This window comes from Theropithecus gelada, chromosome 9, assembly GCF_003255815.1.
Source record: "Theropithecus gelada isolate Dixy chromosome 9, Tgel_1.0, whole genome shotgun sequence".
NCBI lineage: Eukaryota > Metazoa > Chordata > Mammalia > Primates > Cercopithecidae > Theropithecus > Theropithecus gelada.
In genome coordinates, this window is record NC_037677.1 from 47,805,121 (window position 1) to 47,949,299 (window position 144,179).

The 144,179-nt window shown below is 41.6% G+C and overlaps 1 protein-coding gene and 1 non-coding gene across 5 annotated transcripts; one reads left to right on the plus strand and one right to left on the minus strand.

Annotated features, from left to right (window-relative positions):
- Positions 1–7,842: 7,842 nt before the first annotated feature.
- Positions 7,843–95,134, plus strand: WAPL (WAPL cohesin release factor). Of its 4 annotated transcripts, XM_025397066.1 has the most exons (19): positions 7,843–8,266; positions 11,535–12,053; positions 30,400–31,425; positions 33,811–33,929; positions 57,955–58,050; positions 59,457–59,609; positions 59,878–60,014; positions 61,115–61,226; positions 65,222–65,449; positions 71,598–71,709; positions 72,389–72,486; positions 74,156–74,232; positions 77,299–77,474; positions 77,798–77,913; positions 78,930–79,094; positions 84,632–84,839; positions 87,698–87,786; positions 92,380–92,475; positions 92,777–95,134. In XM_025397066.1, exons 2-19 carry the CDS (start codon positions 11,555–11,557, stop codon positions 92,840–92,842), a joined length of 3,573 nt encoding a protein of 1,190 aa, XP_025252851.1. In that variant the 5' UTR covers positions 7,843–8,266; positions 11,535–11,554; the 3' UTR covers positions 92,843–95,134. The 4 variants fall into 4 exon arrangements, with proteins under 4 accessions (XP_025252851.1, XP_025252850.1, XP_025252849.1 ...); XM_025397065.1 differs by lacking the exon at positions 7,843–8,266 and having other exon boundaries at positions 11,312–12,053; XM_025397064.1 differs by lacking the exon at positions 7,843–8,266 and having other exon boundaries at positions 87,698–87,790.
- On the minus strand, positions 43,450–43,556 carry LOC112632214. The gene has a single exon (XR_003121286.1). It is a non-coding gene; the product is annotated as a U6 spliceosomal RNA (small nuclear RNA).
- Positions 95,135–144,179: the final 49,045 nt, after the last annotated feature.

The window sequence follows — 144,179 nt, forward strand, 5'->3', positions numbered from 1 at the left end:
ATATAATGCAAGTCACAAAGGTAACTTAATTTTTTCTAGTACCCACATTAAATAAAGGTAAAAAGAAACAGGTGATATTAACTTTAATAACATAATCTATTTAACTTGATATAAAAAATCATTTCAACATTTAATCAGTGTAAAAAGTATTGAGATACTTTATTTTCTTTTTTTGTAGGAAGTCTTTGAAATCCAGTGTGTGTTCTACATTGTCAGGATTTCTCAACTTGGACTAACTATATTTCAAGTGCTCAGTGAACGCACAGCTCATGGCTACCACATTGGACTGTACAGCCTGTTCTTGGTGCTGAGCATACAGCAGAGAGCAGAATGGACAAGATCTCTGCCTTTACACAGTTGACATTCTAACGTGGAAGATAGATAATACAGAACTAGACTGGGTGCGGTGGCTCACGCCTGCAATCCCAGCACGTTGGGGGGCCGAGGCGGTGGACCATTTGAAGTCAGGAGTTCAAGAACAGCCTGGCCAACGTGGTGAAACCGTCTCTACTAAAAATAGAAAATTAGCCGGGCAGTAGTGGCACAAGCCTGTAATCCCAGCTACTCAGGAGACTGAGGCAGGAAAATCACTTGAGCCTGGGAAGCAGAGGTTGCGGTAAGCCGAGATTGTGCCACTGCACTCCAGTCTGGGTGACAGAATAAGACCCTGTCTCAAAAACAAACAAACAAAGAAGTACGCAGGCTGGGTGTGGTGGCTCACAACTGCAATCCCAGCACTTTAGGAGGCCCTGGAGGATTGCTTGAGGTCAGAAGTTCAAGACCAGCCTGGGCAATGTAGTGAGACCCCCATCTCTAAAAAAAATCAAACATTCATTTTTTGAATTTTTCCCTAGGTGTCACTCTTGCCTGTAGTTCCAGTTACTCAGGAGGCTGAGCCTGGGAGGGCAAGGCTGCAGTGAGCCATGTGTGTCTGCACCACTGCACTCCAGCCTAGGTGACAGAGGGAGACCTTATTTGGAAAAAAAAAAAAAAAAAAAAGAGAGATAATTTGGGAGAGTGGTACGTGTTAATAATATACCAGTGTTATGATAGAGACTGGGAAGCTGCTTCAGATTGCCTAGTCAGGAAAGTCTTTTGGAGGCTGAGACTCCAAAAAAGGAGGCATTATCAATGGGAAAATCGCTAGTTGTTATCCATTATTTATTGTCACAATGCTGTATAACAAACCACTCTAAAATTCAGAAGCTTAATATAATAAGTAGCTATTATTACTCATGAGCCTCCAGGTCATCAGGACAGTTCTAGTCCCAGGTGAGCTCACATCTACATCTTTGGGTGGCTGCAGGTCAGGTGGGTTGCCATGCTGCTCCTGGCTGGGCTTACATGTTTGGGGTCTGCTGGCTGTTCATAGGTCAGGGAAGACTTCAGCTCTTTTCCATGTGGCTTCTCATCTTCCATCAAACTAGCCCAGGCCTGTTCTCATGGCAGAAGCAGGGATCCCAAAGAGAACGTGGAAGCATTCAAGGTTTCTTTAGGCTCAGACTCAGGACTTTATTACTTCTGTCATTTTCTTTAGGCCAAGGTGAGTTAAAATCTAGCTGAGATTCTGGGAGGAGCTGCCAAGTCACATTGCAAAAGGTGTGGCTATGGGGAGGAGTGAGTGGAAAATTCAGGCAATTTTTGCAATTAATCTCCCATATTACTTTAAAAGCTTTCAATTCTACCAGGAAGCGATAGCAATTCTAACTTGTACAGTATGTGCCCAATAAAATAGCCTCAAAATGCAGAAAGAAAAATAGAACTACAGGGAGAAATGAAAAAGATTACTCTTATAGTGGGAGGTTTTCATGCATGTTTTGCCATTATTTATAGGTCAAGCAGACAAAAAAAATTATTAAAGATATAGAAGAGCTGAACACTATTATTATTTTTGAGAAAAAGTTTTGCTCTTGTTGTTCAGGCTGGAGTGCAATGGTATGATCTTGGCTCACTGCAACCTCCACCTCCTGGGTTCAAGTGATCCTCCTGCCTCAATCTCCCAAGTAGCTGGGATTACAGGTGCCTGCCACCTGCCTGGCTAATTTTTGTATTTTAGTAGAGATGGGGTTTCATCGTGTTGGCCAGGCTGGTCTTGAACTCCTGACTTCAGATGATTCGCCGCCCGCTTTCACCTCCCAAAGTGCTGAGATTACATGTGTAAGCTGTACCCAATTTTTTTTTTGACGGAGTCTCGCTGTCGCCCAGGCTGGATTCCAGTGGCGCGATCTCAGCTCATTGCAAGCTCTGCCTCCCAGGTTCACGCCATTCTCCTGCCTCAGCCTCCCGAGTAGCTGGGACTACAGGCACCCGCCACCACGCCCAGGTAATTTTTTAAAATATTTTTAGTAGAGATGGGGTTTCACCATGTTAGCCAGGATGGTCTCAATCACCTGACCTCGTGATCCACCTGCCTCGGCCTCCCAAGGTGCTGGGATTACAGGCATGAGCCACTGTGCCCGGCTGCTGAACACAATTTAAAGCTTGAATTAATTCAGGTATTCCGTCAACAAATATTTATAGCACACTTTCTGTGTGTGAGGCACTATTTGAGGTGTGCTTGGTATATAAAGTGAACAAGTCAGTCATCCGCATCCTCATGGAGTTTATATTCTTGTGAAAGGAAATAGATAATAACCAAGTTCATACACAAAGCAAACGTAATGACTATGTTATGGAGAAAAGCAGCAGGGAAAAGGAGATACAGGGTGCTGGATGACCTTAAATAGCATGGCCAGGGAAGACACTACTGAGAGAGACACTTGGGCAAAGACCTGAAAGCATGGAGGGAATGAGTCATGTATGTCTCTTGAGGACTAACAGAGGGAACAAGTATGAAGAGGGCCCGCAGGCAGGAGCTGGTTTGGCATGTTCTAGTAGTAGACAGAGGCAGGCCTGGCAAGGTGGGAAGGGATAGGAGTACTCAGGGGCCAGATCATGCAGGGCCTTTTTGCCGTAAGAATTTTGGATTTTAGTCTTAGTGATAGGAGGACCCTTCAGGGTCTTTGACTAGGGAGGTATCATACAGTATTAGGGGTGAGGATCCTGGATAAAAAAGGGCTGTTTCCAGGACAAGGGTCAGGAAGCCAGACTTCTTCAAGGTTGCTCATACCAGTCCTTGTCAGGCAATGTACTTCTAGAGAATTTCCTTTGCTTTGTGTTTCATCTACCTAGACAGCAGTGTATTCCCCAAAGGATGTCACTATCTCCAGAGAACATATTCCAATTATCCTGGGAAATAAGATAACTGAGATTATAAGAGTACTCATTTTCTCAATTTTCAGAATGAAAACCTATCCAAGGCAAGCACAAAAGGTCTCCAGGAAGTACTCCCTTCCCCATTGTGATATCCCAGTTAACACTTTATTAGAGCTACCAGGTTATGTGAAACTGTTGATAGTTTTGCCACTTTCCTTTCAAGATATAGGCAGGGGCAGTGGCTCAAGCCTGTAATCCCAGGACTTCGGGAGGCCAAAGTAGGTGGATGGCTTGAGCCCGTCAGTGCAAGACCAGCCTGGGCAACAAGGTGAAACCCTATCTCTACCAAAAATACAAAAATTAGCGGGGCATGGTAGCGTGGACATGTAGTCCCAGCTACTTGGGAGGCTGAGGTGGGAGGATGGCTTGAACCCTGGAGGTGGAGGTTGCAGTGATTGGAGATCGTGCCACTACACTCCAGCCTGGGCGACTGAGCGAGACTCTGTCACAAAAAAAAAAAAAAAAAAAAAAAAAAAAATGCAGCCAGGCATGGTAGCTCTCACCTGTAACCCCAGCACTTTGGGAGGCTGAGCCGGGCAGATCACAAGGTCAGGAGAAAAAAATGAGCTGGGTGTGGTGGTGCGTGTCTGTAGTCCCAGCTACTGGGGAGGCTAAAGCAGGGGAATCGCTTGAACCTGGGAGGCAGAGATTGCAGTGAGCCGAGATTGTGCCACTGTACTCCAGCCTGGTGACAGAGCGAGACTCAGTCTAAAAAAAAAAAAATGTGTGTGTGTGTGTGTGTGTATATATATATGTATATAATCTTACATGAAAGAAGGAAATAAATGGGTGCTTTTATTCAACAAGTATTTATTGAGTACCTACTCTGTGGCAGGCAGTCTTCTAGGTGCTAGGGTTGTAGCAGAAAACAAGACAGGCAGAGATCCCTGCTCTCAGAGGGAGCACAACATGTAAGATAAACATGCAGAACACCTGGTATGTTAGATGCGAAGATAAATGCCCTTAAGGAAAGTAAAGCAGGGACAGTGACATTTAGGAGTGAGGATGTTGCAACAATTTAAAATAGGTTGGTCAGGGGAGATTCATTGAAAAGTCCCATCTGAGTCAAAACCTAGAAGAGAGGAATTGAAGCAGGCTGGCATCTGGGGGAGTTGTGGACAGAGGAAATAGGAAATACAAAGGCCCTAAGGTGGGGAAATAGCAAGGACTCAGGTGTGGGCAGAGCAGAAAGTAGGGGCTGCATGAGCAAAGGGCAGGGCCTGGCCCACATCTTGTAGAGCTTTGTAACATAACCACAACATGCAAGTGTACAATTTAACATTTTATTCCACATCTTATGGCAAAGAAAAATTGACTGCTACCAATATGGTAGTTTCTGACCTCTAGTTCCCTAAATAGAATTCTGTAAGTTGTAATACACTTTACCACACATTATCAGAAAAAGACTAAAAGTTCTATTTAGTAACTCCAATTCTGACAGTTCTCATGTCTGGGCTAGAACAAGCGCGTGGCAATGGCAGAACAGATGTCTTCTATTTTCTTTGCAGGATTTTCTTTTTTCAGAGGAAAGTACAGGTATGGGCCCACTCAAGTGGGGCTCCAGGTAGTAGGGGGTTCTGTCCTCACCCAGGCAGCAAACAGGAGGGCAGAAGCCCCTCCAAGGGTACTACAAACTTGGCTCCGATCCATGATTTCAGTTTCTGACAATTACAACATTCAGTGGGGGAAAGAAAATCAGGTATCTGAGAGCTCGCACAGAGGCATTCTAGCAAAACCAAAAGCATCTACTGGCTACTTGATGTTAGTGTGAAGATTCTCATGAAATGGAGACAACCATTCTAGGGGTTGAGGGTGGCCAGGGGGATGGGCAGAGGGTGAATCCTGAGCTGAGAGAACTAAGAAAACAAAAAACAATACAACAAAAAGCTGCTCAGCCATGTGTTACCCATACTGGAGTCCTGTTTGCTCATTCTGGTGTGGAACCCAGGTCCCTGGTAAGGGAATGAGGTGACTCCAGGGCATTTGCCTGCCTCAGTGGAAGCAGGGAGGTAAGGGGTTAAGGTGGTAGTACAGCCTGCAGGGCCAGGGGTCTGAACTCCCTCCAGGAGGGACCCAAGAGGTGTCTTTAGCCTGAGCCACACAAGGCAGGGTATAGAGCCCAGAAGAGCTCTGCTTAATATTCATATAGTAAGTTTCCACAGACTAAATACACACACACACACACACACACACACTTGTTTACTTCTCAAATCATGTACCACTTTCTACCAGATTCAAGAACATCCGTAAGTACTAATGGGTATCCAACCATTAAGAAAAAGTTTGACTCCCTCACTAGTTGTAATATACAAGTCTTCCCATTTCCTTACCTGTAAGATAAGGGAACAGCCTAGCAACTTACCTGATGCATAGGAGGTTCTTAATCATCTCCCTTCCTCTCCCTCATCCTAACGAAAAATACTAGATTGCTGTCAAATGCTATGGGTATACTTTAAATCGGTGCTTGTCAAACTTTAATGTGCAGCCCAATCAGCTGGGGGAATCCTGTTAAAATGCAGGTTCTGATTCAGTGGAGCTGGGGTGAGGATAGGAATTATGCGTTCTTCACAGGCTTCCAGGTTATGCTACACTACTGATTGGGGATCCTTCTTTGAATGGCAAGAATTTGACACTACTAAGTTCCATTACTTAACACAACCATCTCACAAAAGCCCTCAAAAGGCACCACATAGTCTAAACAATGAGCCCTTCCACTTCAGCTTCATGCAGGCACTGACCCTGCCAGTGTCCAGCACTAGAGAGGCCAGGCATAATACATATATCCTTTGGTCTTGGGAGGTTCACAACACCCTCCTACGGGAAGATCTTGCAATTGTCTCCTCACCTCTTCTGGTTTTTTGATCTTACCTTTTCCCTCTGATGATAATTACCCTTTAATTACCATCCACTACCTTGTCATCTAAATAATTATAGTAAGTGCAGCCTGCACCTCTGCCAGAGATCTTTAAACAGAATGATAAAAACAAGTTCCTAAATTGCCAATTAAAAAAAAGAGACAAAACTGACCCAAATAAAACAGTCATGTGCATCCCACCCACAGTGGAAGATATGGACTTGTTATTCATATAAACTACAGAAGAAGTTGGTTTATTTTGAAACAAGAAAAAATACTGACTCAGTATTTGGGAAATTGTAAATGTCAGAATATAAATTCTGCAGTCAGGTAGGCAAAACAATCCAACCACACTAAAACCCACCTCAAATTCCTCTTGGGAAAGGCTGCAGGGTCTCTGAACTATTTTTCCTTTATTTGGAGTTTCCCCGATTATACCGGAGGGAGCTGGATAACTTCTGGGTGCATGAAAAGCAAATTATCCATTTGTGGAAGAAGGGCGGGCTTCTCACTGAAAGCAATTAGTAGTTTTCTAATTTCCCAGGTGGGTCTCCATTAACCGCCTAACAAACATCAAGGCTGTCCGAGTCCGACGAATCATGCACTTCTCTTAGGGGGAACTGGTTGTGCTATTCTTTAGAATGCTGTTTTCTCATAGTAGCCTTTAAAAAAAAAAAACTTACCAATTTTCTGAATTAGGTAACACATTAAATGGGGAAAACCTAAGACAGCACAAAAAGGCGCACAGCGAAAAATTAAGACTCCTTCCTCCCGTCATCCGCCATCGCACTGTTCTCCCTTGAGGCAATCACTGGCTTACTTCTCTAAACTTTTTATTATGGAAAATTTCAGATACACAAGTAGAGAGATTGTATGATGAGCGCATGTGCTTGCATCACGCAGCATCAACGATGAAAAACGTCCTGCCAGCTTGTTTTATTCCTCTCCCCCAGTTTTCACAGGCGTATTTTACACTCCTGACACCAGATCACTCTACCTGTCAACATATCAGTAGGTCTTAAAAAAAAACAAAACCATAGCCACATTACCGTTACCACACCCAACAAGGTTAATGATATTTGCTCAATACCATCCAATATTCTCGGGGCCACTTTCAATCGGTGACGGGCAGACGGAGTTAGAGGGAGGACTGCAGGACTGGAGGGACGCGAAAAACCGCGGGGCAACGCTGCTCGCGGCCTCGGGTGTCCGGCGCCTCGCGGTCCCGCCGTCGTCACCTACGCCGGGCCAGGACCTGCCAGGCCAGGTCGAGGGCGGCTCTGGACCACGCGCTCCCTGCCTCCGCGCTCCCGGGCGGCGGCCCCCGCAGGCCCAGCGCAGCTGCACAGCCCGTGGTCCCCAGACACCGGCGGGTCCCTGGAGGGGAAGCGATTGATACAGCTGCCTGCACTGCGCTACCCGCTCGGCCGCCCATCCCCATGGCACCTGCGTCTCCCGGCGGGGCCGGGAGCTAGAAGTGGCTGCCGAGACCAGGAGGGCCAGGCCACCCGCCCGCTCCCGCTCCCGCTCCCGCTCCCGCTCCGGCGCCTGGTCCTGGGCAATGCGACCTCGCGGACCTGGACTACAACTCCCGTCGGGCCCCGCGGTCAGGCCAATGGCGGGCGCCGGAGCATGCGGAGCGCAGCGCCTGCGCGGCGGTTTGAGTAAGCGGCTGCGTGATTGGCTGCGGAGTCGGGCGGCCGCGCGGGGACTGTGGGAAGCGGAGTGACGGAGCGAGCGGCTGTTGGAGGAAGGAGGTGGGGGCCGGGAGCGCAAATGGCGTTGAGATGGTTCAGGGCCCTGTTCAAACTCCAGCGCTGACCATTCACCGGCGGAAGCGGCGGCGCAGGAGGCGGCGGCGGCCCAGCAGGGGCACGTAGCGGGCTCTGGCACCAGCTCCGGCGGCGGCGGCCAGCGAGAGCTAGGCCCGGGCCCGGCCGGCGGCGCTCGAGGCGGGGAGGGAAGTTGCGGGGCCGCCGCTCCTCCTCCCCCCCCCCACCGGGCTTCCTATTTACCGAAAGCGGAGCCCCTCGCCTCTCTCGGCTCTCAGCAGCCGGCCCTGCTCTCCCGCGCGGGGGTTCCGCGCCCGCCCGCGGGCCGTAGGGAGCGGGAGAGGCGGAGGCGGCCCGTGGCCAAAGCACCCGCCAGGCGCCGAGGGTAAGTGAGGTGTCGGGCGGCCGCCTAGGCCGGGAGGGAGCCGGGAGGGTGGGGGAGGCAGAGGCTGGGAGCGGGCGGTGGAAGTCTAACTGCCTCGCCCACCCGGCCGCTGAGGAAGTTGGGCAGGGGAATGACCTGAAGAACTCTCTTTTTCCCCTTTTATTTTCCTTTTTCGGAGTTCTTTTTCGGGCGACTGCTGATTGACTTAGGTCCCCAAACCCAGTCAAGTGTGTTGATTTCAGCCCCGAGTCCTTTCCCGTGGTTTCATCCGCCCCTGGCTGCCACTGGGGCCTTGCACTGCCCTGGGGATTCGGTGGCAGAGGCTTCCGGGGCGTCGAAAGCGACCTCCCTTTTCTGGGCGGCGCGGGTTGGGAGGAGAAAAGTTGCGTGAGTGTCCAGTCCGAGGGGTCCACCGCGCCCACTGCCCGTGGCGCCCCGGCTGTCCCCAGGTGAGGATTTCTCGATAGTCAGGTTTGTCCCGTCCGCTTTCCATCCTTAATGGAAGCCCCTAAAGCCTTTGGGGATCGGGAAGACGCTAGATTAGGGTGGGAGTGAAAAATAAAGGCTTTTTTTTTTGGTTTTCTTTAATCAGCGCACTTCCCTGAAAATTCGACGTGATTTTGGGCTAGGGCAAAAGCCCAACAACCGAAAAGACTTAGTCGTGAATCATTCTTTCGTTTTTAGTTAGGACAGTCTTTGGAGTTTAAAGGTTGAGCAGGATCGTGTACTTGAAACACTTAAAATTTAATTTCAAAGACGTCTGCACACTTATTTTGGAATCTATAGTGCTTTATGCTTACATGCCATTGCAACAGTCTGCAGACTTAAAGACATTTTATTGTGGGAAACGATAAAGGCAATCAGGAAGAGATACTATATAATGAACTCCTCTGTACCCATCGCTTGGATTCAGCAGTTAATATTAAACAAAGTTATTTCATCTGTACACTTCTCATTCTTTAATGTTGGAAAATCGCTGACGTTATTTCATCAGTATTTCACTATGTATTTGTAAAAAACGTGGTCTTTTGGCACGAAATTATTATTATTATTATTATTTTTGAGACGGAGTTTCGCTCTTGTTTCCCAGGCTGGAGTGCAGTGACGTGATCTCAGCTCACCGCAACCTCCGCCTCCCGGGTTCAATTGATTCTCCTGCCGCAGCCTCCCGAGTAGCTGGGATTACAGGCATGCGCCACCACGACCGGCTAATTTTTTATTTTTAGTAGACACGCAGTTTCTCCATGTTGGTCCGGCTGGTCTCGAACTCCCAGCCTCAGGTGATCTGCCTGTCTCGTCTTCCCAGAGTGCTGGGTTTACAGGCGTGAGCTACCGCGCCCAGCCAGCACAAAATTATTTTTTATCACATAAAATAATTAAGTCCTTAGTGTCAGATATTCATCTGCAGACTTTAAACTTTCAACAGTGAATGCCTTGGGGTTCTAGAACCATTTTAACAGTGAGTTTTTCTGATGTTGACATAAAGGAACTCAAGTCTAGATTTTTGGTTTGGCCTTTGGTTAGTATTTTTAGATGATTAGCACATAAGCGTATCGAAAACATTTCAACCTTGTTGGTGTATATATGTAAGCACACTTACAGACCTGCAGGATCTCAGCTTTACATTCTTGAAAGAATCAAGAGAATCGACTTTTAGTTTGTTGTCCGTGATAGTTGCCCAGTATCCTGTTGTGTTTAGGCTGTACTTAACAAGAAAGAGAGTAAGACTTCCTAGTGTTAGAGCTGCAGTAGAAGATGAAATAGATCTCCTTCAGGAACACTGTTTTCTCTTAACACAGATATATATGATGACTAAATTATTATTTTGTTAAATTAAAATTGTCTTCTCACCAAACATCGGGGGATCTACTACAGAATATATATAAAACTCAGACAGTGACTCATTGTAAGTTGTAATAATTTAAGTTAAGGGAAAACACAAGTGTAGCTCAAAACATATTCAAAAGTATAGGTCAAATATAATTTCAGTTCTTGTAGTTTTCAAAGTAAGAAGATTTTTCATCCCTTAGGCCCTTGTTCACTTTTTAAAGTTATATTCGATGTATTGATGTTTGAACTGTAGAAAGGTCAAAGTGTAGACAAACGGATAAGGATTGATCATGTTTAAAAAGTACTGTACCTTTTTTTAATAGGCACAGAACCAATGCAAGTAACTTGTTTTAAAAAATGTTTGACTCTTGATTTTCTGCCCTAAAGATTTTTTTTTTGTCCTGTGAAGTAGATAAATCAGGTAAATCGATTTGCCATTTATAAATCGAAGAGAAAAATAAAGGTTATATGTTTCTATTCCTGTATTAATCCATGAAACAGTGTAATATGCTGGAGCTCACTAGCTCCAGAAAATGTAGCTCAGCAAATGAGCACAGCACTATCAGGACAAGGCAGATAGGATAAGGATAGTTTCTTTCCCTTAGGGAGATGACCATCTAAGGAACATTTTTTAAGTCACAGCCCGAATTACATTACACCAAGAAGCAGAATCTTCAAGATTGGGTTAAAAGCTGCAGGTTGTAAAACATGAGAAAAAGCACCATTTTGGAGACCTTTTTTCTCCTATGAATTAGTGCCATGAAATTTCAAAGAACTGAATTTAATCAAGTATTGGATATTTCTGAGGCCCTGAAAAAAATTAACATTCTGTGCTTAAGATTTTATATAGGTAATTACCCTATATAGATCATTATTACATCACTGCAACCTCCATCTCCTGAGTTCAAGCAGTTCTCCTGCCCCAGCCTCTCAAGTAGCTGGCATTACAAGCGTGTGCCACCACTCGCAGCTAATTTTTTTATTTTTAGTAGAGACAGGGTTTCACCATGGTGGCCAGGCTGGTCTCAAACTCCTGGCCTCAAGTGATCTGCCTGCCTCGACCTCCCAGCCTCTATACAGATTCTTTTTTAAGGTAAAAATGATGTTTATAAGAATAGCAAGTTGATTCATTTGGAGCTTAATACGTTTCAAGTTAGCTTTGTGGATATCGTATTATAAGTTGGTTAATCATTAAGTTTTTTTACTTTGTAAGTAGCATAGGAATATGTACTCATTGTAGAGGAAAATTGACATGGAAGCATGTAGAGTAATAAATCAGCCTTTCTTTATACCCCTTCCTCATATTTGTTTGTTTAAAAGTCTGTGGTCAGTGTCAAAAGTCATGAGGGAAGAATCCCTAGGTTTTTATTTTTATAGCACTGTTTAACACTTGTTGAGTATTTGATGATTATATGTTTTCTTAAATTTTTTTTCACAGAATATGAAACTGGTGTCAAAATGACATCCAGATTTGGGAAAACATACAGTAGGAAAGGTGGAAATGGCAGTTCAAAATTTGATGAAGTCTTTTCCAACAAACGGACCACCCTTAGCACAAAATGGGGAGAGACTACATTTATGGCTAAATTAGGGCAGAAGAGGCCCAATTTCAAACCAGATATCCAAGAAATTCCGAAGAAACCTAAAGTGGAAGAAGAAAGTACTGGAGATCCTTTTGGATTTGATAGTGATGATGAGTCTCTACCAGTTTCTTCAAAGAATTTAGCCCAGGGTAAGGGTTCCTCTTACTCAGAATCTAGTGAAGCTGCTCAGCTGGAAGAGGTCACTTCAGTACTTGAAGCTAATAGCAAAATTAGTCATGTGGTGGTTGAAGACACTGTTATATCTGATAAATGCTTCCCTTTGGAGGACACTTTGCTTGGGAAAGAAAAGAGCACAAACCGAATTGTAGAAGATGATGCAAGCATAAGTAGCTGTAATAAATTAATAACTTCAGGTAAGTTTTGATTTTCTTTATTCTCAGCCAAGAGGGCTTTGTGCAAGCAATTTTTTAAAATGATTTAACTTCTAAAATACATACTGTGTTTTCTTTCTGCACTTAGGATAAATGGGGACTATTGATAGCTTTGTAAAAGACATTTAAGAACTTTTTTTTGTTGTTGTTGTTGTTTTTGTTTTTTGTTTTTTTTGAGACAGAATCTCGCTTAGTCGCCCAGGCTGGAGTGTAGTGGCGCGATCTCGGCTCACTGCAAGCTCCGCCTCCCGGGTTCACGCCATTCTCCTGCCTCAGCCTCCCGAGTAGCTGGGACTACAGGCGCCCGCCGCTTCGCCCGGCTAATTTTTTGCATTTTTAGTAGAGACAGGGTTTCACCATGTTAGCCAGGATGGTCTCGATCTCCTGACCTCGTGATCCGCCCGCCTCGGCCTCCCAAAGTGCTGAGATTACAGGCGTGAGCCACCGCGCCCGGCCTGACATTTAAGAACTTTAAAGAAACCAGTTGGAGGTTGAAATAATAAAACAACTTGGATATTAATGTTTATAGACTGTTGCTCAGGGTACATTTTGGGAACAGTCATACGTTTCTAACCCCGATTCCAATAAGAAATACCTCTTTTTGTTGTGTTAGGGTCACGGAGTATCTCATTTCTATTACTGTGGAGGATTTGGATGGTTATTGTTAATGAAAATGAGATGAGTACTTAAAATGAGGATTAGTTAACAATGGTAGACTCTCTGCCAAAACTAGCTCAGAAAGATTAAGGAGGTATTGAGTGGAGACATTAAAGAATTGAACTTGATTCCAAATTGAGATTAGTTTGGGGCCAGTAGCAGCTTGTATTGATAGATTTATTTATTTTGAGATGGAGTCTTGCTCTGTCGCCCACACTGGAGAGCGGTGGTGCCATGTCGGCTCACTGCGCGCTCGGCCTGCCAGGTTCATGCCTTTCTCCTGCCTCAGCCTCCCAGGTAGCTGGGACTACAGGGGCCCGCCACCACGCCCGGCTAATTTTTGTATTTTTAGTGGAGACAGAGTTTCACTGTGTTAGCCAGGTTGGTCCCGATCTCCGGACCTTGTGATCCGCCTGCCTCAGCCTCCCAAAGTGCTGGGATTACAGGCGTGAGCCACCGTGCCCGGCCATATTGATAGATTTTAAACCACAAAACTGGTTGTATTTTAAAAATGTTAATTTGTAAATAGAGCATCTAGTACTCTCTCCTAAAACGATACATTTTGTTCTGTCTCCTGTAAGGGATTTGAGATTTATAATAAGTGAAAAAGGTACAATTAACTAAAAGACTGAAGAGCTAATATTGAGGGTGGCAGGGAAGAGGTGGGGTAGAGAAGTGGGAGCACTCTATCAGCATTAGGATAAGGGTGGCACTATACTGTAACTGAAAAGAAACCTTAGTTCTTGACATCTTGGCAAAGTTTAGCAATAATGAAAGGTTATAAAAATCTTCCTTTTAAAGGAAGTAAACACAAACACAAAACTTTGCTGTACTGAATTCTTAAGGGGAATTTGTCCTTTGAAGGTTAAGGCACATGAAACAGTACAATGTACTGGGCCTTGCATAGTTTTACTAAAAATGTTGAGCATTTTTTCACTCTTTCTCTCACTCTTGGATGAGACGATGAGCCAGCTGTTACTGTCATTCCTTTGATCCTCCGGGTTAATTCTAATTTGGCTGTCCTTACTGCTTTGCCCACATTTCTCCTCAGGCGTTGTTGGCAAGTTTAGGTTAAATTTCCATTAAAAAGACGGCATAAAGGGCCTGTGCAGTGGCTCATGCCTGTAATCCCAGCACTTTGGGAGGCCAAGGCGGGTGTATCACCTGAGCTCAGGAGTTCAAGACCAGCCTGGCCAACGTGGTGAAACCCCATCTATATTAAAAATACAAAAAATTAGCTGGGCGTGGTGGTGGGTGCCTCTAATTCCACCTAATAGGGAGGTTGAGGTGGGAGAATCACTTGAACCCAGGAGACAGAGGTTGCAGTGAGCCAAGATTGTGCCCTTGCACTCCAGCCTGGGCAACAAAGCAAGATGCCATCTCAAAAAAAAAAAAAATAAATAAATAGCATAAACAGCATAAAAACTGTTTTCAGGTCAGCTTCTAAAAATACATAAATGTATGTTAAAATCATCAAACTTTGACACAGAGTCTCACTGTGTTGCCCAGACTGGAGTACAATGGCGCCATCTTGCCTCACTGCAGCCTCCGCCTCCTGGGTTAAAGTGATTCTCCCACCTCAGTCTCCGCAGTAACTGGGATTATAGGCACCTGCCATCATGTCTCGATAATTTTTATATTTTTGTAGAGACAGATTTTCACCATGTTGGCCAGGCTGGTCTCGAACTGACCTCAAGTGATCCGCCCACCTAGGCCTCCCAAAGTGCTGGGATTGCAAGCGTGGGCCATCGCGCCTGGCCCCTCAAACTCTTTTTTGAACTAAAATGAATTTTAACTGAGCTCTCATTTTATATATGAAGCTCAAAGAGGTTAAGTCACTGTCCAAAGTCAGCTAGTGGCAGAACTGGAATGAGATTCGTTTATTATCAACATATTGAGCACCTACTGTTTGTCAAACCACTGTACTAGGCTCTGTGAATGCTATTCTGCTTGTGTTTGTTGTTCAACTGACATTTCTTTTTTTTTTTTTTTTGAGATGAAGTCTTGCTCTTTTCCCCTAGGCTGGAGTGTGATGGCACTGTCTTGGCTCACTGCAACCTCTGCCTCCTGGGTTCAAGCAATTCTCCTGCCTTGGTACCCCCGAGTAGCTGGGATTATAGGCACCTGCCACCATGCCTGGCTAATTTTTGTATTTTTAGTAGAGACGAGGTTGCACCATGTTGGCCACGCTGGTCTAGAACTCCTGACCGCATGTGATCTACCCATCTCGGCCTTCCAAAGTGCTAGGATTATAGACATGAGCCACTGTGCCCGGCCTGACATTTCTTGATGTTTTCAGATAATATAGAGCGTGGGGTGGATGGGCTGGAGGAAGGAAGATGACGCTGTACAAGTGGTGAAAGTCCACAAGGCTAACTCCAGCTTCCTTAAGTGTGTAGTCTTTTGAGGGATGGCGCATCACTGGCAGGCAGGGACCCTGATGGCAGAGCGTATTAATAAAGATGAACGTTTAGGTAAGGGGGAAAGGAATGTGGAAGTATTCAGAAGTAATTGTTTCTGTAGCTTTGCAGACAATATATCTTTGTGTTAAATCTGTTGTTGGAAGTAGGTTGGAGAGACCAACCAGCTAAGTGGGATAATTGCTTCCCAGTCTATGTAGCTAAATTGTAGTTCTAATGCTGATAACTGTGACTGACTCTGAGTTCAAATTCCATTTTAATTGGTTTGTGAGGGGAAAATACATACTAAAATACAGGCAAATAGATGTTCAGGAACATCTTGTCCATCTTCCTCCTTCACAAAAGGTCTTTTAGTGGTCAGGGAATGGTATAGCACTATGAATATTTCTTTTTTTCTCCTCTCCCTTCGTCATCCAGAGTTGCAACAACCTTGCAGCTCCTTGTAGGATAAGAAGTGAATTTGAGGGAGTGCATTTAATTTTTATGGTAGTCTTCTCCTGTCTCTAATGTGTGCAAGTTAGTTGTTGTTATAAACCATTTATAAGTTTGTATGTTTGTAAGTTTGTTATAGTTGTGGGGATGCTTTTGTACTTCGTGACCTTTCCTTTGTCTCTCCCCTCTAAACTGGTCATTTCTCTTGTGCCTAGACTGTTTTCTTGCATTATGTCTATCAATTTTCATTGCCTTTACTCTCACTCAGACAACCTTGTAATTTTAATTGAAATTTAGAAACCGAAACCTACATTTTTGATAAAAGAGGCCTCTGTAAATCTCAAGGGGTTCCTAACCTTTTTTGCATTAGGGACCCTTCTGAGAATGAGTTTCGAGCTCTTTTCTCCAGATGCAAGTACTCATATACCTACTTGGGTCTCAGAAATCTTAGCAGTCTTTTGCAGATCATGGTTAGGCATTTTATTTAAGAACCTGTTGCAATTTTTTTTTTTTTTTTTGAGACAGAGTGTCACTCTGTAGCCCAGGCTGGAGTGCAGTGGCGCGATCTTGGCTCACTGCAAGCTCTGCCTCCCGGGTTCAAGCAATTCTTCTGCCTCAGCCTGGCAAGTAGCTGGAACCACAGGCATGCACCACAACGCCCAGCTAATTTTTGTATTTTTTTTAGTAGAGACAGAGTTTCACCATGTTGGCCAGGCTGGTCTCGAACTCCTGACCTCAGGTGATCTGCCCGCCTCAGCCTCCCAAAGTGCTGGGATTACAGGCGTGAACCACCGCGCCCGGCCACCTGTTGCAAATTTTAACAACTTGTTCAAAGTGCACAGATGAAGTTCCATCATATCTTTCTAGTGGAGTGTTGAGTGTCCCTGCTCGTTCGTCTTATTTTTTTGCTGTAGAATTATATCACATTAGTGAAAAGGGCTAATCCAGGCTCAGAATTATTATGTCATTTGACCTGGCATTACGTTTTTAAGTGCATCTCTTTATCTATAGGGGAGTATGTGGTTGATTTTTTTTTGACACTGTTAAAATTCTTTGTTTTAAGTACTTTTATAAAAATGGATAGTACTTTTAAAAATTGTGTTGCGGGTGCGGCGGCCCATGCCTGTAATTCCAGCACTTTGGGAGGCCGAGGCAGGCAGATCAGGAGGTCAGGAGTTCGAGACCAGCCTGACCAACATGGTGAAACCCTGTCTTTACTAAAAAAAATACAAAAATTAACCAGGTGTGTTGGTGCATGCCTGTAATCCCAGCTTCTCAGGAAGCTGAGGCAGGAGAACTGCTTGAACCCAGGAGGCAGAGGTTGCAGTGAGCAGAGATTGTGCCACTGCTCTCCAGCCTGGGTGACAGAGTCAAACTCTGACTCAAAAAAAAAAAAAAAAAATTGTGTTTCACTTGAAGAGGAAACATAGGATGAGGTCACTATGAAACATACAATAGCCGGGTGCAGTGGCTCACGCCTGTAATCCAGCACTTTGGGAGGCTGAGAGGGGTGGATCGCTTGAGGTCAGGAGTTCGAGACCAGCCTGGCCAACATGGTGAAACCCCATCTCTACTAAAAATACAAAAAAAGTTAGCCGGAAATTGCTTGAACTGGGGAGGTGGAGGTTGCAGTGAGCCGAGATTGTGCCACTGCACCCCAGCTTGGGCAACAGAGGGAGACTCCATCTCAAAAAACAAAAACAAAAAACAACCCACAAAATCTACAATGGTTCCCATTTTCCAGACAGATGCTTGATGGGTAAGGGAACCAGAAACAAGATTACAAACTGAATAGGTACTTCAGGGAAGAGTCGTGTTGCTAAAATATCCTATTCCTTGAACAAGAAGAAAACGTTTATTATGAAACTTTTCAGGCACACAAAAATAGAATGGTAAAAAAAACCTCATGTACTTGATTGTCCACCTCCAATATTTAGTATCTGGCAGATCTTGTTTCATCTGTTTTGCACACTACTCTCTCCACTTCCCATCCTTTACTCCCTGGATTTTAAAGCTAATTTCAGATTTCTGTTTCTATCTGCAAATATTTCTGTGTCTAATCTTTAATTTTGAAAACAGAAATTTCTGATTACGGTTGCTATTAAAGCCAGTCAGTTCTCAGCCAGGTGTGCCCATTAAAAATGACTGTTAGCAGGGGCTAAAGGTTCACCCTTCTAAGAGATCTCCAGGTAATCCTTAATGGTTTGAATCAGTGCTGTCTGTAGTAGAGGCAAAAAAAAAAGTCTTCTCTTGCCTTTTATGCAAGGCTGCTTCCATTTCTCCTCTTTGTTCTGTCTGCTACAGGTTTTTAATCTGGACTCTAAAGTGTGCAAAGACTTATATTTCAGCTTGGCACACTTTCCTTGCCAGTCAGCTGGGATTCAGTCTACATATCCTGCCAAATACTGAGAAAACTACAGCATAGGCTCTTAATTTGCCTGACTGGTTTTGTAGCCAATAAAAAATTTTAATTTGTTTAAAGCTGTAATGAGTATTTGTGTAAGTTAGAGGGATGGTATTGTCAGGAGATTTTTAACTTAGATTTAGAACTGAAGGTGATTTTTTAGAAAGGGAAATGAATTATTACTGAAAGTTTAGAGTAGTCCACGAACTTGTGACCTGAGATGAGATTGTCATTGGATAAACTATAGATGATTAATGAGGATTATTATTATTTTTTTAAGTCCTGAAAGGATAGTATCAGCAAGAGTTACCTACCTTTATTTATTGCATGTATTTGTTGTGTAGAATATATTTAAATCATATCTAAAATCAGCTTCTTTTTAAGAGAAGTAGATACGATTCATTATTTCTTTTTTTCTTTTTCTTTTTTGGAGACAGGGTCTTACTCTGTCATCCAGGCTGGAGTGCATGGCTCATCACAGCTTCTACCTCCTGGGCTGAAGCCATCTTCCCTCCTTGGCCTCCCCAGCAGTTGGGAGTATGGGGTGCACCACCACACTGGGCCAATTTCTAAATTTTTTTGTGGAGACGGTGTCTCAGTATGTTGCCCAGCCTTGTCCTGAACTCCTGGACTTGAGTGATCCTCCCACCTCCACCTCCCAAAATGTTGGGATTACAGGAGTGAGCCACTGTGTCCAGCCCTGTTATTTCTTAAATTCCTACTTTTACATATTAATTGATCCTTAATCACAACTGTATAAGGGAGGCTTTGTTTCCATTGTATTGAGGGTAAGGCACAGTTCAGAGGTTGAATAACTTGAACTGTTAAGTGGAAGATCTGGGAAACATCCAAAGTGTTCTTTTCATACAGTGCTGTTGTATTCTGATGTGAATGAGATTAATTTTGTCATCTTCAAAGCTGTATGTTTAGAAGAGACTGTCACTGTAAGAACAGTTTTATCTTGATGTTGGAAATAAAGTTGTTTTGAGAGGGCCAAATTGTGGATTTCCTCTTGTCTCTGTTCAAGTAATTTTCTGCTTTTTTTTAATTTTAAAGATCTGATTTTTTTTTTTAAAGAGGTGGGATCTTGCCAGCTTGCCCTGGCTGGCCTCAGATTCCTGGGCTCAAGCGATGCTCCCACCTCAGCCTCCTGCCTCAGCCTTCTGAGAGGCTGGGATTACAGGCATGCCACCTGGCTTAAATAATTTTCTTTTTTATAAGAATGATGGGCCAGGCATGGTGGCTCACATCTGTAACACCAGCACTTGGGGATACCAAAGTGGGAGGATGGTTTGAGCCCAGGAGTTCAAAACCAGCCTGGTCAACATAGTGACATCCCATTTCTTCAAAAGAAGAAAAATTAGCCCGATGTGTCGGGGTGCACCCGTAGTTCCAGCTTCCTGGGAGACTGAGTTGAGGATCACTTGAACCCAGGAGTTCAAGGCTGCAGTGAGCCATGATTGGGTCACAACCTGGGCGACACAGCAAGATACCATCTCAAAAACAAAACGAGAATGATGACCAAACTATTTTTAATACTTACTGAATAAAGTTTTTGACTTGATTTTTATAGATATTTTCTACTTCTTATTTTCATATGTGTGTATACAAATGGAAATTCGACATTATGTAAATTATGAAAGAGACATTATAATTTTAAGTAAATTCATTTTGTTCTAAAGCAGAACTTTTGTTTCTTACTCAGATATTCTGAGTAAAAAGAGTATTATTCTCAAGGTTTGTGTATTAACAAAAGCATGGGAGACCACTTAAATTTCTTCTCAGATCCAGTTTGAATACCAGCTATGGGGTAAAATATGAAATTTATAAACATAGCCTCTGTACTTTAGAGTTATTGACTTCTGCTGGTCATGATAAAGAACTAACATGATGACAACACTTTTATATAATACATTGTGCTTTTCAGAGCATTTTCCCTAAGTATTCTATGCTTTTAGAACTTGAAGCCAGACAGCCAGGCACGGTGGCTACGCCTGTAATCCCAGCACTTTGGGTGGTCAAGGCAGGTGGGTCAGGAGGTCAGGAGTTCGAAACCAGTCTGACCAACATGGTGAAACTCCGTCTCTACTAAAAATACAAAAATTAGCCAGGCGTGGTGGTGTGCGCCTATCCCAGCTGCTCAGGAGGCTGAGGCAGGAGAATCACTTGAACCCAGTAGGCAGAGGTTACTGTGAGCCAAGATCACGCCCCTGCACTCCAGCCTAGGTGACAGAGTGAGACTCTGTCTCCATTAAAAAAAAAAAAGTAATCCCATCCCTTTGGGAGGCCGAGGTAAGCAGATCACGAGGTCAGCAGTTCGAGACCAGCCTGGCCAACATGGTGAAACCCCATCTCTACTAAAAATACAAAAATTAGTCAGACATGGTCCGGGCACCTGTATTCCCAGCTACTCTGGAGGCTGAGGTAGGAGAATCACTTGAACCCAAGAGGCGGGGGTTGCAGTGAGCCGAGACCACGCTATTGCACTCCAGCCTGGGCGTGCAGGGTAACTTGGGGGGTTTAAGGGAGCTGGAAAGAGTTCAGATAGATGTTACTTAAAGTGGGAGAGTGAGCTGTCTAGAGACAAAGTAGAATTCCTGGACATTATTGAGGCCTTAGTTGAAGTTGGTGTTACTGAAAACACATGGTCACTAATCTACCTAGTGTGTGAGTATGTTTTTTCCCCCTCCTTTAGTAGGCCCCATTACCTGGAACCTGGACAGAATACAGAATATTGGATAGGCTTATTAGAATTGTCCTCAATAGACATTCTGTCAGTCAGCGTGTGGAATGAAGAGAGAGAAGCAAGGGAATTTAGGATATTATTGCCCAGAGAGTGATTGAGAAGATTAGACTGTGGAATTTGAAATGCTGAGTGCCTGGACAGGGCTAATGAATAGGTGAAAGGGGAGAGAAAGGGTAGTATACTGAGAATCTGCTTAAGTAAAAATGAAGAATGGGAGTACTGGCACAAGCAAGTTGGATGGTTGGTAGGTTATGATTAAAAAAAAGTGGGCTATCTGATTTTAATGTTTAAGAAGTAAAGCATTTTAGGATGTACAGCAAGCTTCTGGATGAAACTGGTGGCTGAGATGGAATGCGGGAGATTGTTGATGATGAGATAGGTTAAGAAACTGGGAAGTCAGAGGGTTGGAATTTGGTGGAATTCAGTGTGATAGCAAAATTGGGATGGAGTAGATTATAAATATGGTGTAAAATCCTTAAATACATGAACAGTGAATAAGAGGTTGAATAAGAGGTTGTTAGATGACAGGTATTAGGAAGATTGGAAGGTAACTAGCACAAGCCTCAAAAGAAGGGGCTTTACTTTATTTATTTATTTATTTTTTGAGACTGAGTCTCGTTGTTGCCCAGGCGGGAGTGCAGTGGTGCAATCTTGGCTCACTGCAACCTCTGCCTCTCGGGTTCAAATGATTCTCCTGCCTCATCCTTCCGAGTAGCTGGGATTACAGGCGCCTGTCACCACACCTGCCTAATTCGTGTATTTTTAGTAGAGACTGGGTTTCACTATTTTGGTTAGGGTGGTCTTGAACTCCTGACCTCAGGTGATCCACCCGCCTCGGCCTCCCAAAGTGCTGGGATTACAGGTGTGAGCCACCGTACCCGGCCACTACTTTTTTTTTTTTCTTAAATCTTTCCTTGTTTATTTTTGTTGTCTTTTTTTTATTATTATTATTATTTGTTTAGTCTTACACAGGAAAATCAAAGAAGCCAAGAAGGGGCTTTTATATAACAGGGTGGAGGAGTAATCATTCTATAAAGAGGCTCTGGAGAGTCAGCATATCAGTGTCCCGAAACTGTCCTGCCCTGAAATAGCAGGGTGGGCTGCAGGAGAAGAGGCACCCTTAGTCAAGTGTAGGGCAAGGAAGTGGTAGAAAGGATGAACCCCAGGTATCCTTTTAATTTTTTTTTTTAGAAGCAAGGTCTTTCTCTGTTGCCCAGTCTGGAGTGCAGTGGTGTGATCATTGCTCACTGCAACCTTAAACTCCTGGGTTTAAGTGATCCTACTGCCCCCACTTCCTGAGTAGCTAGGACTATAGGAACGTGCCACCACGCCCGGCTGCTTTTCAAAATTTTTTTTTGTAGAGACAGTCTTAGTCTGTTATCTAGGCTGGTCTCTGACTCCTGGATGCAAGTGATCCCCCTGCTTTGCTCCCCCCAAGTGCTGGGATTATAGGCGTGAGCCACCACACGTGGCCAATATTGACATTTTAAAATATAACATGCAGTTTAGGTGTCATAGTGATTTTCTTTAACTTTTTTAAGTTGTAAAATAAAACATACAGAAAACCGCACAAAAGAGGTCTAGCTTAATTAATTATTAGAAGAGGAACACTCCTGTAACCATTACCTAGGTTAAGAAATAGAATTGTGCCAGCCACTCTAGAAGCTCTTCCATGCATCACTTCCTCACCCTCAAAGTATTTATTTATTTATTTTTTGGAGACAGGGTCTCACTCTGTCGCCCAGGCTGGAGTGCAGTAATGCAATCATATTTCTCTGCAGCCTCAATCTTCTGGGCACAGGTAATCCTGCCTCAGCCTCCTGAGAAGCTGGGACCACAGGTGTGCACCATCACAGTCAGCTAATTTTTTTGATTTTAGTAGAGACGAGGTCTCGAACTCCTGAGCTCAAGCAGTCCTCACACCTTGGCCTCCCAAAGTGTTGGGATTCCTGTCATGAACCACTGCTTCTGGCCCATAATTATTTTCTTGCTTGCAAATACCATAATTACCTGCTGTTCGTTCTCTTTTTTTTTTTTTTTGAGACGGAGTCTCGCGCTGTGTCACCCAGGCTGGAGTGCAGTGGCGCGATCTCGGCTCACTGCAAGCTCCGCCTCCCAGGTTCACGCCATTCTCCTGCCTCAGCCTCCGAGTAGCTGGGACTACAGGCGCCCGCCACCACGCCCGGCTAGTTTTTTGTATTTTTAGTAGAGACGGGGTTTCACCATGTTAGCCAGGATGGTCTCGATCTCCTGACCTCGTGATCCACCCGCCTCGGCCTCCCAAAGTGCTGGGATTACAGGCTTGAGCCACCGCGCCCGGCCTATTTTTCTTTTTTTGAGATGGAGTCTTACTCTGTCGTCCAGGCTCGAGTGCAGTGGCGCGATCTCGGCTCACTGCAAGCTCCGCCTCCCGGGTTCATGCCATTCTCCTGCCTCAGCCTCCTGGGTAGCTGGGACTACAGGCGCCCACCACCACACCTGGCTAATTTTTTTGTATTTTTAGTACAGACAGGGTTTCACCGTGTTTGCTAGGACGGTCTTGATCTCCTGACCTCGTGATCCGCCCGCCTCAGCCTCCCAAAGTGGGAGAGTATTACAGGCATGAGCCACCACACCTGGCCTAAATTCAAATTTTTAAGAGCTGCAGTCGGGCCTGGTGGCTCATGCCTGTAATCCTAGCACTTTGGGAGGCTGAGGTAGGCAGATCACTTGAGGTAAGGAGTTTGAGACCAGCCTGGTCAACATGTTGAAACCCTGTCTCTGCTAAAAATAAAAAAATTAGCTGGGAATGGTGACTTGCACCTGTAGTCCCAGCTACTCAGGAGGTTGAGACAGGAGAATCACTTGAACGTGGGAGGTGGAGACTGTGCCCCTGCCTCATTGACAGAGCAAGACTCTGTCTCCAAAAAAAAAAAAAAAAAAGTTGGACGCTGTGGCTGAAGCTTGTAATCACAGTACTTTGGGAGGCGGAGATGGGAGGATCACCCAAGTCTAGGAGTTTGAGACCAGTCTTGGCAACATAGAGAGACCCTGTCTCTACAAAAAAAAAAAAACAAAAAAAAAACTCCACAGCTTTTAGGAATTTTATGTGACTGTAATGCTGTAAACTGTTTTAAAAATGATTCTGTACTACATCATGATCACAGTTACCAGTGCTTACTTTTTTTTTAATCAAATGCTCTCTCTCTGTTAGCAGAATATTTGATCAAACTTAAATGCTGTAATTTATCAAACTTGAATGCTGTATATATTAAAGATAAAATTTACTGGAAATGTATCTTTTTAAGAGATGACTGGGCTTTTTTCAGTTAGTTTATATATATATGAATGAGTATTATTGCTAAAGTATATAAAGGTTTTGGACAAAAAAGTTTTTTGGCATCAATTTTATTCCTATTTTTTGTTGTTTGTTGTTGTTGAGATGGAGCCTCGCTGTGTTGCTCAGGCTGGAGTGTGTGGCTACTCACAGGTGTGATCATAACACAGCAGCCTCAAATGAACTGCTGGCCGCAGTACCCTGGGTAGCTCTAGGTGGGACTACAAGCACGTACTACTATGTCCCTGTTATTCCTATTTCAAATTTTTTTTTTGTTTTTGAGACTGAGTCTCGCTGTGTTGCCCGGGCTCACTGCAACCTCTGCCTCCCAGGTTCAAGCGATTCTCCTGCCTCAGCCTCCCAAGTAGCTTGGACTACAGATATGTGCTACCACACCCGGCTAATTTTTTGTATTTTTTAGTAGAGATGGGGCTTCACCGTGTTAGCCGAGATGGTCTCGATCTCCTCACCTTGTGATCGCCTGCCTCTGCTTCCCAAAATGCTGGGATTACAGGCGTGAGCCCCCGCACCTGGCATCCTATTTCAATTTTTTAATATGCGTAAATGTTGAGAAGCCATAAATTCATAAAATAAAGATAAGAATGGTAAGAATTTTGTTATAGCAGATTCTATTATTTGAATTCTTGCATGCCACAAAGCATGTGGTAATCATAGAAATTCATTGTAATAATGAATCAGTTAGGTCTTTTCAATTCTGTGAAATGCAATTAATTTAGGAAACTACCTGACATGAAAAGGATTTGTTACCCACACATGAAAGTTTTACTTAATTATGAAGTACAGAAACCAACAGTCTATCACGTTATCAACAATCTATCACATTATTTCTTTATAGTTCATGTCAAGAGTTGGAGAAATATACCATATAAGATTAGGGATAGGTGAGCGATATGCTGTTATTAATACTTGTAATGTGGGAGAAGAGTGATTGGTTAATGCCAGGTGGGTTGGCAAATCAGTTTTTGGAACAGTATACACCTGGAGGTTGGGGATTTAGAAGTGAATTTCCTTAAAACGCCATTGTACCTATATTTGGAAAGCCCTTGTATAGGCTTTCCACAGGCTGTGTTAGTGGGAGTTAAGGGAAGGCTGCGATAACCTGGACTGTTCTGTGTGGTGGGCCAAGCTGAGTAGTACTTTTGAAATTGTTTTTAGTTTAGTGTTTTATCTTTAAAATTGCATGTAAACTTTATATTTTATAGGTATGCCTTATAAAATATAAAATGTTTTGGATTACCAATTGTAACGCTTTACAGTTTTTTTGTTTTTTGTTTTTCCCCAAGACGGAGTCTCACTTTGTTGCTCAGGCTGGAATGCAGTGGCGGATCTTGGCTCACTGCAACCTCTGCCTCCTGAGTTGAAGTGATTCAACCAGCCTCAGCCTCCTGAGTAGCTGGGATTGTGCAGCACCACTCATGGCAATTTTTTGTATTTTTAGTAGACACGGGGTTTCACCATGTTGGCCAGGCTGGTCTCAAACTACTGACCTCAAGTGATCCACCCGCCTTGGCCTCCCAAAGTGCTGGGATTACAGGTGTGAGCCACAGCGCCTGGCCTTAACTGTTTTAAAAAATAATTTTTATCTTTCAAATCTTTGAGTAAAGATTTGCTCACTTAGGAAGATGTGCCGTGTTTTTCCTGTGGCCTTTCAGGTGCCTCTGGTGATCAGCCACATGACCATATTAACAGTGAAAAGTGAATTCCCTTCCACTGAACCAGTGCTGTTAACGGTCTGTTACACAGTCTTTAGTAGGCACAGCATGTGTGTCTATATTTGTGTTCTTAAAAACGCACACAAATGGGAGCATATATGCATATATATATTTAGTGTATTATGCCTTTAAAAACACTTAATCTTTTAAGATGTTTATTGTAACATAAGGCAGATCTATAAATATTAATAAGATTATAATTAAAATTATAATCTTATTTTAATTATAATCTGATATAGATTATTATAGATTTATTTATACACTGTTACAATCTTACTGATATTTATAGATCTGCCTTGGTTTTTTTAAAGCAGTTTCATAGTTTTCCATTGTAGTTTCCATAGTACTATAACTGGTTTTAGTTTCCATTGTAGTTTCCATAGTACTATAACTATAGTTTCCATAGTACTGTAACTGGTGTCTTACAGATAGTTTGGCTGTTTCTAGTGTTTTGCTATTACACATAATGCTACACAATATTATTATATACACATAAATGCTACACAGTATTACATACACATGTGTATTAATATATTAATATATTAGTATAATACACATGTATAATTATATTAATATATTAATACATGTGTAGTGTATTAATACATGTGTATTATATACACATAAATGCTACACAGTATTACACATAAATGCCACTTCAGTTTTCTCTGGAACGACCATTCATTGTTATTTGCTTTAACCTTTCTGATATGTTTTGTGCACATACAAGCAATACAGGCAGTTCCACATATCTTTGTGTACATGTGTGCCTGTGTATTTTATTTTATTTTATTTTTTTGAGGCGGAGTCTAGCTCTGTCGCCCAGGCTAGAGTGCAGTGGTGCGATCTCGGCTCACTGCAAGCTCCGCCTCCCGGGTTCCCGCCATTCTCCTGCCTCAGCCTCCCGAGTAGCTGGGACTACAGGCGCCGCCACCACGCCCGGCTAATTTTTTGTATTTTTAGTAGAGACGGGGTTTCACTGTGTTAGCCAGGATGGTCTCGATCTCCTGACCTCATGATCCGCCCGTCTCGGCCTCCCAAAGTGCTGGGATTACAGGCTTGAGCCACCGCGCCTGGCCGGCCTGTGTATTTTAAGCCACAAAATTAAAATCCACAAAATGATAATTTGCTGCTGTTTTGTACCTTACACTTTCTCATGTAATATCTGGGTGATAATACCATATCAGTTTTCTTTTTGGCCCTCTCCCTACCCTTTGAAAAAATACTGTTGCATGTTGTCAATTTCTGTATGTGCTATAAATTACACACGAATATGTCTTTGACCATTATGTCCCATGTCTGAATATAAGGGTAGGAGATGTTTCTTAAGTGGCATTGAAAGGGCTTATATTTACTTATCTTTGAGATGGAGTCTCGCTCTGTTGTCCAGGCTGGAGTGCACTGGCGTGATCTCAGCTCACTGCAACCTCTGCCTCCCAGGTTCAAGCAATTCTCATGCCTTTGGAATTACTGCGTGAGTCACCATGCCCAGCCCCTGCCCTACTTTTATTTTTAAAACAGTTTATGACTGGGCTCGGTTTCTCATGCCTGTAATCCTAGCAGTTTGGGAGGCTGAGGTGGGTGGATTGTCTGAGGTCAGGAGTTTGAGACCAGCCTGGCCCATGTGGTGAAACCCTGTCTCTACTGAAAATACAAAAATTAGCTGGGCATGGTGGAGGGTGCCTGTAATCCCAGCTACTTGGGAGACTGAGGCAGCTTGAACCTGGGAGGCAGAGGTTGCAGTGAGCAGAGATCGTGCCACTGCACTCCAGCCTGGGAGACAGAGTGAGACTCCGCTGCAAAACAAACAAACAAAAAACCCAAAAACACACAAAAATACCTTTTATTTGCACATGGTTCAATATGGTGTTGGTTAACAACTTCCCTCCTAGCACATTTCCTTAGCCACCTCAGTTTTCTCTGGAACAACCATTCATTGTTATTTGTTTTAACCTTTCTGATATGTTTTGTGTATATACCAGCAATACTGGCAGTTCCGCATATCTGTATGTACATGTGTGCCTGCGTATTTTAATCCACAAAATGATGATTTGCTGCTGTTTTGTACCTTACTCTTTCTCATGTAATTATCTTGGGGATAATACCATATCAGTTTTCTTTTTGGCCCTCCCCCTACCCTTTGAGAAAATACTGTTGCATGTTGTCAATTTCTGTATGTGCTATACATTACTTAGCCAATTCCTTATTAATGTCAGACTTTCAAGTTGCTTCCAATTTTTTTTAATAAGTTGCCTTATTTTTCAGACGTAAATACCACTCAATAGCCATGTAATCAACAACTAGTAATGTAAGCCCATTGTCCTTTATCTGTGGAATGAGATAGAGGTTTACATTTCGTTATCTGAAATCGTTGGGGCCAGATGTGTCTTAGAATTTAGAATTATTTTGGATTTTGGAAAGTTTATATTAACTCCCCTATCAGGATCTGAGGTGGTGTTCTCTATTCAAATATAGTGTTTCTTCAGAGGAGAAAATACCTTCCCTAAGTAGGGTAAATACTATAAACAGCCTCCCTTTGGTTGGGGTCGGGTTTTGCTTCCAAGTGTGTTGTGAGAAAACTTTTTACTTTTTAGAGCTTTTTGGATGTTGGAATTGTGGGAAAGGGATTATGAATATGGCAGTAGTACCTACCTGATGGTTGCTTTGAGATAAATTAATAGAAAGTATTTAGAATAGTACCAGGCGTATACTGAGGGCTTATATAAATATAGTTCAGCTTTGTTTTACTTTGAGTTTTGTGAGTGAAATTGAGTATCCTTCATAAGTTATTTAATTCATTATATATATTTTAATGAATTGCTTCTTTGTGTCCCCAGCTTCTGATTTATTTATTTTTGAGGCAGAGTCTTGCCTTGTTGCCCAGGCTGGAGTGCAGTGGTTCTATCTCAGCTCGCTGGAACCTCCTCTGCCTCCTGGGTTCAAATAATTCTTGTGCCTCAGCCTCCCAAGCAGCTAGGACTTGGGAGTGGGTGGCAGGTGCCACCACGCCTAGCTATTTTTTTTTTTGTCTTTTTAGTGGAGACAGGGTTTCGCCATGTTGGCCACGCTGATCTCGAACTTCTGGTCTCAAGTGATCTGCCCACCTCGGCCTCCCAAAGAGCCAGGATTACAGGCCTGAGTCATTGTGCCTGGCCCCTAGCTCCATTTTGTACTGGGACATTGGATTTACTGATATGTAAGGATTCTTAGTATATTAAGGAGTTTACCTTTTGTGTTTCCCTAGCAACTCATGATAAGCATTTTTCATGTGTGTATTCTTGATGTCATTATAATTTCGTTGGTGACAGCTGCTCAAATTTTTTTTTTTGAGACAGTCTTGCTTGTCACCCAGGTTGGAATGCAATCTATAGTGGCCTGATTATGGCACACTGCAGCCTTGACCTCCTACTCGGTAATTCTCCCACCTCAGCCTCCTGAGTAGCTGGGACTAGGCATGCCTCACCATGCCAGGCTAATTTTTGATTTTTTTGAAGAGACAGGGTTTTGCTAAATTTCCCAGGCTGGTCTGGGACTCCTGCACTCAAGTGATCTTCCTGCCTCAGCCTCCAACAGTGCTGAGATTTACTGGCATGAGCCACTGTGCTCGGCTCTGAAGCTGCAGTGAGCCGTGATCACACCACTGTATTCCAGTGTGGGTAACAGAGTGAGATCCTGTCTTGAGGGGAGGAAAACCTATTGGGTAGCATTAAACATTTTATAGGGAATCTGTCCATGTAAAGCATCCCTCTCACCTGTATTTGATGATACTAATTGAGATTTGTAAATAGATTTTCTTAAATGTAGATATATTTTGTAGAAGTAATTTTATTGTTTGTCATAGAGTATACATTTTGCCAGTGTTTTTCTACAAGTAAGTGTTGAGGGAATTAATAATAATACCAGTTGGAATCATATTTGTATCTCATTTGGAAAGGTTATAAAAATGTTCCGATAGTAAAAATTGAAGGCAACAAAAATGAATTCTCCACATATAAGATGAAGAGGCAGGCCAAGGATTTGTTACTGGCTGATATGCATAAATAGCCTCTATTAGCCATTTAACTAACACACCAGAACTACTGCTAAAAATTCCTTGAGGTTATATGGCTTTTAGGATTAGAAGAAATAACAGAAATAGCTAGAGAAACCTGATCCTATGGGCAGGCTTCTAGATAGAACTAGCATACCTTATGGGCAGCCCTATCCCAAATAAATAAAAACATTGGTAGAAGGTTTTTCGGTTGGTTTAGATTTTACTGAATAATTTTTAATTTAAGCATCTTTATTTGAAAAGCCCTTAATACCCCTAAGAAGGTTTGGCTGAGTCATTTGCATGTCATTCTGAATGGATTCCATTGCTTAACCCTGCTGAAATTTCTTGTGAGTTGATAATTTTAAGGGACTTGATTGCCTGAGGAAAGGTCAATAGAAGACATGAGAGCTATATACTGAAAAGACAGGAGAGAAAATGTCTGATATGTAAACGTTAATTTCTTCACAACCTAAAATTGTTTGCAGTTCTTTCGAGATTGATCATATACTATTGATTAACCACATGTCTGTTGTTTATTAACTTTTGTATTGATACCACTCATGTTTTTATCCTTTGACTTATTTTTACAGATAAAGTGGAGAATTTTCATGAAGAACGTGAGAAGAATAGTCACCATATTCACAAAAATGCTGACGACAGTACTAAGAAACCCAATGCAGAAACTACAGTGGCTTCTGAAATCAAGGAAACAAACGATACTTGGAACTCCCAGTTTGTGAAGAGGCCAGAATCACCATCAGAAATATCTCCAATCAAGGGATCTGTAAGAACTGGTTTGTATGAATGGGATAATGATTTTGAAGATATCAGATCAGAAGACTGTATTTTAAGTTTGGATAGTGATCCCCTTTTGGAGATGAAGGATGACGATTTTAAAAATCGATTGGAAAATCTGAATGAAGCCATTGAGGAAGATATTGTACAAAGTGTTCTTAGGCCAACCAACTGTAGGACGTACTGTAGGGCCAATAAAGCGAAATCCTCCCAAGGAGCGTCAAATTTTGATAAGCTGATGGATGGCACCAGTCAGGCCTTAGCCAAAGCAAACAGTGAATCGAGTAAAGATGGCCTGAATCAGGCAAAGAAAGGCGGTGTAAGTTGTGGGACCAGTTTTAGAGGGACAGTTGGACGGACTAGAGATTACACTGTTTTACATCCATCTTGCTTGTCAGTTTGTAATGTTACCATACAGGATACTATGGAACGCAGCATGGATGAGTTCACTGCATCCACTCCTGCAGATTTGGGAGAAGCTGGTCGTCTCAGAAAAAAGGCAGACATTGCAACTTCTAAGACCACTACTAGATTTCGACCTAGTAATACTAAATCCAAAAAGGATGTTAAACTTGAATTTTTTGGTTTTGAAGATCATGAGACAGGAGGTGATGAAGGGGGTTCTGGAAGTTCTAATTACAAAATTAAGTATTTTGGCTTTGATGATCTCAGTGAAAGCGAAGATGATGAAGATGATGACTGTCAAGTGGAAAGAAAGACAAGCAAAAAAAGAACTAAAACAGCTCCATCACCCTCCTTGCAGCCTCCCCCAGAAAGCAATGATAATTCCCAGGACAGTCAGTCTGGTACTAACAATGCAGGTAAGAATTTAAAAAAATATATATAGTAAGTACAGTAGTTCCCCCCTTACCTGCAGTTTTACTTTCTATGGTTTCAATTACCCAAGGTCAACCACATTCTGAAAAGAGGTGAGTACAGTATGATAAGATAAAGACCCCATTCACATAACTTTTATTATAGCATATTATTATTCTGTTTTATTCTTAGTCATTGCTAATCTCTTACTGTGCTTGATTTATAAATTAAACTTTATCATAGGTATGTATATGCAAAAACATAGTATATACAGGTTTTGGTGTACTATCCATGGTTTCAGGCATCCACTAGGAACTGGCATGTATCCCCTATTGATGGCGGGGGGACTACTTTAAATGTGTTTTTCAGGCTTAAATCAGCACCTACGTAGTTTCTTCCTAGATATTCAATTTTAACTTGTTATATTTATTAAAAGTACCTATTTAGAACTATCTAAAGGTACAGCATTTTAAGTGTTAATGATCAAGTCCCAAGTTTTAAGGAACCAATTTGTAGATTGGAGAGTCGTCATACTTTGAGTGTTAATTTAAGCTTTAGCACTTGAGAATTTTAAAGCATGTATGTATATGGGGCAGGGACACCAAATATCATGATGTTTCCACTTGACAAATGCAAATGCAGTGAAGACATAGATTAGATTTTGGACCTTTGGAACTATACTGATAACAAATGGTTATAATGAGGGAAATACCAGAAGATTAGAATTTAAAAACTCTTTGTGGTTGGCTGAAAACTAATAAACATTCAAAACACTCTCAAACCATCTTAAGTTGGTTCAATAAAATTGAAAAGTACCAGGTAACTATGCATTCACTCTTAACTGTGGAAATTTAATTTGTGTGGAGATTGTAGACCCGGTAATGACTAAAGGTCCTCAAGGAGTTCAGTCTCCACTGTGAGAGACAAACAAATGAAGTAGGTTAGCTCTGCTATAATTAAGTCATTACCTGACAAGGGCTTTGTGAGGTGGATTGACTGTCTAGTGAGGAAGAATTTGTGAAAGCTTCTGGGATACATGGTTTCTTAACCAAATATAGTTTTTCTGGATTGCTTTACATATTAAATAAAGCTTTTTTCCTGGTAGGGCCACAGAAGTGTCATTATGGTAAATTAGAATTACAATAGTATTTTAAAATACAGATTCTCTTATAGAATATAAGTCATTCTTGAGATTACCTGCCATTTTGCTTTATTTGGCCTAAAAATAGTTTTGCTTAATTTATTCTTCAAAACTAGACATACACAGGAGTACCCCTAGGGGCTCACCCCTACCTTCCCTGAAAAAAAAGAAAAAAGAAATACATCCAGTGTCGTCTTTGAATCTTTTCTGGAGAATGGAAGTTTGCCGCAGCCTTACTATAGTCACTGAAGATCTGGCTGGGCAGAACAGCTAGGCATTTGCTTCCTCAGTAGAATGATAAATACTGCTATACAGTACCAGTGCCCTTGTCCTGCTGCAGTTTACTTATAAGCTTTTATTCTAATCTGGATAGCAAGTTATCCCCTGCAATTGAAAATCTGTGACTGAAATTTACATCTTGGGTAATAAAACTTTTAAAGATTTAAAATGTGAAATTAGACTCCCTTTGAGAAACTTGAAGTAGATGCTAAATAACATTTGACAATTAGAGGCCATTTGGTTGATCTACCCAAAGTTGAAATTTGAGTCTTCATACCATATGTGAAACAGCAAAAAATTTTAAGCATTGGGATACAGAAAAGTCTTCCTATTTTTCCTATTTTGTTTAGCTTAGAAAAAGATACCTATTTTTAACCAGTTGGGAAATAAACTGATTTTTTGATTAGTTGTGTTTGAAGACCAACAAATCATTAAACTTTGTTGTATTAGGTCATTTTAAATCTCTTGCCAAGGATAACTGTCCTCCTTTTCTGGTGTTTTAAATGTGGCTTTTGTAGTTGCCAGCAGGCATTCTTTGAAGGCCAACGTGATTTAGTGGATTTAAAGTTCTGAAAAATGTTACAGGTAGATACCGCATGGTGTTTTGTATATGTATAAACTATACCATTCCAGTGGCAGTATCCATAGATATCCAGCAGTTATGTGACCTCTCGGAAGTAAGAAAATTATTTGGGAAAAGATTTGGTTTTTCCATTTAACATAAAATAAGACTAGAACACATACACAGCAACCAGGTTTATGATTTCTCTCTCGGGAGGGGCAAGCAGGAAGGGAGAATGGCAGAATGAAACTTCTTATTCTAGGGAGTATTTTGTCAGCTCTGTGGTGCTCTGATTCCTTTATTCTTTTCTTCCCATTTTCATTGATTCATATATATATAATCTTGATAGGTTTTCTGGTAGGTAATTTGAAATATTAGTAAGCTAGATAGTTTTGATTACTATTTCAGAAAACTTGGATTTTACAGAGGACTTGCCTGGTGTGCCTGAAAGTGTGAAGAAACCCATAAATAAACAAGGAGATAAATCAAAGGAAAATACCAGAAAGATTTTTAGTGGCCCCAAACGGGTAAGTAAAGCACTATCAGTGATTTTTATTATTTATTTGTTACTGGAGGGCTCAAATCTTTATTTTTTATTTGAAAGTTACTAATAAACATAGCAACTGTCTTTCAAAGGATATATGGAAGTCCTTTTTTCAGATGTAACCATTTTTTAAAAATTGTAAAATATACATATTTTTTGAACCATTCTCAAGTGTATAAATCAGTGGCATTACTTTCACGGTGTTATGTAACCATCACAATTATCTATACCCAAAACCTTTTTATCATATCCAACAAAAACTCTGTACCCATTAACCAATAACTTCCTCCCCCACCCCATGCCTAGTCAGTAGTATTCCACTCTGCTCTAGGAATGTGCTTTATCTAAGTATCTTATATAAATAGAATCGTACAATATTCATCATAAACCAGATACAAAAGGACAAACATTGTATGAATCTGGTTTATTTCACTAAGCCTGATTTGTCTAAGGTACATCTGTCTTTTACTGTATGTCAAAATTTCATTCCTTTTTATGGCTGAATAAAATTCCATTGTATGTGAGATATATATGTGTGTGTATATATATATATAAGAATAATATTCCATTGTGTGTGAGACAAACATACCACCACCACACCCCCACACCTTCCACGTTTTGTTTATCCATTCATCTGTTGATGGACACTTGGATTGTTTTTACCTTTTGGCTACTGTGAATAATGCTGCTGTGAAGGGTGGCACACAGCTATATTTGTTTGAGTTTCTGCTTTTAGTACTTTTGGATATATACCTAGGAGTGGATTTCCTGGGTCAATATGGTAGGCCTGTAACTTTCTGAGGAACTGCCAAACTGTTCTCTGTGATGTCTGCACCATTTTACATTGCTACCAGCAATGTATGCTACCAGCAGTGTATGAGAGCCCTAGTTTCTTCATATCCTTATCAGCACTTCTATTTTCTGTTTTTTGATAATAGCCTAATGGGTGTGAAGTGGTATCTCATAGTGGTTTGATTTGCACTTCACTAATGACTAGTGATGTTGAGCATTTTTTATATGCTTACTGGCTACTTTTGTATCTTTGAAGAAATGTCTAAGTCCTTTGCCCAGTTTTTGCTTCTTTGTTTTGGATGGAGTTTCGCTCTTGTTGCCCAGGCTGGAGTACAATAGCACAATCTTGGCTCACTGCAACCTCCGCCTCCTGGGTTCAAGCGATTTTCCTGCCTCAGCCTCCCAGGTAGCTGGGATTACAGGCATGTGACACCATGCATGGCTAATTTTGTATTTTTAATAATGGGGTTTCATCATGTTTGTCAGGCTGGTCCCTAACTCCTGACCTGAGGTGATCCACCTGCCTCGGTGTCCCAGAGTGCTGGGATTCCAGGCGTGAGCCACCGTGCCTGGCCCCTTGCCCATTTTATAATTGAGTTTTTTGTTTTTATTGAGTTGTAGTAGTATGTTAATCCTTATCAGTAATAGGATTTACAGATACTTTCTTCTATTTCATTAGTTGTTTTTCACCATATTGATATTGTCCTTTGATGCGAAAAAGTTTTTAATTTTGATGTTCAATTTATCCTTTTGTTGTCTGTGCATCTGGTGTCATATCCAAGAAATTGTTGCCAGATCCAGTGTTACGTACCTTTTCATTTATGTTTTTTTCCTATAGTTTATAGTTTTAGGTCTTTACGTTTAGATCTTTGTTCTGTTTAAGTTAATTTTTGTATATGGTATAAGGTTAGGGCCAATTTTATTCCTCCTCCTCTTTTTTTTTTTTTTGAGATGGTCTCACACTTACCCAGGCTGGAGTGCAGTGGTGTGATCACTGTTCAGTGCAGCCTTGACATCCTCGGGCTTAGGTGATCCTCCCACCTCAGACTCCTGAATAGCTGGGACTACAGGCGTGTATTTTGATACCTGGCTAATTTTTGTATTTTTTGTAGAGATGTGGTTTCACTTTGTTGCCATGCTGGTCTTGAACTCCTAGGCTCAGGCTCTCTGCCTACCTTGGCCTCCCAAAATGTAGTATGGTCCAGCATAGGTATTGAGAATAATTTGATTTCACCTTTTTTGTAAAAAAATTCCTTAAATAGCTTGTTAATAGTATTCTGTTATTTAAAGTTAAAATTAGAGATTGTCAGTACCTTTTATTCTTGTAGATTGAATTGCTTTTAAGTAATAAATGAGTGTGTTCAATTTTTATGGCCTTATTTTTCCTATTTCACCTAAAGAGCCCATTTGGGGATCTTTTCAATGTAATTGTGCTATGGTTTTGCACTCCCAGGTGCTTAGGTGAGACTTTGAATTTCTAGAAAACTGTATGACTTCACAGTGATATATGTAGTTGTATTTTAACAACCTTTTTGAGTAATTTTGGATATTCTTCTACAGTACTACCCCAAAACTCAAAAATGGGAGTCTCTTGATGATTAGTTGCAATTTGGAATCTGAAACCGTGCCAGTAACCTTTCATACCATTGCATTAAAATCTGCTGCTTTATCTTGCATTTTGAATGGGCATTTACCCATACATGCTTTATAACATCATGTACTAGTCACTTGCAAAATACTGGTTACGATGAATTATGCAAATCTTTCAAATGATGACACATTTCATTATACAGTATCAAAATACCACTGTCAAACTCAGAAAAGTTTGTAAGTACTGAGAACCTGTCAAGTTCACAGTGGTAGATACAAGTTCTCTAAACTTTGTTTTTGCTTGAAAGTTCAATTTTTTGTTGTTGTTGTTGTTGGAAGCAAAGGAAAACAACTGATGGTAACAGATTTACTCTTTGTTTTCGAGAAAATGCCTGCCACATTCCCATGTTTGAATCAGCATAGTTTGTCGACCTTTCCAGTAAAGAATGATGTTTGAGAAAAAAGTAGCTAGTTTGGCTTGCAACTTAAACAGTGGTGGTTTTTTCTCCATACAACCACTGTACTTTACATGCAGCAGAAGTGTTTTATGCATACTTGTTTTGTCACAGAGATTATTAGTATATTCAGGGATAGAGATTTAATAAAATTAACCATCTTTATTCCTTCATTAAGGGCTTTAAGTGAAACTGGCATTTTACTTTTTGACTGCTACATAGTATGTAGCAGTTCAGAAGTCCTGCCTTTATTGGTGCTAAGGCACCAGCAGTTTTACCCACCATTGCTTTTGCACCATCCATACAAATGTCAATCCAGTAAAAAAAGCCAGATAACATCTTTATAAAAATTTTTTTGAGGTGGAGTCTTGGCTCTGTTGCCTAGGCTGGAGTGCAGTGGCACGATCTCAGGTTACTATAGCCTCTGCCTCCCAGGCACAAGCAATTCTCCTGCCTCAGCCTCCTGAGTAGCTGGGACTACAGGCAAGTGCCACCATGCCTGGCTAATTTTTTGTATTTTTAGTAGAGATGGGATCTCATCATGTTGGCCAGGCTGGTCTCGAACTCCTGGCCTCAGGTGATCCACCTGCTTCGGCCTCCCAAAGTGCTGCAATTACAGGCGTGAGCCAATGCACCTGGCCCCATCTTTAAAAAAAAAAAAAAAGAAAAAAAAGAAAGGAAAAAATGTAGTCGGGCATAGTGGCTTGGTTGTAGTCCCAGCTACTTGGGAGGCTGAGGCAGGAAGATCACTTGAACCCAGGAGTTCAAGGCTGCAGTGAGCTATGATCACATCACTTCACTCCAGCCTGGACAACAGAGTGAGACCCTGTCTCTTAAAAATAAATAAGTTAAATAAATAAACTAAAATTTGAAATATACAGAAAATGTGAAAGAGCAGTAAGATGAATACCCATATCCCTCTGCCTAGATTGATTTCCAATTAGCATTTAACCATAATTGTACATGGTCCCTTCCCTTTCTCGCTCTCTATAATACGTATTTACTGTATAATATATAATACTTATATTAAATATAGATAGTCTTATTTGCAAGTTTATTATATTAAATATATATAAGGTCTATTTGAAAGTAAGTTGCCTGCATTTCTTAAGAGAAAGGTCTTATACCTGTGGTTATATAACACTTAATTCCTAATAATTCTTTGATATAATCTGATAATCACTGTGTATTCAGTTTTCCCCATCTTCAAAATGTCTTTTCATATTTTTTTTTCCCAAACCATAATCATTTAGTTATGTCTCTTTTAGTTTTGAACAGTACCCTCCTTTGAAAAAAATTCCCGTTGGCCCTGATGTTTTTTCTTTTCTTTTTGTTTTTTTTTTTTTTGAGACGGAGTCCCACTCTGTCACCCAGGCTGGGGTGCAGTGGCGCCGTCTCTGCTCACTGCAAGCTCTGCCTCCTGGATTCACGCTATTCTCCCGCCTCAGCCTTGTGAGTAGCTGGGACTACAGGTGCCTGCCACCACGCCTGGCTAATTTCGTTTTTGTATTTTTAGTAGAGACCTGGTTTCACCGTGTTAGCCAGGATGGTCTCGATCTCCTGACCTCGTGATCCGCCTGCCTCGGCCTCCCAGAGTGCTGGGATTACAGGCATGAGCCACTGCGCTCAGCCGGCGCTGATGGTTTTTTAAGAGCCTAGGCTATTTGTCTTACAGAAAGTTCTACATTCAGAATTTATCTGATTGTTTCCTACTGATGTCATTTAACTTGTTACATCACTGCATTACAGTACCAGAATTTAAGTCTGGAAGTTTGATTAAATTCAGGTTAGACTTTGTGTGTGTGTGGGAGGGGGGAGAGACTATTTCACCGGTTGCATCGTGTATGATGCTTTACATCAGAAGTCTCATGACATCTGGTTACTCCACTCTTAGCGTTGTTTGATCACCAGCTCTCTCCAGAATATAAGTACATTTCTGCTTTTATAATTTAGTTAGGAAACTTCAGAATGCTAGTCTGGTACCACATGCATGCCTATTCTCCACTGTTGTCTTACCTCATCATTTTCGTATCCATTGTTGAGCTTTGCCTACATCATTTATTGCTCGAGTTACAGAATGATGAATTTTCTAATCATTATTTCTTACACATTTAATAGCTGAAATTTTGTAAAGAGGAACCTTCATCTCTCTTCCTTCTTCCCGTCTCCTTCCCACTGTCTCCATCACTATAAATTCAGTAATTTCTGCTTATTGGATAACATTTTTAGTTACGTTATGCTAAGTTAAGTAACTCAGACACAAAGAATATTAAAAATGGCATGATTTTACTTGTGTGTCAAACTAAAAATAGTTGAATATGTAGAAACAGAATAGAATGGTGGTTACCAGGGATGAGGAGGGGGAGGAAATAGGGCAGTGTTGGTCAGACAGTACATACTTGCAGTTACACAGGATGAATAAATGTAGCTATCTGATGTATAGTAGCAGACCTGTAGTTAATAACATAGGATATTTGCTAAGAGAGTAGATTGTAGGTGCTCTTAACACACACATAGGGTAACTGGAAAGTGATGGATGCTTGTAGTAATCACTGTGTATATTAAAGCATTATCTTGCGTGTGAAATATATGCAATAAAAATAAATACTATTTACTAAATGTTTTATAGTTGATTTTGCTTTTTTTTTTTTTTTTTTAAGTTGAAGTTGTTTTAGATTTGGCCAATGTGAACCATTTCAAGCTGTCTCTTGTATCCTTTTGAAATAACCTGTCATCTTTGAGCACTTCCCTTGCCTTCTGTACGATAAGATGGCTCAGGCTCATCTTGTAGATTCCCTGTTAAGTCATGGAATCACGTGTTTTTCTAGGAACTTGGTTCTGTTTGTGGACGTTAGTACTCAGAAACCAAGATCTGAGTGCTGAATGTGTTCATCACATCAAGGGCCTTTGGACAGAGTTAGGAGATACGTTGAAAAATGAACCATGAGTTTATGTTATTGATAGTTTTTTTTTTTTTTCAAATTTATTTATTATTTTATCTTTTTGTGAGACAGAGTCTTGCTCTGTCACCCAGGCTGGAGTGCGGTGGCATGATCTTGGTTCACTGCAACCTCCGCCTCCCGGGTTCAAGTGCTTCTCCTGCCTCAGCCTCCCGAGTAGCTGGGATTACAGGCGTGCACCACCATGCCCGGCTAATTTTATTCGTATTTTTAGTAGAGATGGGGTTATTCCATGTTGGTCAGGTTGGTCTCGAACTCCCGACCTCAGGTGATCCACCCGCCTCAGCCTCCCAAAGTGCTGGGGATTATAGGCGTGAGCCACTGCGCCCAGCCTTCAAATGTAACATCACAGAATTGTATACTTATTTGCTTTATCCTACAGCATACATATATATAAAAATTATAATTCCAGGGACATGAGCAATAAATATACTGAGTGAATTTTAATTTCTTTGCAATTTGTTTTGTCCTTAGATTATAGTTTACTTAGGATGAACAGTTACGGTAGTGTGTTAAAATTTGTTGAAATGATTTTTATATTGTCTGCTTATGGTTAATTCTATATTCAGTTGAGGTCATTTGTACCTATTTGTGTTCTGTTTTTTTAACTTAGTTTTGAACTTAATGTTGGAGTAATTTCTTTGCTACGAACATAGCTTAGAAGGCAGCAGTGTACATGTACTTGACCTGATTACGAAGGAATCTATCTGGCCTAAAGTAAATCAGGTCATGGCAACTGAGTCAGCAGCAGACCTATTTACTGTTAATGGATGCAACGTGATAGTGTCAGAAAATTAAGAAAATTATTGCTAATTTATAAAACAAAAAGAGCTATGGGACTGAGCTTATTTGAAAAATGTAATATGAGTAAAATTGTGTATGTGGTTTTTTTGTTTGTTTGTTTTTGTTTTTTGAGATGGAGTCTCACTGTGTCGCCCAGGCTGGAGTGTGGTGGCACGATCTCACTCACTGCAACCTCTGCCTCCTAGGTACAAGCAATTCTCCTGCCTCTGCCTCCCAAGTAGCTGGGATTACAGACATGCACCACCATGCCTGGCTAATTTTTGTCTTTTTAGTAGAGATGGGGTTTCACCTGTTTGCCAGGCTGATCTTGAACTGCTGACCTCAAGCAATCGGCCCACCTTGGCCTCCCAAAGTCCCAAAGTGGGCCTCCCACCGCGCCCAACCAAAGCTGTGTCTTAACAAGCTGTGTCTTAACATAGTAGCGCCCCCCCCCTTTTTTTTTCAAGGCAAAGCCTTTATTCATTTTAATGTTGCACAAGTGTAAGGAACATATAATCTGGATTTATTAACTTTAGGTAACAGTAATTTAAAAGATAGAGAAAGGTCTCATATTACAGAAATTTAAAAATTGACTACAATAAATGGTGAAGAAAACTAACAATAGAACAGGACAACGTTCAAATAGGTCATACAATTAACAAATGGGGCCAAGAGATCAACGTATATCCCACGACATCTTTCATGCAATGTTTCAGCTTTTTTTCCCCCCAAACATAGAGGCCAATTAATTCAAATTAGCCCTATTAAGAATATTAGTTTGTTTCCTTCTGAAATTAATATTTGAGTGGAAAATGTATTAACTCATGGTTTCCTACTGAAGTTTAAGATTCCACCAGATGATGCTCAGATTTAGACAGTGCTAGAATAAGATACTACTGGGTGATTATTTCGAAGTATGAACTACAGGTAAAATCTGAAAGGACATAAACAATATTTTCTAATTTAAAAGACATAATAAATATAAATGAATTAACTCACATAACCTACTTACAAACAAAACTAGAAGAAACACAGCTTTTAGGAGCCAACTGCAGTTGATTTCATGACTTAACAGGAGCAAGATCTTAGATGTAGCCCTGACGTTTTATTCCCAGAAGAGCCTTACTTAAGTAAATGCCACAGATTTCTTTATGTATGAGAAATTAGGATTTATGGAAAGCTCAGTTCTCCAGGGAAGTTTTACATAAGTTACCTCACGTGTACCGGGAGAAAAAAAAGGACGAGATAGGTGGGTATAGGAAATGTTCTCAGCAGTCATTCCAGTCTCTGTTTTCTTTTTGTTGTTGTTGTTTTTTGAGACATGGTCTTGCTTTGTTGCCTAGGCTGGAGTGCAGTGGCATGATCATGGCTCATTGCAACCTCAGCCTTTGGAGGGTAGCTAGTGCCTGTAGCTGTGACTACAGGCATATGACACCACATTTGCTAATTTCTGTATGTTTTGTACAGATGGGGTCTCATGTTGCCCAGGCTGGTCTTGAACTCCTGGGCTCAAGTGATCCGCTCTCTTTGGCCTCCTAAAGTGCTGGAATTACAGGCATAAGCCAATGTGCCTGGCCCATTCTCTGTTATAATAGAAGCACCCGTGTGTAGTTGGTAGGCCAGTGGGAATATCTGGATTTTCTGGCTCTCTAATCTGATTAGATTTAAGAATACCAGTGGCCCCATTTCCAGGTGGTAAAGAGGTAGTCTGTGACTTGTAGTGGCAAGAGTTTTCCTCCTGCTCTATCACACTTTTTCAGCCTAAGCACTATTGATATTTTGTACTGAATAATTCCTGGTTTGGAGGCTGGCCCTGTACATTGGAGGATATTTAGCAACATCCCTGGCCTCTATCCACTCGTTGTCAGTAGCATCCCCCTCTTGCCTAGTTGTTACAACCCAAAATGTCTTTAGACATTGCTAGATGTTTCCTGGGGAGTGAAATGCATCCTCCTCCCATTGATGTATATGTATGTGTTTGTGACTTGATAGTAATTTCAGATGTGATGCCCCTTACTCCTGAATACCTAGTTTGTACTTTCTAAAAACAAAAGCACTTTACTATACTGCCACAGAATACCCATCAAAACCAGAGTTAACATTGATGTAATCCATTGTCTAATCCACAGATCCCATTCAAATTTCAGCAATTGTCCCAGTAATGTTCTTTACAGCAAAACAACTAAACCACATCCCCATGTCTCCTCAACAAAGAACCCATGATCTAATCCAGAATCACATGTTAAATGTAGTTGTCACAAGTCTCTACTCTCCTTCAGTTGGCCATGGGATCTGTGTTTCCTGGTCTTTTCATGGTTTTTACATCTTTGGGGGAGTTAAGGCCAGTTATTTTGTCGAATGTCCCTCAGTTTGTGTTTGATGCCTTCTCATGATTAGACTCAGGTTAGATAGTTTTGATGGCAATACAGAGGAGATGCCATTTTCTTGCTGCATCGCAGCAGGTAGTATGTAATGTCAGTTTGTACCATTACTATTGATGTTAACTGATCACTTGGTTAAGATAGTATTTATCAGGTTCGGCACCTTTCCTCATTAGACTTTCACCCACTAGTTTTAGCATTGATTCTTGCCTGAGTCAGTTTTTACAACATTGGTTGCCAAATGTGATTTCCTAATTATAGTATTTGTTCTACAGTTATTAGTATTTGGCCTTCTAGTGTAAGGTAGATATTTTCTTCCCCTCCATGTAGGTTAGAATGTATGCATGTATTTTTGTATGTATTCATTCAATTATTACAGTATGAACATGGATTTCTACTTTATTCAGTCATTTTTTACTGTATTTATTTAAATCATACTTCTGTCATTAGTTTGATCTTCTTAGATTTGGTTGGTGGATGTTCCTTCAAGCTGACTTTGATGTGTCCCACTATTTTGCATTTCCTTACTGACATTCTGTTTTCTTTAATTTTAACGCTTCATGAATTTGTGTGTCATCCTTGTGCAGGGGTCTTGCTAATCTTCTTGATATCGTTCCAGTTTTTGTATATGTGCTGGTGAAGCAAGCACCTTACTGACATTCTAAGATGTTCCAGGCTCATCCTATACTTTCCCAGTCCTGGAGTCAGCCATTTCTTCAAGGATTCCTGTTTGCAGTTCATGGAGAATGGTATTTAGAAATAAATATTTGTTCACTAGGTATGATTATTTCTTCTGAAGTGTCATTGCTGCTAGGGTCTCTTTGAGTAGACAGCTAGGAAACATGTAAAAATATGCATATACCCTTTCATATACAGACACATGCCTATTTCATGGTCATTCTATGTATGTTTAGAACCATGAGTTCATACTAATATTTCCGATACCATGTTTTATTCTAGACTTCTCATTTTCCATATTTTAATTCCCTTCACCGAGAGAAATCTGGTTTCCATTATCCTCCATATGTGTTCTTATTTTCACAATCCTCATGTATGTAACCAGTTTCTTGATTATGCCGGCCATCTTCCTCACCTTAGTTCTGCTGACATAGTCTGGCCAAGAGGTCCCCCTTCCCTTTACCTACCCCTCTACCCTGTGTTAGAAAGCATTAACTCTTAAGCATACTTGTCTGTGAGAATTTTCTTTAATGTCTCCCAGGAATATAGAGGAGTTGTTAATATCAAGATTGAGGGCTGACTGTAGGAATACATGCCTCAGAAAGAAGATGAGGAGGGTGAAGAAGAAAACTTGTAGTAAAAACATAGTTGAGACAATGATTCAGAAAAGTTGTCACTTGCTGGTGAGAAAAGGAAAGATAGGATTTGATAGATTGGGTTGAAACATACCTGGATTTAAGTACCTATTGTTTCTAGGTAAGGTTTTGATCATTGAGCAGTTCTTGGTGCTTTCGTTCATGAAATGTCATCCAGTTTCTGATTTCTGGCTGTAGCTTCCCTACATGCCATTATTTGTAGCTGTCATATGTGTGCTGATATACTTAGATTATTTCTTCTGCTTGCCCTGCTTGTGGTTTGATTTCTACCTTTTCATTTAGCTGCTGCGTGTCATCCCTGCTTGTAAGCATTCATTGTCTGTATAGTCAGCCTGACTATACAGGTTTTCAGTGCTTGTGGGGTTGGTTGTGTTTTACTTGGTATGTTGGCCGTCTTGTTGTGCAGTTAAGACTGTTGCTGGGTCATTGATGAAACTAACCATAACGTCAATCTCAGTTTCAGTTCTCAAATATTTAATACCTTTACGTTCTTTTTTGTTGTTGTTGAGACAGGGTTTCACTCCTGTTGCTCAGGCTGGAGTGCAATGGTGTCATCATGTCTCACTGTAGCCTCGACTTCCTGGGCTCAAGTGATCCTCCTGCTTCAGCCTCTTGGGTAGCTGGGACTACAAGTGCACGCCACTGTGTCCAGCTAACTTTTTTATATTTTTTGTAGAGATGGGATTTCACCGTTTTTCCCAGGCTAGTCTCGGGCTTCTGAGTCTAGCCATCTGCTGGTCTGGGCCTCCCAAAGTGTTGGGATTACAGACATAAGCCATCATGCCCAGCCTGTACCTTTACTTTCATCATTCCCCTGTGGTTTAAAGCTAGGCCCTTCTGGCACTATCTTTTGTCTAACTCTTTAAGGAACATTCTGGACTTAATTTTTTCTTCCCGTCTGTCCTTCAATATGACACTGGATAGTGGGCTTCTGGGCAATTAAAATTTATCAGTATAAATCATGGTTACATATTTAGTTGTTTTAGAATGTTACAATTACATAAACCTGCAGTTTTAAAGTTGGATATAGCTGTATACTTTGATAAACTTCATTTTTTGTTTCATAAAATGAGTTTATACAGGTTTTCAACTTAAGTAGCAAAATCTTACAATTGAAGAGACTTTAAAGGACAAGTACTCCCACATCTCACCCAAGAACAAATGTTCCTTCCACACAGTATCTTCCTTTAGCAGTTAGAACCCACTCTCATGAAATAGCATATTTTTCTGTCAGAACAGTTTCACCCAGTGTTACCTTTGTTCTATGTATAGGAACTCACTGACCATCTTGAGATCCAGTCATCATGTGGTATTGTGAGATCCACTATATTCTCAAGTACTAGAAACCTGTATTAATTGATATGAAGCCTGAAAAAAAGAGTGACTGTAGCAATTGGATTGGTGATGAGGGAAACTGGCAAAAGTGTGGAAGTTAATAGCAGCTGCCATTCATTACAGCTCTGGGGTGGGTGATCCAAAGAGTTGTTGAAGCTGAGCAGGTTCTGGCTGGGCCTGAGTATGGAAGAGAGGGAGTCGGTTTTAGTTGCCTTTTTTTATCATTGTTTTTATTTAGTGTTTACTACATGACTTTCACTGTGCTAGGGATACAAAAAGGAATAAGAAGAGTATCTTAAAAAGGCAGAATTGTTTTTTCCTGCTGGAATTTTGAGCAGTCTTAGTATTTCCTTAGTGTGTTTGTTCCAAACCAGAAGCATTATTTCTTCCTTTTATATAGGTAATATTTAACTTAAATAATAAACCGGATAATTAAAATCTTTGATCTATGTAAGTAGGCTGGGTGCAGTGGCTCACGCCTTTAATCCCAGCACTTTGGGAGGCCGAGATTGGCGGATCATGAGGTCAGGAGATCGAGACCATCCTGGCTAACATGGTAAAACTCCATCTCTACTAAAAAAAAAAAGTACAAAAAATTAGCCGGGTGTGGTGGCAGGCGCCTGTAGTCCCAGCTACTTGGGAGGCTGAGGCAGAAGAATGGCGTGAACCCGGGAGGTGGAGCTGGCAGTGAGCCGAGATCGCGCCACTGCACTCTAGCCTGGGTGGCAGAGCGAGACTCCGTCTCAAAAAAAAAAAAAAAAAAAAAAGGCAAAAGTTAAAAAGGCTTAGGAAAATGTAAATTATTTTCTCTCTGTGATCCAATTCTTGTGCTTTTTTTCCTTTACTACTTTATTCTGGAAGGATTTTAATAAGGAATGAAAGTACAGTTAATCTTTTTTTTTTTCTTCTTTGGATGCAGAGTCTTGCTCTGCTGCCTAGGCTGGAGTACAGTGGTGCAATCTTGGCTTACTGCTTCTTGGGTTCAGGTGATGCAACTGCCTCAGCCTCCTGAGTTGCTGGGACTACAGGCGGATGCCACCACGTCCTAGGGCTAATTTTTGTATTTTTAGTAGAGACGGGGTGTTACCGTGTTGGTCTTGAACTCCTGATCTCAAGTGACCTGCCTCCCTCGGCCTCCCAAAGTAATGGGATTATAGATGTGAGGTACCACGCCCTGCCTAATCGTATTTTCTTTAGTATAGGTGCCTTTAAAGTTTGAAAGTTCAAAGTATTTTACTATTATTTCCCAGGAAATGAGGCTTGAAATGAGAAAATGTGGCCAGGGGTTATCAAGAGCTGGAAAGCACTGACATCCATTTGATAGTTAAAGATGGGAAGGATTGAGGTAGGGGTTAGGAGGGTGGGTAGGGGGGGAGAGGGGGGGGGGGGCGAGAGAGAGAGAGAGGGAGAGCGCGCGCGCGCATGTGTATGCCTGTGTGTGTGTTAGGGTGTTTATAGTTTGGAATTTCATTTGTTTTTCCATTTTGTACTACAGTCACGCATTACTTAATGACAGGGATACGTTCTGAGAAATGCATCATTAGGCGATTTCATTGTGCAAACAGAATGTACTTAGACAAAGCTAGATGGGAGAGCTTACCACACACCTAGGCTTTATGGTGTAGCCTGTTGCTCCTGACATGTTGCTGTACTGACTATTGTGGGCAATTGTAATACAGTGGTAAGTATTTGTATATCTAAACATAGAAAATGTATAGTGAAAATACATATAAAAATGGCACACCTATATAGGACACTTAACCATGAATGGAGCTTGCAGGATTGCAAGTTTCTTTGGGGAGTCAGTGAGTAAATGTGAAAGCTTAGGACACTACTGTAGCCTTTTAAACACTGTACATGTCACCTATCACCTAGGTTGGAGTGCAGTGGTGTGAATGCTGTTCATTGCAGCCTTGACCTACTGGGCTCAATTGACCCTCCCACCTCAGCCTCCCTAGTAGCTGGGACTACAGGTGGACACCACCACACCCTGCTGATTTTGTATTTTTTGTAGAGGTGGGGTTTCGTCATGTTGTCCAGGCTGGTCTTGAACTCCTGGGCTCAAGCGATCCTACCCACTTGGCCTTCCAAAGTGCTGGGATTACAGATGTGAGCCACTGTGGCCAGCCAGCTTACTGTAACTTTTTAACATTATAAACGTTTTAATTTGTTTAAAACTTTCTGGCTATTGTTAGTAACACTTAGCTTAAAACAAATACACTGTACTACTGTACAAAAATATTTTCATTCTTTATATCTTTATTCCGTAAACTTTTTTCTATTTTTAAAATTATTTTTAATTTTGCTGTAAAAGTTTTTTTGTTGCCTGGGTGCGGTGGCTCACGCCTCTAATCCCAGCACTTGGGGGAGGTTGAGGCAGATGGGTCACCTAAGGTCAGGAGTTTGAGGCCAGTCTGGCCAACATGGTGAATCCCCATCTCTACTAAAAATACAATTAGCCAAGCATGGTGGCGGGAGCCAGGATCACGCCATTGTACTCCAGCCTGGACAATAGAGCGAGACTGCCTCAAAAAACAAAAAACAAAAAAACACCCCACTAAAAAAAACATTTTTTGTTTAAAACTAAGATACACTAGCCTAGGCCTATCCAGAGTGAAAGTCATCATTCTAACAGTCTTCCACCTCCACATCTTGTCCCACTGGAAGTTCTTCAAGGGGCACTAACATACGTGGAGCTGTCATCTCCTATGATGCCAGCCTTCTGGAATAACTCTTGAAGGAGCTGTCTGAAGCGGTTTTACTGTGAACTTTTTTTTGTTTTACAAGTAGATGGATAATACTCTAAAATGGTTAAAAGTATAGTAAATACATAAACCAGTACCTATGTTATTGTTGATAGTCATTCATTGTCAGGTGTTACTGTATCTAATTGTATGTGCTATACTTTTTTTTTTTTTTTTTTTTTTTAAATGAGATGGGAGTTTTTGCTCTTGTTGCCCGGGCTGGAGTGCAATGGTGTGATCTTGGCTCACCACAACCTTTGCCTCCCAGGTTCAAGCGATTCTCCTGCCTCAGCCTCCTGAGTAGCTGGGATTACAGGCATGCACCTCCACGCCTGGCCAATTTTGTATTTTTAGTAGAGGCAGGGTTTTTCCATGTTGGTCAGGCTGGTCTCGAACTCCCAACCTCAGGTGATCCACCCACCTTGGCCTCCCAAAGTGCTAGGATTACAGGTGTGAGCCACCACACCTGGCCTGTATGTGCCATACTCTTATAGGACTGGCAGTGCAGTAGGTTTGTTGATGAAAGCATCACCACAAATACTCACCTAATGCTTTGTGCTAAGATGTCACTAAGCATTAGGAATTTTTCAGCTCCGTTAAAATCTTATGGGACCGTTATATATGCAGTTTGTAATTGACCGAAACCTTGTTATGTGGTACACGACTCTATAAAGTACATTATTATTAACTGTAGTTACCATGCTATAAGTCAGATCTCCAGAACCTAATCATTTTATAATGGGAAGTTTCTACCCTTTGACCAAAATCCCATTTCCCCTACCTGCCAGCCCCTGGCAGCCACCTTTCTACTCTTCATTCCTATGAATTTGACTTTAGTGAATCCCTACTTTTTCCCCAATGGTTTATAATCTGTTACTGTACTTAATTATTCGGGGCCTAAATTTGTCCGAATTTGGCTAGTAGAGCCTCATCAAGCTGGCTGTTTGGTTCGTCTGCCATGTCCCCATCATTCTATGAAAACTTCTTTCTTCCTGGTGTAATACAGTGTTCCAGGTTCATCTTACACCTGGTCAGCTGTAGCCTTGGGATCAAGTCCATTCTCTGAGGAGTAATGATTCTCTTTAGTGGAGAATGGTATTAGAGATTATGATAATGGGCCCTAGGTGTGTCCTTTGCTACTTGGCCCTTTTAGCAAACAGGCATAGGAAACATGCACATATACATATATTACATACATACATATATATTCACATACATTCACATACAAATATACCTTCACATGTATATGTGGATTCATGCCTATGCACATAAGTTATCTAGAAATTATGAATCCACACTGATACCTTCAGTATCAGCGCATCCTCACAGGATTATTTCTTGTCTTCTGTCTTTTTCACAGTGAGAGCCCAGGGTTCTTTCTGGCCTTATGTCTTTTTCACAGTGAACAACAGCAACACCTTTACTCAACCTGTAATATATCTAAATAGGTACGGAATTGCTTTGCCCATTACACTACAATAAGTAAATTTACAAAAATTTTCAGGAATTGTTTGGCAATTCTGTACTTACCCTCCTCCATCCTGCCAAAGATTGAGGGTATAAAGTCAAATAATGTGTTCACAAATTACTTGGGATTATTTCTGCCTGCCTGCCTCTTTGATTGGTCAGTGCTTTGGGTTGTTTGTCTGGCTTCTCTTCACAGTATTTGCTGTCCATGTGAAATATGAGTAGGTTTCTTTGTTCTGGTTTGCTTTAAGTGTTGGGGTTTTGTGTTTCCATTCTTACCTTTTTTTTTTTTTTAAATATGTGCAGCATTATAAAAGTCAAAACTATATAAAAAGGTAAGTTTAATGAGGTCACTTCGTCTGAGATCTGTTCCAGTCTGTCACCCACCCTTGTAGGGAACCAATTTTATTGTTTTCTGCTTTTTTTTTTCTGTGTTTCTTTTTTATATAAAAATAAACAGACTAAAATTTTTCAGCCGGGCACAGTGCCTCATGTCTGTAATCCCAGCACTTTGGGAGGCTGAATCGGGCAGATACCTGAGGTCAGGAGTTCGAGACCAGCCTGACCAACATGGAGAAACCCCGTCTCTACTAAAAATACAAAATTAGCTGGGCGTGGTAGTACTTGCCTGTAATCCCAGCTACTCGGGAGGCTGAGGCAGGAGAATCGCATGAATCTGGGAGGTGGAGTTTGCAGCGAGCCAAGATCGCGCCTTTGTACTCCAGCCTGGGCAACAAGAGCAAAACTTCATCTCAAAAAAAAAAATTTTTTTTTTCTTACATAAAAAGTAGCATCTATATGTTCTGTTTTGCACTGTCTCTCCTTTAAAAGTTAGTAATATTTCTTGGAAATCACTCTGTATCAGTTCATATAGATCTTCCTCTATATATTTTTATAATTCTAAAAAGTTGGTTTTAGATTTTATTTTTTTCTTTAGTTTCTGTCTTCCTCCTTACATGTTGACTGTTTATATCTTTTACATTGTTTCTTTTTAATGTTGTATGTGCATAGTTTACCCACATCCAGTATTGGCAAAATTTTATATTTTCAGCATGTCCTGTTATTATTTGTTTCTAATCTCAATTTACTGTTGTTCAAAGGTGGCGCTTAGGATTTGGTTCAGATGTTGTAAAAGAAATCACAAATTAGTTTTTAATAGATAGCTTATTTTTCTCTGGCTTACCAGTCTCTGGTTGTTTATCTCTGGACAATTTTCAAATTGCTGCAGTGTAGGGGACTCAGGTTTCCCTTGTGTGGTGGTGTTCTACCTTTTCTAGACTGTTGATTAAGATAAAGGAGCTAGAAGGGAGGGCAGTGAACCATCCCTAGAAGCCAGGACCCCAGAAGGTGTACCTCACTTCTCTTCACACTTCATTGACATGAGCTTAGTCACATGCCCATGCAAGCATCAAGATATTGAGAAATCTGTGTGAGCATGTGTCCAGCTAAATGTTCTTAAAGGAAAATGAAGGGGAGAATGGATAGTCTTGAATCACAGGTGGTGTTGTCTCAAGATATTTACAGCTTCTGTTTTTTTATTTCTAAATTTGATAATCATCTTTCTAATACAACTTGTCAACAATATTTAATGGTATTTTTAGTTGTGAGAACTGTTACTTTAGCTGATTGTGGTCATGGCTCTCATACTAGTGTCTTGGTTTTTAATTGTTGAATTATAGGCTAAGTTATGTTCTCACAAAATGCCAACTACTGCATTTTATGTTTTTTTGCACGAACTTTTTAGAACTTACAACCAAGTTATGCTATTTCCTGGTGATATTCTGAAGTGACAGTTACCTACTTTTAATAAAACCGTGGCTACCAATTAAGCTTTGAAGTTATACTCATAGTAGTGGTGTGCATCATTCTCCATGAAGACAGGAATTGACAATTTCTTCATAAAAATAGCAGCTGTCTTTTTAAAAGTCATTACTACCTGTAGTACGCAATTGATTCAGGCAAAGAAGAAAGACTTTGCAGTTTTATTTCTCCCTATTAGCTGTGGATTAGATTTCTGCACAGTGTTTCATATTGAATATTACAATTTCTAGTTCTTGATAGTACAGACACTGTTGGTTTTAATTTAGGAGTTTCTGTAGTCTTCCTTCAAATAATTCAATACTCTGAATATTTAACATGTGTTATGTTTTTTGTGTATTATTATGCTTAAAAGGAAGTTGTAAAGAGCTGAAAGATTCTTTGTAAGACTTTTCTTCTTCCTGCTTCTGATTCCAATTGTCTTTTATACAAATCCTTTAAAGAAATTTTTGATAATCCAGATCCAAATTGTTTTTTCTACTTCCCCCTTTTGAATTGCCAGTAAAGTACTGTGCATACATACACACACAGTTATGCATTGCAGTACTTCTTCAGAGTTCATTTAGTTGTACTTCATGCTGATTGATTGAATTACTGGTGATATCCTTGGGTGGGTAAGTCTGGGTGAACTCTGATCAGCTTACTATTTTTGTCTTCATATAGCACATAGTTTTTGAAACATATAAATAAATTTGCTCTTGTTGTTTATAAAGTATTTATGGCTTAAAAACATTCCTTTTTTTGGCCAGGCGTGGTGGCTCATGCCAGTAATCCCAGCACTTGGGAGACCGAGGCGGGTGGATCACCTGAGGTCAGGAGTTCCAGACCAGCCTGGCCAACATGGCAAAACACCGTCTCTACTAAAAATACAAAAATTAGCCGGGTGTGGTGGTCGGCGTTTGTAATCCCAGCTACTCGGGAGGCTGAGGCAGGAGAATCACTTGAACCCTCGAGGCGGAGGTCGCAGTGAGCTGAGGTTACAGTGAGCCGAGGTTGCACCATTGCACTCCAGCCTGGGCAACAAGAGCGAAACTTTGTCTCAAAAACCAAACCAAACCAAACCTTTTCCTTTTTTTCCTCCTTTTATGACACAGCCCAGTGAGTGGGGGATAACATAATGTTGTCACTTTTTTTTTTTGAAATGGAGTGTAACTCTGTCATCCAGACTGGAGTGCAGTGGTACAGTCGTGGCTCACTGCAACCTTCATCTCCCAAGGCTCAAGTTATTCTCCTTCCTTAGCGTCCTGGAGTAGCTGGGATTACAGACGAGTGCCACCACACCCAGCTACTTTTTTTGTATTTTTAGTAGAGATGGAGTTTCACCATGTTGGGCAGGCTGGTCTCCGGACCTCAAGTGATCTGCCCACCTCAGCCTCCCAAAGTGCTGGGATTACAGACACGAGCCACCATACGTGGCCTTTTCCTCTGATTTATAGTTGTGATTCAGTAATCCAATCGGTTAACAGCAACCTTTGTGGTGTTACTATAAAAACCCATTTTTGTCCATTGTTTTTATAGAAGCTATATTATCTCTCATGGAGAAATGCCCCATCAGTTTGTCACTGGAATATTTTTTCCTTAGCTTTAATGGAATGCCACATTTGAGGTTTTTCTTTCTTATGCCCTTGGAGCACTGAATATAAAAGAATAATATATTTAAGATTACTACTAGTATTGAAATATGCTAAAATGGATCTGAATATTTAGAATGTTAGATTATTATTATGAACTTTTTGCTTATTTTGTTCTAAGTATTTTTCTCATTAATTTACCTAGCAAACAGAATCCACCCTTTTTTTTTTTTTTGAATACAGGATCTCGCTCTGTCACCCAGGCTGGAGTGCAGTAGTGTGATCTTGGCTCACTGCAGCCTCCACTTCCTGGACTCAGGAGGTGATCCTCCCACCTCAACCTCTTGAGTAGCTGGGACCACAGGCACATGCCATCATGCCCAGCTAATTTTTGTATTTTTTTGTAGAGACCGAGTTTCATCGTGTTGCACAGGCTGTCTCAAACTCCTGGGCTTAAGACATCTGTCTCCCTTGGCCTCCCAACTTGCTGGGATTATAGGCGAGAGCCACCATGCCTAGCCACAATATGTATATTTTTTAACACAGAAAAAAGTTTAGGAATTGGGTTTATATGCTGTATCTACTTTGCTTTCCTTTCTTTTCTTTTCTTTTTTTTGAGACAGAGTTTCATTCATTGCTCAGCGTGGAGTTCAATGGCACAATCTCAGTTCACAGCAACCTCTGTCTCCCAGGTTCAAGCAATTCTACTTCCTTAGCCTCCTGAGTAGTGGGGATTACAGGCACCTACCACCACACCTGGCTAATTTAAAAAATATTTTTAGTAGAGAGGGGGTTTTACCATGTTGGCCTGGCTGGTTTCAAACTCCTGACCTCAAACTCCTGATCTGTCTGCCTCGGCCTCCCAAAGTGCTAGGATTACAGGCGTGAGGCACTATGCCCGGCCTGTATCTGCTTTTTTGTTGCCCAGGCTGGAGTGCAATGGAGCGATCCTGACTCACTGCAGCCTCCACCTTCTGGGTTCAAGTGATTCTCCTGCCTCAGCCTCCCAAGTAGCTGGGACTACAGTGCCTGCCACCACACCCGGCTAATTTTTTGTATTTAGTAGAGATGGGGCTTCACCACGTTGGTCAGGCTGGTCTCGAACTACTGACCTCAGGTGATCCACCTGCCTTGGCCTCCCAAAATGCTGAGATTACAGACATGAGCCACTGCGCCTGGCCCTTTATCTGCTTTTCAAACAAGAATAAAATTAAGAAGATTAAAGACAATCCTGGTGGTGCAATCAGAATGACTCTGTTAACATTTAGCTAGGTTGCTAAATGGTAAGGGTGACTTTTGATTTTCCATGGAAAGTTTATTGCTATATGATATTTTTACATATTTTGTACACACACAATCACTTTCATTAAGTGAAATTAGCATGTGACATACCACTGTTGTGTGCTTTACATACACGATTCACTTGGGAGCATGTGGAATTATTATACTGTTTTGGAATGATGTAAAGAGCTCAGTGTTCCTTTTCTGTCTTTCCCTGTTTCTTCCCCTCTCTGCTGTGCGTGTATGTTAGCCATACACAGATATTACTTATTTTAATTTTTAGTTAGTAAGATGTGTCTTCAATATCCCTCCTCCCGTAATAAACCCTATATTAATCTTGTAAGACTTTGAAATAAAAGTCAAGAAAAAGTTCTGATGGGACTACTTCCTTTAGATTGCTTATTAGTATTAAAATGGTAAAACATCAAAAGCTTTAAAACTAATAGTGTTACTGAATTGCCTTGTTCAGCAGCATAACCAATAGTTCCTTTAATATGACCTTTTAATATAAATATTCAGTTATTCTCTATGCTGTCATGCTTCAAGGACTTTTGAGATGAATGGACACATCAGTTATTCCATTTGTTTATCATATTCTTTATTAGGTAGTTAGGCTATATATTTCTATTTTCTTATGAATGTGTTAGACTTAAACTGAGCAGCACATCATCACATAACAATTATTAATAATATTTAATACTTACAAAGCACTTTTTTTTTTTTTTTTTTTTTTTTAAAAGAGTCTCACTTTGTCGCCTAGGCTGGAGTGCAGTGGCGCAATCTTGGCTCACTGCAACCTCTGCCTTCCGGGGTCAACCGATTTTCCCACCTCAGCCTCCTGAGTAGCTGGGACTACAGGTGCTCACCACCATGCCCGGCTCTTTTTTGTATTTTTAGTAGAGACAGGGTTTCATCCTGTTGGCCAGACTGGTCTCAAACTCCTGACCTCAGGTGATCCACCCACCTCGGCCTCCCAGAGTGCTGGGATTATAGGTGTGAGCCACCACAGCCAGCAGCACATATTCTTTCAGGGACTCTTAGAGTGTTTTAATTTAGAACTTTGAGCCGCCCTAGTATTTTGTTGGCTGTGGAACTAGGTAACTAGATTATTACCTGTAGTCAATGCTTTTTAAAAAATAATTTCTCTTTTTGTTTCTTTAATTTCTTTAATTTTATTTTTTGTAAAGAACAGGGTCTTGCTTTCTTGCCCAGGCTGGTCTTGAACTCCTGGCTTCAAGTGATTTTCCTGCCTCAGCCTAGAGGGATGCTGCAATTACCAGCATGAGCCACTCTGCCTATCCCAGTCAGTGCTTTTTAAAAAGAAGTAAAATGCTTGAGCTTTGAGGCACTCGTTCTTGCCAAAAGGCTGTTGTTACCAAAGCCTGGACTCTGAGTATGCTTGAGGTACTAAAGGTAGTTCAAATCAGGGATCCATAACTAGCACACAAGTTATATAGCTGGTCTTTGAAAAGAATGGAAGGAATAGAGAGGTAGGTTTTAAAATTTATGTTCAGTCCACTTTATGTGTTGTGTCTCAGGAAGCCAGATCAAGTCATTGCATGAGTGCATAAATTGTTTCAGATTGCTAATGCTGCATCATGTTATGCAAACCTGGCATATAAGAATGATGGGTTTGTATACACAATACAAATAAGAGTTTTTCTACTTTATTAAAGATAATATATAAAAAGCTAACCATGGCCGGGCGCGGTGGCTCAAGCCTGTAATCCCAGCACTTTGGGAGGCCGAGACGGGCGGATCACGAGGTCAGGAGATCGAGACCATCCTGGCTAACACGGTGAAACCCCATCTCTACTAAAAATTACAAAAAACTAGCCGGGCGAGGTGGCGGGTGCCTGTAGTCTCAGCTACTCGGGAGGCTGAGGCAGGAGAATGGCATGAACCCGGGAGGCGGAGCTTGCAGTGAGCCGAGATCCGGCCACTGCACTCCAGCCTGGGTGACAGAGCAAGACTCCGTCTCAAAAAAAAAAAAAAAAAAGCTAACCATTAGTTCACACTAATGCTTAATGCTAATTATGTTGCTTCATTGCAGCTAGGAAGGGGAGATAAGTTTTTTAATGTAGATTTTTTGACGGTCTTGAAGTACGGTTTTCCACTTGTCTTCTTATTTTTGTGTTGTACTGAAAATAAGATTAGTTTCATAAGAGAAAATCTCTAATTTGACCAAACCATTTCTTTGAAGTTCAAAACATAATTTAACATCACATTTGTAGAGGATAGAATGAGGTGTGACCTTTCTATCTTGTCAGTCGTTGTAATTATGCAGTTTTCTCTTGAAAGTGAGGGTTTTGTTCTTTTACTTGATTTGATTTTGTAGGTTTACTGTCATTTATTCTCAGTTCTGAAATTCTGTGTTAAAACTGAAAATCCCCCTCTATAAGTTTAAGTAAATTGATGGGGCAGCACAATAACCTGAATTGATGTGAGGGACTTTACATCCTTGTCCTGCTTAGTGTGACATTTTGCTGCAGAAATCATGTATGTTTTTACATGGTACTTTCTTGGATCCCACTGTATCTTGGAATATATGGTATATGTATTGTATTTACCTTGATAAAATTTGAGAACTCTTGAGTGGTGGCACACATCTGACTGCAGTGGTTTGCTTTAAATGAGTGCATTATCTGTCATAAACTGCTGGATTCCCATTGTTGGAATGTTGTGAGGCATGAATTGGTAGTAGGAAGAATAACGTTTTACTACAGAACACGTTGAACTATTATTATTATCATCATTACTATTTTTTAAATTTTTTTGAGATGGGGTCTTGCTTTGTCACCCAGGTTGGTCTTGAACTCCTGGTCTCAAGTGATCCTCCTGCCTCACTCTCCCAAAGTGTTGGAATTACAGGCATGAGCCAGCATGCCCAGCCCATGTTGAGTTAAATGTGTTGATTACTTAGTCAGTAAGCCTAGAAAGAGGTTTACTATTTTTTTTTTTTGAGACGGAATCTCACTCTGTCACCCAGGCTGGAGTGCAGTGACTCAGTCTCAGCTCACTGCAACCTCTGCCTCCAGGTTCAGGTGATTCTCCTGCCTCAGCCTCCCAAGTAGCTGGGATTACAGATGCCTGCCACCATGCCCAGCTAATTTTTTAAATTTTTAGTAGAGACGGGGTTTCACTATGTTGGCCAGGCTCGTCTCAAACTCCTGACCTCAAGTGACCCGCCTTGGCCTCCCAAAGTGCTAGGATTACAGGCATGAGCCACCGTGTCTGGCCTAGGTTTACTTTCAAGTGCCATCTTTTCTTGGTTAGTCATAGTTGCACAGAGCGTAGTTACTGATTTTGTGACCTAGTACTACAGGGATTATATTTGCCATAGACATGAGAATAGGAACTATGGTGGGACTCTTCCCAGTATCCATCCTGCTGTTTCTAGGACATGTTTATGCATATAAATTATTCTTTATGATTTTTAGTTTATTGAGAGTCTTTTATAAGGATGGAAGCAGTTGATCTTTCTCTCATTTCTCTAGTCACCCACAAAAGCTGTATATAATGCCAGACATTGGAATCATCCAGATTCAGAAGAACTGCCTGGGCCACCAGTAGTAAAACCTCAGAGTGTCACAGTAAGTGAACTGTACTTATTTATTTTGTGGTTTTTTTTTGTTTGTTTTTGTTTTTTTTTGAGACGGAGTCTCGCTGTGCTCCCAGGCTGGAGTGCAGTGGCGTGATCTCGGCTCACTGCAAGCTCCGCCTCCCGGGTTCACGCCATTCTCCCGCCTCAGCCTCCCAAGTAGCTGAGACTACAGGCGCCCGCCACCACGCCCGGCTAGTTTTTTGTATTTTTAGTAGAGACGGGGTTTCACCATGTTAGCCAGGATAGTCTCGATCTCCTGACCTCGTGATCCACCCGCCTCAGCCTCCCAAAGTGCTGGGATTACAGGCTTGAGCCACCGCACCCGGCCTATTTTGTGTTTTTTAATAAGATGTAATTTTATAATTTGTAAATCTTTGACTTTTCTATTTAATGGTTTATTTTGGCTTTCTTTACTGAAACTTAGTAGTTTCAGTTTAATTCATTGGAAAACCGAGGATTGTCAATAAGATAGCAGAAATTCTAGTGCTAGGTTAAACAATGAAAGCCATAAAAAATAAGGCTCTTGTTACTCATGATCCACATTTCATGGAATTTATAGTATTTAGTGTTTAAGAGCAAGATTGTCCATATTTGATGTTTGTATAAGAGCTATATTGTATATTATATCCTGTATATATTTCTAAGTGGCTTTCAGTGCTTAATTTGCTTTTCAGAGGCAAATCTCTTCCTGTATTCCAGTAATACTTTTCAATCCAAAACATTAGGAAAAAGATTCTTAGCAACTTACTTTCTCCAGAATGACTGGTAATATCATACATGATTTCTAGGTTAACAGTAAAGCTTCACTCATCTGGAGTTATCAAGTAAATTAGTTCTTTATAACAACAAGAAATTTGGGGATAAAGTCTTTCTAAAGTATAATGTACAGTTCCCTGTTTTCTTAAACTGATTAGACTCCTTTCGATAGTATAAAGAAATCATTTTGCATATTAGTAGTAATATAGCATGCTTCTGTTATAGCTATTTGTTTCTACCCTAAACTACTTCACACTCTTGTGCTATTAAAATTCTTTTGACTCTGTCTAGTTTTTCTGTCCTGTCCCTTTCTGCTTATAAAAGCTATTTTTGCATGCAATTGTGGTTCTTTAGTCTTTCTAATGGTACTAGAGACAAACGACAAATTGTGAAATAAAAAGTTTAAAAAAGACCAAAAGGAATCCTTGAGTGGTTCTTCTGTGTGCAGACAGACATATGTCTTACCTGTTAGTGCATGGAATTCAAAGTATTTCTAAAGACCTTTGAGAGGCCTCCCTGCTCCCCGCTTTTTGAAAAGCTTTATTTACTTTTTTTGGAAGCTGAATTTGCCAGATAGATGAGATGTTCCTATTTTTATATATTTATTTAGAACAACTAATTTAATACCTTTATTAATAGGTGAGGCTGTCTTCAAAGGAACCAAATCAAAAAGATGATGGAGTTTTTAAGGCTCCTGCGCCACCATCCAAAGTGATAAAAACTGTGACAATACCTACTCAGCCCTACCAAGATATAGTTACTGCACTGAAATGCAGACGAGAAGACAAAGAAGTAAGCAGCCATATACAGTGTTTACTGCATGTTGATAGATTTTTGTATGTAACGTTTAGCCTTTTAATATCTTCAACAAGTATCAGTATACTGATACTCAGTTTTGAACCACAAACTTCCTTTGTCCTACCATCATCATTGTTCTAAAAATATTTTTGTTGCCATCTAAGGAACTATTTTATGCACTTATGTAAAAGTACAGTGAGCCCATTGTTTTAAATATGCTAGTTCCTAGTTAAAAAGGGGTGAACTTTTTTTTTCTTGGCAGTTATATACTGTTGTTCAGCACGTGAAGCACTTCAATGATGTCGTAGAATTTGGTGAAAATCAAGAGTTCACTGATGACATTGAGTACTTGTTAAGTGGCTTAAAGAGCACTCAGCCTCTAAACACACGTTGCCTTAGGTAAGATCTTATTTTTATATTTTATAATTATGTGCATGTTGTATTAAATTTTTTCAACTAGATGTTGTCCAAAAAGCCAAACATTTTTTATTTTGTTATGATGGGGAGTATATATAGCCAGTGATATGTTAAAATGCTATCCATTTCTTTAGAAATAATTTGATTCTACATGATAGAGGGAAAGCTGGATGGTGAGAGCCTTTTTTTAGCATAGCATAGGCTTCAGTTTTCAAGTGCTTAAAAAAAAAAAAAAGCATTATGCTAAAGCATCTTTTTGTCCTGTATGGTGGCTCATACCTATAATCCCAGCATTTTGGGAAGCCAAGTTGGGAGGATCATGTGTGTCCGAGAGTTCGAGACCACCTTGGGCAACATAGTGAGACCCCATGTCTACAAAAAATAAAAAATTAACGAGTCATGGTGGCATATGCCTGTAGTTCTAGCTATTTGGGAGGCTGAGGTGACAGGGTGGCTTGAGCCTGTGATCATGCCATTGCACTCCAGCCTGGGTGATAGAGTGAGGTGAGGCCCTGTCTCCAAAAAAAGAAAGAAAAAAATAGCAGAAAGAAATAAAGTAAATAACTTTTTAAAAAGATATTTTAAGTTCTTTTTACCTCTGATGTTTAAGTAATAAATTAGATTTATTTAAGCATATTGTGATCTGAGTGCTTACATTTGCACCCAAATGCTCAAAATAAAAAGATGATCTTTTGTATTTCCTAATGGATTGATTGAATACTATAATTTTGATTGAATTTTTCAGTCATTTGTAGTATATCCAATCAAATATAATTATAATTTTTATCAGAAGTATTATGAAAGGCAGTTCAGATTTTAAGCTTGTAATGGTAGTAGTAATGTAAGGAATGCACTAAAGACAGTTACGTTATTTTTTAAAAATACAATGTACCTAATCATGCACTAGGCATCAGTATGTTTTTAATAGTGTGTTTTGCCTATGGTTTTTATATTGTGATCATGTATGGGCAGTGCTTTGACCCTTTTACCCCCTTCCTATTTGCTGGTTTTGGTATTACACAAACTAAAAACTAATGTACTAGCTGTTTCCAGTCCCCCTAACCTACTCTATTTTCTTGTAGTGTTATTAGCTTGGCTACTAAATGTGCCATGCCCAGTTTTCGAATGCACCTGAGAGCACATGGGATGGTAGCAATGGTCTTTAAAACCTTGGATGATTCCCAGCACCATCAGGTATTTTTAAGTTTCCGAGATTGAGAAGCCTTATATTGAAAACTACTAGTCTATTTGGCTATCAAAAAATATCTTCACTGAATAGTCTATAAATATATCCTAATTACAGATTGAGTTCATTTTATTTGCTAAATTTGTAGTGCTTATGGCCAGAAGTTTTTGCTTAATACTTATTTTCTCATGAAAACATTTTTTCTTAATTTGTCATTTTATACTATTAAAATTGTATTTTGTTATCTTAGCTAACGTAGTATATTGATACTGAATTCTGTAAGCATGATTTTCTCTATAATCAGAAAGCACTGAGAAGAATCTTTTAATATTATTTGATACTAATGAATGGAAAAAAACTGGTTCGGAAATGCAGCCCTAATTTTTTAGAAACGTTTTTGTCCAGTGTTGAATCTGGAACATGGCCTCATTGTGATGAGGAATAAATTCTTCATTTTCCTTGCCTTTGATGCTTTTGCTTAATAATAAACATAATAACAAAAGTTATTAGGTTTAACATTTTTCAAAATTAGAAGAGAGTAACCATCATTGCTAATTATTATCATTAGTAGTATTTTGAGATGGCCTTACTGTATTTTTGTTAAAGAAATTATGTTCTAAATACAGGTTAGGTGATAAATAATTTAATACTGCATCTTCTGGGCTGGGTGCAGTGGCTCATGCCTGTAATTCCAGCACTTTGGGAGGCCACAGTGGGCGAATCACCTCGGGTTAGGAGTTTGAGATCAGCCTGGCCAACATGGCAAAACCCCAACTCTACTAAAAATACAAAAAATTAGCTGGGTATGGTGGCAGGCACCTGTAATCCCAGCTACTTGGGAGGTTGAGGCAGGATAATTGCTTGAACCTGGGAGGTGGAGGTTGCAGTGAGCCGAGATTGCACCACTGCACTCTGGTCTGGGCGACAGAGCGAGACTCCTTCTCAAAAAAAACCCCAAAAACCTGCATCTTAGGAAACCTAAAGTAATGCACTTAACCCTGAGTGAGCATAACTCTTTACTCAGTTGTAGCAGCTACAAAATAATAATGGAGAAAAAGTGAGCACTAAGAAGTTAGTTCGTTAGCTAGGCACGGTGACTCACACCTGTAATCTCAGCACTTTGGGAGGCTGAGGCAGGTGGATCACTTGAGGTCAGGAGCTTGAGACCAGCCTGGCCAACATGATGGAACACTGACTCTACTAAAAATATAAAAATTAGCCAGGTGTGGTGGCATGCACCTGTAGTCCCAGCTGCTCGGGAGGCTGAGGCAGGAGAATCGCTTGAACCTGGGACACGGAGGTTGCAGTGATCCAAGGTCGTACCACTGCACTCCAGCCTGGGAGACAGAGCAAAATTCTGTCTTAAAAGAAGTTAGTTTGTCGCTAGGCAAGGTGGTGTGCATTTATAAGTCCCAGCTACTCTGGAGACTTAAGGTGGGAGGATCTCTTGAGCCCAGGAGTTCAGATCCATTTTGGGAAACCTAGTGAAACCTCATCTCTTAAAAACAAACAAAAAATAGAATTTGCTTTATTATGCAGTTAACAGTGAACTTAGACATTATAGTGTGTGATTTTAAGGGCAGTGGATCCCCAATAGCCTTTACTATGGCATCCTAATTTCCAAAAATAATTTGCTATATAAACATTTAATCAGACACCTGGTCTGATGCTTCTCTACTTCTGGGGGCTCAAAGTTTAAATCTTTAGATAGTTGCATTTTCTGTATATTGAAATAAGTGTAAGTACAGAATATCTCAAGTGTTGGGATATCCCAAATGTAAGACCTTTTTTTTGTATTCACATTTATCTAGAATATTTCACCTTCAGTATTTTTAGATTGTGTTAGTAGAGTGTCCTGGCCAGGTGCGGTGGCTCACACCTATAATCCTAGCACTTTGGGAAGCTGAGATGGGCAGATTGCCTGAGCTCAGGAGTTTGAGACCAGCCTGGGCAACATGTGAAACCTCATCTCTATTAAAAATGCAAAAAGTTACCCGGGCGTGATGGTGCGTGCCTGTAATCCCAGCTACTCAGGAGGCCGAGGCACAATAACTGCTGGAACCCAGGAGGTGGAGGTTACAGTGAGCCGAGATCGTGCCACTGCACTCCAGCCTGGGCAACAGAGCGAGACTCCCTCTCAAAAAAAAAAAAAAAAAAAAAAAATTAGAGTGTGCTGACTTAACTACCTGATCTGAGTGATTTTGAGACAGTTTATTAATGATTTAAAAAATTATTTGGTTCAACCAGAGTTGATTGGTTTATTTTATTTTTTTAAGTGATCCTCCCAACTCAGCCTCTCAAGTAACTGGGACTACAGGCTCCTGCCACTATGCCAGGCTAGTTTTTGTATTTTATTTTGTTTTGTTTTATTTTATTTTTTATTTTTTTATTTTATTTTATTTATTTTGAGATAGAGTCTCACTCTGTCACCCAGGCAGGAGTGCAGTGACACAATCTCAGCTCACTGCAGCCTCCGCCTCCTGGGTTCAAGTGATTGTCCTGCCTCAGCCTCCTGAGTAGCTGGGATGACAGACGAGCGTCACCATGCCCAGCTAATTTTTTTGTATTTTTAGTAGAGACGGGGTTTCATCATGTTGGCCAGGCTGGTCTTGAACTCCCGACTTTAGGTGATCTGCCTGCCCCAGCCTCCCAAAGTGCTGGGATTAACAGACGTGAGCCACTGCGCCCAGCGTAATTTTTGTATTTTTAATAGAGACGAGGTTTCACCATGTTACCAGGTTGATCTCGATCACCTTACCTCAGGTGATCTGCCCGCCTCAGCCTCCCAAAGTGCTGGGATTACAGGTGTGAGCCACCACGCCTAGCAATTGGTTTATTTTAAAGAAATCCAAATAAGTGTATTTCAGCATCCTGGGTTTATATACAGATGTAAACACAGCTGTGTTTTCCAAGGGAAAAAAATGTGTTAAGGGTTTGATATAGATTTAAAATTATTATTTAAATTATTGATTTTAAACTGAAATATGACTACTATGTCATAAAGAATAGGCTGGGCGTGGTGGGTCACGCCTGTAATCTTAGCACTTTGAGAGGCCAAAGTGGGTGTATCACTTGACCTCAGGTGTTCAGAACCAGCCTCGGCAACATGGTGAAACCCCCTCTACAAAAAAATAGAAAAAAATCAGCTGGGCATGGTGGCGTCTGCCGATTGTCCCAGGTACTTGGGAGGCTGAAGTGGGGAGGATTGCTTGAGTCCAGACAGACAAGGCTTCAGTGAGCTGATGTGGTGCCACTGCAGTCTAGTCTGGATGACAAAGTGAAACCTTGTCTCAAAAAGAAAAACAATGAGGTATGTCGTAATAGAATTTATATATATATATACTCACACACACATATCTGTAAAAATGTTCTATAAACTCTTCATTTAGCACAGAATAGCCAAATAAATAACTCAGCTTATATTCTTCTAGCTATCAGGCATTCATGTATGGAGGATCCATTGAAAGGAAAATTTTAAGCAACAGCGTTTAATTTTTTAAACATGTTTCTTCAGAGTATTTTTAGAGTGGGGCCGGGTGCGGTGGCTCACACCTGTAATCCCAACACTTTGGGAGGCCAAGCTGGGCGGATCACGAGGTCAGGAGATCAAGACCATCCTGGCTAACACTGTGAAACCCCATCTCTACTAAAAAAAAAATTCAAAAAATAAGCTGGGCGTGGTGGTGCATACCTGTAGTCCCAGCTACTCAGGAGGCTGAGGCAAGAGAATGACGTGAACTCGGAAGGTGGAGGCTGCAGTGAGCTGAGATTGCACCACTGCACTCCAACCTGGGCAACAGAGTGAGACTCCATCTCAAAAAAAAAAAGAATATTTTTAGAGGGACCACTGAATAAAACATTTTTGAAGTTTCCAACATGGTTAGTAATATGTTTTAAGTGTTCTAACTTATAAACAAAAGTCATTAACCATCTTATTTCCTGAGATGTCAGGAGTTGCTTACATGAACTTTTTTTTTTCTTTTCCTTTTTTGGCCTGTTGAAGAATCTGTCCCTGTGTACAGCTGCCCTCATGTATATACTGAGTAGAGATCGTTTGAACATGGATCTTGATAGAGCTAGCTTAGATCTAATGATTCGACTTTTGGAACTGGAACAAGATGCTTCGTCAGCCAAGCTACTGAATGAAAAAGATATGAACAAAATTAAAGAAAAAATCCGAAGGCTCTGTGAAACTGTACACAACAAGCATCTTGATCTAGAAAATATAACGGTGGGTTCCTTCTTCCTTCCTTCTAAGATGAGAATTACTTTCATAAAGTCTTTGGTTAGTTACAGCAGCTGTGTGACTGTGGGCAAATTATTTTAACTCTAACCTTGTTTTACAGTTTGGCAAATTTTTTAGGTTTAGATCTGAGCATAATTTCCTTCCTTGCCTGAACTTCCTAAACTAGTTTATCTGTATTTAGGCTTTTTGCCCAGTAAATAGTTGCATTTTCTGTTGCATTTTTTCTAATCCTTTTCTCTTTATTTTTTATTTTTTAAGGAAAAAATGGGCCGGGCACAGTGGCTCATGCCTGTAATAACCAGCATTTTGAGAGGCCGAAGCAGGTGGATTGCCTGAACCTGGGAGTTTGGGTCCAGCTTGGGTGACATGGGGAAACCCCAGCTCTACAGAAAATACAAAAAAGTTAGCCAGATATGGTGGTGTGCACCTGTAGTCCCAGCTACTCAGGAGGCTTAGGTTGGGGGAATATCCTGAGCCAAGGGAGTTTTAGGGTACAGCGAGCCGAGGTTGTGCCCCTGCACTCCAGCCTGGGTGGCAGAGTGAGATCGTCTCAAAAAAAAAAGGGTAGAAACTACATTTAGGCTATTAGGAATTTGAATTCTTATTCTCCATGGATTTCAGGAATAAAAGTTTCAGAGGATTTACATCTGCCATTTTCTTTTTTAATTTTTATTTTATAATAATGGTAATAATTATTTTTTGAGACAGGGTCTTGCTCTGTTTCCCAGGCTGGAGGGCAGTGGTGCAGTCATAGCTCATTGCAGCCTCAAACCCCTAGGCTAAAGTGATCCTCCCACCTCAGCGCCCCAAGTAGCTGGGACTACAGGTGTATACCACCATATCTGGCTAACTTTTGTATTTTTAGTAGAGGCGGGGTTTTCGCCATGTTGCCCAGGCTGGTTTTGAACTCGTGGGCTCAAGCGATCTCCCCTCAGCCTCTCAAAGTGTTGGGATTACAAGCGTGAGCCACCACCCCTGCCATAACTGCCATTTTCAATTGGCAAGCATCTATTTATTCCAGAGTACCTCAGGGTGTCTAACTGCTTCATGGGACTTGAAGAACCCTGAAGACACGACAAGGAAGATTCCTAGGCACCTCGCCTCCCCTGAGGTGGTATTCCTTATAATTTAGTCATGGCCAGTAGCTGCTGTTAATGCTCATCACAATGCCCCATGTGTGAGATGGCTATTCCATTTTTGCTTTAGTTCAGTTCTGCTTTCTTCTGACTTTTTACTTGTACAATCAATAATGTTCCAATGGTTTCTAGGCCAGTAGAAGATAATTGGCCTGTGATTTTGAAAACAAACAAACAAAAAGAATATTTATTATAAAGTAACCTGGTTTTCAGACATTTCCAACATCAAAACTATATAAACATTGGTTATTGTCTACTGGTTCACAATGGACAAGTCTATGCAAACGTACCCCCAAAGTCCAAGGAAGCCGAGAGGCCGAAGAGTCTGACAAATCCAGTGTTTTAGAAAGAAACATTTAAGAGGGACTTACGAACAAAAGCCGTATCTGTATCTCGGGATCCCCATGCCATTACACCCCACATCCAGGGTTTATATGCTATATGGAAAGCGTAATTCAGAATGGATGTGTAGGGCTGTTGAAGTACACCAGGGTTGTTTGACGTAAGGGCAGGATATGCAGTAAGTACCTGATTTTACATAAGGAACAATGGGTAAACTGGAAATTTTAGAGGCTTTCCTGAACAGATGTTAATTAATCAGAAGCCAGGCTGGGCGGTGTGGCTCATGCCTATAATCCCAGCATTTTGGGAGTCCGAGGCAGGCGGCTCACCTGAGACCAGGAGTTCAAGACCAATCTGGCCAGTATGGTGAAATCCGGTCTCTACTAAAAATACAAAAATTAGCTGTGCATGGTAGTGGGTGCCTGTATTCCCAGCTACTTGGGAGTCTGAGGCACAAGAATTTCTTGAACCTGGAACCTAAGAGGCAAGGTGGAGGTTTCAGTGAGCTGAGATTGGCGCCACTGCACTCTATCCTGGGCAACAGAGCAAGACTGTGTCTCCAAAAAAAAAAAAAAAAAAAAAAAGGGCCAGTGTCTCCACACCTCCACACTTACTTAACTGAAGACTGCAGCATTTGCCACAAAAATTTGTAGGATGCGGCCGGGCGCGGTGGCTCACGCCTGTAATCCCAGCACTTTGGGAGGCCGAGGCGGGTGGATCACAAGGTCAGGAGATCGAGACCATGGTGAAACCCCGTCTCTACTAAAAATAGAAAAAAATTAGCCGGGCGCAGCGGCGGGCGCCTGTAGTCCCAGCTACTCGGGAGGCTGAGGCAGGAGAATGGCGTGAACCCGGGAGGCGGGGCTCGCAGTGAGCCGAGATTGCGCCACTGCACTCCAGCCTGGGCAACAGAGCAAGACTCCGTCTCAAAAAAAAAAAAAATTTTGTAGGATGCTTTGTGCTAGCCAGATGTGACTTAAGGCTCTTGCTCTATTCTCTATTTTAATTAAGGTAGAGGTGGTAATACATTCTGGTTACGGTGGAGGATGGGAGAGCAATTTAACTTTAAACAGCAAGGTACAAAACTGACATGTATTCAGTACTTTTCACTTTATAAGATTGTGGAGAGAGGTGGTGTGCTCAGATGGCAAATCATGAAGTCTTGCCCCTGTCGCCCAGGCCAGAGTGCAGTGGTGTGATCTCGTCTCACTGCAGCCTCTGCCTCCTGGGTTCAAGCGATTCTTGTGCGTCAGCCTCTTGAATAGCTGGGATTACAGGCGTGTGCCATCACACTCAGCTAATTTTCTTGTATTATTAGTAGAGACGGGATTTTGCTATGTTGGCCAAGCTGGTCTCAAACTCCTGATCTCGGGTGACCTGCCCTCCTCGGCCTTCCTGGGATTACAAACATGAGCCACTGCGCCTGTCCAAAATATCTGTAATTTTTATTTACTTCTATATTTTTACAGTGTCTACTAATTTTTTCATGCTATAAAAGAATAAATTTGAGCCTATAATTTTTATTTGCCTGCATAGTTGGATGAATGTGCATTTAGTTTTTTGTCTGTATTCAACATTTAGATTCATTTCAGGTATGCTGTTAAATAACATGATAAACTTGATAATTGGATTTGTCTTATATTTTGTTGAATTTATTAGGATGATAAATACCAGAATAGAAACTTTCCTACACTGTATTAAATAGTTTACTCATATGATTAAGCCAGAGCACAGTTGTCAATTTTAGGATTCCTCTTTTTCCCCACTAATGTTAGCTATTCTTGAATATTTTTGTTTTAAACTGTACAGTAGATTTACTATGTTGTTTTGTACAATGAATATCCTCTACACATTAGTTTTGTTACTAGTTGCTTACTTTCTTGAATATATTGGTATTGCTGATTTCCCATGAAAAGATAATTTAAAATAGTAATATAGTCATGCTTTGCGTCATGACAGATATGTTCTAAAAATGCATCGTTAGGTGATTTTGTTGTTGTGTGAACATCAGAGTGTACTTACACAGACCTAGAAGTTATAACCTACCACACATCTCGACTATATGGTAAAACCTGTTGCTTTTAGGGTGCAAACCTGTATAGCATGTTATTATATTGAACACTGAAGGCAGTTGGAACACAATGGTGGTAAAATTTGTGCATCTAAACATAAAGATACAGTAAAAATATGATATAAAAGATTTTAAAAGATACACCTATATGGACACTTACCATGAGTAGAGCTTGCAGGACTGGAAGTTGCTCTGTGTAAGTCAGTGAGTGATGAGTGAATGCGAAGGCCGAGGACATTATTGCACACTACTACAGACTTGATAAACACCATACACTCTGGTTCCCTTAAGTTTAACTCTTGACTCTTTTATAATAACACTTAGCTTAAAACACAAATTGTATAGATCTACAAAAATATTCTGTGAGCTTTTTTCTGCTTTTAAAATTATTTTTTAACTTTTAAAACTTTTTTTGTTAAAAATGAAGACGACACACACACTTTAACCTAGGTCCACACAGGGTCAAGATTATCAATATGATTGTCTTCCACCTCCATATCTTGTCCCATTGGAAGGTTTTAGGGGCAGTAAAACTTGCATGGAGGTGTCATCTCCTGTGATAACAATGCCTTGACCTGGAATACCTTCTGAAGGACCTGCCTGGGGGCTCCCCCGCACTGCCTTGAAACTCTCTGGCTCTGTCAACCTGGCTGGAGTGCAGTAGCGCCATCTCAGCTCACTGCAACCTCCGCCTCCTGGGTTCAAGTGACCCTTGTGCCTCAGCCTCCCAAAGTGCTAGGATTACAGGTGTCAGCCACCTCGTGGCCTGTTGCTCTTATTTTCTGATTAGTGATTTGACTGTGCTTTAACTCTGAGGACTATTCCAGTTTTCAAATAAAATGCTTGAATAGTAGGCTGTTTTTACATGCTAGCTTATAGTATACTGAATATAGCCTAAAATATCAAAGAATCGTTTTTATGCCAATAGAAACAAAACCAAAACTTACTAAAAAGACTCGAGTTTTAATTATTAATATCACATTACCATCACCTTTCTTCTAAACAAAGAATGCCTCATTAGGCTTCAGCTTTGCCAGTATGACTCATGAATTAACACACCCGAACCAATCTAAATTACTTTTTGAGGGACAGAATGAAAAATGGGCACAATTGAATCTGTTTTTTGTGGTATTGGATTCTAGTTCTATATTTGTCACCTTGGAGAACTTTTTTTTTTTTGAGACGGAGTCTCACTTTGTCGGCCAGGCTGGAGTATAGTGGCACAAATCTTGGCTCGCTGCAACCTTGGCCTCCCGGGTTCAAGCAATTCTTCCTGCTTCAGCCTCCCAAGTAGCTGGCATTACAGGCGCCCACCACCACGCCCAGCCAATTTTTGTATTTTTAGTAGAAATGGGGTTTTACCATGTTGGCCAGGCTGGTCTTGAACTCCTGACCTCAGGTGATCAGCCCGCCTTGGTCTCCCAAAGTGCTGGGATTACAGGCTTGAGCCACCACACCTGGCCGAGAACAACTTTTTTTAAAAGAAGTAGATTAAAATATTCTAGATCTCTTCTAAATGTGCAATCCTAAGGTTTTCACTGGTAATATCTGTTATTTGTGTTTCTAAATATCTAATTTTTGTGCAGTTTTCAAATAGACCTGATAATGTAAACCATCATCTTTCGAAAGGGAGAAATTTAGGGAGAAAAATCAGATCTTGTCAGTCTTTGCTAGTTAAAGAGCGTTTCTTTTGTTATGCTGAAGTTCCTTTATTACAGCAGGAACCAAATTGCTGTTTGTTGGGAAGTGGCTGTCTGCTTTAAAAAGAAAAACAACAGCCAAAGTGAAATAAAGAGCAATAAAAACTTTACTCAGATTGTGAATGTGGCTCTTAGCTTTTGTACCAGAAGGTGGTGGTCCTAAAGCATTATTTGTATACAGTTTTGTTATCATGGCCACATGATGAATATCTGAGCTGCTAAGCCTGCAGTATGCCCTTTAAAACTAGTCAGTCTGCAACACTAAAATGAACAAAAGATTTGTATGCAGAATAGACAAAATACACCGAATAATAAGAAAAGACAATCAGTCTTGCAGGAAAATATGGAAAGAACAATGAACAGGAGTCTCATATTAGAAACATAATATGTGAAAAACTGTTCAAGGTTATTGTAGTTGTAAAAATACAAACAAAAGCAATATGTTACCATTTTGTGTCCTCAGACAAAAATGTTAAGTGATAACTTGTGCTTTTGAAGATTCAGGGCAACTGACTTTGCTCCTGAGAGTGTTACTTGTTAAATCCATTGCAGTAAATTAATCCAATATTGATTTACAGTTAAAAAATACATGTACCCTTTGACTTAGCAGTTCCACACTTCTATACTGTAGAAATAAGAGTACCTATATATATGTATAATATTAAACTGATAAATGATAGACTAATAGCACATTTTCTCTATGAAAAGCTGGTTAAACTTTGTTCAATGTAGACTATTCTGATAAAATTGAAAATTAGTTCAATTTTATGTATAAAAGTAGTATTAAAAAACTACATGTAGCATGCAGTAAAGTTTTGTAAAGAAACAATTTCTAGACTTATTGCTGAAAGTTAATATTCGTTAATGATGCTTCTGGTTTTTAGACTGGGCATTTAGCTATGGAGACATTACTGTCCCTTACTTCTAAACGAGCAGGAGACTGGTTTAAAGAAGAACTCCGGCTTTTGGGTGGTCTGGATCATATTGTAGATAAAGGTATGATATTCACATTTATAATGTTTTTATATATTATTTAAAGCCTGAAGAAAATACTCCATTGACATACTTCAAAAAATAATTGTATCCGTTTGGAAATGTCTATTTTTTTTTTTAGTAGCATCCTGCAAATTTCTAACATTTAAAGAAGCGACCAGCTGGGCGCGGTGGCTCACGCCTGTAATCCCAGCACTTTGGGAGGCCGAGGCGGGCGGATCACCTGAGGTCAGGATTTTGAAACCAGCCTGACCCACATGGAGAAACCCCGTCTCTACTAAAAATACAAAACTAGCCAGGCGTGGTGCTGCATGCTTGTAATCCCAGCTACTTGGGAGGCTGAGGCAGGACAATTGCTTCCCCATGGGAGGCGGAGGTTGCAGTGAGCTGAGATTGTGCCATTGCACTCCAGCCTGGGCAACAAGAGTGAAACTCTGTCTCCAAAAAAAAAAAAAAAAAAAGGCCATTAACATTTTGATCTTGGGGGATTATGGAAACAAAATAATTACAGAGTATGATATATTTCAAAATCTCACAGTATGAAACCTAGAATAAAAAATGTTCAGAGAGGTTCCAGCATGTTCATAGCGTGTGTACAGATGGCTTTTAATGTTAGCTAAAAGTATTCTGTTGGTAAGTATTGATGGTAAATACTAACTTACGTTTGTTTCTTTTCACCTAGTAAAAGAATGTGTGGATCATTTAAGTAGAGATGAGGATGAAGAGAAACTGGTAGCCTCACTATGGGGAGCAGAGAGATGTTTACGAGTTTTAGAAAGTGTAAGTATGGATGATTTGGCAAAAATTATTCAATCTTAATTGTGATTGTGTGTGTGAGAGAGACTGCCAAATATTTTTTATACCCCTGGGGGTTCACTTCTGTTAATCCAGATAGAAATAGCAGTACTTTTTTTGAGCAACCAGTTAATAAACAAGCTAAATGAGTAGTTTTATATTTTAGGAGTACCTGTATTGTTGCTGCAAATGAAATGTTATGCTTGTTTGTTTATATATGCCAATCTTTTTTTAAGATTTTATTATTTTTATTATTATTTTTTGAGCCAGAGTCTCGCTCTGTCACCCAGGCTACAATGCAGTGGCCTTGTCTCAGCTCACTGCAACCTCTGCCTCTAGGGTTCAAGCAATTTTCATGCCTCAGCCTCTTGAGTACTGGGATTATAGGCATGTGCCATCATGCCCTTCCAATTTTTGTATTTTTAGTAGAGTCAGGGTTTCCCCATGTTGGCCAGGCTGGTCTCAAACTCCTAGCCTCAAGTGGTCTGCCGGCTTTGGCCTCCCAAAGTGTTGGGATTACAGGCATTACACCTTGCTGGGCCCCTCCAAGCCCAGCTTTTTTTTCCTTAATGTGAATTTCCTTAATGTGAATTTCTACTTGACTACATTGTAGATAACAATAGTGAAATGCAATCAAGTTTTATTTTTAAATTATTAGCATTTTGTTTATTTGACTTTTATTTGAGTCAGATTGTTTATAGGCGTGACTTGTCATAATATTTGGCTTTGGAGAATGATACTGTTGAACTGCAGTAAGTATATTTTGTTCTTTGACTCTTATGAAGGACTTAACCCAGTTCCGTGTAGATTAGAATTTATACTGCCAGCTAATTTCAGCATGCATAGGTTTGTTCACCAGGTTATTTTAAAAACATCTGTGGGGAAAATAGGCCAGGCACGGTGGCTCACGCCTGTAATCCCAGCACTTTGGGAGTCCGAGGTGGGCCGATCACGAGGTCAGGATATCGAGACCATCCTGGCTAACACGGTGAAACCCCATCTCCACTAAAAATACAAAAAATTAGCTGGGTGTGGTGGCAGGTGCCTGTAGTCCAATCTATTCGAGAGGCTGAGGCAGGAGAATGTTATGAACCCAGGAGGTGGAGCTTGCAGTGAGCTGAGATTGTGCCACTGCACTCCAGCCTGGGTGACAGAGTGAGACTCCGTCTCAAAAAAAAAAAAAAAAAAAAAAACTGTGGGGAAAATAGTGTAGTATAAATTAAAAGCTCCTGGCCAGATTAAATTGTAATCGCTCCATATGTCTTCTAGAGTGCTTTGAGTACAGTAGATAACATATTTCTTTGTAAAAATGTATTCTAAATGAATCTACTTATGAACTTTACGTTATTTGTAAGTTGAGGACTGCTCTATTCTGACATTCAGTGTGTTTGGCAATTTGTTACAGTGAATATATAGTGTAGAATATGTTAATTATGAATGAATAATTATAACAGTGATGTCTTAATTTTTTTCGTAAAATATTAGCTTTCTTATTTTACATCTGGAACCTGTGGGTTGTGAAATTATTTCCTTAGGTAACAAGAACTGTTTCTTCCTCATTTTTATATCTTTTACGCCCCAGGCAGAATATGGTGTTGTGTGAATGAATGAAAGTTTTGGATTGTCACAATTATCTCATATTCTTCCCTTTTAGGTAACTGTGCATAATCCCGAAAATCAAAGCTACTTGATAGCATATAAAGATTCCCAACTTATTGTTTCATCAGCTAAGTAAGTTTTTTGTTTATTAGTTAACAGTTAACATTGTTACTTATTTTGAACATTTGGATTGATCATAAATGAAAGAAATTTGGATTAGCTTCCTCCATCAAGTACTCTGTTGAGTTCTATGAATCAGTTCACATTGTGTAACGAAAGTTTGAAGAGTACAGATTTTGGACACAAAATGAAGATGTGAATTCCAATTTGATAATTTCAGCTGTATCACTTTTGTAATATACAAACCAAACTCTTTACAAGGGGGGGATAATAACTGTGTCTAACCCACCTAGGATTTTTATTACAATTAAATGTGTTAATTTGTATGTTTGTAAGAAATATATACTTAGTAGACATTTTAAAATATGTGTATATTAAAAATACATATAAAAACATTTTTAAAATTTAAATGACTTTAAAAGTATCTTTTGTATCTTATTTGTGATACATATTAATGAGTTAAATTAGTTAATATGCAAAGCCTAGAACAATACTTGGCATATAGTAAATACTAAGCATTTTTCCTCATTCTGGTTTTAAATGGAGTTTTCTAGCCCTCTTCTTCTGCACTTTATTTAGACCTGTTTTTTCATATCTGTATGTAGCTTCTTCCATTCCACATTTCTTTCTTCCCACATTTCATCACAATTAGGCTAATGCTGTCACCTCTGCGCAGGTAAAATTCCCAAGTATGTCTCCAGTCCTGGTTTTATCTTATTACAGCAGCCTCTTCCTGATATCTCTGTCCTAGTTCTTGATATCTGCCCTAGTTCTCTGGCTTTTAGCCTATCCAGAACAATACTACTTGGAGTTAACTCTCTCCAAATCGCTACTTTGAAAAAATAGTTTTAATTTCTCAAATCTCTGATTCCTTACTGTCTTTAGATATATGTACGACTTTCTTATTGAAGTCAGCCTTATCAAAGGCCCATTGCAGTCTTACTCTAGTTTATCTGTTTTTTAACCTCTTATTTTGGAGGAATTCAAATATAAATAGTGTAATAAACTGTAATGTACACATTATCAATCATGGCCAGTCTGGTTTCCATCTATAACCCCATCCATTCCCTCTGCTGTATTATTTGAAACAAATCCAGGTATTATTTCATCCATAAATACTTAAGGTCTGAAAGAAAAGGACTCTTTTAAAAAATATAACCTCAATGCCATTTTCATACCACACATTATTAGTTGCCTACTATTTTATGTTTAGGCAATATTCTAATTTTCAATAGTCTCAAATTTTTAGTCTCAATAGATTTTCTTAATCTGTAGGTTTTTAAAATCTCCCTTTTTGTCTTGGATTTGTACATTTTGTATCTTTCATTTGTATATTTTATTTATCTTTATTTTATTTAGTTTTTTTTCTGAGCCCCAGCTGGAGTACAGTGGCATGATCTTGGCTCAGTGCAACCCCCGCCTCCCAGGTTCATGCGATTCTCCTGCCTCAGCCTTATGAGTAGCTGGGACAACAGGTGTGCGCCACCATACCCGGCTAATTTTTGTATTTTTAGCAGAGACGGGGTTTCACCATGTTGACCAGGCTGGTCTCAGGTGATGTGCCCGCCTCAGCCTCCCAAAGTGTTGGGATTACAGACGTGAGCCACTGTGCCTGGCCTATTTTATATATATTTAGCACTTTTTTTTTTTTTTAAATAGATACAGGGTCTTGCTGTGTTGTCCTGGCTGGTCTCAAACTCGTGGGCTCAAGTGATTCTTCTGCCTTGACCTCCCAAAGTGTTGGGATTACAGGCATGAGCCACTGTGCCTTGCCTATATTTAGTGCTCTTACCGCATGCATTCTGGTTGTTTGCTACCATGTTATTACCCTTCCTTACCAAAGATTATTGAAGTTAAATGTTTCTGGTTTCATTTTCTTTTTTAAATTGACAAGAAAAATTGTATATGTTGTTTCTGATTTAAAAATATCTCTTGTGTATACTTCATAACCTCTGGCAAGTACCTTGTAAAAGGAAGTATTTCATATGACAGATGCTCTTTCGTTGTGATTAGGAAAATCAGGCCACATGTCTTGGAAGTGGCAGTAGAGGTCAGAATTGAGTGTTTGTAAAAGAGCACTTATCTCTAGGTTTTTAAGCTTTTCAGCAGAAACCATAATCAATTCAGAGATAGCTTACAGAAAGATTAAATAACATATGCTGAACCTCCTTTTATCTTCAAAGCCCGAGTTTAGCCCAGTCTAAAAACAGTTGAGTTACCAATGACAGTATGGTAATCCTGACCAGCATTCAATACCAGAAGAACAAATTATTTTAGGTTAGACATGAGGAACACCTTCCTGACCAAATGGTTGTAAAATATTAAGAACTTTCACAGAATTTCCTCAGTATGTTTTAAAGGGCAACTAGGCATAGATTAGATACGGTTTCTAATTTTGTGTGATATATAATGCATGAAGAATCAACTGATAGAGCCAGCTTACTTGATTTGTATTAAACATAAAAATAGTGGACTTGATGATTTAAACAGTGTCTTTAGAAATACTAGATCCATTTAGGGATTATATTTCCTTGTTATTTTGGGTAGAATCTTGAGAATCCTTGGATGTAACTCATCCCCTTGGATAACTGTCAAGGAGACATGTCAGTTTGAATAAACTTAAATTAAAAAATAATGATTTATATTGTCACATTGGTAGTTAAGATAATAAAAATAATGATTTGCTCTAATGCGTATGAAATATTTAATACTTGTGTTTACTTTAACATTTGTTATGTAGTCATAACATTTACTACCTCAGAAGTGTCCAACATTAGCTCTTTAATCATTTGCACTGTTTGAGAAAGGGTTGTTGTCCGTCTCATATTGGAGAGATCAATAACATGCGAGAGAATTTGGAAATAAAGAGATTACTAGTGGTAAATGTAGATAGTACAGATATAAACTTCTGCCATGAGTTTTTAATTTTAACGTTCCTTGGATAATTTTTTTTAAGGTATCAGGTTTTTCCAAAATAAAGTGAAATTTCATCCGATAGCCTTTAGGTTCAAGTAAGTAGAAATTTGCTGTTACCTATTATTATTTACTATAATAGTCTATATTTTATTTCCTTTTAAGAGCATTACAGCATTGTGAAGAACTGATTCAACAGTACAACCGCGCGGAGGACAGCATATGCTTAGCTGACAGTAAGCCTCTGCCTCACCGGAATGTAACTAACCATGTAGGCAAAGCAGTGGAGGACTGCATGAGGGCCATCATTGGGGTGTTGCTCAATTTAACTAATGATAATGGTAAGATTTTTTCCATTTTTTTCTCATTGAAAGATGTATATTACATGTGAAAACAAGTTATTTTTCTTTGTTTCTCCTTTTCTTAGGATAGTGATTTTTTAATTTGACATAATGTACTTGACTTATTCATGTGTAGGTTTAAATTACTTTTAAGAGTTGGTATTTTTAGAAGCCTAGTAGCTTAACCCGGAAGTATCAACAGTATGTTTCAATAGAGAAATGACTGTACAATTCCAAGTTAATGTCCATGTTAATAAATCTCCATTATTAGTGTTCTAAGGAAGAATCAATAACCGCTTTCCTATATCCATTTCTTATTTCAGAGTGGGGCAGCACCAAAACAGGAGAGCAGGACGGTCTCATAGGCACAGCACTGAACTGTGTGCTTCAGGTTCCAAAGTACCTACCTCAGGAGCAGAGATTTGATATTCGAGTGCTGGTAAGTTGAAATGACTTTTTCAGAAAAATGAGTATCATATCTAGTAAGGTGTGCAAAATGTTAACCTTAGTTTGGGTTTAAGAACCAACCCTTTAATATATTTTGGGTTTTTTTCATGAATTTCCTTAAGAACATACTTTTTTTTTTTGGAGATGGAATCTACAGTGGCATCATCTTGGCTCACTGCAACCTCTGCCTCCCTGTTTCAAGCAGTCCTCTTGCCTCAGCCTTCCAGGTGCTGGGACTATAGGCATGTGCCACCATGCCTGACTAATTTTTGTATTTTTAGTAGAGACGGCATTTTGCCATGTTGCCCAGGCTGGTCTCAAACTCCTGGCCTCAAGCGATCTGCCCGCCTCAGCCTCCCAAAGTGGTGGGATTACAGGTATGAGCCACTGTGGCTGGCTGAATGTACTTCTTATTGTACAAAAGAAAGCCATGAAAGACCCTATGTAAACATAAAAAGTGCAAAAGCTAAAAGTGACGGTTAAAAATTAAAGGAATGATTCTTTGGGAAAATTGGTGGGTTTTTTTGTTTTGCTTTTTTTTTTTTTTTTTTTTTGAGACAGAGTCTTAGTCTCTTTCCCAGGCTGGAGTGCAGTGACACAATCTTGGCTCACTGCAACCTCCATCTCCTGGGTTCAAGCGATTCTCCTGCCTCAGCCTCCCAAGTAGGTGGGATTACAAGCATCCAACACCACACCTGGCTTGTTTTTGTATTTTTAGTAGAGATGGGGTTTCCCCATGTTTGTCAGGTTGGTCTTGAACTCCTGGCCTCAAGTGATCCACCCACCTTGGCCTCCCAAAGTGCTGGAATTACAGGCATGAGCTACTGTGCCCGGTCTTTTTGCTTTTTTTTTTCTTTTTGTCCTTTCATACTACTGGTTTTTAGCCATTTTGTAGATGGTAGAACACTGATATTCAGCTTTTTAGCTACCAATAAAAATTGTGTATATTGTGTTTATTTGTTTTAAGCACTCATCTCTGATAATATGTGTCTTTTAAAATTTTTGAAGGGCTTAGGTCTGCTGATAAATCTAGTGGAGTATAGCGCTCGGAATCGGCACTGTCTTGTCAACATGGAAACATCGTGTTCTTTTGATTCTTCCATCTGTAGTGGAGAAGGAGATGGTAGTTTAAGGATAGCTGGACAAGTTCATGCTGTTCAGGCTTTAGTGCAGGTAAGCAACCACTTAAATACAAACTCATAACTGCAGTTTGTTGGATTTGTCCAATTTCTTTTATCAATTCCACCTTTTACCTCCTTTTCTTCCCCACCTGTTGCTGGCCCCCTCTGCCCCTCCCCCAGCCTTTTTAGTTAGAACTCCTGAAGCATGTCTCTGCTGGGGTCGAAAGGGACTGTTTTACACCTGACCAATTTTTAAATATTCACAGCGTCTAGGGTGAAAGCTTATTTTAAACCAGAATTTGTAACCAATTAAAAATGTGGTACACGGTGGTGCACGCCTATAATCCTAGCACTTTGGGAGGCCGAGGCAGGTGGATCACTTGAGGTCAGGAGTTCAAGACCAGCCTGACCAATATGGTGAAACCTCATCTCTACTAAAAATACAAAAATTAGCCAGGCATGGTGGCATGCACCTGTAATCCCAGCTACTCAGGAGGCTGAGGCAGGAGAATCACTTGAACTGAGGAGGTGGAGGTTGCAGTGAGCCAAGGTGGCATGTCACTACACTCCAGCCTGGACAACAGAGGAAGACTCTGTTTCAAAGAAAAAAAAAAATGGTGTTGTGATTTCTCTGTAGATCAGTACACTGCTTAGAATGCATTCTTACTTTATTCTGCTGATTTTTCTCAACTGTTATAATCACTCCTTAAGTATTGTTACCAAAAAGCAGAAACAAAGGCACATTTGTTTTATTAATCAAATTGGGTGCGGTGCAGTGGCTCACACCTGTAATCCCAGCACTTTGGGAGACTGAGGCGGGGAGGATCACTTGAGTCCAGGAGTTCAAGACCAGCCTGGGCAACATAGTGAGCTCCCATCTCTGTTTAAAAAAAAAAAAAAAAGTCAAGAATCCAGGCCCATCTCATCCACTTCATGTTCTCTAGTATTTATTTACTCATCTGATCTGTGTCCAGAACTTTGACCTTATGGACCATAGAAAGCTAGAAGTTCCTTTGTCACCTGTTCCCTTACCCAGTCTGGAAAGAGCAGAGTAGCTGAGCATGGGAAATCGTGAATGAGAATGTTTCTTTGAACCATTTAAAGTCATTTTTCATTATCCTCTTTTGTTCTCTATTATGTGTGATTGAATGTTGACTGTAGATAAGAGGTAGTTAATCCCTAGGATTTTCTTCTTAGATTCAGGATACTCGGTCTTGACTAGCCTTGAAATTTTAGTTTATTTAAAATACAAAATTAAATGTGAAACTAGTGATAAATTGTCATTACTTATCTATAACAGTAATAGTAAATGGTAGTAGTAATTTACTAACAATAATTGGTAATAGACTACTTTTAGTCTCCAGATACCATTTAGAGATTTCATTTAATGCAAAAACCATTTTAAAATATTTGGCACCTCTCTCTTTGATCCCATCGACACATTTATTTTTCTGCTAAATGAAGCATTTCTTGACCAGGCTAGGTAGCTCACACCTATAATCCCAGCACTTTGGGAGGCCAAGGTGGGTGGATTGTTTGAGCTCAGGAGTTTGAGACCAGCATGGGCAACATAGTGAGATCCTGTCTGTACAAAAAGTAAAATAGTTGATCGAGTGTGCTGGTGCATGCTCATAGTACCAGCTACTCGGGAGGCTGAAGTGAGAGGATTGCTTGGGCCCAGGAGTTTGAAGTTGCAGTGAGCCGTGATTACAGCGCTGTGTTCTAGCCTGGGCAACAGAGTGAGACCGTGTCTCAAAAACGTTTTAAAATAAAAGTATTTTTTTTTCTGTACAGTTGACTTGTTTTTAAACTTTTTATTTCAAAATAGTTATAGACTCACAGGAAGTTACAAAAATAGTACAAAGAATCCCATTTACCCTTTACCTAACTTCCTCAAATGGTGACATCTTATATAACTGTAGTACCATAGCAAAACCAAGAAATTGACATTGGTACATCACTGTTAACTGCACTTTAGACCTTACTTAGTTTCACCATTTTTCATCTGCATTCATTTATGTTTGTGTGTAACATATGTACCTCTGTTCAATTTTATTACATGTATAGATTAATGTACTCACTACTACATTGAGGTATAGAACCATCACCATAAAAGAATTCTCTTGTGCTGCTCACTGTACAGCTTACCTGCCTTCCCTGTCTCCTAGCTACCACCAACCTGTTTTCCATCTTTTTTCATCTCATTTTATTTTTTTCTATCATTCTAGTCCCTTTCTTTTAAAAATTGACTTTTCTTCAAATGGAACCTAGAAATGAATAAAAACTTACCGTCAGCCGCCTCACGAGCTGTGTTTGAAGGCACAGATGATAGGTCTGCATTATTCACATAATAGGGGTTCATTTGCAGAAGCCACCCCCACACCCTAGGAGATCCCTGTTTGTGAGTTGTTTCAGGGATAGTCTCAAATTTTCCTACTGTGTCTAATTGACCTGGGAATATCACTTCCAGTATTCCTCTTTTGCACTTAGTGTTATAGAAGCTTCTTGTCCTTCAGGGTGTCATCCTGTATCTTCTCTGGCTTTCTTTTATCTGCTATGGTTTATGGTTTGTTATTTTTAAATCAGTTTACAGTTTTTGTTTTTCGACTGTAATACCTTTTGGGTGATGGGTTCTGTTACTCATTTTAGAAAATTGTGCTGCCTTGTACTCGTATCAGTTATCTTAAAGTATCAAGAAATGGCTTTTAATTCTGTTATTCAAAGATAGAGTGGAAAATTCCATGTTCATATTTATATCCTTTATGCTACTGGTAACATTGGTCTGAATCCAGTAATTTTCAAATTACATATCTTTTCAATAATGTTGTATAAATGGAATCTTACAGGTAGTTCTGATTACTGACATGAACTTTCCTCTTTCTAGCTGTTCTTACCTATTTATGGATCTGTTTATTTTTTAAAAACCAAACATAATTCACAAAAATAGTGGGGGAAAAAAAAGTCAGATCCAGAAAGGTTTAAACTCCATAAATGTATTTCCTAAAACATTACCATTTGTAACAGTTTTGTGTTTGTCCTGAGAAATTAGTGTTTGTGCATATATCAAAATAAATGTGGAGGCCAGACATGGTGGCTCATGCCTGTAATCTATAATCCCAACACTTGGGGAATCTGAGGCAGGCAGATTGCTTGAGCCCAGGAATTTGAGCCTGGCCTAGGCAACATGGCAAAATTATGTCTCTACTAAAAATTAAAAAATTAGCCAAGTGTGGTGGCATATGTCTGTAGTCCCAGCTATTTGGAAGGCTGAGGTGGGAGAATCACTTGAGCCCAGGAAGTGGAGGCTGCAGTGAGCCATGATCCTGCCACTGTACTCCAGCCTGGTCAATGGGAGTGAGACCCTGTCCGAAAAGTAAATAAAAAATAAATGTGCAATGTGTTTTATATAAAGGGACTCTTACTGTACATAGTGTTTAGTCTATACCCGCTCTTTGCTTAAAGTGTCTTCATGAGCTTTTCATGTCAACACATAGGTTTATCACATTCTTTGTAATGACTGCAAACCAGTAGCTTTTTTATTTATACATACATACATACATACATACATACATACATACATACATACATACCTACATAGTAGTCTCTTTTGCCCAGGCTGAAGTACAATGGTCCAGTCACAGCTCACTGTAGCCTTTACCTCCCAGGCTCAGGTGATCCTTTTACCTCAGCCTCCCAAGTAGCTGGGACTACAGGCACGTGCCACCACGTTTAGCTAAGTTTTGTATTTGTAGAGCTGAAGTCTCACTATGTTGCCCAGGCTGGTCTCAAACTCTTACACTCAAGTGATCCTCCTGCCTTGCCTCCTAAAGTGCTAGGATCACAGGCGTGATCCACCATGCTCTGCCTTAGTACCAAACCTCTACTGATACACTTTTTGATTGTTTTGTGTTTAAGTTTTAGTTTGTTACAAAAATTACAGAAATAAATACCCTAGCATCTAAATCTTAGGCCATACTTTTCTTTTTTTAATTTTTTTTGGAGACAGAGTCTTGCTCTGTCGCCCAGGCTGGAGTGCAGTGGCACCATTTCAGCTTACTGCAACCTCTGACTCCCAGGTTCCAGTGATTCTTCTGCCTCAGCCTCCCAAGTAGCTGGGATTACAAGCATGCGCCACCACGCCCAGTTAAGTTTTGTATTTTTAGTAGAGGTGGTTTCACTGTGTTGGCCAGGCTGGTCGCGAACTCCTGACTTAAGTGATCCGCCTGCCTCGGCCTCCCAAAGTGCTAGGATTTACACGCATGAGTCACCCTGCCTGGCCAGGCCATACAAAGTATGTCTGTGAGCGTACTTTTCTGGTTTAGGAATTGTTGTGTCAGAATATATTGTACTGTATTTAAAGTTGATATGCCTAACTCCTCCCACCCTCATCACCAAACACATACTTCCTATGCCCTCAATTTATACTTCCCCCTAAAACTTTTTATGAGTCCCCATTCCTTCATACTCTTGCCAAGATTTTTGCTAGTCTAACAGGTTCCTAGGTATTTTTGGTATTTCCTTCAATGGCATTTTGTACATGTCCAGAAACAGTGATGGTTCATTCTTTTTATTTTTCCAAAGCCCTTGCTGTGTTTAGCTTCCTTTTTTTGACCTTTTCAAAAGCAGTCATCCTTGAAGTTGTGTCTTTAGAGTAACCCACAACAACTCAGTTCTTTCTGAAGTCATAAGTAGGAGTCCATTATTCTCTTCTCATACATTTTTATCTCAGGGCTTGAAAATTATTGGGAAACCCAAAGAACTTTTGTTGTTTATATGTGCTTTATCTATCTATATTTATTGAATTAGAAATTAAAACTGGGAGACATTACATTAGCTGTTAGAGCAGTGACATAATCACATGGCATGTAGATTCCAAAACTCCACTGTACACTCAGTGAAAGAAGAAAGAAGTCAGCAGACCTCTTAATATTATTATGAGTGTAATTTTGACCTCCTGTACTCCCTGCTAGGGTCTTAAGGATCCATAGGGATTCTTAGACCAGTTTTGAGAATTGCTGTTCTCTATAAAGGTTAACTTTTATTTTCTGAAAGATATTATCTTGTATAATCTCTCTTTGAAGTTTGTGTACCACTCTTCTGTATACTCAACAAATCTTTGGGGTCTGCTTGGCATTTGATTTTCAGGCAATTCTTTTAGTAACTTGGAGCATTTCCCAGTTCATGTCAGTGTTTTCTATGTGTCAGTACTGTACCAGCTCAGGTAAAATAAAGTAAGTGATGGCAAGGAATTTAGCATATTCCCCTTTGACTTAAGAATTTTCTAATTTTGTATTTTTTTGTTTGAATTTCTTGTATTATGCAAATTAAGGGAAATTATCGAGACTCATTCTTCCAAGCAACCTGCGTCATTAGTAGATGACTTCATTGAATCTTAGCAGCATTTATACTTTTTGTTTTGGCTTTCAGTAGGATGTAGAGCAAAAGCTTTTACTTATACTCACCTCTTTTTACCACATAACCATCTTAGAGTTAGTGATACATTTAAAAGCAACTATAACTTTATATTTGCATATATGCATATTGATTGGCGATCTCTTTTTAATGATCTTCAAAAATAATTTTTATCAGCTATTCCTTGAGCGAGAGCGGGCAGCCCAGCTAGCAGAAAGTAAAACAGATGAGTTGATCAAAGATGCTCCCACCACTCAGCATGATAAGAGTGGAGAGTGGCAAGAAACAAGTGGAGAAATACAGTGGGTATCAACTGAAAAGACTGATGTTACAGAAGAGAAACATAAGAAGGAGGAGGAGGATGAAGAACTTGACCTCAATAAAGGTATATTTACTTTGAATGATGTACTTACATTGAAGATAGTGGTTTGATTTTTTTTTTTCTTCAAACCATTTTAATTCGCAGATTGTCTTAATCTAGCTATTACTTGAGGACCTCTCTAGTTCAATCCAGACAAACTTTGATACTTGAGTGCTTGTGGTAGTTCTCCCACAGTGAGGAAGGTGCATGCCAATGGCAGGCATGCTAGTGACAGGAAAGATCCAGTTAAATCACTCTTCCTTCCGGCGCCCTCCTTTCCTTTACTCATCTGTGAAGAGACACATAGGAGACATAATAGGATTTTTTCAGTTTTCGGTTTTTGAGATTGTTTTTTCAGCTTCACTATAAACTTGAAGATCTGTTGTCATAAATTATAGTAATAGTTCTCAAAATGTAAGTGCTAGATGGGAAACAATAAGAAATATACTGTAGGCTGGTGGCTCACACCTGAGCCCAGCACTTTGGGAGGCTGAAGGAGGAGGATTACTTGAGGCTAGGAGTTTGAGACAATCTAGCAAGACCCCATCCCTACGAAAAATTTAAAAAATTAGCTTGACATGGTGGCGCAAGCCTGTAGTCCTAGGTGCTCAGGAGGCTGAGGTTGGAGGATTGCTTGAGCTGAGGAATTCAAAGTTACAGTGAGCTATGATTGTACCACTGCACTCTACCCTGGGTGACAGAGTGAGACCCTTTCTCATTTAAAAAAAAAAAAAGATACTAGAGGTAATATCTTCACCAGTCATACATTATTGAGTATCTGCTGTTGTCAGAATTTGTGATACAACTTTTGCCATTCATACGAGTTCTGCAGAATAGCCATTTGTAACTTCATATCACTAAGGTTATGAATTTAAGTTCAGTCAGCCCTCCATACATGTGGGTTCCACATCCACAGAGTCAGCCAACCACAAATCAAAAATATTTGAGGAAGAAAAAATAATACAGGTTAATAAATAATATAGTATAACAGCTATTTACATAACATTTACATTGTATTAGGTATCAGAAGTAATCTAGAAATGATTTACAGTATGCCAGAGGATGTGTGTGTCTTATATGCAAATACTGCACCCTTTCCTATCAGAGATTTGAGCATACGCCAGTTTTGGTATTGGAGGGTGCTGGCATCCTGGAACCAATCCCCGCTCGGATGCAGAGGGACGACCGTAATGTGTTCAGTTTTACATCACTAGGAAGCAAGCTGCCGCAATGTCTCATTCTGAGCCTTTTCTCCTTCTGTTACTCCCACTTCTCCACAAATCTGATACCATTAGTTCTAATATTGTAATACTTTTCCTTTTTCTCAGTTACTAGGTTTTGATGCTTTTCTTTTTTTGGCGTAATAACAGTTTTGGTTTTTTAGCAGTCTTTTAAAAAGTTACAGCTTTATTGAGATAGAATTCACAGACTGTACAGTTCATCCTTTAAAAGTGAGTAATTCAGTAGTTTTTCATATATTCACAAGGTTGTGCTGCCATCACCACTAATTCCAAATACTGTTTTTATCACCACTAAAGGAACCCTATACCCATTAGCAGCCATCACCCCTATTTTCCTGTCCTCCCTGGGCACTGGCAACCACTAATCTACTTTCTGTGTCTATGGATTTGCCTGTTTTGGACATTCCATTTAAAAAAGAATCATACAATATGTGGCCTTTTATGACTGGCTTCTGTCAGCCAGCAGAATGTTTTCAAAGTTATCCGTGATACAGTATTTGTTAATACTGTATTCCGTAGACAAATAATATTCCATAATATTGTTATACTATAGTTTATCCATTTGTTTACTGATGGACACATGAGTGGTTTCTGCTTTTTAACTTTTTGAAGTTATCTACAAGTTTTTTTGTAGACATGCATTTTCATTTCTTTTGGATTTATACCTAGGATTTGGAATTGTTGGATTGTTTGTAACTGTGTGTTTAACATTCTAAGAAAATGCCAAATTGTTTTCCAGCGTGGCTGCACTATTTTACATTACCATCAGCAATGTATGAAGGTTCCAAGTTACTTGTATTGTAAAATAAAATTTTTAGTCATCCTAGTGGGCGTGACATGATATCTCATTGTGGTTTGATTTGCAGTTGCCTGGTGATTAATGCTGCTGACCATCTTTTTCATGTGCTCATTGGCCATTTGTGTATCTTGTTTGAAGAATTCTCTAAGTCCTCTGCCCAGTTTTGTGGGTTTTTGTTTTTGTTGTTTTTGAGACAGAGTGTTGCTCTGTCGCCCAGGCTGGAGAGCAGTGGCACAATCAGGGCTTACTGTAGCCTTGACTTCCCAGGCTCAAGCGATCCTCCCACCTCAGCCTTGCAAGTAGCTGGGGACTACAGTTGTGCACCACCACACCCATTTAAGGTTTTTTAATTTTAGTGGAGAGGAGGTCTCACTATGTGGCCTAGGCTGGTCTCAAACTCCTGAGCTCAAGTGATCCTCCCGCCTCAGCCTTCAAAAGTACTGGGATTATAGGTGTGAGCCACCATGCCTGGGCCCTTTGCCCAGTTTTAATTGGGTTGTTTTTGTTGTTGAGTTGTTAAGAATTTTTTTGTATGTTCTGGATACTTGACCCTTATCAAGTTCATGATTTGCAAATATATTCTATCATTCTGTGGATTATCTTTTCAGTTTGTTAATTTTTTCCTTTGTAACACAAAAATTTTAACAAAGTTTTATGGTTTCAGCTCTTCTTTTGGATCCTTTTTTCATTTTGATTTAATTTTTGTTAAGTTGTGGATATCCAGTTGTCCTAGCATCATTTGTTGATTTGTAGCTGTTTTGAAGTAAAGATAACTAACAGAATGGTTGGTTTTGTAAGGTTTGTGTTAATTAATATACTGTTACAATTCTCAACTCTCTCAGCCCTTCAGCATGCCGGCAAACACATGGAGGATTGCATTGTGGCCTCCTACACAGCACTACTTCTTGGGTGTCTCTGCCAGGAAAGTCCAGTAAGTACATAGTTCAGTGATGTTTTATGTATCTTTGAAAGATTCCAATGTAACAGCTTCATACCTTTACCTGTTTCACTTACTTATTTCTTCAGTGTTTCCCCTTTAATGTCCAACTTATTCCACAAAGGCTATTGGCTGGTTATAGGGTTATTTAAACTGTTTGTTTTCTATGGAGGAAAAATGGCAAGAAAATGTGTTAACATTTCCAGTAGTTTTATTTAAATTACCTAAATAGTTTTAAAGTAAAAACTTTAGTACAGTCTCTATTGGAAAGGGAATGTGTAGCATTTTTTACATGCTAATCCTTTCCAATATAGGTTTTATTAAGTAAGGCTTGGAGTGGAGTAAATTAAATTGATTTTCACTTTTTAAAAAGTGAAATAAAGTTGATCTTTATGGCTTTGTTAGAAAGGATGTGCCTGTCAGAGTTAGGCTGTTAAAGATATAAGAAAAAGCAGTTCTGGAAAACAAGCTAGTCAGTCCTTTAATCTCATGAAAGAGGAAGAATTACATACATGAAATCAACTTAAAAATCAAGATAGTATATAATATTGAAAACTACTTGTTGAGATTTTTAAGGTACGTCCCAAAGGTCAGAATACATTAGGTCTAATGAAAAAGCTCTTGTGGCTGGGTGTGGTGGCTCACGCCTGTAATCTCAGCACTTTGGGAGGCCGAGATGGGCAGATCACTTGAGGTTAGGAGTTCGAGACCAGTCTTGCCAACATGGTGGAACCATGTCTCTACTAAAATATAAAAATTTGCTGGGTGTGGTGGCACACACCTCTAATCGCAGCTACTCGGGAGGCTGAGGCGCAAGAGTTGAATTGCTTGAATCCTGGAGGTGGAGTTTGCAGTGAGCCAAGATCACGCCACTGCACTTCAGCCTGGGCTTCAGAGTGAGACTGTTTCAAAAAAATAAATAAGAAAAGAAAAGGCTCTTATTTGATGGATGAATCTGTTCAGATGCCTTTGGTTGGAGTAAAAGAAGGGATAGTGTGAAACCTGTACTCATCTGGCTTAAACAAGATGGCAGAGTCTAATTTGGGTGATGTCAGTGCCTCACTGAGGTCATCAGAGGCTCGGATCATTTCTGTCTTTGTTGTTTTTCTGTATTTTTTTGTAGAGACAGGGTTTCACCATGTTGCCCTGGCTTGTCTCGAACTCCTGGGCTTAAGTGACCCTCCTGTCTTGGTTTCTCAAAGTGCTGGGATTATAGGTGTGAGCCACAGCGCTCACCCCATTTCTGTGTTTAAACTGCTGTCCTCCACATGTTGTCCTTTGCTAGCTCTCATGGTCCCATGCTAAGCTAGGTGTCTCATCAAATTAAATAATGCCTAGCAGTAATAGGTGCCTCTTCCTCTAGGTTCTTTTTTTTTTCCATAGGTACATTGGCTAGAAATACATATCTTTTTAAGACAACTGTTTGTTTATTTCCCCTTTGGGACCCCATGCCACTCTAACCCCTCACCAGGTAGACTTCCTTATCTTGGCCAGCATCGGGTCACAATGCTTTTGTCTGAACCAGTTGCTGGCCAGGAACATGGGATTACTATGAGTGGATTAGATCATCAGGATTCACTTTGGAGAAATACGAATGTCTAGACAATCAGGCTGAGTCAGCCCGAAAGTGGAAGGTAATGACTATGGGGATAGTCTGCTGCCTTGGGAAAAACAAAGATGAAGAGTAAAACTGTTGAAGAAGGACACGGCAGAATCATTGTGAGTGTTCTCTTTAAGATGGGGGGGTTGGGCGTAGGTGGATTATTGTAAAGCCAGAGTTTGAAATGGAAGGCAGATTGTTTTCTAGGAGCAAGGGCATTGAGGGAGCAAGAAAGAGTGGAGACCTATAGAGTGGGGGGTTAGTTTCAGTAGGAAGCAGGGGCCATCTCATTTTGAAGCTGGAGGACTGGAAGAACAGAGTAATGATAAATGCATGGCTTCATTTGAGCAGGAACTCATGCTGGCTCCTTGTACTTGGGCCCATCTACCCTGCCACGTTTCCTTATTTTTGCCATCTAATTCTTTGTATTGCCTTTTTTTTTTCACTTTCTGTAACTAAGTCCTGTGTGTTTTTTCTGAATCCATCTTGTCCATCTCTTCCATACTTATATTTTAACCAACCTAAATACACGAGCCCACTCTGTGTGGCCCCTCTGGGTACCACCCATTTCAGGATCAAGACCAAAGTTCTCATCATGGCTCTGGAGGCCCCGCAAGATCTTTATATCCCTTTTTCTTATTTGCAGTGACAAGATTTTAAGAGCAAATCAGAAACACATCACACACAGGAGAGGAAGAAGAGGCAGGCCTCAAAAGCAATGAAAATAATATTTAAATGTAAAGATTTTTAGATACTCTGTTTTGTACACACTATAGGTTTAGTCATATTTCAGTCATATTCTTTCTTACATAATCATTCTTGAAATTGTGTTATTACCACATGTGATTTATCTTGGGTCATCTTTCCCATGCTAATTCCTGTTTGTGTTTGCCTGTATCTATCTTGTCTCTAAAGAGAGAATGTTCTTAAGTTGTAGGCAATGTTGTGAATTCATAGAGCCCCAGATTTGTTTGTTGCCTTGGAGATTATTATGATTAACACCAAAAAGCTAGCTGATACCACAAAATGTAAAGGAAGTTTGGTTTGCCTAATGTGTAAGTGAAAGAGATAGACAAGAAAGCATGTGGTTGTTGCAGCAAATGCCGCTTTGTGGTCTGATCCTGTTTTCACTTGCCCTTCATGACTTCTCACTTTGCATCTGGTGCATTGCAGTGGTCAGTCTTCTCACTGCTCTTCCTTCTTTCTTGCCCGTCCATTCCTGGGACATTGCACATTGCCACCAGAGCTAACTTACTTCAGAGCACTTGCTGATCACGTAGCTCCTTGCCCAGTCTTCCTTGGCTCACAGCCAATAAGGGGACTAATGACTGTTTAATGTTGCAAGACCCTGGACTTAAGACTGCTTCGCCAATTTCCAAACTTACATACCCACCGGATACTTTTAAAATTTTTCGAATAGGCCATGCTGTATCATGCCTTTTCTTTTTGTACCTGCTATACTCTGTTAAAAAATGCGGTCACTGTCCCTCCCATTGCCTCAGAAATGCTGTATGTTATGTTCTGTAGTGTGTTGACAGAGAAGGATTTGATTTGGATTGAGGGAGTTTCATCCAAAACATAGGAGCTAATCATATATTCTCTCTTATAGAGGTGTACTTTTCTACTGAGCAGTTCTCCAGAGACACTTTAGCCACTACTCTGCCCACTACTGTGATAGCTTTTGGTGGAAGGATGAGTTTGAATGTAACTGATACCTTCAGCACATGAGTACTTTAGCAGTTTTTTGATTAGATCTTTTCTGAAGCTGTATTCATCTCATTATTTTGCCGCTTTCTAATTTTGCAAGTACCCTGGCATGGGAATAGAAAAAAGGGGGAGGGTAGTGGCAAATTTCTGAAGAGAAATATGTTGTCTCTCCTTTTTTGCCCCCGCTAACAAAAGTCAAATTGGAAGTTTTTGTGTGTTTTATTGTTGTTTGGTTGGTTTTGTTTAATCTTTACCTTGTGTCCCCAAACTTGGGACAGTATACTTTCTTTTGCTCCTTACTACAGGTGAACCTTCCTAAAAGGTCTTTTCTTTTTATTCTCCCTAAAACATTTAAAGCATTCTTTAATGTAATGAAATAGTTTTTTAAGCAGGTTGTGTAATGTTTTCCATGTAACAGATTGGTTTATATATAGTTTGGCTGCTTCTTGCTAATAATGAAGGGTTTTCTCTCCTGATACTGTCTGAGAATCTGTCGTAGGTGAGGTTAGATTACCTTTGGAAAGATGCTTCTAGTTAATTCCTGTCCTATATAATTAGTTGAATTCATCTGTGAAGCGTGTGAATTTTTCTTTCATCTTTTTATTTCATGAGCAGCTTTGTGAGTACATTCTCAAGTGTAAAGTCCTCACCCTCTTCTCCTATTCCTCCGGGGCCCCCAATGAAACATACACATACATTAAACAGTGCAGTTTGTTATTTCAGGCCTTTTTCTTTGCATTTATGAAAGTAGGCCAGCATGCTGCCTCACGCCTGTAATTCCAGCACTTTGGGAGGCCAAGGCGCGTGGATTACTTGTGCCTAGGAGCTCGAGACCAGCCTGGCCAACATGATGAAACCCCATCTCTACTAAAAATACAAAAATTAGCCAGGTGTGGTGGCACGTGCCTATAATCCCAGCTACCCGGGAGGCTGAGGCATGGGAATTGCTTGAACCCAGGAGGTGGAGGTTGCAGTGAGCTGAGATTGCACCATTGCACTCCATCCTGGGTGACAGAGTGACTGTTTCATTAAAAAAAAAAAAGTAAATGTGTACACAAATGTTTATTTGTAGCTTTTGCCAACTTTGCCTTTCTCCTTTCTTTCTGGGGGTGTGGTAGGAAATCGACAGCACACAGAATGAGTGTGGAAAGAGAATAACCACGTGTTCCAAGGATCTTGAAAATTTACACTGAGATGTGTGTCAAAACCAACAACATTGTACGAGGTGCAGTCTCATGTTTTCTGCCAGCTGACCAACATTTCTTGCTCTGTTTCCTCAGATCAATGTAACCACTGTGCGGGAATATCTGCCAGAAGGAGACTTTTCAATAATGACAGAGATGCTCAAAAAATTTTTGAGCTTCATGAATCTCACTGTAAGTAGCTTTTATGATTTTAAATTTAAGTATAATACATTGACAGTAGACATAAAAATACTATGGCCATAGTAAGTGGGAGCAAAAAGGGATTTTCTTCTAATTTTAATAATTGTGTTCTATTTCTTCAAGGTAATTATTGCATGTTATGGCAAATAACTATCAAACCCACAATTTAATCTCGGTGTACTTTGATTTGTAGTGTTCAGTTTAGTAAATCTAGAGGTAAACTTTTATTTATACTTCTTAAAATCTGTTAAATATTAACTGTTACTTCCTTTCGCCTTCATCCCCCTTTCAGTGTGCTGTTGGAACAACTGGCCAGAAATCTATCTCTAGAGTGATTGAATATTTGGAACATTGCTAGCTGCTTTACCTTTGCTTCAGGTGCTCAGTAATGCTGGAGCTATCCTTAGACAAAGAAAAGTCAAGTTATGAAAGAAGTCCTTGAAGATGTACCAAGAACATTCATCAGTATCATTCGTGTTTGGATTTTTAAGGCCACCTGATTTCTTCGTCATGCATTCGGCATTTGCTAAATGACAGTTACTACATCAATCTGCAACTATCAAAAATGAGGGAAAAGGTTCAGGCTGTTAACAATTCCATGCAGTATTTAAATACATTTACTTTGGCAGAGTTTATACCCTCCCCTTGTTTTCTTGCTTTATTCGGAGCAAGTTTGAAGGGGAAAATTTGTGCTGCTGTTAGTGCAACTGCTGTGTATGTTGAGCCACTGTTGTCATGCCAGCCAGGTGCAAAGGCAGCTTAGCTACTGAGGTGTAGCGAATGTTCTGAGGACATTCTAGACAACAGCTTAGTTCCTTTTTCAGGCTCATTTGCTTTTGCTTTTTTGTTGAATGATTCCAATCGTAAATAAAGCTTTTAATAATTTTGTGAATTTTTTGGTTGTTGTTCCCTGAACTACTGTCTATATTTAAAATTAGATGGAATCCAAAGATACATGGGATTAATAGTATATTTTTTTATTCTTGATTAGGTTTGGGTTATTGAACTATTTTTTACTTTTGAGACCACAACCATATTCAGTATCATACCGTAATGTGTCATGCTGTAGACACAAGAAAAACAGTTTGAGGGAATATTGTATAAGATGATGTGCCCTGTTAAAGGAAGAGGCAAAATAGTCAAACCCAGGGTAGTTTACACTTAATGCTAGAGAGGCTCTTGAAACATTATTAGGTTTTGAGGAAAGACTCTCTAGATATATTTTCTAATGTTCAGTACAATAAATATAAGGAAGCTAAAACACCAATGTGGAATTCATGTTTTCAGATAACATGTATATTCTTCTATAGAGTGACAGGATCAATTGCATAAGCGCAAAGCCTTAAATTGCTGGTTTAGAGAAGACCCTTTTTTCATTCAGATCCTTTGTTCATAGAGCGGTTATTTGGAAAACAGTTATGGAACACAAAACATTTTATAGATTTAATATAACATTGCAAATTTTTCTTGTATTTTTCAGACCACTGGTTGTACTTTTTTTTTCCCCTTTTCTTTTTTATTGATTGGGCCTGAATACAGGCTTTCTAGAGATCTTTTTCATTAATACTTTTAAATACCTTTCAGGTAGTACACATCATGTTTCTTCATTGGATTTGTAAAACTTGAAGCCATAAAAATATTAGTTTGGTGTGTATTGGGGAAAATAGCTAAAAGTCTAATTTTTACCCATTTAGACTTTGTTATTTCCTTGTATAAAGTGACAAATCGGGGCTCTTGTATCAGTGCCAGCTGTAATGTTTTTAAATGCAGTGGCTGCCTTCTGTTGTCTTCCTATTTTTGATAATGCAGATTGTTGGGAAATCTATAAGGAAGTAACTGATTCCAGGCAAATTGTTTTCTTCCTTCTACCCACCCCGACCCCTACCCATCACCTTTTAAGAACATACTACGCCAGTGTAACGTGGGAACCATTGAGATTGTATTTGCCCTGAGTATTAAAGCTGGCTTAGCAAAATACTTTTAAAAACATACTGGTAAATGATACCCATAAAACTAAATTAGTTATATTTTATTTTAAAATGCAAAATACATTGGTATTTATTAATCATTGGATTTAGGGAAAGGGACAGATTTTTGGTGAACCTGACATGTGGCAGATGGTAAGGAATATTATAAAACATTTGGATGAGAACAATCAGGGCGAACTACATTTTTCTGTTACACTGGTAATCATTTGAAAATTGATTTACCTCAGTGTTTAACAGTTTTTTGTTTTGTTTTGTTTTTTAATAACTAATTGTCAAGCACTGATAAGAGATGCAGATTTTGGTGGGGGGAGGTGGTGGGGGAGATAATCACTTCACCAACTGCAGTGCATTTGTGTGTTTTTAACCCTCAGAGAACTCTGCATTTTAGGGTACTTGAGGCTGACTTGCAAATTAACTAAAAGTTTTAAAGTAACCTTTTTTTCCATTGTAAATATTTCTGTAAATACTACCAATTGGAAATTAGAACAGTAGAGTACTTTTCTGAATCCAATCCTATTTTTATTTTATACAGTATTTCTCAGCTGTGATCTTTGGAGCAAAAGCCAACGGCAGGAAAAAATAGTTTGTACCAGTTTCATGAAGTATGTCTTTGGGTTTTTGTAAATAATTTTAACTCAAATAAAATTGCTACTTTCAATACACATGTTGTCTTTAACATAAGTCTGTTGGAGGACAAAAGTGTCACAAACTTTATATATAGCTGACTAATGGGAAATACACTATCACTTAACACACATTTAACCAATTTTCATTAAATATTTTATTTCTCTGTTTTTAATAATACTTATCTGAATATAATGTGAACTCAACAACTCAGGCCAATTAGGGACTGGATTTTCAGTTAGGCCCTTGACATACTGTTTTGATTTAGGTATTTTTTGCTCCTATGAGTATGATCCAGACTTATTTGCTTCTGAGGTTTTACACTGCTTTTTAGTTTTTTTAGTTTAAGTTTTCTTCTTAATTGTCAGTCCTTAGGCCTCCTGCATTTACAAGTAGATTCCTCAACCTCTCCTTTACTGCTTTTAGCCACAAAACTAGATTGAAGGATCTCTCCTGGGAGTTTCCATCTACTCTCCCCACTTAAACATGAGTATGTAAGAGTGGTTTCAGGATGCAGGCTATGGATATAGAAAGACAAATCACACTTAAAATTTGAATCCTTTTTCTGATACATGTTTATTGACTTTGAGTAAATTCTTGGAGCATTAAGCCTGTTTCCTCAAAACAGGAAAAGTAGGGATAGTACCTACCTCATGGTTGTGAAAAGTAAGTACATACGAAGTATTAGCACAACATTCTAAACTTAGGATGACCGGGCACAGTGGCTCACACTTGTAATCCCAGCACTTTGGGAGGCTGAGGTGGGCAGATCACTTGAGGTCAGGAGTTCAAGACCAGCATGGCCAACATAGTGAAACTGGTCTCTAATAAAAATACAAAAATTGGCCAGGCATGGTGACGCACACTTGTAATCCCAGCTACTTGGAAGGCTGAGGCAGGAGAATTGCTTGAACTCAGGGGGCGGAGGTTGCACTAAGCTAAGATCGTACCACTGCACTCCAACCTGGGAAACAGCAAGATGCCGTCTGAAAAAAATAAATAAAAAGTAACCTTAACTTGGCAATGGTAGCTTTTATCGTCTCACTATTTTCTATCCGGTGAAATACTCTAAACAATGGGGTAGCATATTGTTATATTACTGAGGTCAATGGGGCTTGGGTTACTTTAACAGCACCTCTACAATTGCTGTTTTCAAATTGATCTTGTTAATATCTTGTTCATGACTAAGAAGGAGGGAATTGAACACACTTCAGTATTAAAGTATTTTAAGCATGGGGGTGCGGCGCGGTGGCTCATGTCTGTAATCCTAGCACTTCGGGAGGCCGAGGTGGGTGCATCACAAGGTCAAGAAATCCGAGACCATCCTGGCCAACATGGTGGAAACCGTGTCTCTACTAAAAATACGAAAATTAGCTGGGCGTGATGGCGCATACCTGTAGTCTCAGCTCGGGAGGCTGAGGCAGTAGAATCGCTTGAACCCGGAAGGCGGTGGTTGCAGTGAGCCAAGATCGCGCCACTGCATTCCAGCCTGGGTGACCGAGCGAGACTCCATCTCAAAAGTATTTTAAGCATGTCCTTCAGAATTTTTCTTGGATGTAGAAGAACGGGTTGAAAGAGGCTTGCACAATTCCCTGTCATGGTCTCCTGACATTGAATGTGTAGATGAATAACTTTATGGATAATGTCTTTGAACAAAGAATTTGAATAAATACTGAGTGTTTTGGTCAAACCTCTTTCCCTGTTTAACCTTTGTGTGCAGTTTGAATACTCCAAATGCCATGTACTGGCTTAAGGAGCCAGTTGAGTTTATAAAACCACATCTGTATACTGCCTAGTTGTTAGTTATAAGAACCTGTCTTGCTATCTAGAATTGTATTATAGCGAATGTAGGTAAATGTAACTATCCTCTTGCAAAAATTGTTAAGTAGATTGTCATATATTAAAAGTGCCTATCATAACCCCTAGAGTAACGAGTAAAATATAATGCAGACACATATAGCTGGAGCTGCCAGAGGAAATTAAAAGAAACACTGGAAAATATTGATTAATCAGAGGAAGGCAGGGAAGGAGTAACTAACAAAAACGAACAAGTGAAGTAGAAAACAAGAAGCAGGACAAATATAAATAAGCAAAACATACTTTCCCTGTAAGGAATAAGCCAAAGATGTCCACTAAGCCTAATGACATGAATAATTATATTAAATGTAAATACACTAAAAGGCAGAGATTGTCAAACTGAACAGCCAAGAGACACTAAATACAAATATACAAATGGTATGAAAGTAAAAGGATAGGAAAAGATGTAGCATGCAAATACTAATCACAAAATTGGAGTGGCTGTATTATCAGACAAGATGGACTTTAAGACAAGGGAATATAGATCTATTAAGGGGAAAGTGTCTCTAACAGGAAGAAATAACAATTCTGCCTGTGCATCTAATACCTGATAGACCTTTTATACTACATGCAGTTAAAAATTTAAAGGAGAAATAGACAAAGTGACATCATAGTTTGATATTTCACCCTTTGGAATTAATAGGATACATATATATATGATATATATCAGTAAGGATAGAGAAGCTCTGAATGACAGTATCAACTATCTTGACATAATTGACATTTATAAAACATTACACTGGGCATATTTTTCAACTGCACAAAAAACTTTCACAGACCATCTGATGGGTCATAAAACAAGTCTCAATGAATTTAAGATGACTGAAATCTTAAAGGGGATATATCTTCACCCCAGGGAATTAAATCAGAAGTCAATACAATATCTAGAAAACTTTGAAAAATAATACACTTCCTAGTAGTCTTTGGAGGGGAATTAGAAAGTTTAATGATCTGAATGACAAAATACAACATATCAAAATTTGTAGAATACACTTAAAGCAGTGCTTAGAGGAAAATTAAGAAGGCTTAAATTATCCTAATTTCTATGTGAAGCTAGATGAACAATTAAACCTAAAGTAAGTTGAAGGAAAAAAATATGAGCAGAAATTAATAAAAGACAAGTAATAGAAAAATTTTACCAAAGCCAAAAGATGATTCTTTGAAGTTAATAAAACTGATAAATCCTTAGCAAGACTAATCAAGAAAGAAAAACACCCAAATTATCAACATCAGAAATAAAAGATGGAATACAGATGCTATAGGCATAAAGGGATAAATAATTTTAAAATTTCTATAATTAAAAGATTTTTATTACTTAATAGAGACAAAGTCTTGCTTTGTTGCTCAGGCTGGTCTTGAACTACTGAGCTCTGATCCTCCCACCTTGGTTTCCTAAAGTGCAAGCATTACAGATGTGAGCCGCCACACCTGGTCAGATAAAGAATTTTATGAATAACTTAAGCCAGTAAATTTTACAAATTAAATGAACAAATTCCTTGCAAAACAAACATACCAAAACTGACTCAAGGAACAGAAAGCCTCATTAGCCCTATATTCAAAACAATTGAATTTGTACTTTAAAATCTACAAATAAGTCCTGTCCCAGAAGACTTCATTGATGCATCACATGAAACACAAGGAAGAATTAATATCTGTCTTACACAGAAAGTAGAGACGGGAATACTTATCAAATCAGTGTATAAGGCTTACCTATATATCCCCAATACAAAACGCAGACAAAGATATTGCAAGGAAAAAAATAGCAACATTTTATAGATGTAAAATATTTAACAAAGTATTACAAAATCAAATCCATTACTATATAAAAAGTATAATACATCACAACAAGGTATTTTTCAAAGGAGTGCAAAATTGTTTTACTATCCTTTAGATACTGAAAAACAATTTTCCAAAATGCAACACCTATTCATGGTTAAGAAACAAAAAAGCAACAATGCAGTGCCTCATGCCTGTAATCCCAGCACTTTGGGAGGCCAAGGCAGATGAATTGCTTGAGCCCAGGAGTTCGAGACCAGCCTGGGCCACATGGCGAAACCCCTTCTCTATAAAAAATACAAAATTAGCCAGGTGTGGTAGTGTGCGCCTGTGGCCCCAGCTACTTGGCAGCTACTAAGGCAGGAGAATTGCATGAGCACAGGAGGTTGAGGCTGCAGTGAGGCGTGATCACACCACTGCCCTACAGCCTGGGTGACAGAATGAGACTCTGTCTCAAAAAAAGAGAAAGAAATAGGAACTAATATTGATCCCCCGCCCCCCAGAAGAGAGCATGTATGAAAAGTGTACAATATAATTAAACATGGTGAGTCACTGAATACTTTCCTCTGAAGAGCAAAAACAAGGCAGAAGTGTCCAATATCAACACTTCTACTTCGTTTAAAAGCGGAATTGACAGGGGGGATTCTAAAATTCACATGCAAATGCAAAGGACATAAAATAGTAAAAATAATCCTGAAGAATAACAAAGCTGGAGGACATACACTATTGACCTTCCAGTTTCACAATGAAATCACAATGGTCGAGACCATGTGATATTGGCATGAGGACAAGATCAATACAATGAAGGCAGAGCCTAGAAATAGGTCAACAGATACAAGGTCAACTGATTTTTGACAGAGGCACTAGAGCAATTTAATGTAGAAATTAAAATATTTTTAACAAATGGTTATGAAACAAGTGAATATCTATTTTTTTAAAAAAAAGCTTGACCCTTAACTCATGCTAAACAAAAATTAATTCCAGATGGATCATAGTTCGCAATGTAAAAGCTAAAACTATAAAGCTACTATAAAAAGAAAGCACGAGGCCACGCGTGGTGGCTCGTGCCTGTAATCCCATAACTTCGGAAGGCTGAGGCCAGCAGATTGCCTGAGCTCAGGTGTTGGAGACCAGCCTGGGCAACACAATAAAACCCCGTCTCTACTAAAATACAAAAAATTAGCCGGCCGTGACAGTCTGCACCTGTAGTTCCAGCTGCTTGGGAGGCTAGGGTGGAAGGATCACCTGAGCCCAGGAGATGGAGGCTGCAGTGAGTGGAGATCAGGCCATTGTACTCCAGCCTGGGAGATGGAGCCATACCTCGTCTCAAAAATAAAATAAAAATTGGTCAGGCACAGTGGCTCACGCCTGTGATCCCAGCACTTTGGGAGGCCCAGGCAGGTGGATCACGAGGTCAGGAGACTGAAACCATCCTGGCCAACATGGTGAAACCCCGTCTCTACTAAAAATACAAAAATTAGCCGGGTGTGGTGGCTTGTGCCTGTAATCCCAGTCACTGGGGAGGCTGAGGCAGGAGAATCGCTTGAACCCGGGAGGCGGATGTTGCAGTGAGCAGAGATAGCGCCACTGCACTCCAGCCTGGCGACAGAGTGAGACTCCATCTCAAAAAAAAAAAAAAAAAAAATTGAAAAACCCCTAAATTACAATGAGATGCTATTGTATATTCAGTAGAATTGCCAGTTCAAAAGATGACAACACCATATGGTGGCACATGAACAACTGGAACTTTTTTTTAATACTGTTGGGAATGTAAAATTGTAACACCATTTTGGAAGAGTTTTGTCAATTCCTGGTGAGGTTAAAGTTATACCTGTCTCGACTGAGTGCACTGGCGCATGCCTGCAATCCCAGCACTTTGGGAGGCGGTGGCAGGAGAATCACTTGAGGCCAAGAGTTCAAAACCAGCCTGGGCAATGTGGTGAGACCTCATCTCTGCCATTGTATGATTGATTGATAGATATAGATAGATAGATAGATGATAGATAGATAGATAGATAGATAGATAGATAGATAGATAGATAGATAGATAGATAGATAGATAGATAGATATAAAAGCTGGGCATGGTGGCACATGCCTGTAGTCCCAGCTGAGGCAGGAGGATTGCTTGAGCCGAGGAGGTTGAGGCTACAGTAAACCGCGATTGCACCACTGCACTCCAGCTTGGGCCACAGCTAAATATATATATATCTGTCCTTCAACTTAACAGTTTCACTTTATCCAGGAGAAATGAAAATATTCAACAGAAAAAGTTGTGGAAAATGTTCATAGTCATTTTATCAACAAATAGCCAAACACTGGAAACAACTCAAATGTCCATCCACAGACAATAAACAAATTGATACAATCATGCAATAATATACTACTTAGTAATAAAGAGGAATGAATTACTTTTTAAATCAACAACATGAAGAAATTTTACATTCATAATGCTGAGTGGAAGAAGCTGAATTTTCAAAATACATATAATACAGCCATGTGCAGTGGCTCACACCTGTAATCCCAGTGTTTTGGGAGGACAAGGTGGGAGAATCGCTTGAGACCATGAATTTGAGACTTATAATATGCATCAATTTATACAAAATTATAGAACAGGCAATATTATCTCAGGTGAAAACATTCAGAACAATTTATTTAAAAGACAGTAATAAGCAGTTAAATGAAAACTTCTATATGCTTAGAAATGTAAAAAACACAACCCGATAACTCATGAGTTAAATCAATTATAATTTTTTTGTTGTCGTTGTTTAGACGGAGTCTTGCTCCGTCACCCAGGCTGGTGAGCAGTGGTGCGATCTTGGCTCACTGCAACCTCCAGCTCCTGGGTTCAAGTGATTCTCCTGCCTCACCCTCCCGAGTAGCTGGGATTACAGGTGCACGCCATCATACCCAGTTAGTTTTTGTATTGTTAGTAGAGACGGGATTTCACAGGTTGGCCAGGCTGGTCTCGAACTCCTGACCTCAAGTGATCTGCCCACCTCAGCCTCCCAAAGTGCTGGGATTTACAGGTGTGAGTCACCACACCTGGCCATAATTTTTTTTTTTTTTTTTTTAATTAGAACTAGGCTGGTGACAGTAGGTCACACCTATAATCTCAGAACTTTCAGGAGGCTGAGGCAGGTGGATCACCTCAGCCCAGGAGTTCGAGACCATCTTGGGGAACATGGCGAAACCCCATCTCTATGAAAAATACAAAATTAGCCAGGTGTGGTGGCATGCGCCTGTATTCCCAGCTACTTGATAGGCTGAGCAGGGAGGACACTTGAATCCGGGAGGTACAGATTGCAGTGAGCCCTGATTGAGCCACTGCACTCCAGCCTAGGTGAAAGAGTGAGACCCTGTCTAAAAAAAATAAATATTTTAATTTAAAAAATAAATTAGAACTGGATGATAATGAAAATAAAATATATCAAAAGTCATGATGCAGGGCGCAGTGACTCATGCCTGTAATCCCAGTACTTTGGGAGGCCGAGGCGGGCAGATCACTTGAGGTCAGGAGTTCAAGACCAGCCTGGTCAACATGGTGAAACCCTATCTCTACTGAAAATACAAAATTAGCTGGGCGTGGTGGCACATGCCTGTAATCCCAGCTACTTGGGAGGCTGAAGCGGGAGAATCGCTTGAACCCGGGAGGCGGAGGTTGCAGCGAGCCAAGATTGTACCATTGCACTCCAGTCTGGGCAACAAGAACAAAACTCCGTTTCAAAAAAAAAAAAAAAACAGTCATGGGATGCAGCAAAATTTTTTACATGCTTATATTTGAAAGACGGAATGACTAAAATTGTAAAGTACATATTATTCATCTTAATGAAAGAGTAAGAACAATAGAATAAACTCTTAATAAGTAGAACAAAGAAGATAATGGCAAATTTTTAAAAATTGGTGAAAAAAGGATTTTTTTTTTTTTTTTTTTTGAGACGGAGTCTTGCTCTGTCACCCAGGCTGGAGTGCAGTGGCCGGATCTCAGCTCACTGCAAGCTCTGCCTCCCGGGTTCATGCCATTCTCCTGCCTCAGCCTCCCGAGTAGCTGGGACTACAGGCACCCGCCACCTCGCCCGGCTAGTTTTTTGTAATTTTTAGTAGAGATGGGGTTTCACCGTGTTAGCCAGGATGGTCTCGATCTCCTGACCTCGTGATCCGCCCGTCTCGGCCTCCCAAAGTGCTGGGATTACAGGCTTGAGCCACCGCGCCCGGCCGAAAAAAGGATTTTTTGAAAAGTCTAAATTTTGAGTATGCTGACCAAGAAGGAAGAATACAATACAAATTACAAAAGTAAGTATATAAAAATCAATACATGTGGGCCGGGCGTGGTGGCTCACACCTGTAATCCCAGCACTTTGGGGGGCCGAGGCGGGAAGATCACAAGGTCGGGAGTTTGAGACCAGCCGGCTAACATGGTAAAACCCTGTTTCTATTAAAACTACAAAAAATTAGCCAGGTGGGGTGGCACGTGCCTGTAATCCCAGCTGCTTGGGAGGCTGAAGCAGGAGATTTGCTTGAACCCAGGAGGCAGAGGTTGCAGTAAGCCGAGATTGAGCCATTGCTCTCCAGCTTGGGCAACAAGAGCGAAAACTCCATCACAAAATAAAAAAATAAAAAAAATCAATACATGCTATCCTGTATGAAATAAATAAATAAATAAATAAATATTAAAAAGACAATATATGAGTACAGAAACACTAGAGATTTAAAAAGTTTTAACTAAATACTCTGAATAAATGCATGCTAATGAATTTATGACTTAAATGAAGTCATATTCCTAGAACAATATAGCAAAAAGGAAAAACCTGGCCAGATATGGTGGCTCATGCCTGCAATCCCAGTACTTTGGGAGGCTGAGGTAGGTGAATCACAGAAGGTCAGGAGTTCAAGACCAGTCTGGGCAACATGGTGAAACTCTGTCTCTACTAAAAATACAAAAATTAGCCTCATGTGGTGGCATGCGCCTATAATCCCAGCTATTTGGGAGGCTGAGGCACAAGAATCCCTTGAACCTGGGAGTTAGAGACTGCAGTGAGCCAAGATCATGCCACGGCACTCCAGCCTGGGTAACAGAGCAAGATTGTCTCAAAAAAGAAAAAAAAACCCGACACAAAAAGGGATAGAGTTTTATAATTTCTCAAGAAATTGAATCAGTATTATTAAAAGATTTCAAAACACACATGACACGAAGTCCATGGTTTTGAAAGTAATTTCCACTAAATTATCAAGAAATAATTTCAATCTTATACAAATTCTTCTGGAGCATTAAAAAAGAGGGAACTCAGAAACTCCCCTAATTATTCAATGAAGGCTATATAATGATAAACATAAGAAAAGGACAAGAACAGAAAGACAAATTCCAGGGTAATCTCCTTAATAACCATAGACAATAAATTCCTTTACAATATGTTAGAAAATTGAGTCCAGAAATGTATAAAAAGCTAATACAGGCCGGGCGCGGTGGCTCACGCCTGTAATCCCAGCACTTTGGGAGGCCGAGGCGGGCGGATCACAAGGTCAGGAGATCGAGACCATGGTGAAACCCCGTCTCTACTAAAAATACAAAAAAATTAGCCGGGCGCGGTGGCAGGTGCCTGTAGTCCCAGCTACTTGGGAGGCTGAGGCAGGAGAATGGCAGGAACCCGGGAGGCGGAGCTTGCAGTGAGCCGAGATCGCGCCACTGCACTCCAGCCAGGGGGACAGAGCAAGACTCCGTCTCAAAAAAAAAAAAAAGCTAATACAATGTCCAAATTGAATTCATCACAAGAATGCAATGGTGAATTAACATTAGAATAATCAACAAATGTAATTTATCACATAAATGAAGAAAATAATGAGGTCTTCTCAGTGAAAGCACAAAAAGCATTTAATTAATTTTAAATAATATTCAAAGATAAATATACAAACTACACAAATTAAATGACTAAATAAAAGAAAGTTTTAAAGATTGACACTAATTACATAAATTCAAAGATACTCAAAGAACAAATGTTTTAGTAGAGTAGGAATAGAAGTGAACTTCCTTGAAACAATTGAAGGTATCTATTTAAAACCTACAGAAATATTCTACCTTAGTAGTAAAATCTTAGCAGCATTTGCTTTAGAATTAGGAATAAAACAAGGATTTCCAATGAGAGTACTCCTATTTAAAACAATAACAGAGGTGTCAGCTAATGTGATAAGATAAATACAGACATAAAAGTGAAAGGATGAAATTAAACCTGAAATTATTTGCAGATGATATGATTAGCTATATAGAAAATCCAAATTTATAGAGAATTTGTTAGATATAAAAAGACAGTTTAGCAATATGGCCAGACGTAATTTCAGAAAAAATAGATGACAAAAGAATTCAGACCAACCATCTTGCTAAAGACAAATCACTGGAAGAAATATTTTTTTAAAGTCTCTTAAAAATGCACTGAAGCCGAGCGTGGTGGCTCACGCCTGTAATCCCAGCACTTTGGGAGGCTGAGGCAGGTGGATCACCTGAGGTCAGGAGTTGGAGACCAGCCTGGCCAACCTGGTGAAACCCCATCTCTACTAAAAATACAAAAATTAGCCATTGTGGTGGCTCACGTCTGTAATCCCAGCTACTCAGGAGACTGAGGCAGGAGAATTGCTTGGATCCGGGAGGCGGAGGTTGCAAGCTGAGATTGTGCCACTGCACTCCAGCCTGGGCACAGAGTAACACTCCAGCTCGAAAAAGAAAAAAAAAAAAGTAGGCAAAAGATTTCAACAGGTACTTCAGGAAAGAAAATACAAGCAAGATAAACAAGTGCAAGAAAAAAATCCTAAACATCATTAGTCTTTAGGGAAATAAAGATTAAAACCATGATAGTGTATAACTCATACATATTAGAATGTCTAAAATTAAAAGACTGAACACACCAAGTGTTGGCAAAAAGGTGAAGCAACTGGAACTTTCTTTTTTAATTTTTATGGATACATAATAGTTTTACATATTTATGGAGTACATGTGATATTTTGATACAAGTGTACACTGTGTGATGACCAAATCAAGGTAATTAGAATATCCATCAACTCAAACATTTATCATTGCTTTGTGCTGGGAACATTCCAAATCTACTCTTGTAGTTATGTTGAAATATGCAATAAATTATTGTTAATGATAGTTGCCCTATTGTGCTACCACTCAATGTTATTCTTACCATCTAACTATATTTTTGCAGCACTAATCACATGCTTTAATTCCGTCATCCGTTAACCAGCTCCTTTTTATCCTCCCCCAGTGCTGTGCTTTCCAGCCTCTAGTCGCCATCATTCTACTATCTACCTCCATGAGATCAATTTTCTTAGCTCCCCCATCAGTGAGAACATGAGATACTTGTCTTTCTCCGCCTGGCTTATTTCACTTAACATAATGTTCTCTAGTTCCATCCATGTTGTTGCAAATGACAGGATTTTATTTTTATTATTATTATTTTTTTTTGAGACAGAGTCTTGCTCTGTTGCCAAGGCTGGAGTTCAGTGATGTGATCACAGCTCACTGCAGCCTTGACCTCCTAGGCTCAAGTTATCCTCCTGTCTCACAATCCCAAAGTATTGGGATTACAGGTGTGAACCAGCATGCCTGGCAATGTTATTCTTTTCCATGACTGAATAATATTCCACTGTGTATCTATACCACATTTTCTTTTTCTTTTCTTTTTGTTTTATTTTTTGAGATGGAGTCTCACTCTGTCACCCAGGTTGAGTGCAGTGGCATGATCTCAGCTCACTGCAACCTCCGCCTGCCCAGTTCAAGCGAGTCTCCTGCCTCAGCCTCCCCAGTAGCTGGGATTACAGGTGCATGCCACCACACCAGGCTAATTTTTGTATTTTTAGTGGAGACAGGGTTTCTCCGTGTTGGCCAGACTGGTCTTGAACTCCTGACCTCAGGTGATCTGCCTGCCTTGGCCCTTCCAAAGTGCTGGGATTACAGGCGTGAGCCACTGGGCCTGGTCACCACATTTTCTTTATCCATTTATCTGTTAGTAGATCCAGTGGAATTGTTGATTCCATATCTTGGCTATTGTGAACAGTGCTGCAATAAACACGAGAGTGCAGATATATCTTCAGTATACTGATTTCCTTTCTTTTGGGTAGATACCCAACAGTGGGATTGAACCGTTAATGGGTCTGTTACCTGATGTACCCAGCAAGTTAACACCCTGAGAATGTTAATATTCTTTGGGTTGCAGCAGAGAAAGAGGTTTAATTATAGGGTCACCGAACGAGGAGATGGGAAGAAAGTTCAAATGCCTTTCTCTGAGGAGTTTGGGGCTAAGGTATTTAAGGGCTCTGGAGTGAGCTGAAGTGTGGGGATCATTGGTCCAGGAGGGAAGGGTGAAGTCATAGGATAAGATGAAGAAACGATTCTCATGTTGATTCTATTCCTCCGTGGGGGTCTTTAAACTGGTTGGCATCAGCTGTTTTGGTGGAATTGGGGATCTGAAAAACATCTTGAGCAATTCTTAAACAATAGCCTCATGATTTTAACATCAGTTCTGTCTCCACAGGAACAAGGTGAATGCAAATAGTCAGACTCTGGTGCTACAGGGACCTCTGGTTACAAGGACGTGGGCCAAAGTGCAGCCTGATTATAACTTCATTTCTGTCCAGAATCTTAACCCTGTGAGAATAACTACAGGAGTCCTGGGTCATATGGTAGTTCTATTTTTAGTTTTTCGAGGAACCTGTTTTCCACAGTGGCTGTACTAGTTTACGTTCCCTCCAGCAGTGTACCAGTTCTCCATAGCCTTGCCGGCATTGTCAGTTTTGGTTTTTGATAATAGCCATTTAAACTGGGGTGAGATGATCTCTCATTGTGGTTTTGATTTGTGTTTCTCTGATGATGCTGAGCATTTTTTTCTTTTTCTTTTCTTTTCTTTCTTTCTTCTTCTTTTTTTTTTTTAATAGAGACAGGATTTCACCATATTGCCCAGGCTGGTCTTGAACTCCTGGGCTCAAGCAATCCTCCTGCCTCAGCTTCCCAAAGTGCTGGGATTACAAACATGAGCTCCTGCACCTGACCTAGTTTTTGTTTGTTTTTTTTTTTTAATAGAGATGGGGGGCATTTTCTCATATACCTGTTGGCCATTTGTATGTCTTCTTTTGAAAAATGTGTAATCAGGTCTACTCCCATTTAAAAACCTGATTCCTTGTATTTTTTCTATTGGGTTGTTTAGATTCCTTATATATTCTGGTTATTTTAGTCCCATGTCAGTTGAAGAGTTTGCAAATATTTTCTCTTATTCTGTAGGTTTTCTCTCCCCTTTGTTGATTGTTTCCTTTGCTGTGCAGAAGTGTTTTAGCTTGATGTGATCCAATTTACCCATTTTTGCTTTGATTGCCATGATTTTGAGGTCTTACTCAAGAAATCTTTGTCCAGACCAATGTCCTGAAGCATTTCCTCAATGTTTTTTCCTAGTAGTTTTATAGTTTCAGGTCTTACATTTAAATCATTAATCGATTTTGATTTAATTTTGGTATATGGCGAGATATAGGGGTCTAGTTTTGTTCTTGTGCATACAGATATCTGGTTTACCAGACACCATTTGTTGAAAAGACTGTCCTTTCCCCAGTGTATGTTCCTGCCACCTTTGTTGAAAATCAGTTGATTGTAAATGCATGGATTTATTGGAATTTTGTACTCTGCTGGTGGGGAATGTGAAGTGGAAGAACCACTTCGGAAAACACTTTGCCAGTTTCTTTTTTTTACTTTCTTTCTTTTCTGCTTTATTCTTTCTTTCTTTTTCTTTTCTTTTTTTTTTTTCTTGGAGAAAGGGTCTTGCGCTGCAATCCAGGCTGGAGTACAGTGACATGACCTTGGCTCACTGCAGCCTCAACCTCTTAGGTTCAAGCGATCCTCCCACCTCAGCCTCTCAAGTAGCTGGGACTACAGGAGCATATCATGATGTCTGGTTAATTTTTTGTATTTTTTGAAGGGACAGAGTTTCACCATTTTGCCCAGGCTGGTTTCGAACTGAGCTCAAGCAATCCACCTGCCTTGGCCTCCTAAAATGTTGGGATTACAGGTGTGAGCCACTGCCCTGGCCTGTTTGTCAGTTTCTTAAACACACACTGTCCATATCACCCATACATCTCACTGCTAGGTATTTACTGAAGACAAACGAAAGCACACTTTCATACAAAGACTTGCTGGTTCAGGATATTGATCATGGGGGAGGCTGTGCATGTTGTAGGCACGGGGGTACCTAGGAAATCTCTGCACTTTCCACTCAATTTTCCTGTAAAACTAAAACTACTTTTAAAAATTAAGTCTTTTTTTTTTTTTTTTTGAGATGGAGTCTCGCTCTGTGGCCCAGGCTGGAGTGCAATGGCTTGATCTTAGCTCACTGTAACCTCCGCCTCCTGGGTTCAAGTGATTCTCCTGCCTCAGCCTTCTGAGTAGCTGGGATTACAGGTGCACGCCACCATGCCCAGCTAATTTTTGTAGTTTTATTAGAGACAAGGTTTTACCATGTTGGCCAGGCTGGTCTTGAACTTGTGACCTTGTGATCTGCCCACGTCAGCCTCCCAAAGTGCTGGGATTACAGGCATGAGCCACCACAGCTGGCCATAATTTTTTTTAAAATTAGAACTAGGCTGAGCGTGGTGGCTCACACCTGTAATCTCAGCATTTTTGGGAGGTCGAGGCGGGTGGATCACTCTATCCCAGGAGTTCAAGACCATCCGGGGCAACATGGTGAAACCCCATCACTATGAAATATACAAAATTAGTCGGGTATGGTGGCACGCACCTATAGTCCCAGCTACTTGAGAGACTGACAGGGGAGGATCACCTGAACCCAGGAGGTGGTGGTTGCAGTGAGCCCTGATTGAGCCACTGAACTCCAGCCTAGGTGAAAGAGTGAGATCCTGTCTAAAACAATAAAAAATAAAAAATTTAATTTCATTAAAAAAAAAATTAGAACTGGATAATGAAAATAAAATATATGAAAAGTCATGGTGCCGGGCACAGTGGCTCACACCTGTAATCTCTACTTTGGGAAGCCAGGGTGGGTGGATCACTTGACTCCAGGAGTTCACGACCAGCCTGGGCAACACAGTGAAGCCCTGCCTCTACAAAACACACCAAAACATTAGCTGGGGTGGTGGCATGTGTCTGTAGTTCTAACTGCTTGGGAGGCTGAGGTGAGAGGATTGTGTGAGCCTGGGGAGGTCAAGGCTACAATAAGCCATGGTCACGCCAATGCCCTCCAGCCTGGGAGACAGAGTGAAGCCAATGCCCTCCAGCTTGGGAGACAGAGTGAAGCCAATGCCCTCCAGCCTGGGAGACAGAGTGAGACCTTGTCTCAATAAAAAATACATTGACTGGGTGCCTACTAGGCGTCAGGCCCTGTTCTGGGCACTGGAATTTAGCAGTAATGAAAGACACAAAACTCCTGCCTTCATGAAGCTCACATGCTAGCAGATACATAATAAAAATATGCTATCTGGCAGTGAGAAGAGGTGGTGAGAGGTAGTCAGATTCTGGGCATAATTTGAAATGGAAATGAGGGGTAATAAATGAATTATATAAAGGGAGGTGGTGTCACGGTTGTTCCGTGTTTGGTGCCTAGGAGCTCAGCGAAGGGAACTGAGCTATGAAAGGCTCATGGGTTACACACATGTTGGTGGGGAGGGTCTCCGGGTTTAGTTTCTATATATGATGTAGGAGATGCCTGTGAGACATCCAAGGGGAAAGGGTGGATGGGTGCCTGGATGTGTATGTTTAGGAAATGTTACGATTGAAGCTACAAATTTGGGAGTCATCAACACGTAGGTGGTGTTCCAAGTCATGAGTCTTGGTGGTCTTATGGGTTATTTCAGTGTTGGAGGTGGGCTTAGTTGGGCCCTCCTCCCTCATGAATGGCTTGGTGCCCTCTCTGCGGTAATGAGTGAGTTCTGATTGTATTAGTTCATGTGAGATCTGGTTGTTGAAAAGAGCCCAGTGCCTCCCTCCCTATTCTCTTGCTCCCTCTCTTACCATGTGACATCTCTGCTCCCTCTCTGCCTTTTGCTTTGATTGGAATCTTCCTGAGCCTTCACCAGAAGGAGATGCTGGCACCGTGCTTCTGGTACAGCTTGCCAAACTGTGAGCCATAGAAACCTCTTTTCTTGATTACCCACCCTCAGGTACTCCTTTATAGCAATGCAAAACAGATGAATGCACCTTCCTATAAAGAAAACACTTGGCCTGTTTACTTTTAGTGGTGAGTTTTCCAACATTTTAAGACAAAAGTAACAACAGTGCTATACAAAACTCTTTAAGGAAATAGAAAAAGAGGAAATACTTTTCCAACACATTTTATGAGACCCATTTGTCCCTGACACCAAACCCTGATGTGGACATTGTAAGAAAGAAAGATTGTACTGTAGTCCAATCTTTCATGGCTTGGATGTGAAATGGTAATAAAATGTTAGCCAGTAAATTACAGCAATATATAAAAATGTGGCTGGATGCAGTGGCTCACTCACGCCTGTAATCCCAGCACTTTGGGATGCCAAGGCGGGTAGATCACCTGAGGTCAGGAGTTTGAGACTAGCCTGACCAACATGGAAACCCTGTCTCTACTAAAAGCCGGGCTTGGTGGCAGGCATCTGTAATCCCAGCTACTTGGCAGGCTGAGGCAGGAGAATTGCTTGAATCTGGCAGGCCGAGGTTGCAGTGAGCTGAGATCACGTGACTGCACTCCAGCCTGGGTGACAGAGTGACACTCCGTCTCAAAAAAGAAAAAAACAAAAAGTGAACACCTCACAACCAAGTTGCCTTTATATTAGGAAAACAACCCGTTGTCTGTGTGCACAAAAGCTTCTGCACACCCCTGATCTCAACCTGTGGTCCCTTCTTTTCCCTCCCTCACTTCTTGGTGGTATTAATGGCTTGGAATAACCCGTAAGACCACCAAGACTCATGACTTGAAACACTACCTATGTGTTGATGACTCCCAAATTTGTAGCTTCAATCCTAGCATTTTCCTAACTGTACATATCCAGGCGCCCGTCCACCCTTTCCCCTTGGATGTCTCACAGGCATCTCCTACCTCATATGTCAAAACTAAATTCTGAAACCCTCCCAAACAATCTGTATGTAACCCATGAGCCTTTCATAGCTCAGTTCCCTTCATCGAGCTCCTAGGCACCAAACATGGAATAATTGTGACACCACCTCCCTTTATATAATTCATTTATTACCTTCTCACTTCCATTTCAAATTATGCCCAGAATCTGACTACCTCTCACCGCCTCTTCTCACTGCCAGATAGCATGTTTTTATCATATATCTGTTCATCATCTCTCTCCCCTGCCAGCATGTAAGCTTCATGAAGGCAGGAGCTTTGTGTCTTTCATTACTGCTCAATTCCAGTGCCCAGAACAGGGCCTGACGCATAGTAGGCACCCAGTCAATGTATTTTTTTATTGAAACAGGGTCTCATTGTCTCTCAGGCTGGAGTGCAGGGTCGTGATCACGGCTCATTGCAGCCTTGACCTCCCCAGGCTCACACAATCCTCTCATCTCAGCCTCCCAAGCAGTTAGAACTACAGACACGTGCCACCACCCCAGCTAATGTTGTCGTGTGTTTTGTAGAGACAGGGTTTGCTATGTTGCCCAGGCTGGTCATGAACTCCTGGAGTCAACTGATCCACCCACCCCAGTCTTCCAAAGTACTGGGATTACAGGCGTGAGCCACCGTGCCCAGCCCCCATCAATATTTTTACAAATAATGACCTCGAGTGTTTTTAAATACATCACACATCTTAAAAGATTGATACCATCTCCTTTGTAAGGATGTTGGGCCACAGGTACACATTCATAAACTGCGTGTGTGAGTGTAAATTGTTATAGCTTTTTAAAAAATAGACTTTATGCCAGGTGCGGTGGCTCACGCCTGTAATCCCAGCACTTTGGGAGGCCGAGGTGAGCGGATCACAAGGTCACAAGTTCAAGACCAGCCTGGCCAACATGGTGAAATCCTAAAATACAAAAACTAGCCGGGCGTGCTGGCTCATGCCTGTTATCCCAGCTACTCAGGAAGCTGAGGCAGGAGAATCACTTGAACCAGGGAGGTGAAGGTTTCAGTGAGCTGAGATCGAGCCATTGCACTCCAGCCTGGGCAACAGGACAAGACTCAGACTCAAAAAAAAAAAAAAAAAGACTTTATTTATTTATTTATTTATTTATTTATTTATTTATTTTTGAGACGGAGTCTTGCTCTGTCGCCCAGGCTGGAGTGCAGTGGCCGGATCTCAGCTCACTGCAAGCTCCGCCTCCTGGGTTTACGCCATTCTCCTGCCTCAGCCTCCCGAGTAGCTGGGACTACAGGCGCCCGTCACCTCGCCCGGCTAGTTTTTTGTATTTTTTTAGTAGAGACGGGGTTTCACTGTGTTAGCCAGGATGGTCTCGATCTCCTGACCTCATGATCTGCCCGCCTCGGCCTCCCAAAGTGCTGGGATTACAGGTTTGAGCCACTGCGCCCGGCCTAATACTTTATTTTTTAGAGTAGTTTTAGTTTTACAGCAAAATTGAGTGGAAGGTGCAGAGATTTCCCAGGTACCCCCGTGTCCGCAGCACGCACAGCCTCCCCCACGATCAGCATCCTGCGCCAGTGCCGTGCGTTTGCTACAATCAGTAAACATGACATATCATTGTCGCTCAGAGGCCAAGTTTACATCAGGGCTCACTCATGGCTTTCTATGCTCTGTGGGTTTGAACAAATGTACAATGATATCTATGCACCATGTTAGTGCCATACAGAGTACTTTCACTGCCCTAAAAATGTTTTGCACTTCACCTATTTATCCTCCCTCAATGTGACAGCCTTTACAGAGGTCAATTTGAGGGTATCTATTGAAATTGTAAAGATGGGTATCTTTTGACCCAGAAATTTTTTTTTGTAATCCTTTGAAGAAAACACTTGTATTGTACCCAAAGAATAAATATGACTATGTTCTCTGCAACATCAGAATAGTGAAAAATGAAAACTCCCTGAATGCCCCTGAGTAAGGAGATTGCTGCTGAACAAAGTGTGGTCCTTCTTTGCATGGAATATCATACAGCAGTAAAAAGAAAGAGCTGGCTCTTGTGCTGACAAGGAAAGAGAAAGTCGTATTTTTAAGAGGGAAATTTAAGTGGCATAGTAATATGTACAATGTGTTCTATCAGTTGAAGTACATATATAATTTCCATACATGCTTGTGAGTGCATAGATGGAAAAATTCTGAAAGGCTAAATATCAAACTCATAGTTATTATCTCTGGGGGATGAGATGAAGGGAGATACAAGGCAAATTGTGTTTATTCTGTATTGATTTGGATTTCTTTATCTCTCTCCCCTCTTTCTCTCTCTTCCTCATTTCTCTTTCTTTCTCTTTTCTTTCTTTTTTTCCTTCCCTTCTTTCTTTCTTTCCTTTCTTTCTTTCTTCCTTTTTCCTTCCTTCCCTCCCTCCTTTTTTCCTTCCTTCCTTCCTTCCTTCCTTCCTTCCTTCCTTCCTTTCTTTCTTTCTTTCTTTCTTTCTTTCTTTCTTTCTTTCTTTCTTTCTTTCTTTCTTTCTTTCTTTCTTTCTTTCTTTCTTTTTCTTTCCTTCTTTCTCTTTGTTTCCTTCCTTCCTTCCTTCCTTCTTTACTTCCTTCCTTTCTTCTTTCTTTCTTTCTCTCTCTTTACTTATTTTTCTTTTTTTTGGAGACAGGGTCTCACTCTGTTGCCCAGGCTGGAGCGCAGTGGTGCTATCATAGCTCACCTCAACCTAGAACTCCTGGACTCAGGTGATTCTCCCACCTACAGGAAGTATAGGCATGCACCTGGAACTACAGGCATGCACCACTATGCCCAGCTATTTTTTTTATTTTTGTAGGGACAGGGTCTCACTCTGTTGCCCAGGCTGGTCTCAAATTCCTGAGCTCAAGTGATCCTCCCACCTTGGCCTCCCAAAGCGCTGGGATTACAGGTGTGAGCCACCACACCCAGCCTGGACTTCTTTTAAATGAGAATATACTTATTCATTTCCTATGTATTAAAAATAAGTTGAAAAAGTCAGGAAAACAAATGAACAGACAAAAAGTTTAGCATTGTTATTTAGAAGGGATCGGCAGAGGGTGCTGAATATTGAGCTATATCTAAATGATGACCTGCTTACATTCAAGAGCAGCTAGAAATCCACACTTAGTTTAATTAAAACAGTCCTGATAGCTCAGTGGAAACCTGACCTCTGTGAAGCAGATTATTATTCTTTATTGCCAGAGACAGTGGATATAATAACTGTGTTATCTATAGCTAACAGTTCCTGAGTGGTTTACACGTAATGTATATTTCAACAAGCATCATGCGAATGGGTTAATGCTAAAATGAGCCCACTCCTTCATTCTTTAGGAATATGAGCAAAATTAAGAATGGTTCTTGAATCCTTTTACTGAATGTCTTGATTCTCTAAAACAATCCTCAGCCAGTCACAGTGGCTCATGCCTGTAATCTCAGCACTTTGGGAGGCTGAGGCAGGAGGATCGCTTGAACTCAGGAGATCGAGACCAGCCTGGGCAACATAGCAAGACCTTGTCTCTACTAAAAATAAAACAAACAACAAAAAAAATTAGCTAGACATGGTGGTGCTCCTGTAGTCTCAGCTACTTGAGAGACTGAGGTGAAGGATCTCTTGAGCCCAGAGGTAGAGGCTGCAGTGAGCCAAGATTGTGCCACTGCATTGCAGGATGGGTAACAGAACAAGACTGTCTCAAAAATAAGTAAATACGTAGCTGGGCACGGTGGCTCACACCTGTAATCCCAGCACTTTGGGAGGCCGAGGCAGGTGGATTGCCTGAGGTCAGGAGTTCACGACCAGCCTGGCCAACATGGTGAAACCCCATCTCTACTAAAAATACAAAAAATTAGACGGGCGTGGTGGCACGTGCCTGTAATCCCAGGTACTCAGGAGGCTGAGGCAGGAGAATCGCTTGAACCTAGGAGGCAGAGGTTGCAATGAGCCGAGATTATGCCATTGCACTCCAGTCTGGGTGACAGAGCAAGACTGCATTTCAAAATTAATTAAATAAATAATAAAATAATCCTAGAAAAGAGTGTCTAATAATGAAAATAGTCAATATCCAAATTAGTCTGTTCAGGGTATTTAAAGTGTTTAAAAACACCTGGAACAGGGGAGTAAGATGTGAGAATATGGCCATTGTCCGCTGATTAACAACCAAGACTTAGGAAGCAGCTGGTGAGACAGTCCAAGTCCACCTCTAAAGAAGATCAGTGTGCTTTGAAAACAATTCCTTTAGCTGTCCAGTAACGCTAACTGATTGCCTGATTGAAAACCTAAACTCTGAGAATAGAAAACAACAGAATTTTCACTGCGGGCTTTTCTCACAACCACCCTGAGGAATTAGTTGAGCTCTGAAATGGGGATGTACTAAAATGAAGTTATCACTTTCCAGTGAGACTGAGCTTTTTACTTTCGTAATCACAAGCCTTTGAAAGTGCTAAAAACAAAAAAAACAAAAAACCGGCCGGGCGCAGTGGCTCATGCCTGTAATCCCAGCACTTTGGGAGACTGAGGGGGGTGGATCACCTGAAAGCAGGAGTTGCAGATCAGCCTAACCAATATGGTGAAACCCCATCTCTACTAAAATACAAAAATTAGCGGGCATGGTGGTGCACGCCTGTAATCCCAGCTACTCAGGTGGCTGAGGTAGGAGAATCGCTTGAACCTAGAAGGCAGAGGTTGCAGTGAGCCGAGATCATGCCACTGTACTCCAGCCTGGGCAACAGAGTGAGACTCTGTTTCAAAAAAAGAAAGGAAGAAAGAAAAAGAAGAAAGAAAAGAAAGCAAGAGAGAGAGAAAAAAGAAAGAAAGAAAGAAGGAAAAAGAAAGAAAGAAAGAAGGAAGGAAGGAGAAAGAAAGAAAGGAAGGAAGGAAGGGAAAGAAAGAAAGAGCTAAAAAAAAGTTAAGGTGATTTTGGGGAGGACAATTGCAATATGAAATGAAAAATCAACACAAATCCTAAGGTATGTGGCTCTTGGGGTTTTATTTGAGGAGTTTTTTCCTGGACTCAACTGTCAAGATTGGGAGGGCATGACCATGTCAAGGGTCTGGCGTGTGCTGAGTGCTTTCACGTAATTTTTCTGGCATAACTTCTCCAACATCCTAGAGGATGGGTGGGTGGTATCTGTGTTTTACAGAGAAATAAATCCCGTGTCATGGGCCTGGATTAGCCACCTGAGGTCACATGGGGGCAGGATCAGAATCTGAACCCAGGTCTGCTTGATTCCCACAGCAGCCAGGAGTCTCAAGACCCCATGCTGTCCTTCCTGGGTGGCCACTCCTGTAGCCCCTGCGTACGCATTCCTGAATTTTTCTGTTTTATGGTTTTCCCTGTTCAGTTAAAGTTTGTTGAGGGCAGGAAGTCGGTTTTATTCATGTTTGAATACTCAGTGTCCTACTGAAACTATCTCAAAATGACTTTTTATTTTTATCTCAACCAATTACTAAAATAAATTCTGAATCCTTGTAGCAAGGATGAAACCACTTAAAGTTCTAAGGAAGAGAGTAATTAGAAGCAGGAGAATTTCAGGAGAGACAAATATATTAAGTAAAGAAAAATATATTAAGAGAATGGACCTCACGGGTTTGAGTGTTCTAGGAATCAATTCATGAGTCAATTGGCACCTCGTGATGAAGGGAAGATAAATACTTAGAAAAATAAGCAAATTATTAACTTACAGGAAACAAAGTTTCACGAGAAAATAAATGCAGTCATAGTATAGTATACATGGTTCACTGGGTAATATTTACACCGTTGTAATCATGAAAGTTGAATACTGAGTACTGATCTCACCAAAACTTGTGATAGAACTTTATTCGGGAGATATGTGTGGGGCATAGGAGAGGGAAAATCTAGTCTTCGAGGGCAGACAGTCAATGGAAAAGTCAAGAAAAAGCAGTAGAAGCATATTGTTTAAAAATATGGAGTAAAGGCTGGGCGCAGTGGCTCACGACTATAATCCCAGCACTTTGGGAGGCCAAGGCAAGTGGTTCACGAGGTCAGGAGTTCAAGAGCAGCCTGACCAACATGGTCAAACCCTGTCTCTACTAAAAACACAAAAATTAACCGAGTGTGGTAATGGGTGCCTGTAATCCCAGCTACTCAAGTGACTGAGGCAGGAGAATCGCTTGAACCCGTGAGGCAGAGGTTGCAGTAAGCTGAGATCCCACCACTTCACTCCAGCCTGGGCAACAGAGGGAGATTCCGTCTCAAAAAATAAAATAAAATAAAACAATAATAAAATTAAAATATGGAGTTAAATCAACTGGCAGAAAAAAGCAGGTGCCAGGGCTGGAACAGGGTGCTTTCCGGGAACAGAGGTCAATGATGAACTGCAGAGCTAGGGAACCATTAGTTTTAATTGTAAGCATTTTCACTGTAAAACGTTTGATTTTTAAAGATATGCACACTTATTACTTCGATAGCGATAAAACTCAAGCTATAAAAGGAAAGTGAGGGGCCAGACACAGTGACTTGTGTCTGAAATCCCTAGTCAGAGACTAGGGTGGCTGAGGCAGGAGGAGCACTTGAGGCCAAGAGTTTGAGACAAGCCTGGGTAGGATAACAAGACCCTGTCTCTACAAACAATAATTTTGAAAAGATTTAATCAGGCATGGTGGCATGAGCCTGTAGTCCCAACTACTTTGGAGGCTGAGGAAGGAGGATTGCTTGAGGCCAGGAGGTTGAGGTTTCAGTGAGCCATGATTGTGCCACTGTACTCCAGCCTGTGACAGAACGAGACCCCAGCTTTTTTTTTTTTTTTTTTTTTTTTTTGAGACGGGGTCTCGCTGTAATGCCTGGGCTGGAGTGCAATGGTGCCATCTTGGCTCACTGCAACCTCCGCCTCCTGGGGTCAAGCAAGCCTCCTGCCTCAGCCTCCCGAGTAGCTGGGATTACAGGCACCTGTCATCATGCCCGGCTAATTTTTGTATTTTTAGTAGAAACGGTGTTTCACCATGTTGGCCAGGCTGGTCTCGAACTCCTGACCTTGGGTGATCCGCCCAAAATGCTGGGATTACAGGGGTGAGCCACCATGCCCAGCCAAGACCCCAACTCTTAAAAAAAAAAGAAAAAAGTAAAGTGAGTGGCAGCTGGGACTGGCTTTGGGTTGGAAACCACATCCTGAATTGAACCTTTAGACCATGGAAAAGTTTCTGAGGCACGTAAGCATGAATTTTTGCATGACCGGCCATGTGATACATCAAATAGTTTTTGGTAACTAAACTGAAATAATAAAAAATAAATGTTCAGGGTTTCAGTACTATAGTTGTCAGTACTGTACTTACATAGCGCCCCATGGAAAATAAAACAAGACAAACCAAATATTACATAAGCACACACTGCTACTCTAACTTCTTCTGTTTTATGTTGCTGTCATCCAAGGAGAAAATTTAAGCACAGCTTTCATAAAAATAGCTTGCCTGCGCTGAACATGCGCTATATATATGCCAGAGTCTGCAGAAACCACATCCTGCGTTTAACCTTTGGATCACTGAACAGTTTCTGAAATGGTAAGCATGAATTACTGCACAATCCACCATGTCCAGACAGAAATAGTTTAAGTGGACTAATATTAAATATAGCATTTATTTTTAGGGTTGTAAGAGTGACAGAGAACCCATACACAAGAAAAACTAAAATGGAGTAAAGTAAACCATCTTACTTCAGCACCTGTTACTGTTCCAACGACTGCCCGATCATGCCTCTCCAGCCCAGGATGATGTTCTGAGGGATGTTTTTAATATTAATTGTGAACATTCACTGAGCACTTAGAATGTGCCTGGCAGTCTTCAATTATTTATTTATTTTTTTAGAGATGGAGTCTAGCTTTGTCGCCCAGGCTGGAGTGCAGTGGTGTGATCTTGGCTCACTGCAGCTTCTGCCTCCCGGGTTCAAGCATTTCTCATGCTTCAGCCTCTTGAGTAGCTAGGATTACAGGTGCCCAAAACCATGCCTGGCTAATTTTCATATTTTTAGTAGAGACGGGGTTTCTCCGTGTTGGTCAGGCTGGTCTCAAACTCCTGACCTCAAGTGATCCGCCTGCCTCTGCCTCCCAAAGTGCTGGGATTATAGTTTGTGAGCAACCATGCCCGGCCTGTCTTCAATTTTCAGATACTTCCAGAAGAGTTTATGTTTCAATTTTGGGTTTCCAGGTCTATGCGTCAAGAGTTCATAATGTGTGAACAGACAAACTCTTACCTAATTTTCAAGGCAGTGTGAAGTTAAAGAAACAACAGGTTTACTTTGGGCACTACCTGGAAGTGTATGAATTGTTTATAGCGGAGCATGTAGGTGTCTCATACACAGCAAATTAGCATAATGGCATTTTAATCAAATCTTCTACCTGGTCAAATGATGAGTACGGTGATATAATGTACTAAGGGTGAGCCACAGGTATGTACAGCCTGGCACGGGAGAAAAAAGAACAACCTCTTTACAAGGAACAGTGCCAGGTGCGGACAGCCCACAAAGGCCTGATTTCTTTTATTTTCCTTTCTTTTTCTTTTTCTTCCTTTCTTTCTTTCTTTTTTTTCTTTTTTCTTTTTTTTTAAACAGAGTCTTGCTCTGTCACCCAGGCTGAAGTGCAATGGTGTGATCATAGCTCACTGTAGCCCCAACCTCCCTGGGCTCAAGCAATCCTCCTACCTCAGCCTCCTGAGTAGCTGAAACTACACACATGCACCACCATGCCTGACTAATATTTTACTGTTTGTAGAGATGGGGTCTCACTATGTTTCCCAGGCTGGTCTTGAACTCCTGGGCTCAAGTGATCCTTCTGCTTTGGGCTCCCAAAGTGTTGGGATTACAGGTGTGAGCCACGATGCCTGACCAGGCCTGGTTTCATGACAGGTCATGAAGTGGATGGACAGGGCCAGCTTTCTGCAGGACTGGGTTGCACCATGGTCCAAGTGGAAGCCAACGTCTATTGAACACCTACTAGGTGGTTTATGTGCACTGTCTCATTCATTGTTACTCCTCTTTTACAGCTGTGGGAACTGTGGCCTACAGAAGTCAAGGATCACAGCTAGCAGATAAGGGCCCAGTCCATGCTTTGCCTCAATTCTCCGAGTCTGGGCTGTAACAGCAATGCTTCCTGTGTCTGCGAGCTCACAGCTCTGAAGTGCACAGAATTTCCTGTCTGAGCACTGTGGGTGTTTCCTGAAATAATCTGCTGGGTCAGAGGCTGATGCATGCTGTCTGTGCAGTCTTTGACATTTATTTCTGTTTTGCTCCACCTCCGTTTGCACGGAGGCTTTGGATTTATGAAGATTTAGCTGGAATGGGAAATCCAGGAAGAAGCTGGGTGGAGTGGGAAAGTGTCAAGAGAAGCGACTGATTTATTTATCTAACCTGGGGTTACCCAAGATAGGTTTTTGTTTTTTTTTTTTTCTCATTCTTAACAATGACAATAAAATATTTTTAGCCCAGCTTTAGTCTCTTAGACTGCACACTATCCCCGTGCATTTCCTGAAGGCTGGTTCTCATAAACACAGACGACTCCTCATGCTGGTGTGGAGCTCAGCATCCTGGTTTTAGCCCCTGTTTGTGTTTGTTATAGGGACAGTGGTAGCCAGTATCTGAAAGTTTTACAAGAGCTCAATGGGAAAGGAGAGGATGTGTTCAGGCAATTCTTAATGAGCTGTTGAGAAGAGAGCAGAGTCAGAGATAACAGGTATCAAGGCCCATGCAGGGAGGGAGGTGTGTTGGATCCCCCAGCTGTAGTTGAACCACCTGAAGACACCACATGGAGAAGGATAAGCTATGCCCACTGAGTCCTGCTAAACTCCACAGAATCATGAGTGACAAATGCTGTTTTAAGCAACCAAGTTTGGGTGTACTTTGTTACACAGCTATAGCTGACTGAGACAGATACTTATCAGGAAGAGTCAAAACGAAGGGTTCACAGATTCACAGGCCATAGTCAAATTCAAGTCAGCTAAACTCATGAGATGGAAAAGGTCCACAGAAGAAAGGGAGAGAGGCTAAGGCAGGAGCAGAGATAAACTGAGTCAACATGAAGGGGAAGATAAAGCCAGTTCTGTTTCCGAGGCATCAGTCAGATGGCCTGATCCTTAGAGGAGAAGTTGGCATGATGTCTGCATGTGGCCAAAGTTCAAATAGTATTTGTGGAATAAACAAATGAATTCATGAAGCAGTCTGCTTTCCTGTTCTACTTATCTTCATTTCATCAGCAAAATACATTCCTCTCAACTGTGTCACCTGGTTTCTTGTTTATCCTGTGAGTCATTTGTTTTTTTTTGAAACAGAGTTTTGCTCTTGTTGCCCAGACTGGAGTGCAGTGGCGTTATCTAGCCTCACTGCAACCTCCGCCTCCCGGGTTCAAGCAATTCTCCTGCCTTAGCCTCCCGAGTAGCTGGGATTACAGGCATGTGCCACCACGTCCGGCTAATTTTGTATTTTTAGTAGAGATGGGGTTTCACCATATTGTCCAGGCTGGTCTTGAACTGCTGACCTCAAGTGATCCACCCGCCTCGGCCTCCCAAAGTGCTGGGATTACAGACGTGAGCCACCGTGCCCAGCCCTGTGAGTCATTTTATGCTCCTAATAATACTTAATGTCTTTGCTATATTTGTTCACTGTGATTCAAGTGGCTCTCCTTAGGCCAAATGTCAAGGAGTCCAAAATTCTTATACAGGGAATGCTGCGGAGGGGAAATCTGCTTGAAAGAACTTGTGGGCCGGGCGCAGTGGCTCACGCCTATAATCCCAGTACTTTGGGAGGCCAAGGTAGGCGAATCACTTGAGGTCAGGAGTTCGAGACCAGCCTCAACATGGAGAAACCCCTCTCTACTAAAAACACAAAATTAGCCGGGCGTGGTGGTGCATGCCTGTAATCCCAGCTACTCAGGTTGCGGTGAGCCGAGATCGCACCATTGCACTCCAGCCTGGGCAATAAGAGCGAAACTCCATCTCAAAAAAAAGAAAAAAAAAAAAGAGAGAGAGAATTAGTGGAATATATATAGTAGAATATACAAATCTTAACTGTACAACTCAATAAAACTTTTTATGTGTATACACAATGTAACCACCACTCAGATCAATATCTAGAACATTTCCATCATCCCAGAAGTTTCCCTCAGGTTTCTTCTCAGGCAAGACCTTTCCCCACCAAAAGGCAACCACCATTGCAACTTCTACCATCACCGATTAATTAGAACATCATATATATAGAACCATACAGCATGTATGTGTCTGACTTCTTTTGATCTACATAATGTTGGAGATTCATGCATGTCACTGTATCAGTAGTTTGCTCTTTTTAATTGTATAATATACCACAATTTATTTACCTTGTTGGTAAACATTTAGTTTGTTTCCAATTTGGGGCTATTCTGAATAAAGCTATCATGAAGAGTTTCGTGTATGTCTTTTATAGATATATGTTCTAGATTGTTTCTAGTGTGGGGCTATTATGAATAAAACTTTCATGAACAGTTGCATGCATGCCTTTTATAGCTACATGCGCTAATTTCTTTTGGGTAAATAGGAGTGAAATTCTGGGTCATAGAGTAGGGCATATATTTAACTTTAGTAGATATTGTCCAACTGTTTTCTGAAACAGAAACATGGATTACTCTCCCTCTGACAATTAATGATAATTTCCAGCTGCTCCATAACCTTGCTAGCACTTAATATTGTCACACTTTTATGTTTCAGCCACCCTGTCTGGTATGTGATGGTATCTCATTGTGGTTTTCATGTATATTTCTCCCATGAGTGATGAGGTTGAGCACTTTTTCATGCACTTATTGGTTATTTGGATATCTTCTTTATGAAGTGTTTGTTCAAGCCATTTGCCCATTTTCTAATTGAGTTGTTTTTTAATTGCTATATAGGTGTTTTAAAATATATTTTGCATATTATATTTTGTCAGATACATGTGTTGCGAACATGTTCTCCCAGTCACTGGCTTGCCTAATAATGATGTCTTTTGCTTAATGTAAGTACTTAATTTTAACAAATCAAGATTTACCTTTAAAAAAAATATAGGCCAGGCACAATGGCTCACGCCTGTAATCCTAGCACTTTGGGAGGCTGAGGTGGGCAGATCACCTGAGGTCAGGAGTTCAAGACAAGCCTGGCCAACATGGTGAAAACCTGTCTCTACTAAAAATATGAAAATTAGCTGGGTGTAGTGGCATGTGCCCGTAATCCCAGCTACCTGGGAGACTGAGGTAAGAGACTCGCTGGAACCTGGGAGAAAGAGGCTGCAGTGAGCTGAGCTGAGATCACACCACTGCACTTCAGCCTGGGTGACAGAGTGAGACTCTACCTCAAAAAAAAAAAAAAAATATATATATATATATATATGTATGTGTGTGTATATATATGTATGTATACATATATGTAGCATATGTAAGTTATAATGTAATATAGTGAATATGGCAAGCCTGCCCCAAACTTCAGCTCTTGAATGTGACCATTTGGAGCAGCATGCCTCTCCCTTATACCAACCCCTGCCTCCCTCTCTACTCTTCAGAGTAAGGTAACTACTACCTTAAATTTTGTGTTTATCATTTTCACGCTTTTAAAAATAGCATTAGCTAACATGACTGTATCTCTGCTATGGTCTAAATCTGTCCCCCAAAATATGTGAGGTGGGGCCCAATGGGAGGTGTTTAGGTCATTTGGGCTCTGACCTCATGATTGGATTAATGCTGCTATAAAAAGGGCTAGCATGCCAGGCGCTGTGGCCTGTAATCCCAGAACTTTGGGAGGCTGAGGTGGGTGGATCACATGAGGTCAGGAATTCCATACCAGCCTGACCAATATGGTGAAACCCTGTCTCTACTAAAAATACAAAAATTAGTTGGACATGATGGTGTGCGCCTGTGGTCCCAGCTACTTGGGAGGCTGAGACAAGAGAATCACTTGAACCTGGGAGGCAGATGTTGCAGTGAGCCAAGATCGCACCACTGCATGCCAGCCTGGGTGATACAGGGAGATTCCATCTCAAAAAAAAAAAAAAAAAAAGAAAAGAAAAAAGAAAAGAAAAAAGGGCTAGCAGGAGTGGGTTTGTCCGCTTCCACCTTCTGCCGTGTGAGGATGCAGCGTCCCTCCTCTCTGGAAGACACAACAAGGTGCCATCTTGGAGCCAGAGATAAAACCTGCTGGTGCCTTGATCTTGGATTTCCCAGCCTCTAGAACTGTGAGAAATAAGTTTTTGTTCTTTATAAATAATCCAGCCTCAGATACTCTGTTACAGCAGCACAAAATGGACTAACATGATCTGTAAACAATATGTTGCTTGGTTTTGCCTGTTTTTGAGGTGTATAAAAATAGTACCTTATAATGCGCTGTCTTCTGAAGGATTCCTTTTTTTTTCCCCATTCACTTTTATATTTCCGAGATTTAGCTTTATTGCTACATGTAGCTGTAGGTCATCCATCTCCACAGCTGGATAATATTTCATTACATGAAATTTCCACAGTTTATTTATGCAGTAGCCCATCCATGGAAATATGGAATGTTCTCAGAATTATTTTTTTTATTTTTATTTTTTTGAGTCAGAGTCTTACTTTGTTGCCCAGGCTGGAGTGCAGTTGTATGATCTTGCCTCACTGCCACCTCCGCCTCCCAGGTTCAAGCGATTCTCCTGCCTCAGCCTTCCGAGTAGCTGGGACTACAGGCGTGCACCACCATGCCTGGCTAATTTTTGTATTTTTAGTAGAGATGGGGTTTCATCACATTGGCCAGGCTGGTCTCAAACCCCTGACCTCAAGTGATCCGCCCACCTCGGCCTCTCAAAGTGCTGGGATTGCAGGTGTGAGCCACTCTGCCTGGCCCTCCAAAGATTTTTAATTTCAAAGAATTCTGTTATGATCTGTTTTGTAAATATCTCCTCATGCATATGTACAAGAGTTTCTCTAGATAGATACCTAAGAGTGAAATATCTAGCTATAGGATGTGTGCATATTCAGTTTAAAATACTGTCAACTTGTTTTCCAAAGTGACTGTGCCAATTTATACTCCCATGTGCAGCTAAAGGCATCCCTACTGCTCTATCTTCCCACCAACACTTTGAACAATCAGATTTTTAAATCTTTTGCCAATTTGATGGATATAAAATAGCATCTCAAGTGTCATCTTTATTTCCATTTTCCTGATTACTGGTGAGGTTGAGTATATTTACAGACCACTGGTCTTTTGTCCATTTTTCTATTGAATTGTTTATTTTTTTCTTACTGATTTTTTTTTTTTTTTTTTTTTTGAGACAGCGTCTCACTCTGTTGCCCAGGCTGAAATGCAATGGCACGATCTTGGCTTACTGAAACTTCTGTCTCCCGGATTCAAGAGATTCTCGTGTCTCAGCCTCCTGAGTAGCTGGGGCTACAGGCGCTTGACACCATGCCTGGCTAATTTTTGTATTTTTAGTAGAGACAGGGTTTCTCCATGTTGGCCAGGCTGGTCTTGAACTCCTGACCTCAAGTGTTCTGCCTGCCTTGGCTTCCCAAAGTGCTGGGATTACAGGCATGAGCCACCACGCCTGGCCTCTTATTGATTATTATTATACTTACATGTTCTGAATATGATTTCCTTGTTGATTATATATGTTGTGAATATATTCTTCCAGTTTGTGGCTTGACTTTTCACTTTCTGTATCTTTTACGAAATAGAACTTTAAAATTTTAATGCAGTTGCATTTATTAATCTTTTCCTTTTTTCTTATTCTTTTTTTGTTTTAAAATGATGATGAAATGTGCCTTCATGTTCTGGAAGGTTTTTTTTTTTTTTTTTTTTTTTGAGACAGGGTCTCACTCTGGCATCCAGGCTAAAATGCAGTGCCGTGATCTCGGCTTACTGCAACCTCTGTTTCCCAGGCTCAAGCAATCTTCCCACCTTAGCCTCCTGCGTAGTTGGACTACCGACGTGCAGGTGCACATCAACATGCCTGGCTAATGTTTTTGTGTTTTTGTAGAGGTGAAGTTTCACCATGTTGCCCAGATTGATCATGAATTTTAGGGCTCAAGTGATTCACCTGCCTTGGCCTCCCAAAGTGCTAGGATTGTAGGTGTGAGTCATTGTACCTGGCCCAATCTTTTGTGATTCCAATTTTTAATATATTATTTAATAAATCCTTCTCTACCGAAGTTGTTAAAACATTCTCCTATATTAGTTTCAAAAAGTATTAAACTTTGATTTTCACATTTAAGTGATCTTTTTGAAATTATTTTTTGTATTACAAATATAAATTTTGTTTTTTTTCCATATGAACAACCAATTGTCCCAGCACCATTTCTGTCCTTTCCCTGTCGGTCGGTCTTTGTGGTAGGCTGAACAATGGTTCTCCGTAGATGTCCACATACTAATCTCTGTAACTGTGAATGTGTTACTTTGTAAGGCGAAAAGGAATCTGTAGATATGATTAAGTTAAGGATCTTGAGAAGGGGAGATTATCTTGGATTATGTGGTGATCCCAGTATAATCAGAAGGTCCTCATTGGAGGGAGGCAAAGAGGTTAGAATCAGAACAATGTAAAGACACAAGCAGCTCAGGGGCTGAAGTGATGCACGTTAAAAATGGAGGAAGGGGTCACAAGCCAAGGAATGTAGGCTGGCTCTAGAAACTGTAAAATAATTCTTCCTTTGAGTCTCCAAAAGGAACAGAGCCCTGCAGACACATTAGAATTCTGGCCTCCAGAACTGCCTGATAATATATGTGTATTGCTTTAAGTAACTAAATTGGTGGTAATTTGTTGCAGTAGCAATAGGGAACTAATATAGTACTCAAAATCACCTTTGTTGGATATCAAGTTTTCATATTCTTCTGAGGTCGTTTCTAGGTTCTCTTTCCTGTTCCATTAGTCTACTATGTATCCTTCTGCTGACACCACACTCTTAGTTATAGTAGCTTCATTATAAATATTGACCTGGTAAATCAGGTCCTTTAGCCTCCTCTTCCTACCTGTGTCATGGCTACTTGACTCTTCTTGGGGCTTTGCTTTTCTAGATAAATTTCTTTCTTTCTTTTTTTTTGTTTTTTGGGATGGAGTTTTGCTGTGTTTCCCAGGCTGGAGTGCAGTGGCACGATCTTGGCTCACTGCCACCTTCGCCTTGAAGGGTCAAGTGATTCTCCTGCCTCAGCCTCCCTCCCAAGTAGCTGGGATTAGCCACCATGACTGGCTAATTTTTGTGTTTTTAGTAGAGACGGGGTTTCACCATGTTGGCCAGGCTGGTCTCGAACTCCTGACCTTGAGTGATCCACCCCCCCCCCCAGCCTCCCGAAGTGCTGGGATTACAGGGGTGAGCCGCTGCGCTCAGCCTCCAGATAAATTTCAGCATCTGCTTATCAAGTTCCTCAAATATGACCATCGGGGTTTTTGTTTAGAATTACATAGATTCTAGAAATCAATTTGGGAAAAATTGACCTCATTCGGTATTGAGTTTTCTAAAAACACATTATACTCTTGTATTTATTTATGTCCTTCATATATTATAATAAAGTCTTTAAATTTTTTTCTTACACATCTTTTGTAAGACTTTTTTCCTAGATACCTTGTATTTTTTTTTTCCTAATGGAAATAGTATTATTTTAAAAATTATACATAACGTTTAAAAGACTATGCTTTCTAACTGCTGTTGTATAAAAATGCAATTGATTTTTATATAAGCTCTTATTAGTATACTAAATTATCTACAGATTTCTTGGTTTTCTATTAGATATGAATATCTCCTGCATAATGAGTTTTGTTTCTGCCTTTCCACTTTTTTCTACGTCCATTTTCTTTTTCTTCTCTTACTGTGTTGGCTAGGACTGCCAGTATAATACTGAATAGAGAGAGTGATAGAGGTCATCCTATATATACTTCTGGTTTAAAAATAATTTTGACATTTCTCACTGAGAATAATGTGTGATGTAGATTTATTTTTTATTTTTTATTTTTGCCCAGGCTGGAGTACAGTGGTGCTGTCGCGGCGTGGGAGCCGCCTTCCAGGCTCTCTCTCTGCCTCCAGAGGTGAGGGCACTGCCGGGCCCCAGTCATGCCCGTGGCCTCAGTCTCCCAATCTGAGAAGTGGGTGGGCAAAGAAGAGCTCGGCAGAGCTGCATCTCCAACTCCCTGCTCTCCCCTGGAGGAGTCCACCAGCTCGAAGATCACTGTAACCTTCGCCTCCCGGGTTCAAGCAATTCTCCTGTCTCAGCCTCCCAAGTAGCTGGGGCTACAAGCACCCGCCACCACACCCAGCTAATATTTCTATTTTTGCTAGAGATGGGGTTTCACTATGTTGGCCAGGCTGGTCTCAAACTCCTGGCCTCAGGTGATCCACCTGTCTCGGCCTCCCAAAGTGCTGGGATTACAGCCATGAGTTACCACACCTGGCTGTGTGATGTTGATTTTTAAAAAATTCTTGGCCAGGCACGGTCGCTCATGCCTGTAATCCCAGAGGTGGGTGAATCTCCTGAGGTCAGGAGTTGGAGACCAGCCTAGCCAACATGGTGAAACTCCGTCTCTACTAAAAATACAAAAATTAGCTGGGTGTGGTGGCGGGTGCCTGCAGTCCCAACTATTCAGGAGGCTGAGGTAGGAGAATCGCTTGAACCCGGGAGACGGAGGTTGCAGTGAGCCAAGACTGAGGCACTGCACTCCAACCTAGGTGACACAACCAGACTCCATCTCAAACAAACAAACAAACAAAAAACAAAACAAAACAAAACAAAACAAAACCTGGTGTTGAAGTTTACCAAATGCCCAAGTTCGTGTTTTTCTTTCAGTGAAGTGCACCAGTGTTTTCTAGTAAGAATGAGTTGTCCCTGCTGTTGTCTTTGATTGCTTCTCTTTGGCATCTCTACCAGACCTGTCAGTCAACTTTTGAACTAATCTGCTTTGCCATAGCTCAGGAAGGGGCAGCGTTGGTGACCTCACCCAAGAGTGGACACATGACCCAGTGTACACATGGCCAAATGCCAGCCAATTATTTCAATGTCAAGATCCTTAACTGTGAGCAGAAGTGTGGAACACAGGATCTTCCAGGTCACAGAGATGAGAGGTCAGAATTGGCTCCAGGGCAACGGAAGATCAGTGCAGGATGAAGTCATAGGGCACAGAAACTGGAGCCACAGAGGACAGGGCAGAGTCACAGAAAGGAGACACATACATGGAAAGAGGAGCTTTCTCCAATCTTAATGATTCCCAGATCTCAGCGTCGTTTCTGTAAGGCCTGACTCGGCTTCATCTCTGCCCTTAAGGAAACTCCCCCTTCCTCCAGGTAGACTGAGTAGGCTTCTCCACCTGATCAAAGGAGCCACACCCATATCCCCTGGCACTGGCTTGCATAGCACCTGTCCCTTTGACCTCTGCTTTTCCATCCCCCATCACCACATTCAGGTTCTTCTCGTGCAGCACCAGGCCTCTCTTGCTCTTGCCAAACCAGTCTCTGGCTTGCCTTTAGGAAAATCACCTTCTCCAGCCGCAAATGTGGCTTTCTGCAGCCCAGCTCCAAAACCATCCCTGCCCTTTGGATCACCCCGCCTCAGCTGCTAGCGCCTTTCGGAAGTCTGACCATCTCACCCTGGCATTCAAGGACCCACGTGATTCAGTCTCACTGCCTCTCAGAGTTATGTCTCCTCTTGGTTACAGGCGACCCAGTCTGCAAGTAAACTGTCCTGCTTTGGGCCCTGCAGTGTCGCTCTCCGCACCAGCCTTTGCCTCTGCACTTCGCTCTATGAAGTCCTCTCATGCTGCATGGAAGGACGACTCTCTCAGGTCCCTTAGCGATGGAGACTCAGGGACATCAGAACACATCTCAGCGGTGGTGACTAGCCCTCGGATTTCCTGACATGGTGCTGCCATTCCCACCGCCCGTGCCCTCTGCCTATGCTGTTCCTGCTGCACCAAACGCCTTCTCCTGCCACCGCCCTTTCTTTAGAAGCCCTTGCCAGCACCCGACCTCTCTGCAGATTGCTGTTCCTCCCAGTCTGCGGAAGCTCTGCCCATACCCTTTCCTTAAAAGGGCTCTGGGCAGGGCAGGTGCCCCCACTTCTCAGGGATCCCCTCCTTTTGTCTTCAGCTCTCCTTAACAGATATCTATATATTTGTATATATTCAGTTTCACCAACAATGCATCAAGTACTTTTTTTTTTCAGTAAAGATAAGAACCGCACTCATCAAACCGGAGTCCCATTGATTCCCCACCCCCCACCGCCCCAAATCTGGCACCTCCCCGAGGTATCCTCAGAACCATTTGGGGTGTCCTTTGGCATTGGGTAATAGAAATAAATTTTTACCTCTTTCTACCATAAATTGTACCAGGTTTTATGTATTGCTGACCCCCTTCATCTGACTTATTGTTGTTTATTTTAGAATATTTTCTCTTTGAAATATATATATTTTTTTTTGGCAAAAAGACACGACACCGAGCACAGTGCTCCGAAGGCAGAGGCGGATGAACGCAGGAGGCCTGCCTTCGTCTCCGTAGGCGACGCCCTCCCACCCCTTCCCTTGTTCTCACGGCACTCCTCGCTGCTGGCAAAGTAGACGTGCCAGTTTCTGCTGCTCCCCCACGGAATGGAAGCCCCAGAGGGCAGGGACCTAGTCTGTCACGTCCCAGGCCTCTCCCCAGCTCCTCTGAGGCCCCGGTGCTGGGTCGGGGCATCTGCTGGGCTGCGCGGGCGGCAGGGGAGGGAGAGCCTTGGAGCGCGGCCCCAGTCCTGGGAGGGAGAGGTGTCCTTCGAGGAAAGGGACAGAAGAGAATTGAGGATAGAGGTCCAAGGGGAAGAAAGAGGGAAAGGATAGGCGTGAGGAGGACGTCCGGGCGGGGTGCGGAGGGCCCCGGGCGAGGTCAGGCCCACGGGCTTTCTAGGGCGCGTCGCAGCTCAGGGCCGCGGGTGTGCTCTCCGCTCCAGTCGGACCGCCCTGACGCTGTAATCTCCTCCGAGGCTGGCCCTTCTGCCTCGAGGCAAGCTCGGGTCTGGCACGCAGCAGTGGGAACGGCGGGAGATTGCCCCTAGCGGACTCCAAGTCCAGCCCCTGTCCCTGGGCACGTCTCGACACTTGCTGGATCGCGGAGGAAACCCGGTCGCGGATCCCCAGCCAGCACCGGCCCCCGCCTCGGCTTCGCCCTCTTTACCCAGAGGTGGCCTCGGAGGCCAGGGTGGGGCGCGCCGCTCACCTGGAGAGGAGGCTGGGGGTCGGGGGACGCACGCGCCCTTGGGCCCTACTCCTGTCTTCTGCCCTTTTTATTCTCCCCTGCACCCTGGGGCGGGCGGCGGGGGGCCAGGGTTTGCCAGTGTCACCTGCTTGGTAAGTAGGTGGGCGAGTGACGCATCGCGGCGTGGGAGCCGCCTTCCAGGCGCTCTCTCTGCCTCCAGAGGCGCCGGCACTGCGAGGCCCCAGTCATGCCCGGGGCCCCAGTCATGCCCGCGGCCTCAGTCTCCCAACCCGAGAAGTGGGTGGGCGAAGGAGAGCTTGGCCGAGCTGCGTCTCCAATTCCCTGCTCTCCCCTAGGGGAGCCCACCAGCTCCAATCGCGACCTCTTCTGTCCCCAAACCATAGACCATAGCCCGCCTCGGGGGCCCGGATATGGAAGGAGCTGTGGGGCGCCCTGGCCTTGATCCACCCTGGGCCGGGCGGGCGTTCGGGAGGCTGTGGGGCTGCCGCCCTTCCTCCCCACCTGGAAGGTGCGGGTGTGGGAAGAGCGGGAGACTGCGAGGCCGACTCAAGCCCTGCGCGACCAGCGGCGAAGCCCAGAGCCGGGCTAGGAGCGCGCTCAAGCGAGCTTGGGGGAAGGCCGAGAAGGTTTCCCGGAGGCGGCGGCGACCGGAGACCTGGAGAGAGACGGGGCGGGGTGACGGGGCGGGCCAGGTGAAGAGGCGGGCCCCACCCCAGGAGCGCGGGGCCACACGGACACCGGCGGGCGGTCTCCCCGGGATGCGCGGGGATTGCAGGCCTCCAGCGGACCCGCCCGCCGCCTCCGCCCTCGCGCGCCGGGGCTGCCAGTCCGGCGGGTTCTGCCGGTCCTCGGCCGTGCATATGGGGTCTGGATCCCCGGCTCCGCTTGCCGCGAGCGCGAGCGTCAGCCGACTAGCTCCGGACCGCATGGAGCAGCTCCCGCAGGGCCACAGCCGCGGGTCGTCGCTGATTGCCAGCTCCGCGTCCCCTGCACCGTTGGGCGGCCGCCTAGGGCTCATCGCGCGGAATTCGGCCGGGTCCCTCCCCTGTGCTAGAAGGGGCCGTTCCTCCTGCGCCGTCGCGCTCTGTGTTGGATGCGAGAGAGGCTTCTGGGCGCGTCGCGGGCTAGGTCCGGGAGCTGCTGTCCTCTCCGAGGTCTCAGTGTGCCCGCAGCGCCCCCTGCAGTGCGTCCCCTGCAAGGGCCCGAGCGCCTGCCTTTCATCCGCTCTGCCTAGCCGCCTCTGCTGCCTTGGGCGCTGGCCTTAGCAGTTCTGAGTTTGAATTCAATCGCCAATACACAGAAAGCCACACAAATGTGAAGCTTTGTGAATTATTGTAAAATAAACATCTTTGTAACCACTACCCAAGCCAAGAAATAGTACTTTCCCTCAGAATACCTTGCTCGTGCTCCCTCCCGATTTCACTTGACTCCCTCCTTCCCAAAGTAGCCACTATCCTGCCTTTCATAGTAATTACTTAACAGTTTTAAAAAAACTGTTGTCACCCAAGTTCGCCTCTCTAGAGGCTATAAATTAGACTTGCTCATTTTGTTAATATCTTTTAAGTCTCTTTAATTTGTAGTTTCTTTCTCCATCACTTTATTTTCCTTGCAATGTATCCTTGGAAGAATCTGAAGAGATTTCTAGTCTGGATTTCACTGATTGCATTCTCCCGGTTCAGGTCAACACATCTCCCTGTTTTCTGCATTTTCTGCAAATTGACAGCTGGATCCAAAGCCTTGATCAGACTCAGGTTCAAGATTTTTGGTGAGACTCCAGGTAGTGGAGTGCTGTTTTGTCAGGAGGCAGATAATGTCTGGTTGTCTCTCTTTTTTGAGATCTAAGGAGAGATGATGTCCAATGCTTACATTCATTAATTCACTGGGGGATGAAAATGGTGATATACTAATTAAATAATTTATTTTTCATTTATCATCTGGGTTGATTTTATAAAGAGACTCTCCTCCTCATCTGCTATTTGGTTACCCAGTGGAAGCATTCACAGAGGAAAGGCAGGGTAAATGCTTGTTTCTTTGCATTTATTTATCCATTTTCAAGATAATGAATTGCTACCCTGTCAAAGTGAAGGATTAGTTAAAAAAATATACCATTATGATGCCAAGGATTTAAATGTGCTAGATGGATTTCAATACATTGCAGTTACTGTCAGTGCTGACATACAAATGGTCCCATGTTTGGGCAGCTGGAGCCTCTTTAGGTTAACTCTTGAGTCCTTTAGATGTGACCCTAGTAGTCTTTGAACACTTCCTTGTTGTCTGGAATGACAAGACGTCTTACCAGTTTGGGATGCTAGGAATTCTCTTCACTTCTTTGTTGATCTTTGTTTCTAGGTCTTTTCAATGGATGGGCTATAAATTACATATATGATAAAATACACTGGGAATTTATACTGATGTAACTAAGTTAAATGGAGGACTTCTTGATTACACCTGTATTTCTTTTCTTCCACACTGGGAATCCTGGTTCTTAGGGACACTGGGAATAACTCAATTAGAATCCAATTAGTCATTTGTTTTATTTCAATTTATATACTTACAGGCTCAGAATAACAATATCGATACCATAACTAGCTATAATTTCTGAAAACACCTAAAACTTTTTCTTTCTGCATATGTTATTTCTATCCCCCCCATTTTGTTTTGTTTTGTTTTGTTTTTTGTTTTTTGTTTTTTGTTTTTTGAGACAGAGTCTTGCTCTGTTGTCTAGGCTGGAGCACAGTGGCACACTCTTGGCTCACTGCAACCTCTGCCTCCTGGGTTCAAGCGATTCTTCTGCCTCAGCCTCCTGAGTAGCTGGGATTACAGGCACATGCCACCATGCCTGGTTAATTTTTTAGTAGAGACAGGGTTTCGCCATGTTGGCTAGGCTGGTCTCGAACCCCTGAACTCAGGTTATCTGCCCTTCTTGGCCTGCCAAAGTGCTGGGATTACAGGCGAGAGCCAATGTACCCAGGCTCCCCCCTATTTTTGTTTGTACTCTACATTCTCAGATGGTAAACCCATTAGATAGTATAATCTGTCTTTTTAAACCCTCATTTAGTCTTCACTCCACAAATAACTATACATTTGTTAATCATCACCAATCATTAATGTGATGTTTCTCTAGTTATTTTGGTCTCTGCGGCTGGTGCTTTAGTAGATCCTCAAGAAGGGCTATGGACCATGTTACTGTATCACTGTAATAAAGACAGGATCAGCATCACTGATTATTCCTTTGGCCTCAGGCTCCAGTATGGTTCAGTACAAGACTATTAATATCCTATCTTTATTTAAAAGTTTGATATTTTGTTCATCATGGATTTTTTGGCATTGAATTTGGTTTAAAAAATTATTGCATTAAAATCTCATTTTCTGCATCCCTGAACTGTTTAGTGCGCTCTGAAATTCTGTGCTGCAGGCCAGGACCTTTCTCTACTCACTTGCCTCACCTTGGTTGGAGATGAGTTGGAGCTCGTCTTTCCTTGCTCTTTATTTTTCTTATCCTATTCAACAACAACAACAACAACACCACCAACAACAACAAAACTCGGCGGGCGAGTTTAAAGAGACTGGGTCTTGCTATGTTGCCAAGAGTGGTCTCAAAATCCTGGCCTCAAGCAATCCTCCCACCTTGGCCTCCCAAATTGCTGGGATTACAGGTGTGAGCCACCATGCCTGGCCCCTGCTTAATTTTGATTCAATTTTCAGCAGTTGCCGTCCATTGTGGGGGTGCAGTCTGGAAGAGAGCCCTGGCAGGTCAGTGAGAGAATTCACAGACCTTCAGATCTTATCGCAGACCTCTGGTAAGATCTGGAGTGAGCCAAACCTGCTGTTCCTCACCCGGCCTCTGCGCTGTACATGAACAGGGCCCTCAGGTGCCCAGGTAACCTGTTGCTTCCCTCTGCTTTCCCCCAACACATGCTGATACTATGCAGGAGTCATGGCTGTTGTCCACCCACTTGCATTTTGTGGTGACAGGATACCCTGTCACTTAGTTTTGTTGCAATATTGTCCACAGGTTTTGGTTTTAATGTCTTGTTGCTCTGACTGTATTTATGTGGGGATTCAGAAAGCACAAATTTATGTTTCCACCACCACTGCCCCTTTTTCAGATTAAATTTAATTTATTTTAAAAAAGACACTTTGTTTTATTGATATATGATAGTTGTATATATTTTGAGGGTACACCCAATAGTTTGATACATGTATGCAATGTGTAATGATCAAATTCAGGTAATTGGGATATGCATCACCTCAAACATTTTTCTTCGTGTTGGAAACATTCCAATTCTTCTCTTCTAGCTATTTTGGAATATACAATCAATTATTGCTAACTATAGTCACCCTACTGTACTATCAAACACTAGAACTTATTTCTTCTAACTGTATATTTGTACTCACTAACCAACTTTTCATTATCTCTTCTCCCTTCTACCCTTCCCAGGCGCTGGTAAGCACCATTCTACTCTCTGCCTCCATAAGATCCACTTTTTTAGCTCCCACATATGAGTGAGAACATGTGATATTTGTATTTTTGTACCTGGTTTATTTCACTCAACATAATGAACTCCAGCTCCATCCATGTTGCTACAAGTGAAAGGATTTTGTGTTTTTTTTTTTTTTATGGCCAAATAATGTTCCTTATTCATTTTCCTTATTCATTCATTCATTGGTGGATACTTAGGTTGATTTCACTTCTCGACTAATGTGAACAGTCTGTAACAAACATGGGTGCGCAGATAGCTCTTATGTATACGGATTTCCTGGCTTTTGGATATATATCCAGCAGTGGGATTGCTGGATCATATGGCAGTTCTACTTTTAGTTTTTTGAAGCGCCTCCATACTGTTGTTCATAGTGGCTGTCCTAGTTTATATTCCCACTAATAGTGTATGAGTGTTCCCCTTTCTCTGAATCCTTGCCAACATCCCTTATTTTTTGTCTTTTTGATAACAGCCATTCTACCTGGGGTGAGATGGTATCTCATCATGGTTTTGATTTGCATTTCCCTGATGATTAGTGATATTGAACATTTTTTCATATACCTGCTGACCATTTGTATGCCTTCTTTTGAGAAATGTCTATTCGGGTCTTTTGTTCATTTTTAAAATGAAGTTATTTGTTTAAAAAGGATACTTTGAAGCCAGGCACAGTGGCTCACATCTGTAATCTTAGCATTTTGGGAGGCTGAGTTGGGCAGATCACTTGAGGTCAGGAGTTCAAGACCAGCCTGGCCAACATGGGGAAACCCCGTCTCTACTAAAAATACAAAAATTAGCCGTGTGTGGTGGTGGGCGCCTGTAATCCCAGCTACTTGGGAGGCTGAGGCAGGAGAATCTCTTGAACCCGGGAGGTGGAGCTTGCAGTGAACTGAGATCACACCACTGCACTCCAGCCTGGTGACAGAGAGAAACTCCATCATAAATAAATAAATAAATAAGTAACATACAGGCTGGGTGTGGTGACTCATGCCTTGTAATCCCAGCACTTTGGGAGGCTGAGGTGGGCAGATTGCTTGAGCAGGAATTTGAGACCAGCCTGAGCAATGTGGCAAAATCCCATCTCTACAAAAATAATAATAAAAAAAATTAGCTGGGTGTGGTGGCATGCACCTGTAGTCAGTGCCAGCTACTCCAGAGGCTGAGGTGAGAGGGTCACTTGAGCCTGCAAAGTAAAGGCTGCAGTAAACCATGATTGTGCCACTTCTCTCCAGCCTGGCTGACAGAGAGAGACTTTCTCTTAACAACAACAACAACAGCAGCAACAACAAAATATATATGTAGGCTGGGTGCTGTGGTGCATGCCTGTAATCCAAGCATTTTGGGAAGCCGAGGCAGGAGGATCACTTGAGCCCAGGAGTTCGAGACCAGCCTGAGCAACATAGTGAGACTTCATCTACTAAAAATATTAAAAAACTAGCTGGGTGTGGTGGGGTGTGCTTGTAGTCCCAGCTACTTGGGAGGCTGAGGTGGGAGAATCGCTTGAGTCTGGGAGATGGTGCCTGAAGTGAGCTATGATCTTACCCCTGCACTCCAGCCTGGATGACAGAGCAAGACTGTCTAAAAAAAAACAGTCAAAACAACAATAACAGCAACAATAAATAATAAAAAAAACAGGCTAAAATTCTCTCTGCCTTAAAAAAAGAAAAAGAAGAAGAAACCTTTGCTTCCATACACCCATAAGATTTGCACAACTTAAAAAGTCTGATGTCATTTTTTTTTTTGAAACGGAGTCTCGCTCTGTTGCCCAGGCTGGAGTGCAGTGGCATGATTTCGGCTCACTGCAACCTCTGCCTCCTGGGTTCAAGCGATTCTCCTGCCTCAGCTTCCCGAGTAGCTGGGATTACAGGCTCGTGCCACCACACCAAGCTAGTTTTAAAATTATTTTTATTTTTATTTTTATTTATTTATTTATTTATTTTTGAGATGGAGTCTCACTCTGTTGCCCAGGCTGGAGTGCAGTGGCTGGATCTCAGCTCACTGCAAGCTCCGCCTCCCAGGTTTACTCCATTCTCCTGCCTCAGCCTCCTGAGTAGCTGGGACGACAGGCGCCCGCGGCCACCACGCCCGGCTAGTTTTTTGTATTTTTTAGTAGAGATGGGGTTTCACCGTGTTAGCCAGGATGGTCTCGATCTCCTGACCTCGTGATCCGCCCGTCTCGGCCTCCCAAAGTGCTGGGATTACAGGCTTGAGCCACTGCACCCGGCCCACCCAGTAAATTTTTAATATTTTTGGTACAGATGGGGTTTGACCATGTTGGCCAGGCTGGTCTTGAACTCCTGACCTCAAGTGATCCACTCGCCTTGGCCTCCCAAAGTGTTGGGATTACAGGTGTGAGCCACTGCACCCAGCCCTGATGATACATTTCATTTTAAACTATTGTTCAGGAGTAAGGGTAAAACAAGATTTTCAGAGAGGGAACCATAGGGAAGCTGGCGAGACTGTGGCAGAAACAGGAAATTGTGTACTCCATTTGTTGAAGTCTGAATCAGCAGACTATGTGGAGAGCACTTTGGTAATCCTACTTAGATATCTGTATACTTTGTGGTAGAGACATTTGTAAGTATCAGCTCTAGGGAAACCTGTTCCTATGTTCGCAAGGGCTAAGTACCAAGATATTCACTGTGGCACTGTCCGCCATTCTAAGGAAATGGAAAAAACCCGACTCTGCCCTGGTAGGAGAACAGGAGAGTGAGAGCAGCATTGTCTATCATCGAATACTGCAAAGCAGCGAAGCCAGAGAGTACGAAACTCCATCTGCCAATGCATCAAAACATCAAAAACATGATGCAAGAAAAAAGCAAGCGGTAACACGATATACACAGTATTACCATAATTTATGTAAAGTGAAATACACTGACGCTGTAATATATATCATTAATGGAAATATACACATATATCAAAGTGTAGAAAAGTCAATTAGACTTACAGCTGACTACTTAACACAATAACCAATACTACACGTCAACAGCTGTGCCACTGGGGCGGGGGGAGGGGAGGGGAGGGATGAGCCTCAGCTCTCTCCATAGTGGTTTATTTCTAGTAGATAGAGAAAGAGCTCCAAAGCAAAGGGATTTCATGGGTTATTTCTCCATGGCCAGTAAGAGTGTCTGTTACATCATTATTTTTCTGTATGTTTTAAAATTTTGTAATTACAATGTATTATCTCTGCATGAGCACTTTTAATTTCCCCTGTGAAGTAATCAGAAGAGTTGGAAAATAAATAAGAAGGAAATAACTTTATCATTCTGCAGTTGAGTATAATTTGAAGTTTAATTCCTGACTGTCTATCACCCCCCACCCTACCAGTGCTGGAGAATGCCTGGGAGGAGGTGTGAGAGGCCCAGCCGAGCCCAGTGAGTGTTTGCCCTGGTGATCCTCTTGCTTCTTGTGCCCATGACACTGCACCTTGATGTCCTGCTCTAGTGCAGTGCCTGTCCCACCCCCTTGCTGCTGCAGCCCCATCCCTGGCCTCCGTGTCCTCCCACTGCACATTCTTGCTTCATATCCCAAGCAGTGCTGCACACACAGTGTGATGTCATTGTGCATCTCACTGTCAGAATACGATAACAAAATGAGTGTTTTAAAAAGAAGAATTGGGCCGGGTGCAGGCTCACACCTGTAACCCCAGCACTCTGGGAGGCCGAGGTGGGCAGATCACCTGAGGTCAGGAGTTTGAAACCAGCCTGGCCAACATGGCAAAACCCCGTCTCTACTAAAAATACAAAAATTAGCTGGCATGGTGGCACGCGCCTGCTAGCTACTTGGGAGTAATCCCAGCTACTTGGGAGGCTGAAGCTTGAGAACTGCTTGAACCCAGGAGGCAAAGGCTGCAGTGAGCTGAGATCATGCCACTGCACTCCAACCTGGGCCACAGAGTGAATCTCTGTACCCTCACCCCCCAAAAAAGGAAAAAAAAAAAAAAGAAAAGTCAGCATTTCTCCCTTCCCCCTAATAGTTCGGTCCACCTTCCTGGCCCTACATCTTAGTGTTGGATGGGGCCATGTTTGCTGACCACATGTCACTTGCACACTTTCCCCAGCTTCAGTCCGCCAGGATAGGGTGACAGTACAGGGCCCAGGACTCAGAGGGAGGAGACCAGCAGAGGCAGGTGGGGGCAGGACTTGACCTTCCTCTTTCAATAACTCTAAATTAGTTCTTGCTGCTTTCACTCATTCAGGCCAACAGACTCCCTGAGACATGCAGACATGACTTCCTAAGCATCATTTGTGTGTCCATCCCAGCCCTGCCCGGCCATGTCTGACCTGGGCTCAGGATGGCACTGGCACCCAGGGGTGATTTAGGGGTCAGGTTTCAGCGGGCTTTACCTGAGGTAGGCTCAGGTCACAGAGCACAGCCAGGAAGGAGAACCAAGCTCTTCTAGGAGTGTATGGAAAGAGTTCCAGGAGGAAGAGCTGCCTGGCTGGGCCCAGAGGTGGCCAGGTATTGGAGGAGGGGGCTCCAGTGCTGTGGCCAACCTCACTGATGACACTTCCCAGGTCGCAGCCTTCTCCCCTACTCCCACCCTGTCCCTTGTAGCCCCTGCATTTACCCCACTTCCAGACTTCCCTTGCTCCCCTCCCCTTCCAGGGCACTCTCAGGGACTCTAGCCCCCAAGCTCCCCCTATCCGCATTCTTCTCTGAGCATCCCACCCTAATGCTTTGATAGACATGGGCTGGCCTAGGCCCCGCCCCTTCTTCAGTCTTCTCCGGTGTGGGGATACCATTTCCTCTCCTGCTATCAGCAGTCCGGGCCTGGGAGATGTGGAGTCTGTCCTTAGAGACAGGTCTCTAAGGTCTGTCCCCAACTTAGAGCATTTCTCCTTTCCTTCCAGCAGTTCCTTCTCTCTAAACCCCTGACTCTGGTCTTGGGAGGACCACAGAGCCTGTCTCCCAGCTGTGAGTGCACTCTCTGGCTGGCACCTTCCTCATCCCTCCTCCCTCAGAAGTGGCCCCTCCGGGCTCTGGTGCATCTTCTCTCTCCTCAGGGACCTGTTCCCACACCTCCTCCTTCCCTCCTGTCCCTCTCCTGGGGGCTTCCCGGCCTCCCAACAGGCCCAGGAGGCCCTAAAAAGAAAACAAACCAAACTTCCCTTGACTCCACAACTCCCTCCAGCTACTGTCTCCTCTCCTTCCCCTGTTTATATCTACAGGTGTTTTCTAATCTCAGTTGGTGACTCTACTGTCCTTTTTAGCTTGTAGCTTCACCCAGCATCCCGTCTGCTAAGGTCACCAGGGACCTCCCGGGCCACATGTAATCACCACATCTCAGTTCTTGACTTCTGAAGTCCCTTGCTCTGCCTCTTCCCTTGTTTCAAGCTCCAGGCTCTTCAGTTTGCTCCTGGATTCACTCCCGCACCAGGGCCACATGGTCTCAGTCTCCTTGCTAACTCCTCCTCCAGGCTGCCCTCTAGAATTGCACCCCATCTTCCCCTGCCCCTGCTCAGCTGCTCAGCTGCTCAGTTGCTCAGCTCCTGCCCTTCTGTCTCCACCTGACCTCCCTAGACCTGAGGTTCTCAATCTTAGTTTGCATGAGAATCATCAGGGAGTTCTGTGAAATGCTGATGCCCAGGCTGATCGCATCCAGGGGAGGCCCAGGGTCACTGGTATTTTTCCAACACTCCCAGGTGATATAAGTGCTCTGTGAGGGCTGAGAAGCCCAATCCAGGGTGTTGCCTACACTATCAAGGCACCAGCATCGTGTCCTACGCAGGTGCCTTCTAGCCTGACCCCTCCTCTGAGCCCCACCTGCCAGTGTGACAGCTCCATCTGGCATGGGAACCAAAAAAAATGTTACTTAAAAATCCAGCGAACTTATTAAGGAATTTGTGGCTGCAGTCCGAGCTGGTCCCTACAGGCTCGTGGTTCTTCTTAATCAAGTAGTAAATTCTTTATAAGGTGGTGTCTCACCACAATCATATGACCTAGATGTTATTATTCCCACTTTACAGATGAGGAAACAGACACAGAAACTTGCCCAAGGCCATGCAGGTAGCAGGAGGTGGAGCTGGGATTACAAACCCAGACAGTTTTGGCTCAACAGTCCAGGGTCATAACCACAGTGCAGCTGCAGTGAGTCCTGCTGCCTTCACAGGGGACAGCAGCCGGCAGGGTTGACTCCTTGGGCTGGTCACACAGGAACACGGGGACAGGTAGGCAGACGATGGGACTGCCATCGCCACATACACGTGACAATCTGCTGCTGCCTTTATGTTCCATTCCTTAAATACCTCTCCCCAGGATCAAGACTGGCTGCAACATTTATCCAGGCCCAAACTCAGCATAGGCAGAGTCCAGCCCCATCAGGCATGGCAGCATTTTTTGTGATCTGGAGTAAGACCTTCTACCAGCAACTTCACTGGAAATTCCCTGGTAAGCGGTTTCTCCCAGTGATTTAAGTATTGGAACAGATTTGCTCTAATCTCACGAGTGTCAAAGGTTTAGTGGCCCCAAACTGCCTTCTGGAACGACCTCTCCCCCTTCCTGAAGTGGCAGCTCCTCTCTGCAGCTGCTTAAGCCAGAACCCTGGGGTCTGTGTTGGCTGCTCTTTTTCTTTTTTTTTTTTTTCTTTTTCTTTTCTTTCTTTTTAAATTTTTATTATCACCCCCACGTGCAGTTAACTCATCCCCAGGTCCCATCGATTCTAACTCCAAAATCTATCCCTCTCTACATCTGCCTCCACTCCCTGGTCCCTGCTGGCTCTGGCCCTATTCCTGATTCACGCTTTTCACTTCCATTTCCCTCTCCCTCCCATCCAAGTGAGAGGTGTTTACAAGACAAATTTGATCCTGTTTCTCTGGGGACAAACAAAAGTATCAGTGGCCCTTTGAGGAAAAGCCCAAATCCTCATTGGGGCCTCAAGCCCCTCCTCCTCCCAGCAGCCCGCCTGGCGAGCCCAGCCACACAGGTCTACTGTCTGCGCCTCCAAGGAACGCCCCCCGCCCCAGCTTCAGACGCCCCAGGCCTAGCCACCTCCTCGCTCTTTGCCTGGATATTAACCCATTCTTCAGCTTGCCCCCAGGGTTCCTCCACCCTGAGCCCGCAGCTCCTCCCTGACGCCTCGCCGCGGGTCTCGGGCGCTGTCAGCTCGGTGGGCGCAGTGGTGGGTCAGACCAGTAAGGGGCGCGAGGCCGGGGTGGGAGGGGACCTCAGGCCCAGGCCCCGCGGCTGCGCAGCCGCCAGCACTCAGGTGCGCCCAGCTGGCTCTGTCGCCTCCCGGCGGCAGCGGCGACCCCGGCCCTCTCCCTCTTCAGCGGACCCGGCGAGGCCTGGTGCTTCCCGGACCTGGGAAAAGGGGACCAGCCGTGCTGCCGGAGTCCGGCAGTCAGCCAGCGTTGCTCGGGTATTGAGAGAATGCTAACGCCCAGACCTGGGAGCACAGGATCCGAGGGCGGGGCGGGGCTTCCCAGCACTGCCCCGCCCACCTCTGGCCGCGTCCTCTCCAGCTTCCGGGTGGTAATCAGCTAGGTCTTCGCTGGCTCGGCGGTCAGAGACGCCGGGTGCAAGTTCTCTGCCGCTTTACTATGTGGCGTGTGCAAGTCACCCTCGCTCCTTTAAAGAACATTGACTGACCCTCTTTCACGTGCCAGGCACCATTACAGGCACTGAGCGTACCGCCTGGAGCTTACAGTCTACTGTGGGGAGATTGATAACAAGCAAACAGGTTTTTGTGTTTTTTTTTGTTTTAAGACGGGTCTCGCTCTATCGCCCAGGCTGTAGTGCAGCCCCGCAATCTTGGCTCACTGCAACCTCTGCTTCCCGGATTCAAGCGATTCTCCTAC

Bases quoted from the DNA above. Each gene is read 5' to 3' on its own strand.
- WAPL (XM_025397065.1), top strand. From the start codon at position 11,501: ATGATTATATGTTTTCTTAAATTTTTTTTCACAGAATATGAAACTGGT. The intron at 87,787-92,379 runs GTAAGTACATAG...CTGTTTCCTCAG, and splicing joins GTCTCTGCCAGGAAAGTCCA to ATCAATGTAACCACTGTGCG. The intron at 92,476-92,776 runs GTAAGTAGCTTT...TCCCCCTTTCAG, and splicing joins TGAGCTTCATGAATCTCACT to TGTGCTGTTGGAACAACTGG.